This window comes from Chiloscyllium plagiosum, unplaced genomic scaffold (genome assembly GCF_037043375.1).
Source record: "Chiloscyllium plagiosum isolate Xiang-an unplaced genomic scaffold, Cpla_swu_hap1 HiC_scaffold_1, whole genome shotgun sequence".
NCBI classification, from domain to species: Eukaryota; Metazoa; Chordata; class Chondrichthyes; order Orectolobiformes; family Hemiscylliidae; genus Chiloscyllium; species Chiloscyllium plagiosum.
The window spans coordinates 111,668,117-111,812,295 of record NW_028270139.1 but is presented as its reverse complement, the minus strand read 5'-3'; the positions used below and the strand labels follow the sequence as shown (position 1 = coordinate 111,812,295).

The 144,179-nt window shown below is 41.4% G+C and overlaps 2 protein-coding genes across 5 annotated transcripts in view; both read left to right on the top strand.

The window, feature by feature from the left end:
- Positions 1–25,897: 25,897 nt before the first annotated feature.
- Positions 25,898–123,787, top strand: zfr (zinc finger RNA binding protein). Of its 3 annotated transcripts, XM_043687472.2 has the most exons (22): positions 25,901–26,086; positions 26,193–26,360; positions 26,637–26,726; positions 26,961–27,042; positions 44,529–44,820; positions 46,064–46,187; positions 54,835–55,053; positions 58,832–59,055; positions 69,298–69,486; positions 79,296–79,566; positions 79,943–80,127; positions 82,711–82,830; positions 82,915–83,060; positions 86,774–86,912; positions 88,148–88,350; positions 92,426–92,594; positions 93,126–93,267; positions 100,662–100,759; positions 101,681–101,776; positions 104,001–104,112; positions 110,313–110,410; positions 122,731–123,787. In XM_043687472.2, the coding sequence occupies exons 3-22, from the start codon at positions 26,690–26,692 to the stop codon at positions 122,914–122,916; spliced, it is 3,132 nt and encodes a 1,043-aa protein (XP_043543407.1). In that variant the 5' UTR covers positions 25,901–26,086; positions 26,193–26,360; positions 26,637–26,689; the 3' UTR covers positions 122,917–123,787. The 3 variants fall into 3 exon arrangements, 2 of the variants coding, with proteins under 2 accessions (XP_043543410.1, XP_043543407.1); XM_043687475.2 differs by having other exon boundaries at positions 25,899–26,360; positions 92,429–92,594; XR_015757909.1 differs by lacking the exons at positions 100,662–100,759; positions 110,313–110,410; positions 122,731–123,787 and having other exon boundaries at positions 25,898–26,360; positions 104,001–104,043.
- Positions 123,788–143,560: 19,773 nt separating this feature from the next.
- mtmr12 (myotubularin related protein 12) overlaps positions 143,561–144,179 on the top strand; it is an 86,124-nt gene continuing 85,505 nt past the window's right edge. For both annotated transcript variants that reach the window (XM_043687449.2, XM_043687445.2), the window contains exon 1: positions 143,561–143,688. In XM_043687449.2, the coding sequence (XP_043543384.1) occupies positions 143,620–143,688 (69 nt within the window). In that variant the 5' untranslated portion in view covers positions 143,561–143,619. The remainder of the gene's footprint in view (positions 143,689–144,179) is intronic.

The window sequence follows — 144,179 nt, the reverse complement described above, 5'->3', positions numbered from 1 at the left end:
AGCCCTACATTAAACACCCCAGTGAAATCTCCCCAACACTAGGGAGAAAATAGGGCCCCTCAAAGATCAGCAAGGCAGCCTTTGTGTGGAGCTGCAGAAAATGGGGCAGGTACTAAATGAGTATTTTGCATCAGTATTTACTGTGGAAAAGGATATGGAAGATATAGACTTTAGGGAAATAGATGGCAAAATATCCATATTACAGAGGAGGAAGTACTGGATGTCTTGAAACGGGTAAAGGTGGATAAATCCCCAGAACCTGATCAGGTGTACCCTAGAACTCTGTGGGAAGCTAGAGAAGTGATTGCTGGACCTCTTGCTGAGATATTTGTATCATCGATAATCACAGGTGAGGTGCCGGAAGACTGGAGGTTGGCTAACGTGGTGCCACTGTTTAAGAAGGGTGGTAAGGACAAGCCAGGGAACTATAGACCAGTGAGCCTGACCTCGGTGGTGGGCAAGTTGTTGGAGGGAATCCTGAGGGACAGGATTTATGTGTATTTGGAAAAGCAAGGACTGATTCAGGATAGTCAACATGTCTTTGTGTGTGGGAAATCATGTCTCACAAACTTGATTGAGTTTTTTGAAGCAGTAACAAAGAAGATTGATGAGGGCAGAGCAGTAGATGTGATCTGTATGGACTTCAGTAAGGCGTTTGACAATGTTTCCCATGGGAGACTGATTAGCAAGGTTAGATCTCATGGAACACAGGGAGAACTAGCCATTTGGATTCAAAATTGGCTCAATGGTAGAAGTCAGAGGGTAGTGGTGGAGGGTTGTTTTTCAGATTGGGTGCCTGTGACCAGTGGAGTGCCACAAGGATCAGTGCTGGTTTCTCTACTTTCAGTACTTAAGATATGCGAACTTAAGAGGTACAGTTAGTAAGTTTGCAGATGACACCAAAATTGGAGGTGTAGTGGACAGCGAAAAGGGTTACCTCAAATTACTCCAGGATCTTGACCAAATGGGCCAATGGGCTGAGAAGTGGCAGATGGAGTTTAATTCAGATAAATGTGAGGTGCTGCATTTTGGGAAAGCAAATCTTAGCAGGACTTATGCACTTATTGCTAAGGTCCTAAGGAGTGTTGCTGAACAAAGAGACCTTGGAGTGCAGTTCATAGTTCCTTGAAAGTGGAGTCGCAGGTAGATAGTTTAGGGAAGAAGGCGTTTGGTATGCTTTCTTTAATTGGTCAGAGTATTGAGTACAGGGGTTGGGAGGTCATGTTGCAGCTGTACAGGACATTGGTTAGGCCACTATTGGAATATTGCATGCAATTCTGGTCTCCTTCCTATCGGAAAGATGTTGTGAAACTTGGAAAGGTTCAGAAAAGATTTACAAGGATGTTGCCAGGGTTGGAGGATTTGAGCTATAGGGAGAGGCTGAATGGGCTGGGGCTGTTTTCCTTGGAGCGTTGGAGGCTGAGGGGTGACCTTATAGAGGTTTACAAAATAAATAGGCAAAGTATTTTCCCTGTGGTGGGGGAATCCAGAACTAGAGGGCAGAGGTTTAAGGTGAGAGGGGAAAGATACGAAAGAGACCTGAGAGGCAACTTTGTCACACAGATTGTGGTATGTATATGGAATGAGCTGCCAGGGGAGGTGGTGGAGGCTGGTACAATTGCAATATTTAAGAGGCAGTTGGATGGGTATATGAATAGGAGGGGTTTGGAGGGATATGGACTGGGTGCTGGCAGGTGGGACTAGATTGGGAAGGGATATCTGGTTGGCATGGACGGGTTGGACTGTAAGAAGTTTTGGTGAATTTCTGCAGTGCATCTTGTAGCTGGCACACACTGCTGACGCTGAGTATTGGTGGTGGAATGAGTGAATGCTGTGGAAGATATGCCAATCAAACAGACTGCTGTGTCCTGGGTGTTGCTTAAGCTACATTCATCCAGGCAAGTGGGAAGTATTCCATCGGATTTCTGCTTTGTACCTTGTAGATGGTGGACAGGCTATCTTGAAGTGAGTTAATTACTGCAGAATTCCTAGTCTCTGACTTGCTCTTGTAATCACTAAATTTACATGGCTAGTCTAGTTCAGTTTTTGTTCAATGATAGCCCTCAGGATGTTGATCATTGGGTTTTCACCGATGATAATGCCATTGAATGTCAAGGGGCAATGGTTAGGTCCTCTCTTATTCGAGGTGGTCATTGCTTGGTACTGGTGTAGGGTGAGTGTTGCTTGCCTGGTCCAAACCTGGATAATGACTATGTCTTACAGCAGTTAGACATAGACTGCTTCAGTATTTGTTTCAAAACATTGCCTAGTAGCAGTGACTCATAAAAATTTTTGCTTTGTGATGTAGAAATAAATTTGTCTGGGCATTCTATGGATGAATAACATTTTTCAAAATCAAAGCGATCGTTCTCAGACCAGTTGAACCCAAAGAGGAACCTCCAGGCTCATGCTCTTATGTTGTTGCATTGTTTGCTCACACATTTAATTTTATTGCTCTTAAATAGCTATCTTTCTATGTGCAGTGGAAACAATCTTAAGTCACAACTTTCCATTGAATAGGGGATGTGTTTAATTAGCTTTTACTGCCTTTAATCTTAGTACATTAGTTTCTTCTTTCTGTGAGATTCCTGCAGTGGACCACTGTGGATGTGGAAACTCTCACAGAACAGTTGTTTAGGGGTAGCCTTCAAAACTTCATTGTCAATGGTTGCACAAAACCATTTAAAGCTGCACAGTTTTAACCTGGAAGCCTAGACCTATGTACATAAGAGGTGAGTTTTCATGTTTGTCTTGTTCATTTCTGCAAAGCCATTGTCTTTTCATACAGAAATTAATGGAAGTTCAGAACAATAAAAATTCCAGAATTTCTTGTAGGACAAAAGGAATTCAATTTGTTCAGTCACTGTAAACTCGTAGATTTAATCATAACTAAATTTCACTTTTAACAATGTCGTAACAGCATTGCCAATTTTTAAATTGTAAATTAGATACATACCCGGCTTGTGCCAAGAAATTCTAAATTTGGCCAAAAGCAACAAGCTGCATTCCTTTCACAAGTCACAGCCTGTCTCTTCTAACCCAAGGTCAGTGTTGATGCAGCTGTTCCAATCACTGTTTTCTCGGCTTATCTTTTCTGTGACCAAGCTACATCTTCAAGTGACCATGAAGTAAAAGTTTACCAGTAGTGAGGGTTCATCAGCAGGTCTGCCTTGCTCAATTTTGTAACAGTATGGGCAAGCAGTGAAAACAATTCATGAAAAAAAGAAAACTATATTGAACAAATAGCATTTCTGTGAAAGTGCTGCATCATTCGGAGTAATAGAAAAAGAAGTTAAAAAGAGGTTAGCTCTTGCTAACGCTCTCCATATTCTTTTTCTGTCTATCCTGTCATTTTTTAAAAATTGAATTATGTGCTTTTCTTTTTGTCTTTCCAAAAACTGTGACAAAGTCAGGGAAGGCTAAAAAGTAGAGGCTATGACAATATCCATAGAGATCAGACTCTTGCATGTATGTAGCACTCAAAGCAGTTGACGTGCAATGATAATGACTTAAAAGGTCAGCAGATATTTGAAGCATGCAATTAAGGCATGCATTTTTCACACTGCAGAAATGCCCAAAATGGAATGAGATAAATGATCCTGATCATTTCAAGGTAAAGTCCTTCAGCTCACCTAGCCGAACTATCCATAGTTTTTCCTGATTTTTATTTTATTTTCTAAATATCATTTGTTGATGAAAACAAGTCTAACCCCTTCCTGATATCCATGAATTACTAGTTAGGAGGAAGGCATTTTCTCTGTTTTGATACCTGGATTAATTAGCAAGCCAGAAAGCCTGAAGTTGGTTCATAATCAGTCCTGAGCTAAATGATTTCAGCCAGGGTTAATGGAGATTTAGCATACACGGGTTCAGAAAAGGAAATTAGCCTCTGTTTCTACTGCTGGTTATTGTTATGACCAGTGTTATAATTACTTAGAAGTCATGAAAAAGGAAAAGCTCATCATTAATGGCCCCATTCTGAACTGCCTTTTATTGTCCATAACGCAATATGGATAATGTATTAGAGAATGACTACAAATCTGCAACCATTTTAAATTAAAGCATTTTGGAGAGATTTGAAGAAAATTGTAACATTTAAAAAAAGCTATGTTAGAACCACCCCAACAACAACACAATAGCAACAGGAATAAAATAGTTCTCACCAAATAAATGATTTGAAGTAACATCTTTTTAAAAAGATACCCTTTGGACAACTTGTTCATGAACTTCAAATTTATTTCATATAGTTGCAATAATTATGTTCTATTTATTTATCATCAAATGAAAGTAACCCATTAAAACACATATCTTAAGCTTACTGTCTGCAAAAAACAAAACAAAAACCAATGATAGTTATGAGAAAATATAGTTTTTTAAAAATTCATTCATGGGACAAGAGCATTGTTCGCCATGCCAAAGAATAGTCAACAGTTAACCACGTTGCTGTGGGTCTGGAATCACATATTGTTCGAAGCAGGTAAAGATAGCAGTGTTCTTCCCTAAAGGACATTAGTGAACCTGTTGGGTTTGTCCTTGTCAATCAAAAATGGATTCTTGGTCATCATGAGACTCTTAATTCCAGAATTTTTTTTCTTTCTTGTGACAGGATTTGAGCCCACATCCACAGAACATTATCCGAGTTGCTGGATTAACAGTCCAGCAATAATACCACTAGGCCATAGTCTCCCCTTTGCTGGGGCAATTTCAATCAATACTGTCTGCTCAGATTTAGATGATAATTATAAATCACTTCAGCTTTGCACTTGAAGTTTATCAACTAGTTGGACCTCTTGATTAGATTACTGTCCTCTCCCAGGCATTAATTATTTAAAAGATGGAATGCTCATCATATACCTAGTACCTGACACTATTTCATCTTTTATTAACTAATTTACTCAGTTGCCAAGTTCTGTTCCAAATATTTTTTAAAATAAAAGAAACACAATAGCATTGCCTACTAAAATGCAACCTCCCAAAACCCTCACACACAATAGAATTACTTTTCTGATAGAAAGAAAACCATATAAGACCATCACACAAGTTATTTGCCTCAACTCCCATTCCTGCTCATATCATTTACAATCTATTTTATCATGTACGCCTACTGCTACCTCACACTTAAAACTCTCCTTAAATATTTATGACTCTGAATGGTAACCGAAACTGTAGAAGGTTCTTGCATTCCAGTGATATTCTTGCCTGCTATCTCCCACCAGCAAAAAGTCCTGCAATTATAGAAGTCTATCTGTAAAACTTGTCCACCATCTGCAAGGCACAAGTCAGATTATGATGGAAAACACTCAACTTCTTTGTTGAGTGTAACTCCAACAGCATCTAAGAAGCTCAACACCATCCATAGCACACTAAAATGTCACCCTGTTCACGCTCTCACTGCCACCCTACATCCTACCCACCTGTCACCCTTAGATTCCCACCACTCTAAAATCACACTTACCTTATATATTTTGCAGTTGTTGTTTTTGTGGCTGTCAGGACCTTCACATTTCAGAATACTGCAAGTGACTGCTGTAAAAAGGGGGCTTGGTTGCTTTTGTCTGGCAGTTCTGTAAAATTAAAACACCGTCAGAATTGAAACATTTCTGAAGGAGCCCTGGTCAGTATCTCACCTCAGTGGAGTTCCCCACTTTCATATTAAAGAAGGGGCAGTGTGAAAATAGGCATGAGATTGAACTCTTTAGAAAATCAAGTCCGTATTGATTCAGAGGTCAAAATGCAACAAAGAAGTGCAAATGCTGGATTTCAGAAATAAAAACAGAATTTGCTGGAGAAACTCAGCAGGTCTGCCAGAATCTGTGGAGAGAAAACAAAGTTAATGTTTCAAATCTGGTATGCCTTCTTCAGAACTGCTGAGTTAGAATCCATTATTAAGGAAGTAATAACCAGATATTTGGAAAGTCAAAACAAAATCCATTAGAGTCAACATGGTTTAATGAAGGGTAAATCATATTTGACTCATTTGCTTTGAGTCCTTCAAAGATGTAACAAACAAAGTGATAATGGGAATCTTGTAGATGTAGTATATTTGGGTTTCAAGGATGCAATTGATATGGTACTACTCAAAAGGTTAATACACAAGGTAGGAGCTAGGGGTAATTTATTAGATTGCATAGAGGGTTGGCTAACCAATAGAAAGCAGATAGTCAGGATAAATGGTCTTTTCTGGTTAGCAAGACGTAACAAGCGGGATGCCACAGGGTTTGGTCCTCAGGTGACAACTATTTACAGTCGATATTAATGATTTAGATGCAAGGGTTGAAAGTAGTATAGGCAAATTTGCATATGACATTAACATAACTGGGAAAAGAAATTGTAATAAAAAGAATAAGTAATTTGCAAATGGATATGGATAGGTTAGGCGAATGGGCCAAAATTTGGCAGATGGAGTTTAGTGCAGATAAACATAAGGTCATCTATTTTCATCAGGAGAATAGAAAGGTAGGTTTTTATTGAAATGGACAGAACTTGGAATGAAAGAGTGCTTTGTTGCAGAGAGATCTGGGTGACCTCAAGAATGAGTTGCAGGAAACTAGTGTGCAGGTACAGCTGGTAATCAGGAGGACAAATAGAATTTTGGCATTTACTGCGAAAGAAATCGAGTATAAAAGTAGGGAAGTGTTGTTGCAACTATACAAGGTATTAGCGAGACTGCTCCTGGAGTATTGTGTATAGTTTTGGTCCCCTTACTTGAGGAGGGAAGTGTTAACATTGCAAACAGTTCAGAGGAGATTCCCCAGAATGATTCCAGAGGTGAGTTATTTGTCTTATGAAGATAAATAGAGCAGTTTAGGCATAAACCTTCTGGAGTAGAGAAGAATGAAATGAGATCTAAAAAATTATATATAAGATGCTATAGGGATTGACAAAGCAGATGTAGAGTGCATGTTTCTTTTGTGGGACAATCTATAATAGAGATCATAAATTTTAGGACAAGGGGAAGCAGATTAAAATAAAGAAAATAAATTATTTCTCTCAAAGGGTTGTGCATATATGGAATTCACTACCCCAGAGTGCAGTGGATGCCAGGACTTTGAATAAATTTAAGGAGCAGGTAAATAGATTTTTAATTTATGGATTGAAAACTTGTAGGGAACAGCGAGGGAAGTGGCTGAGATGAGATTATCCATGACTGTAATTAGTGGCAGAGCAAGCTTGAAAGGCTGAATTAGGAGAAAGTGAGGTCTGCAGATGCTGGAGATCAGAGTTGAGAGTGTGTTGCTAGAAAAGCACAGCAGATCAGGCAGCATCTGAGGAGCAGGAGAATCGATGTTTTGGGCCAGAGCCCTTCATCAGGAATGAGGAATTGCCTATTCCTGCTCTTAGTTCTAATGTTAATTAGCCTGTACAAACCACTTTGACATAGTAGAACTTATTCCAATGGCTTGTAGCACAATGTGTTCGGAGTTTGTAAGGGCAGCAGGATTTTTAAAAACTTGTCCCCTACCCCTACACTCCCTTATCATCAAAGAAAAACAGCTATGCATGTAAGAGCATGTTGTCAAATACCTTTAGTTCAAGATAACATAGACTGCGACTGTCATAGTTTTAAAGGTTTAGTTGGAGAGGAATTTGTTAAGTGCATACAAAACAATTTTCTGATTCAGTGTGTGGATGTACCGACTAGAGAAGGTACAAAACTTGACCTACTCTTGGGTAATAAGGCAGGGCAGGTGACTGAGGTGTCAGTGGGGGAGCACTTTGGGGCCAGCGACCATAATTCTATTAGATTTAAAATAATGATGGAAAGGGATAGACCAGATCTAAAAGTTGAAGTTCTAAATTGGAGAAAGGCCAATTTTGATGGTATTAGGGAAGAACTTTCAAAAGCTGATTGGGGGCAGATGTTCGCAGGTAAAGGGACGGCTGGAAAATGGGAAGCCTTCAGAAATGAGACAACAAGAATCCAGAGAAAGTATATTCCTGTCAGGGTGAAAGGAAAGGCTGGTAGGCATAGGAAATGCTGGGTGACTAAAGAAATTGAAGGTTTGGTTAAGAAAAACAAGGAAGCATATGTACGGTTATAGACAGGATAGATCGATGGTCACATCTTGCAAAATGTCCATTTTACAGAGGAGGAAGTGCTGGATGTCTTGAAACGGGTAAAGGTGGATAAATCCCCAGGACCTGATCAGGTGTACCAAGAATGCTGTGGGAAGCTAGAGAAGTGATTGCTGGACCTCTTGCTGAGATATTTGTATCATCGATAGTCACAGGAGAGGTGCCGGAAGACTGGAGGTTGGCTAATGTGGTGCCACTGTTTAAGAAGGGTGTGTAAGGGCAAGCCAGGGAACAATAGACCATGAGCCTGACCTCGGTGGTGGGCAAGTTGTTGGAGGGAATCCTGAGGGACAGGATGTACATATATTTGGAAAGGCAAGGACTGATTAGGGATAGTCAACATGGCTTGTGTGTGGGAAATCATGTCTCACAAACTTGATTGAGTTTTTTGAAGAAGTAACAAAGAGGATCGATGAGGGCAGAGCGATATGTGTGATCTATATGGACTTCAGTAAGGCATTTGACAAGGTTCCCCATGGGAGACTGATTAACAAGGTTAGATCTCACAGAATACAGGGAGAACTAGCCATTTGGATACAGAACTGGCTCAAAGATGGAGGGTTGTTTTTCAGACTGGAGGCCTGTGACCGGTGGAGTGCCACAAGGATCAGTGCTGAGTCCTCTACTTTTTGTCATTTACATAAATAATTTGGAGGTACAATTAGTAAGTTTTCAGATGACACCAAAATTGGAGGTGTAGTGGACAGCGAAGAGGGCTACCTCAGATTTCAACAGGATCTTGACCAAATGGGCCAATGGGCTGAGAAGTGGTAGATGGAGTTTAATTCAGATAAATGCGAGGTGCTGCATTTTGGGAAAGCAAATCTTAGCAGGACTTATACACTTAATGGTAAGGTCCTAGGGAGTGTTGCTGAACAAAGAGACCCTGGAGTGCAGGTTCATAGCTCCTTGAAAGTGGAGTCGCAGGTAGATAGGATAGTGAAGAAGGCGTTTGGTATGCTTTCCTTTATTGGTCAGAGTATCGAGTACAGGAGTTGGGAGGTCATGTTGCGGCTGTACAGGACATTGGTTAGGCCACTGTTGGAATATTGCATGCAATTCTGGTCTCCTTCCTATCGGAAAGATGTTGTGAAACGTGAAAGGGTTCAGAAACGATTTACAAGGATGTTGTCAGGGTTGGAGGATTTGAGATATAGGGAGAGGCTAAACAGGCTGGGGCTGTTTTCCCTGGTGCGTCGGAGGCTGAGGGGTAACCTTATAGAGGTTTACAAAATCATGAGGGGCATGGATAGGATAAATAGGCAAAGTCTTTTCCCTGGGTTTGGGGAGTCCAGAACTAGAGGGCATATGTTTAGGGTGAGAGGGGAAAGATATAAAAGAGACCTCAGGGTCAGCTTTCTCACACAGTGGGTGGTACGGGTATGGAATGAGCTGCCAGAGGAAGTGGTGGAGGCTGATACAATTGCAACATTTCAGAGGCATTTGGATGGGTATATGAATAGGAAGGGTTTGGAGGGATATGGGCCGGGTGCTGGCAGGTGGGACTAGATTGGGTTGGGATATCTGGTTAGCGTGGACGAGTTGGACTGAAGGGTCTGTTTCCGTGCTGTACATCTCTATGAGAAGAAATCAACACAGTGTCTTGTGCAGCCTCCGAAACCTTTAACTGTCTTTGTGAATTGTTGCCCGCAGGTTGCCTGTGATCTCTTCTACTCCATAGAGATGACTGTAATCAATTTGTAATGACCAGTGTTACTTAGAGTACATATCCTGAAACAGTAAAAACGATTTCCTCAGGTTGAATGGCAACCAGTTTTCATTTCAATTGCACATTTGTGATTCAGATGAGTTTGGAAAGTAAAAGAAGTTGTGCTTCGCAGAGTAAGTTACAGGCTCAGCCTCATAATCTAGGGAACCTCCCCAAACCCTATCTTCCTTTCTTACTTGTTCTACCCATCATCCCCAAAAGTTCTGAGCTTGGCAATTCCCTGACTAATTTGCAATGACAGCCCTGATTGATGATTGACCAGAATGATATCTGCGCAGTGCTCCAACTGAATTACTGCCATGCTCCAGACACATTGCACTGACCTCAGGATTGACCTTGGCCCAATCCCTAGACTGTACTGATGTGGAACCATTGTTCTCCTTGACTTCATTGATGACTGGTCCTCTTAAACTTTTGAAGCATGACAATTTGGTTGAAACACATGTAATGTAGGTACAACATAAGCACTGGCACATGCTTTAGATGTGAAATTGATGTAACACGGTGCTGTCAAGATAAAAATACTTTGAGGCTATAATGAGGTGACAACACGCTAAAAGGCAAGGTGAGGGAGAGATGCTGTGAGCATCCAGGTAACTGCAAACTGAGTGACCACTAAGAAAGCAAGCAAAGAGCCATGAGCTGCACCTTGTTGCCCCTGTGATGCTTGCCCCTGTGTACAAAGTGGCCTTGTAGTACCATTGCAATGATTGATGTTGATGCTCTGTTGAAGCAGACTGTGTTATGTGAGTCAAAGATGTGTCATGATGATGTGATAAAGCCACATTTGCCAATGCTAAACCCCATGGATGAAAATTGTCATCAGTCACTGTCCATGGAGTGTGCCCTGGGATATTGAGGACTGCTGTCCAAGGTGCTACCTGAAGGAGCAAGCAATAGGCCAGAGCTGCCATCTACTTGCTGACATTTCCTAGAGAATTGTGACATCTAGTTTCTCCCTGCCATGTAGGCAAATAGAAAATTGCATATAAATGAACTGAGAAATGGTAATAATGTATGCAAATAGGCCTCTCATCGAATCACAAGTAAAATTCTCATCTTGATGTTACAATATCAGGTGGAAAATCAGAGCTTTCTTCCTCAACATTGAGAATCTCAATTTTCTTGTCTCACTGTATTTTATCAAGCAACTCTTCATTGTCACTGTACATAACAGGTACACAGCTGCCTGCTGGTTGACCAATGATAGCAAGTTCATCAGTTTCAATGATGTAACAGATTTTGTACATTAATCTGAAGATACCACATTCACATTGAAGAAGAGTGATGTCAATGCATGGGATGTCAAACCTTCTGCAAGCAGTTAGCTTACCATGTGTGGGCTGCAATACACAATATCCTCCAACCTCATTTATTGCATCCTGTGCTCTCTCTACTTCGGAGAGACCAAGCACAAACTAACAGAACGGGTTCCGGGAGCATCTCTGGTCCATGCACAGCAACCAACTCCATCTTCCTGTGGCCAGCCACTTCAACTGCCCCTCCCATTCCTCTGAGGACATATCCATTCTGGGCCTCCTTTACTGACTACACAAAGCCACCCACACACTGGAACACCTCATCTTTCACCTCAGGAGCTTGTAACCACACAGCCTCAACATTGAATTCAGTTTTGAAATGTCCTCTCCCCCCACCCCATCCCAGATCCAACCCTCCAACTCAGATCCACCCTCTTGACCTGACCTACCTGACCATCTTCCTTCCCACCGATCCACTCCACACCTCCCACCAACCTATTACCATCACACCTCCTACCTTCGCCCACCTATCGCCATCCCACTTACCTACCCCTGAGCCCTATCACCCCATTTAACTCTCAGCCCCCTTACTGCTCCTCAGTCCCGAAGAAGGGTTAAGCCTTAAACGTTATGGCTTCAGCTTTTAAGAATCCGTCCATGTGGTGCCTTGGGTTTACCATAAGTACCATCTGATTGGAGCCTGCAAACCTCAGTGCTGTGGTTCCCTCCTGGATTCAGTTGACATATTTGCATGTGTTGTAGACAGAACTTTGGAAGCTTCTTTGACGTTGTTCGTTTGTTGACTTTGCTTCACATGCTGCTATGGACCATTATGCTGCACTTTGGGTTTCTTGAGGCAATTGGATTTTCAATACATTTTAGTTTTCAATGTCTTCTTGAGGAACATAGCTTGCATATAAAATGAAATTCTTATTTGACAAGAGCAACATTACATAAGGTTTAGATATTCCGCTGAACCTCTTCACAACCACAAAAATTGTTCCAGAATCAGGCACGTGCAGGTGCTGCTGGCCTGTTTTGAAATTGTGTCCTTCTTCTGGTAGAGCTTCAATGGTATATTTTTTGGATTTGTTCTGATGGATTTGTTGGTGCAGAAGCAATGACCATATTCATGAACCTTTCAGCAAAATCTGTGTTCACATCTGACTGCGTTTGGCCAGCATTTATTGTCCACTCCCATTAGAGGGCAGTTAAGAGTTAGCCACATTGTTTGATTTGATTTGATTTGATTTATTGTCATGTGTATCTAAGTACAGTGAAATGTTTGTTTGAGAACAGTACAGGCAGATCATAGTAAGCAAGGACGTGCAGATCATAGGATGGAAAATACTTGTACAGAGTGAGGCATACAGGTTACAACATATAGGACATGTGCAAGGCAAAATTAACATTTTCAAGATCAACATTATTGAAAGTTATAGAGTCCATTCATCCATCTAATAATGGCAGGTAAGAAGCTGTTCTTGAACCTGCTGGTACATTTATTCAAGCTGCTGTATCTTCTGCCTGACAGAAGAGGTTGTGGGAAAGCATTACTGAGATGGGAGGGGATTTTGATGATGTTGGCAGCCTTTCCACAGCAATGAGAGATGGAAATGGAGTCCATGGATGGAAGGTCGGCTTCCATCTGGGCTGTTCTATAGTTTCTTATGGTCCTGGGCAGAGCAGTTGCCGTACCAGGCCATTATGCACCAGACAGTATGCTTTCCACGATGTATCTGTAAAGGTTGGAGAGGGTCCTTATGGACATGCTAAATTTCCTGAGTTGCCTGAGGAAGAAGATGTGTTGTTGTGCCTTTTTGACCGTCATATCCACATTTGAAGTCCAGGGCAGGTTGTTAGATATCGTCATTCTAAGAAACATGACATTCTCAACCCTCTCAACCTCCACTCCACTGACGTAGATGGGGAAGTTTTCTCTTCCTTTCTTTCTGAAGTCAATGATCAGTTTTGCCAACATTGAGAGAGAGATTGTTATCATTGCCCCATGTCACCAAGGTCTCTAACTCACTTCTGTGTTCTGACTCATCGTTGTTTGATATCTGTCTTACCATGGTGGTGTCGTCAGCAAACGTGTAGATGCCATTTGTTCGGAATTTGGCTACACAGTCCTAGGTGCACAGGGAGTAGAGGGTTGAGAACACATCCTTGGGGAAATGGGGAAGGTGCGCCGGAATGCACGTGAGGCTGAAAGAGTGTGGGTTTGAAGTTCCCCCTCCCAGCATATTCTGAGCAAATGTCCAGGCTATCAAAAACAAAATGGATGAACTCCGATCTAGACTTAACTTCCAGAGGGAATTGAGAGACTGCTGTGTGCTTTGTTTCACAGAGACATGGCTCACGCCTACTATACCTGACTATGCCTTGCAAGCTGAGGGGTTCCCCACACATCTCATGGACCGCACAGCGCCCTTGGGTAAGGCAAAGGGCGGAGGGGTATGCTTCCTAATCAACACATCCTGATGCTCAGACGAGGCAACCCTGGTGAGCCACTACTCCCTGGATATAGAATACTTTACAGTAAAATTGCATCCCTACTATCTGCTGTGTAAGTTCAGCTCCACCATCCCAACAGCAGTCCATATACACCCCAAGTGGATGTGAAGAATGCCCTAGATGAAATTTACACCATCACAAACACTCTGGAGACAAAATTGTGGACCATGACCAGCCTTTCCATTGCTTTGGGTCTGGAGTCATATATAGGACAGTCTAGGTGAGGATGACAGTTTCCTTCCATCAATGACATTAGTGAACCAGATGAATTTTTACAACAAACATTTCAGGACCATCATTAAACTCTTAATTCCAAGTTTTATACTGAATTCAAATTCCATCATCTGCCATGGTGGGATTCCAATCCAGTTCAATAATTGGGTCTCTGGGTTAATAGTCTAGCAATAATAGCAGGAGACCATTTGCTTCCCTGGAGGTTGGATTTGGTCAATCATTTCACCTGACTGTTGTCAATATGACAAGAATTCAATCCTGCGTATCCTCAAATGGATTCAAAATTTATGTTGATCTTCTAAAATTTTGTCAGGATCTTTGGAGTCGTAAGCACAAATGTCAGAGGATTTTATTTTTCTTAACATTTCAGTGCCCAAAGTGAGGATATTTTTGAAAGCCTGTCATTCTTCGTCAGTTATCTACTGATCCATGAAGTAACATTGGCAAATAGTATTGATGAATGACTAGGATTCTACTCCCCTTTTTACAACTAAATCCTCAACTTCCTGACCCGCAGACAACAGTAAGTGACAAAGGATAAGTGACAATACCTCCTCCATGATAATCCTCAACTCCGTTTCCCACTCAGGCTGCGTACTCAGTCAGCCCTTTACTATACTCTTTAAACACCCATGGCACATGGTGAGGACAGTGCAGGAGAGAGAAAGAGAGAGAGAAAACCTGCATAGTTACCGCCTTTGCTGTTTGAATTCGTGTATCGCTGGACATCAGAGTGCATCTGGGAAAATTAACAAACAGTGAAATTCACAACTAATCTTGGAGGAGAACTGTTGGGCGAAGTTCACAGCACAGAATCAGATAAGTTAATTGTTGTTTTAAGTCTGTCCAAGAGAAAGGCTGCAGTCGTGGGTACAGTGGATTCTTTCTTGATTACATGTTTTGGAGATAAGTCTCTTGATTAAACTTGAAATATAAGCCATAGCTATTAATTTAACCTGAGGCAGTGTTTGTAGAGGAATAAGACGGTGTTATTTTCTGGGTCTGTAGATTGTGAAGGAGCAAAAATGGCCTTTGCAGTGATATGTACTTCTTGTGAGAAGTGGGAGTTTAAAGAGAGTATAAGGGTTACTGCGGATTATATCTGCCATAAATGCTGTTGGATGCAAATCTTATCAGATCGAGTGGATCGGTTGGAGAGACAAATAGAAGCGATGAGGAATTTGCAACAGCTACAGTATGTGATGGATGGCAGTTATAGAAAGGGGGGAAAGTCTCAGATACAGTCACATAGATGGGTTAACTCCAGGAAGGGTAAGAGAGGTAGACACCTAGGGCAGGAGTCTTTTGTGGATATACCCATTTCAAACAGGTATGCTGTTTTTCAAAATGTAGGGGGTGATGGATTCTCAGGGGAACGTAGCACAAACAGCCAAGTTTCTGGTATTGAGACTGGCTCTATTGCAACAAAGGTATGTCGGCTTCCAAGAGATCAATTGTGTTGGGGATTCTGTAGTCCGAGGTACAGACAGACATTTCTGTGGCCAGCAGAGAAAAAGTAGAATGGTGTGTTGCTTCCCTGGTGCCAGGATCAAGGATGTCTCCGAGAGGGTGCAGAATGTTCTCACGGGGGAGAGGGGCCAGCAGGAGGTCATTGTCCACATTTGAACCAACAACATTGGAAGGGAAAAGGTTGAGACTCTGAAGGGAGATTACAGAGAGTTAAGTAGAAATTTAAAAGGAGGTCCTCGAGGGTAGTAATATCTGGATTACTCCCAGTACTACGAGCTAGTGAGGGCAGGAATAGGAGGATAGAGCAGATGAATGCATGGCTCAGGAGCTGCTGTATGGGAGAAGGATTCACATTTTTGGATCATTGGAATCTCTTTTGGGGTAGAAGTGACCTGTACAAGAAGGAAGGGGACTAATATACTGGCAGGGAAATTTGCTAGAACTGCTTGGGAGGATTTAAACTAGTAAGGTGGGGGGGGGGTGGGACCCAGGGAGATAGTGAGGAAAGAGATCGATCTGAGATGGGTACAGCTGAGAACAGAAGTGAGTCAAACAATCAGGGCAGGCAGGGACAAGGTAGGACTAATAAATTAAACTGCATTTATTTCAATGCAAGGGGCCTAACAAGGGAGGCAGATGAACTCAGGACATGGTTAGGAACATGGGACTGGGATATCATAGCAATTACGGAAACATGGCTCAGGGATGGGCAGGACTGGCAGCTAAATGTTCCAGGATACAAATGCTACAGGAAGGATAGAAAGGGAGGCAAAAGAGGAGGGGAAGTTGCATTTTTGATAAAGGATACCATTACAGCTGTGCTAAGGGAGGATATTCCCGGAAATACATCTAGGGGAAGTTATTTGGGTGGAACTGAGAAATAAGAAAGGAATGATCACCTTATTGGGATTGTATTATAGATCTCCCCAATAGTCAGAGGGAAATTGAGAAACAAACTTGTAAGGAGATCTCAGCTATCTGTAAGAATAATAGGGTGGTTATGGTAGGGGATTTTAACTTTCCAAACATCAAGTGGGACTGCCATAGTGTTAAAAGTTTAGATGGAGAGGAATTTCTTAAGTATGTACAAGAAAATTTTCTGATCCAGTATGTGGATGTGCCGACGAGAGAAGGTGCAAAACTTGACCTTCTCTTGGGAAATAAGGCAGGGCAGGTGACTTTGGTGTCAGTGGGGGAGCACTTTGGGGCAAGTGACCATAATTCTATTAGATTTAAAATAGTGATGGAAAAGGATAGACCAGATCTAAAAGTTAAAGTTCTAAATTGGAGAAAGGCCAATTTTGACGGTATTTGGAGGTTGGCAAATGTAGTGCCACTGTTTAAGAAGGGTGGTAAGGACAAGCCAGGGAACTATAGACCAGTGAGCCTGACCTCGGTGGTGGGCAAGTTGTTGGAGGGAATCCTGAGGGACAGGATTTATGTGTATTTGGAAAGGCAAGGACTGATTCAGGATAGTCAACATGGCTTTGTGTGTGGGAAATCATGTCTCACAAACTTGATTGAATTTTTTGAAGAAGTAACAAAGAGGATTGATGAGGGCAGAGCAGTAGATGTGATCTATATGGACTTCAGTAAGACGTTCGACAAGGTTCCCCATGGGAGACTGATTAGCAAGGTTAGATCTCATGGAATACAGGGAGAACTAGCCATTTGAATACAGAACTGGCTCAAAGGTAGAAGACAGAGGGTGGTGGTGGAGGGGTGTTTTTCAGACTGGAGGCCTGTGACCAGTGGAGTGCCACAAGGATCGGTGCTGGGCCCTCTACTTTTTGTCATTTACATAAATGATTTGGATGCGAGCATAAGAGGTACAGTTAGTAAGTTTGCAGATGACACCAAAATTGGAGGTATAGTGGACAGCGAAGAGGATTACCTCCGATTACAACAGGATCTTGACCAGATGGGCCAATGGGCTGAGAAGTGGCAGATGGAGTTTAATTCAGATAAATGCGAGGTGCTGCATTTTGGGAAAGCAAATCTTAGCAGGACTTATACACTTAATGGTAAGGTCCTAGGGAGTGTTGCTGAACAAAGAGACTTTGGAGTGCAGGTTCATAGCTCCTTGAAAGTGGAGTCGCAGGTAGATAGGATAGTGAAGAAGGCGTTTGGTATGCTTTCCTTTATTGGTCAGAGTATTGAGTACAGGAGTTGGGAGGTCATGTTGCAGCTATACAGCTGTATAGGCCACTGTTGGAATATTGCATGCAATTCTGGTCTCCTTCCTATCGGAAAGATGTTGTGAAACTTGAAAGGGTTCAGAAAAGATTTACAAGGATGTTGTCAGGGTTCGAGGATTTGTGCTATAGGGAGGCGCTGGGACTGTTTTCCCTGGAGTGTCGAAGGCTGAGGGGTGACCTTATAGAGGTTTACAAAATTATGAGGGGTATGGATAGGGTAAATAGTCAAAGTCTTTTCCCTGAGGTCGGGGAGTCCAGAACTAGAGGGCATAGGTTTGGGGTGAGAGGGGAAAAGATATAAAAGAGAGCTAAGGGGCAACTTTTTCAGTTAGAGGGTGGTACGTGTATGGAATGAGCTGCCAGAGGAAGTGGTGGAGGCTGGTACAATTGCAACATTTAAGAGGAATTTTGAGTCGGGTATTACAAGGGGGCATAGCTTTAAATTAAGGGGGGGTAGATATAGGACTGATGTTAGGGGTAGGTTCTTCACTCAGCGAGTCGTTAGTTCATGGAATGCCCTGCCAGTAACAGTGGTGGACTCTCCCTCTTTATGGGCATTTAAGAGGGCATTGGATAGGTATATGGAGGATAGTGGGTTAGTGTAGTTTAGGTGGGCTTGGATCGGCGCAACATCGAGGGCCCAAGGGCCTGTACTGCGCTGTATTCTTCTATGTTCTATGTTCTATGAATTTGGATGGGTATATGAATAGGAAGGGTTTGGAGGAAGATGGGCCGGGTGCTGGCAGGTGGAACTGGATTGGGTTGGGATATCTGGTCGGCATGGACGGGTTGGACCGAAGGGTCTGTTTCCTTGCTGTAAATCTCTATGACTCTCTGTCTGTGGGGCCAAATTCAGCTCTAACTCCTATTACAAACTTGCTGATGACACTACCATAGTGAGTTGGATCTCAAACAACAATGAAACAGAGTACAAGAAAGAGGTAGAAAGTTTAGCGGCATGGTGTAAAGATAACAATCTATCCCTCAATTACAGCAAGACAAAGGAGCTAGTCATCTACTTCAAGAAGCTGAGTTGAGGACACACCCCTGCCTCCAGCAATAGTGCTGAGGTGGAGGTGGTTGAGAGCTTGAAGTTCATCGGAGCAGATTTGGCCTGGTCCATCTATGTTGACACTACAGTTAAAAAGCACACCAATGCCTTTACTTCCTCAGAAGGCTAAGGAAATTCAGCATGTGCACAATGACGCTGACCAATTTTTATAGATGCTTCAAAGAAAGCATCCTATCCAGATGCATCACAGCTTAGTATGGCGACTGTTCTGTCCAAGAGCGCAAGAAATTACAGAGAGCTGTGACAACAGTCCAGTTCTTCATGAAAACGTACCTTCCTTCCATTGATTCTGTATAGACTTCCTGTCACCTCAGAAAAGTAGCCAATATAATCAAAGACCCCTCCCACCCCAATTATTCTCTCTTCCAATCTCTTCCATCGGGCTGAAGATACGAAGGTTTGAAAATATGTACCAACAGATTTAAAAACAGCTTCTTCCCCACTGTTATCAGACTTGTGAATGAACATCTCATACATCAGAATTGGTCTTTCTTTGCATCTTCTCTGTAGCTGTAACACTATTTTCTGCACTCTGTTCTTTTACCCTGATGTACTTATGTAAGATATGATTTGTCTGGTTAGCATGCAAAACAATACTTTTCATTGTATCTGAATACATAGAGTCATAGAGTCTTAGAGATGTACAACACCAAAACAGATCCTTCAGTCCAACTTGTCCATGCTGGCCAGATATCCAAAATTAATCTAGTCCCATTTGCCAACACTTGACCCATATTCCTCTCAGCCTTTACTATTTGTATACCCATCCAGATGCCTTTCAAATGTTGTAATTGTACGAGCCTCCACTACTTCCTCTGGCAGCTCATTCCATTTATGCACCACACTCTACGTGAAAAATTTGCCCCTTAGGTCCCTTTTAAATCTTTTCCCTCTCACTCTAAACCTATGCTCTCCCAGTTCTGGATTCCCCCACCCCAGGGAAAAGACCTTGTCTATTTTCTCCGTCCATGCCCCTCATGATTTTATAAACCTCTATAATGTCATCCCTCAGCCTTCGACTCTCCAAGGAAAACAACCCTAGCCTATTCAGCATCTCCCTATAGCTCGAACCCTCCAACCCTGGCAACCTCCTTGTAAATCTTTTCTGAGCCCTTTTAAGTTTCACAACATCCTTCCTATAGCAGGTAGACCAGAACTGCACACAATATTCCAAAAATGGCCTAACCAATGTCCTGTACAGCCACAGCATGACCTCCCAATTCCTGTACTGTCTGAATTTACCCAGCAACGTGGTCACAGTCATCATGGATTGCACTGTGTTAACCTCCAAAAGTATTCTAATTTTCCTCAGCCTTATTTTCTGGGCTCCCAAATGAACTACAAGAACATGTGACAATAATAAATCAATATTATTCAGACACATGGAACAGCCAAGGTGACCAAATTTTCACCCCAATATGCCAACGTTTTCATGCGCAAGTTCAAACAAGACTTCTTTGCTGCACAGGACCTCCGATGAACACGATATACCAGAGACACTGGAGCCATGATGAGGAGTTACTGCAACAAATACACAGTGATATCAATAAGTTTCAACCCACCATCAGACATATCATGGACAACCCTTTAGAATCAGTCTCATTCTTGGACACATGCATCTCCATCAAGGACGGGCACTTCAGTAACTCAGCAGGTCAGGCAGCATCCAAGTCGCAGAAAAATCAACGTTTTGGGCAAAAGACCTTTATCAGGCTTTTGCCTGAAATGTTGATTTTCCTGCTTTTCGGATGCTGCCTGACCTGCTGTGCTTTTCCAGCACCACACTCTCGACCCTAATCTCCAGCATCTACTGTCCTCACTTTCGCCTACCTCAGTAATTCACTCTACTGCAAACCCACAAATAACCTCACAGTTCTGTATTTCTCTAGCTTCCACCCTAAACATTTTAAAACAGCCATCCCTTATGAACAAGCTGTACATGTACACAAGATCTGTTCAGATGAAGATGAACGCGATGGACACCTGAAGGACGCCCTCATAAGAACAGGGTATGATGCTCAACTCATTGATTGCCAGTTCTGACGTGCCACAGCGAGAAACCATAATGACCTCCTCAGGAGACAGACACGGGATATGACTGGTAGGATACCCTTCGTCATCCAGTACTTCCCAGGGAGTGGAGAAATTTTCTTCACAGCCTGCAACACATTATTAATGAGAATGAGCACTTCGCCAAGACCTCCTCTAAACCTCCACTTTTTGCATTTAAATAACCACCAAACCTGAAACAGATCATTGTTCGTAGCAAACTGCCCAGCCTTCAGGACAACATCAACCACAGCACTGTACAATCCTATCATGGCAACCATTGCAAGACGTGTCAGAGTATCGACAGAAATACTATCATTATACGTGGAGACACTACCCACCATGTGCGCAGCATTCATGTGGCTTGGTCAACTTTGTCTATCTCATATGCTGCAGGCAAGGATGCGCTGAGGCATGTTACGTTGGCGAGACCAAGCAGAAGCTACGATAGTGGATGAATGGACACTGCTCAACAATCAGCAGACAGTGATGTTCCCTCCCAGTCGGGGAACACTTCAGCGGTCAAGGATATTTGGTATCAGATCTTCAGGTGACCGTCCTCCAAGGTAGATTTCAGAATATGCAATAACGCGAGTGGCCGAGTAGAGGCTGATAGCCAAGTTTGGTCCCTATGAGGACAGCCTCAACCGAGATCTTAGGTTCATGTCACACTATAGGTGACCCCATTCCACCGCACACTCACTCTCACACACACACACACACACACACACACACAGTCTTACACATAATTACACTCACACAGACCCTTTCTCATACACACGCTCTCTTTCAGACACAAACACACTCCATCAAGCGCACACATGCATGCACACACACACACTCTCTCTTTCTCTCTCTCTCTCTCCCTTTCTCCCACACACACACACTCTCTATCCCTCACGCACACACAAGTCCAAGATTGAATTTGCATTTGCAGATTTGTATTTATAGATACATTCTATTTTGTTCAAAAAGCACACAATCTGCAGGCAGTCAATGTATGTTTTATAAATTCCTACTTCGGAAATAGATTCAATGTTGGGATACAGACAGACTCTCACCTCATACTTTTAAGGTATTGTCTGAGCAGAGATGTCACCTTTTTTAAAAACATTGTCATCTTGGGACCGTGACCTGAAAGAAGTTCTGGGATTTACATATTAACCTGCATCCCTATTCTAAGTGATTAAAGACTTAACAGCAATCTAAGTTTGTTTAATACTTCGCATCAGTTGCATAACACTTTGATCTTTTACAATAAATTCTGTGTCCTGTGATCCTGCCCCAGGAGCAGTGGGTTGAAAGTACTTCCAAGTAAACCTGTTGGGCTATAACCTGGTGTAGTGTGATTTTTAACAATAACAAATCAAATTGAATCAATTCAAATCAAATTAGTACACTGGGTACATGTGTGGCGTAAGAAGTCCAAACCAATACAGTGAAAGATGTATTTTGATAGTACAATTCCAAAGGAGGTGCAGGAATAGAGGGACAAGTGGAAAGAGTAGTTAATAAGCAGCCAATATCCTTGACTTTATTAATAGAGGCATAGAATACAAGATCAAAGAGGTGATGTTGAACTTGTATCAGATACTTATTAAGACTTCAGTTGGTGTATTGTGTACAGATATGGACACCACATTATAGGAAAAATGTAAATGCGCTGGAAAAATTGCAGAAATGATTTACGAGAACAGTTCCAGAAATGAGAAACATCAGCAGCAAGGATAGATTGAAGAAGTTGGGACTGTTTTCCTTGGAGAGAAGAAGAAGGCTGAGATGAGATTTGGTCGAGGTTTCCAAAATGATGAGCAGGCTGAATGTATTAGACGTTGTTCTTGTCCATAAATGGAACAAGAATGAGAGGGCATAGATTTAAAGAGTTTTGCAAAAGAAGCAAGAGTGCTGTGAGAAAAATCTTTTTGTTGTTAGGGTATGGAATGTACCATCTTGAAATGTAATGGTGGCAGGTTCAATTGAGGCATTTAAGAGAACATTGGATGAATATTTAGATAGAAATAGTGTACATAGCTATGGGGAAAGGGAAGGAGATTGGCACTAAATGATGATACTTATCTGAAGAGCCAGTGCGCTGTGTGGCCTCCCTTGACAACATAATAACTGTGATTCTGAAATTAAAGAAAATGCCATTAGGTTGTACGGTAGCAAATGTATCTCCTTTATTTGAAAAGGTATGGAGACATAAATCTGTAAACTACAGACTAGTTAGCTTATTGTATGTCACAAGGAAAATGTCAGAAGCTATTGTTAAAGAAGATATGGAAGGGCACTTAGATACATTTATGTTACTCAGGTGGCATCAATATGGCTTTGTGAAAGGGAAATCATGTTTAACCAGTCTATTAGAGTTCTTTGATGAGGCAACATGTGCTGTGGATAAAGGGGAACCGCTGGATATACTGTACTGAGACATCAAGAAAACGTCTGTTAAGGTACCACATCAAAGACTATTATAGAAAATAAAAGCTGATGGTGCAGGGTAGCTTGTTGGCATGGATAATGGATGGCAAGCTAGCAGGAAGCAGAAAGTAGGTATAAATGGGTTTTTTTCAGGTTGGTAAGGCAGATTGAGTGGTGTGCCACAGGGCTTATGCTTGGACCGCAACCTTCTACAATTTATATAAATAACTCAGATGAAGGGATGGAAGAGATGTTCCTAAATTGGCTAATGGCACAAAAATTAATTGTGAAGAAGACAAAAGGAGGCTACAAAAGTTGGGAAATGGATTATAATATGGAAACATTTGAAATTGTTCATTTTAGCATAAAGAATAGAAATAGAAGCATGTGATTTAAATGGTGAGAGATTGCAGAGCTCTGAGATACAGAAGAATCGAGGTGTCCCAGTTCATGAATTGCAAATGGCTGGTATGTAGGTACAGAAAGTAATTTGTAAACCTTATAGAGTACTATAATTTATTCCAAGAAGAACTGAATACAAAAATAGGGAGCAAATAAAAGTCAAAAGAACTGCTGATTCTGTAAATCAGAAACAAAAACTGAAATTACTGGATAAGTTCAGCCGATCTGGCAGCACCTATAGAGAGAAATCACAGTAAATGTTTCGGGTCTGGTGACCCTTCCTCAGAACAGATCACTGGACCTGAAATGTTAACCCTGATTTGTCTTCTCAGATGCTGCCATACCTGCTGAGCTTTTCCTGCAATTTCTGTTTTAGTGTGTGGCAAAAGTAGGGAGGCTATGCTCCAGTTGTAGGGACACTGGTGAGATCACATCTAGTGTACTGTGCACGGTATTGGGCACGCTTAAAGAAGGGTATAACTGCATTGGAAGCAGTTTGAAGAAGAGGAGTACAGCAGATGGACTTTAAAATATTAGTACAAAGCAGATGTGGATTCAGAGAAGATTTGCCAGACCAATACCTGCAATAGGTGAGTTGTCTTTTGAGGAAAAGTTGGACAGGCTAGTCTTGTATCCATTGGAATTTAGAAGAATAAGAGGTTTTATTTGATTGAAACTTGTAAGATCATGAAGGGTCTTGACAGTGTAGATGTGGAGAGGATATTTCTGCTTCTGAGAGAATTTGTAACTGTGATCACAGTTTAAACATAAGTGGTTAACCATTTTGAAGCAAATAATTTTCTCAATGAATCTTTGGAACTCTCTTCCTGTAAAGGCAGTTGAAGTAGAATCTTTAAATATTTTTAAGGTAGAGCTGGATGGATCATTAGTAAGCAACAGGGTGAAAAGCTATCAGGAATAAGCAGAAATGTGATTTCAGGTTACACTCAGACCAGCCATGGCCCAGCATATTGCCTTCAAGCCAAGGGAGCCTTGTTAAACGATGACTGTAAAAAAGCATGAGGTGTTAACCTTGTAAAGCTACAAAAACAGGATTACTTGCATGCCAAACACCATGAGCATGATGGATAGGGCAAAGTAATTCCACAACCAACAGATCTAAGTTCTGCAGTCCTGCTACATTCAGTTGTGAATGGTGAATGGACAATTAATCAATCACCAGAAGGGAGCCTCTCCAAATATCTCCATCCTCAAAAGATAAGGCTGAGGAATTGGCAACAATCTTCAGCCAGAAATGGTGAGTGAATGTTCTATCTTATCATTCTCAGTACCGTAAAATCCAATCTTAAGCCAATTAAATTCACTCCGTTTGCCCGAACACACACACCAACCAGTTTCGAAACAGTTTCTACCTTACTGTTGTTAGAATACTGAATGGACTCATAAACTCTTAAACATTCACCTGTACCTGTGTTTTGGTTTTTGCCACTGTTTACCTATTATTTACATATCTATGCTATTTAACTATGTGATCTGCCTGTATTGCTCCCAAGACAAAGCTTTTCACTGTGCCTCGGTACATGTGACAATAAATTCAATTCAACTAAATCAAGAAATGGCTGGAAGCAATGCATATTCAAAGACTATGGGCTGTGACAACATTTGAAACCCAAGCATCCATTGGTTATCCTTTATATACCATAGTAAATACAAGTTTAAAAACTTGAATAAATTTATCAAATATGATGTCCCTTTCATAATATTATGTTGACTTTGTATGATCGATATGTGTACAGTTATGATGACAATAATAGATTCCATAATTTTCCCAATAGCTGATATCAGGCAAACCCTATTTTCTCACTTAGAGTCATAGAGATGTACAGCATGGAAACAGACCCTTCGGTCCAACTCTGGATTAGTGATGCTGGAAGAGCACAGCAGTTCAGGCAGCATCCAAGCGGTCCAACTCGTCCATGCCAACCAGATATCCCAACCCAATCTAGTCCCACCTGCCAGTACCCGGCCCATTTCCCTCCAAACCCTTCCTAGTCATATACCCATCCAAATGCCTCTTAAATGTTGCAATTGTATGATGTTTTGGCTAACTTTAATTCTGCTGGGGGACATTCTAGAACCCAGTGAATTTTGGCAAATCATATTTATGTATCCACTATCCCTGTGGCTATGTATTTGAGAACATAAAGGTGTTGGCTTTCAGGTCCTGGGGATTTGTTGGGCTTTTCGGCCCTTAAGTTTCCCCAGTACATTTTCTGCCTACTTTAATTTACTCACTATAATCCTAACTTACACCTCTACTTTATACAATTAGTTGTAGTTCAGTTTTCTTTCTCACAACCACCACCGTTATAGTGTACATGCAATTTAAAAACTTCTCCATTGGCATTGCCAATAATAAGACCAATGAATGTGGTGCTGGTGTCGTCGTGTTGAACACATTTTACGCAGTGCTTCCCTGTTCAGAGCAGACTTGCAGGGACATCCGTGTAAGGAAACATAGATTGCTGGACTGCTGCAAAAGTATTTATTGGTGCAGTACGCGCATTGCTGCCAGCGAAACTGGGACACAGTACGGTCATCTTCGCGTGAGTGTGTAAGAAGAGCTGTAAACGCGTGAGCCTGATGCATTACACTTGACAAGGCTGGATTAAGATTGTTCGATTGCAGACTTGCCAAGGTCAGATCATCATTGGCAGCCCAGACGACGAGATTAAAAACGTTGAAGTTCATTGCAGATCGTTTGAAATGAATCTAGCAGTTGTTACGTGTTTCTGTTCTTATAGAAAGACACACAGAAACAAGCGGATCATTACTTTTGTGTAAAAAGAACGGTGAATTGATATTTCCCAGATCTGTGGTGGGGGAAGGGAATCAGACAGTCCAGCACGTCGAATGGGGATCTGAGTCCCGCACCAGCCTACCTTCCATTTCTCTCTGGACTGGATTTTAAGGTTAGGATTTTTATTTACCTAAATTTTTAATTTGTAGAGAATTCTTACGTGCGTGGCTCGTTTGCGTGAGAACAAAGTGCATCAGACCACCCTCCCGGCCCCCACACCCGGTATTTCGTCGGTTTTGCCTCGTATTGTTTGGTTTAAATATGGAAATGCAAGTTGTTGTTGTGCAGTGACGAGTAAAAGACTACATTCTCCAGCGGGCAGCGCGTGGCTCCCGGTGCCGCATGCGCAGTGCTCATCCCGGCTTGACAGTGACGTTTCCCTCCACAGGTTCCAACACTCGAAAGGTGAAAGGTCGCGGTTGGTGGCTCAAAGAAACCCCCATGATTCCTATATGTCCAGTAGTTTCTTTCACGTACGGTAAGTGGAATTGGCAATATTTATAAAGCAAAGTACCCTTTTTGTTATTTTGTGTAATTGAGAGAGGGGGAAAAAAAGATGGTGGTGCTGCTCGCGGCCCTCGGAGAATGCTGAAGTTAGAGAGGGTTTTTTTTTCTCTTGTTTGCTGAAGCTGAACGATGTGATCTGTGATGATGTTTTACTGGTCTCTCCCTTCTCCCTCTTGTTTGTTTGGGCGCTTCGCGTGGTGTTCAGTGCCCGGCCGGCTAGGCGAAGATGCCAAAATGGCTACCAGTAACTACTTTGGATTTGCCCATGGTGGTGCTGCGCAGTACAGGTACGTGTTTATCATCGCGCACGTTCCGCGGCCTCATACACTTTCATTCAAATACACAGTTCTCTCTTCTCCAACACCTACCTCCCTCTCTCTCTCCCCCCCCCCCCTTTCTAGTTCTCTCATCATTTTGTTCTTTTGCTTTCTCAATCTAGTAGGAAAAATATTCTCCCACTTTAACCGAAGTGACCTTCTTCATCAGCCCTCTTCTTCTCCCTCGGCTCGTATAGAACTAAAACTCTTCTTTTCTCTATTGAAGTCACAAAATGGCGACACGGTGTGCGGTCTCTGTTAATGTGGCTGGCGATTTTATCAGTTGCACTTTATCTCATTTCTAATTGATTGGTCGATATCAAACTTTACCCCTTTTGAAAGAAAATAGTTCAATTCAACTGTTCTGCTTTGACCGCCTCTCTTATTTTAATTGAACATTCTTGTTTGTAACGGTAACCTGTGGTCCTTACAGAAGATCTTTCAGGGATCATAAAGCAGGTGTCTCTGGAGTCTGGTCCTTTTGGTGCAGTCAAGCAGGCACGACCGAAGGATAAATGGGCCCTTTGATCTTTTTAAATTATATAGCTAATTTTACATTTTTTTTAGTGGTCCATGTAATTTAGTAAAAGCATGTGTATATAGTATGTTTGATGAAATATGGAATTTTACATTTGAATCTTCCACCCTCTCTCCAGTATTTTCATTAAACATGTCATGATCAGTAACAGGGCTGTATGAGTGCAGCCTGACATGTGATGTCACTTACTAGATTATTGTCAGATTTCCAGTAGTTTGTGAAATTAGATTAAATTCCTTCTGGTGTGGAAACAGGCCCTCCGTCTCAACTAGTCCACACTGACCCTTCAAAGAGTAACCCACCCAGACCCATTCCCCATATTTACCCCTGACAAATGCACCTAACTCTATGGGCAATTTATCATGGCCAATTTGCCTAATCTGCACATCTTTGGACTGTGGGAGGAAACCGGAGGAAACCCTTGCAGAGACTGGGAGAATGTGCAAACTCTGAATTGCCATTTACAGTTGTAGTGTTCCTATTTACTAAATATAAGATTTTAACTGAAAGGGACATAAATACATAGTGCTGCTAGTTCAATTCTAAGCTAAGTCACCCACAATGTCAGTGAAATCAATGAAGCTCTGCTGTTTATTATTATTGACCTGCTGGAGGATTTATCCATTGGCAATAATCTGGTGAAAAGAGTAGACTTGAAACTGTTATATTTTGGTGTTATTTTACACTTTGCTTGAGTATGAAATATGATTAGATTCTCTACAGTATGGAAACAGGCCCTTCGGCCCAACAAGTCCACACTGACCCTCCGACGAGTAACCCACCTAGATCCATTCCCCTATCCTTTGTTTATCCCGGACCAATGCACCTACACTATGGACAATTTATCATGGCCAATTCACCTGATCTGCATATCTTTAGATTGTGGGAGGAAACCCACGCAGACATGGGGACAGTGCGCAAACTCCACACAGACAGTCTCCCGTGGCTGAAATTGAACTCGGGACCCTTGCACTGTGAGGCAGCAGTGCTAACCACTGAGCCAAGAGGGCTACCCTATCCTCCAAACAAAATATCAGCCACTTTCTAGAACTGAAGTCATGCATATTTAAAAATAAGAAAAACACCTCTTCACGAGGAGAGGAAGCATTAACATACGTATCTGGGAATATTATTTCCCAAACAAAATTGCTTAAACATGAAAGTAAAACAAGGAAGTGCGAATGCGGCAAATATGAAACAAAAGTTGCTGGAGAACTCTGCAGATCTAGCAGCATCTTTGGAGAGAGAGCAGAATCAATGCTTTGGGCTCAGTGACCTATTCTAAAGAAGGGTCTCCAGACTTGAAACACTGACTCTGCCTTCTCTCCACAGATGCTGCAGACCTGCTGAGTTGTCCAGCAATTTCTGATTTTGAATCAAATTGGTTAGTTTGCTTTCTCTGACCACAACAGCTCTTGGCATTAAGTACTGCAATGTTACTTTTGAGGTGTACAAGCCAGGCTGATTATTGACTGATAAATAGGTTTCCATTTTTTGGAAATGTATCTGGCATCTCAATCATTCATGAAAACACACGGAAGAGGGCTTTCGTACCTCTGAGCCCCACCATGTTCAGCCCCACCTTTTCTAGAGCTGTAATAACATCTCTGAACAAGTTAGTAAGAAAGAAAATCTGAAAAACACATGGAACGGAAACATCAATGCATGAGACTTCCAGTAAGAGGCAATATGGTTCAACTGTCAATCCAACAGTTGTAGATAGCCAAGTGACTTAGAACAATGTCCTGATTATCAAATTTCATTGATCTTGGCAACCTCAATGCATTGGTAGATGAGATCCGGTTACATCTCCTCACTGATCCCTCTTAAGACTGTAATTGAATTTTTTTTTTATCTCCCAGAAAGCAATAGTTGTTGATGGATTATACTTACTGCACTACTAAATCTCAAACCAGAATGTGCACTACACCATTCTCTCCCATTGTTTTCACGAATTGAGCTTGTTTAGTATAAACCTTTTTACCTGAACGTTTTTGAGTAATAAAGGTCAGAAGCTGGCATCAACCTAAGCATTGGAAGCAACAATTGCATGCCCAGGTTTGTTGACAGCTGCCCATTCTCATGGCATCCTACCTTGCAGACAACATCCAAAACAACATCTGAGGAAAGCAAGGAGAGTATTAAGTTGGAAGAAAAAGCATATGAGGATGCAAAAGTCAGTGATAGCTCCGAAGACTGAGATAAATTCAAAATCCAGGAAAGGGAGTACTTAAAAAAGAGAAATAAACAATGAGGGCACAGTAGAAAGAATATAAAAACTGACCATAAGAGCCTGTTTAAATATATGAAAAGGAAGACAGATGCTAAAGAAAACATAGGTCCCTGACAAAATTAATGTGGAGAGCACCATCACCATCCCTAGCAAAATAACACAAGCTAATGGGGCTAATGGTAAATAAGTTCCCTGGCCCTGATGGCTTGTATCCTGGGATTCTAAAGGAAGTAGCTACAGATATAGTGGATATGCGGAGGAACCTTGATTATCCAAAGGACATGGGCAGTGAGTATTTTGTCCAGTTTATTGAATGTTGGATAATCGATGCCGGATAAGCTAGTTAGCCACGCATCAGGAGCTTGCGATCTTCTTCGGATCACCTGATATTCGGTTAATTGAATGCTGGATAATTGGTTGCTTTCTATAAGTTCTAATGTCCAACAATTCTTGGACTCTGGCAAAGTACCAGAGGATTGGAAAACTCCTCTGTGACATATCTATTCGAATTGGGAGTGAGACAAGCGGTGAATTATAGGCTGAGTAGCCTAACATCTAACATCTAATCAGTATTTTAATTTTGGAAAAATACTGGGATCATTTATTCAGGAGGTAATAGCAACACATTTGGAAAATCATTATCTAATCAAACAGAGTCAGTGCAGCTTAATGGAAAGGAAATTGTGTTTGTCTAATTTATTAGAGCTTTTTGAGGAAATCTCAACACGAGTGGGTAGACGCAAACCATTAGATGTAGAAGGTGTTCTACAAGGTGCCTCACAGAGTCACAAGATAAAACCTCATGGTGTTGCATGAATAAAAAAATTGGCTAGTAGACAGGAATCAACGAGTTGAGATAAGAGGTTTTTTTCCAGGTTATTGACCTGTAACCAATGGGGTTCTGCAGGGATCAGTGCTGAGACCACAACTGTTTACAAAATATATTCGCGACATGGAGGAATGAAATAAATGCACTGTAAGCAAATTTGCAGATGACAGGCAAGTTGTGAGAAGGATGCAAGGAGCTTCCAGGGAGATATTGATAGGAGTATATGTAGAAATGGAGTAGAATGTAGAAAAATGTGAATTCGTTGATTTTGGAAGGGAGAACAAAAGGATATTGTTAATTATGCAAAACTGCATGAAGCTGTGCAAGTCAAAGGGACGGGGGCGTGTTATTTGTGCACAAAACCCTGAAATCTGGCACACAGGGCTAATGGAACAAAACCAGGAATTGCTGGAGAAACTCAGCAGGTCTGATAGCATCTCTGGAGAGAAAGCTGAGTTAATGTTTCATGTCCAGTGACCCCTTATGGTTCTGGAACTGCTTGCTACAGTGAGCTGTTGGGCAGAGTCTTGTGTGTATTTAAGATAAATTCTTTCTCAGTAGTAGAATCAAGAGTTATGGGGAAATGTCATGAAAGTAAGGAATGTTGGATCAGCCATTGGGCAGAGGTGATGGTTGTACTGGGAATCCTCAACATTGCCTCCATACCCTCATTGCATCAAATCAAACATGGGCAAGGAAGCCTTCCTCTGTCAGCTGATGAAATGATACTACTCCCACCTTGAACACCAATTAGAAGAGCCAATGAGTTTGTCAAGGGCACAGAATTTATTCTCAGCGTCTTCAAAGTCTATCACAAAGTATGGCTGGATAATACAACTATTATTCTAGCTGGACATACTATGAATAATTGCTAGTTTAGGCATGTGGGAGGTGATGAAGGAAAAACCCACTTAATCTTGTCCTCACCGGTTTGCCTGCTTCACGTATATCTGTTAAAGACAGAATGGTCAAAGTGACCACTGCACTTTCCTTGTGGAGAGAAAATACAGATTTCATATTGAGGATACCCTCCTTTGTGTAATATGGCATGACTACTTTACCTATTGAATAAATATCAGACAAATCCTGCTACTCCAAAATTGGCATCAATGACATGGTGTGGCCCATCAGCAGCAGCAAAATTATTTTCAGTCAAGTTTTCTGACATTGTGCTCGTGTATACTGTATTCCCCATTTTTTTGAACTGCTGCAGTTCTTTGGATGTGAGAACACCCACAGTCATGTTTGGAAGAGGGTTCCAGGATTTTAACTGTCTTATTCACTGCTCCATCTGTTTTGCCAGTTATGAATTATGCACAAATATATCTTTTGTTCCTATGTCTTTTAGAGTGAAACCCTATAGTTTATACTGTCTCTCTGTTCGTCCTACTAAAATAAGTTGCTTCACACTTCCCCACATTGACCTTCATCTGCTCCAATTCTGTCCATTTCACCAACTTGTCAGTGTCCTTTTGAAGTTCAACACTGACCAGCTCACAGTTGACAATGTTTCCAACTTTCATGTATCCTGAGCACAGAGGTTTAACTAATTAATATACACCATGAAAAGCAAGGGTCAGCACATGCTCCGGGCATCTACACTACAAAATTTCCTTCAATCCAAGAATATCCATTAATGATTACTCTGTCTTTCCTATTACCTGGCCAGTTTTGTATTCTTGTTTCCACTGTCCCTCTTATTCCAATACTTTAGTATTGCAGAAATAAAGGCACTGTTTCAGCTTTTTGGTTTGTACTTAACTGGACCATTCACTAGAGTAACCAAGAAAAAGGAAAACAATGTTTATGTTATATGGAAGGAGAGTGTTGATTGGATTTTAATTGTTAGAGGTATTGCTGTGGAGAATGCACCAGTTAGGTGATGACTGTGTGTTAACTGCCAAAGTTTATTTAATTTGTAAATTGGGCAACTTGAAACTGGTCAAGTTGGCCTGAGAAATGAACCAGAGAATCCTGTCTAGTGTTTTTGTCAAGTTGAACCAGGTGTAATATGTCTAATGTTCTTTGTCTGTGCGGAACAGAGTTATGTGTATTAATTTAGTGTGCACAGAATTGGCTGTTGACAGTTTAATTGTCAGTTGGGCTCTGTTTGATGCACTTAAGTGTGATGCTCTTTCGAGTTGAATCACGTTTTATATTAACTGCTGATGAAGATCTTGATAATTGAAACATCAGAAATTGTGTTCCAGTGCAGTTGACAGCCTTGGGACTGAAAGGGAATATACGTTTTTTTTTAAATATACCCATTTAAAAAAAAAAGAAAGGAAGTTGTAGTTTGTTTTTGGAGAATTATTTTCAATGAAATGTTTTTTTTTGGATTTCTTAAGGTTGTGGCTCCACACTCATTAAATTATGTAAGACTGACATAGACAGATTTTATGTGTCTCAGAGGAACAACAGTTATGGTGAGTGGATGGGTAAGTGAAATCGTAGGTTGAAACCAAAGATCACCATGACACATTGAGTGGTGGAGCAGATGTAGTGGATAATGTGGTCATCTGTCTCCTATTTACGTTCTGTATGGTCTTATCTTGCTCACAAGTCTCTTATATAGTTGGATTTTCAAAAGATTGCATTTCCTGTACTGACCTTTCCCTTCGCTGTGACTTGCATACTCCTGAGGTTATGCTATTAATTTCTTAAGTGAAGGCTATAATTAACTATTCAGTGACTAAACATTTACTAGATGTCAGTTGTGGCAGTTTTGTCCGTTTCCTGCTCAGATTCTTAGTTTCAGTAATTTTATTCAAGATATTTTCCAAAACATGATTACTCTAGCCTATCTCTCAACACTAGCCATGTGTAAATGTAAATTTTTTTTCCAACTTGCAATCCCTTACACAGCAATAATGCTTGTGTAATTTTTTCTTAAGTGAGATGTAACAATTGTAATCTATAGTAAAATATGCAATGTTTGTACATAGACATTCAAATCATTACTAAACTGAGTAAATCTACAGCTCCAAACTTAAAACGCTCATCGAAGTTTTTGTTGTCAATTTTAGACTTTTGTCATCACGTTATGTCCATTTTAATTTGAAAACAACTGACGTGAGACTTGTCCATCATTTGATACATGAAAATTCAACTTGTATTTCTTGATTCATGACATATGATATCTTAACAGTAGCACAGGCAAGCAGAGTTTTGTTAATGCTGGTCCATACTAAGGTGTTATATAACTTCTAGGGTTCAGATCATAGAATTGTTACAAGCAGAAGGAGGCCATCAGCTCTCTGAATGAGCAGTTTAGAGATTTGATAAAAGTTCATTTTGAACCTGCATCTGCCACACACTCTCTCAGTGCATTTTTGGACCTTAACCAGTTATTTTTTCACCTTTTTAAAAAATTTTTTCCTTTTTTCTTGAAAGTTATGCTCATGTTATTCTCAAACCTTTCACGATGTAACAGTTTGTCCGTATTGTTATGACACTGGCTAAACCCTCCTGCTTAACTTAAGCCAGCTACACAAAAGATTTATCCCGTGCAGTAATCTGTGAAAATTTGACAGGACAAGAAGTATTAACTTCTTGGCCTGATTAACTAATAACTATTTACAACTATTTACAACTCTTTCCTCTAATCTATCTTTTACTTTCCCTTCTGTAATACTAGTCCAATAAAACCCCTGGTTTAAGATTTACTGAAAAATTCAAATTTCAAAATCAGCCAGTTGTCAAATCTTCTCTTTATATCCTCCTCTGTCGTCTTTTCTTCTTCTTAGGGTTTCATAGGTCACTGATCTATAAAGGTACCTTTTTAAGAGAGCTATTTTTTCCAGCAGTCTGTACATGCTGGTGGCTTGGCAGTTCTCCCCCACCTGTTCAATTTTTCCTGGTCTTGTACCCCAAAGCATCAAATTGTTTCATTGGCTTTTAATATTGTCAATATACTAAATTCAAACTTGATTGGAGGTTGGTATTTTGGGGTATAATTTAAACTGGCCAAATTCGTATTTGTTTTGGCATCTCCAGGCAACCAGCTACACTAGCTGCTGGACCAAAAGGTTACATTATATCTTATTCAGAACACTTGGTGCTGTATCAGCTAGTTCAGTTAGCTTTTAACTCTTAAAGGTACAGTACCTCTTACACCTTCATGACAATATGTACTTTGTCAAGATCTCTCATGATTTTAAATGCTTTTATTAATTTCCCTGTTTTCCACTCTACTATTCAAGAGGAATGAATGTGAACTTGCATCTTAGTTTTGACACTGCAATGGATCATTTAGTTTAAAGTAAAGCTGTTTTATTGGATTATTTTCAAATGAACATCTTTATTTGTGAGTTTCAACATGAATATTTCTCAGTTGAAGGCAATGCATTTAAACAAACCCTTTCCAAATCAGCAAAATTAATAATTGCCTGTGTGTTTTATGGGTTCAATATGAAAGTAGAACTTTTACTTCCTCCCACTACGCAGTTTTAAATATTGCATTGTTGGAATGTAAAATGCATTTCTGTTTTCTAGCTTTGGTCAACTAGAAAATTCCTGTCTCAAACTACATAGGAGTATAGAGTTAAATATGTACTATAGCTTTAAATGTAATTGTGTTTGGTATAATATTTGTTTTCAGATGTCTGCCTAATGTATCATTATTTTAAGTTGATTGCTGCTCAGCTAGCTTTAAAGATAATTTTGAATAAGTGTTCTTGGTATGCCCGTCTTTTTCCAGTCATTGATAAATTATGTGAAAACACTTGGACGTTAATTCTTAGCTTAACTAAATTTGCAATGCTCAGTGTGTTTTTTCTGTACAGGGAGAGATGGACTGCTGATTTTTTTCTGTTTGGCAATTTCATGTGGGAGACAGAAACACCATTTGGGTTGATTCTGGTGTGTAATCTACAGTTGGTACATTAGGTTGGTTCTTGTGTATCCAGCTGGTAGTTCACTTTAAAGGGTGTCATTTGACATGTACAGAATAGCTTTATTGATCTATACTCCAGGTTACAGCAAATCAACTTGAGCATGTCACTTTTCTGCTTTGTCTACAAGCAAACCTATTTTCACATTGACTCAAATATACACATTCTCAAATATACAAATAATTTGTACATGCATGAGTGGCTGTCTCACTGTTTTATGTAAGTATGGTGGTCTGCGATAGAAGAGAATTTGCTCTCATGACCTGATAATGCCCCAAATTGCATCATAGCTCTACCGACAATGGTAACATCAGTTGTAGCATTCCTATCTCTAACTCAGGAGGCCCAGGTTGTAGTCCCACCTGTTACAGAGGTATGTAATAACATTTCTGAAGAGATTGATTAGAAAATATGTAGGAAGTGTGGGAAGGTGTTGGCCCATTTGTATTGTTGCTGGACTAGAAATCCAGATACCTAGGTAATTTTATTGGAACCGGAGTTCAAATCCCACCATAGATATTCAGTTGAATAATTTTGATCATGAAGCCATTGTTGACTGTTGTAAAAACCCATTTGGTTCACTAATGATCTCTTTAGGGAAGGAAATTGCCATCTTACCTGATCTAGCTTGCATGTGACTGCAGATGCACAGCAGTGTGGTTGACTCTTAGCTGTCGTCTGAAATGGCCTAGCAAATAATTCAGCTGTATTGCCCATTAGAAAGAGGGGGAGAAAAGGAACAAATCTGGACAGGCAATATAGTATTGACTAAGGCACTAGAAACCACATGGTAAACACAGCTCCTATTGATCTCTGCAGACCTCCTTACAGATATCTTGGGCTGGTTCCAAAATTGACAGAGCTGTCTCAGATAAGTCAAGCAACAGCCTGACATCATCATGCTCATGCAATTGTACCTTACAACCATTCACTAGTATAGACCCCCACTATCAACATCGTGGGAAGGTTACCATTGATCAGAAATTAAGCTGGATTGGCTAAATAAATACTGTGTGGCTATACCAGCAGGTTAGAGGTTAGGAATTTTGCCGTGAGTAAACTCACCTTTTGAATCCATAAAGTCTGTCCATCATCCTGTCAAGGCTCAAGTTGAGTACTATATGATGAAGTACTGCCCACTTGCCTGAATGAGTACACCTCCAACAATATTCAAAACATTTGATACCATTTCTGAAAAAGCAACCTGTTTGATTGGCACATAATCCATAAATATTCACTCCCTCCACCACTGGCTTTGAGTAGGAGCAATGTGTGCTGTCGACAAGATGCACTGCAGAAATTCACCATGGCATCTTAAACAGCACTTTCCAACCCAAGACTAGAACAGCAAGGTCAACAACTAAATGGAAATACTACGATTTGCAATTTCACTCCAGGCTGGTCCCCATTCTGAATTGGAAATATATAGTCATTTCTTCGGTGTCATTGGTCAAAATCTGAGAGCAATCTCCCTACCTACAACATTAAATTTTAAATTGTCTCACTATAAGAAGGATGCTGTGAAGCTTAAAACTCTTCAGAAAAAATGTATAAGGATGCTGCTACGGTTGGAGGTTGGAGGAAGAGGCTGACTAGGCTGGGGCTATTTTCCCTAGAACATCAGAGGCTGAGGGGGTGACCTTATTGATGTTTATAAAATGGTGAGGGGCATGGATAGGGTAAAGAGACAAAGTCTTTTCCCCAGGGTGGGGAAACTAGACGGCATGGGTTTAAGGTGAGCAGGGAAAGATTTAAAAGCGATCTAAGCGTCAACCTTTTCATGGAGAGGGTTGTGCATGTGTGGGATAAGCTGCCAGAGGAAGTGGTGGAGTCTGGTACAATTACAGCATTTCAAAGGCATCTGGATGGCTATATGAATAGGAAGGGATAAGAGCAATATGGGCCAAGTGTTGGGAAACGGGACCAAATTTAGTTAGGATGTCTAGTCTGCATGGACAAGTTGGACTGAAGGATCTGTTTCTGTTCTGTATATCTCTGATTCTATGAATGAAAAGTAAAAGATTGTCATGTAAAAATTGTTGAAATATTCTAATGGTTATATCCTGATTATATCTTCAAATTCTGCAATGTTATCTGTGGATGTCATAGAATAGTATGAAAACTGTGATCATTTTTCTGTTTTTCCACTTGTTGCTATGAATCCTGAGCCTTGCATGACACTGTTAATGAAGTTTGACCGTGAAAACACTTCTGTATTAGAGCTAGGAAAATTGGTCTGTCGGAGCACTGTAACTGTTTTTCCTGTCACTCCTTCCAAATCAAAGAAGTATGTAGTTACACTCACCCCCACCAACCCAACCTCCACTCCCGGAACCTTCCCCTGCAACCGCAAGAAATGCAAAACTTGCTCCCACACCTCCCCCTCACTTCCCTCCAAGGCCCCAAGGGATCCTTCCATATCTGTCACAAATTCACCTGCACCTCCACACACATCATTTCCTGCATCTGCTGCACCCGATGTGGCCTCCTCTACATTGGGGAGACAGGCTGCCTACTTGTGGAACGTTTCAGAAAACACCTCTGGGACACCCGCACCAACCAACTCAACCGCCCCGTGGCTGAACACTTTAACTCCCCTCCCACTCCGCCAAGGACATGCAGGTCCTTGGCCGCCTCCATCGCCAGACCATGGCAACACGACGTCTGGAGGAAGAGCGCCTCATCTTCCGCCTAGGAACCCTCCAACCACAAGGGATGAATGTAGATTTCTCCAGCTTCCTCATTTCCCCTCCCCCCCACCTTATCTCAGTCTCAACCCTCGGACTCAGCACCGCCTTCTTGACCTGCAATCTTCTTCCCGACCTCTCTGCCACCACCCCCTCTCCGGCCTATCACCCTCACCTTAACCCCCTTCCACCTATTGCATTCCCAATGCCCCTCCCCCAAGTCCCTCCTCCCTACTTTTTATCTTAGCCTGCTTGGCACATCCTCCTCATTCCTGAAGAAGGGCTTATGCCCGAAATGCTCATTCTCCTCTTTGGATGCTGCCTGACCTACTGCGCTTTTCCAGCAACACATTTTTCACCACTTCCCATTATATGACTGATTTTAGGTCGTAGGATTTTTAAAAATCCTTTAATAGTAGATCAGTCATTAGGCAGGTCATGTTGCTTTGGCTAATTTGTGCTTAGCTTGCGCTGGAAAGGAATTCTGTATATATCAAAAATTCTGCAATATTTTATTTAATTTGTTTAATTAGGCAAGAAGGGGTGAATCATCAACTCTCTTTTCAATGTCCTTGATAGGCCACAGTAGAGTTAATTTTCTCTTTTAAAGCACTTCGCTGTACCTCACTCAAGTTTAAATATTAACTGGTTCACTGAAAACACATGAAGAGTTAAAAATCACACAACACCAGGTTATAGTTCAATAGGTTTAATTGGAAGCACACTAGCTTTCGGAGCGTCGCTCCTTCATCAGGTGATACCTGATGAAGGAGCGGAGCTCCGAAAGCTAGTGCGCTTCCAATTAAACCTGTTGGACTATAACCTGGTGTTGTGTGATTTTTAACTTTGTGCACCCCAGTCCAACATCGGCATCTCCAAATCATGACCTGAAGAGTGATAGGGAGAGTGTCCAGTACAAAAAGGAAGTTAGAAGAACATGTATTTTGAAATTCTTGGAGTGATTGAACACCTGAGACCATAGCTGTAAAGGGATGACCTGATTTTGCAGATCCCTTTGATTCCTCGGTGTTTGGGTGTCTCTCTCCAGTTTGTTTTATCATTGGATACTCTGTTTTTGGAGGCTGGCAGAGCAAGAGGGTTCTCGAGTTCATTTTAGTCACAAATCCATCTTCTACTGCTTTGCCAAAAGTAGTTCCCTGAAATATAATTGTTTTGTGTATGTCAAAGTTCCTCATTTTTAAGCTAGACAATTTCAGGCGATTTTTATCTCCAGCATCTGAACTTCTTGTAAAGGTCTAAATAGGAGATACAGATCTAGTTGACTCATTTCAGCCTTGCTTGATAAAAACGTTAATTTAAGTTTAGAGTGATTTCTTCTTTTTTGATTTCTTGAAGCTTGGCTCAACTTATGGTCAGGCATTATTGCAATTGTATCAAAGTCAATGTTTTTTTTTCTTTCTAAAATCATATCAGTCCGTGAAAGGCCCCAGTATTAAAATCAGAGGATGGAAGTCTAAAAATGATTAGTCATGGTTTCATGGTTATGACAAAGTGACTACTTAAAGCATAAATTGTAAGTTTTGAGCAATCTTGATTAGTTGAGAAACAGGTTTATGTGCAGACACTTTCATTACTGAAAAATGTGGAAAGTTGGAAATATAAAACTGACGAAAAATAATGAATCAGAATTTGAATATTTGTACATGATTCAGGCTGTTCAAACTCTTGGACTGAAATTTTGTCTGATTTGTCACAAGAAAACTCTTGCATATTCGTTTTTACACAACGTGGTATTGAATGGATGAAACTTGCAATCAGCTTTAATTTGACTTCAGACTTGTAGTTTTATAGCTGGATTCAGTTGAGAGAAATTGAGAGAGAGAGAGAGAGCGCTTGGTACTCTCATGTCGAAATTTAACCTGACCTTAAGGATGCTGAAAAATAACTTGAAAGAGGTGGAGACCTTGGGTACATTGAGGGAATCTTGGAATATTATGAAACTGTAATTTGTCCCCAGGTGGAGCATTGTGTTCTTTTTTTTCATATTTTGGAAAAGAGATGAAAGCTTTTGAAAGGGTACAGAAGAGATTTATAAGAATGGTTTCAGTGATGGGAAATTACTGACTTGTGAGTTTGATAAACTGATTCCTGAAGAAGGGCTTATGCCCGAAACGTCGATTCTCCTGTTCCTTTGATGCTGCCTGAGCTGCTGCGCTTTTCCAGCAACACATTTTTAAGCTCTGATCTCCAGCATCTGCAGTCCTCACTTTCTCCAAACTGAAGAAGCAGTCTTTTCTTGGGATAAGTAAGGCAGCAAAGATTTGAAATAACTTTAAACTTATGAAGGATTTAAAGTGAGTAATTAAGAAATAACCTAACTGTTGAATAATTGATAGCCAGAAAGCGCATAATTTTAGATCTTTGGCAAAAAAGCCAGGCAGCATTGTTGTCATGAAAGATTAATTATTTGGAAACTTGGGTTCTAAACTGGACAGAACCCATGTATAGTTTTAAGTTTGATTTGTATCTCTATATAGTGTTAAGATAAGAAATTTTGGTTTCATTTTAGACTTGTCTGAGTGGTGATGGAATATCTGAAGTTTGTTGATACATACGTTTTTAATGAAGGCTTACAGCCTTTTTGAAGAATATTTACACCTTTTTGAGAGGAGCTTGGGATGAACAGTTCAGTGAAACAAATAAGGACAAGGGAAAAACAAAGCTGCTGCTGTTGACTGGGGTAAAGAGTCCTTTAATAGCTTATGAGAAAGACATCTAGAAGCAGAAAACTACTGGAAGCTGAGGGTATGGAAAAATCATGTTTTTGCTCTAAAAGTGCTTGGAAGTCAGTAATAGGAACATTCCATAAACCAATTACAGCTGTGCCAACTGAGCAAGTCACTTGAAAGTGGAGACAGGGTGACTCTTCACTGAGTTTTCCATGGTAAGTAAGGTTGAACCTTTATTCCTGATCTGTATAATAACACTGTTACAACCAGTCCTGGATAGAGTAATATAGCTGGTATTTATCCCTCTGGTGCGCAGTAAACTTTTTAATGTTCTTGTGTTAAGAGTATGTTGAGCAATGTTCCCTCTAATTTTTTTTTGGTGTACAGACCTCTGAGATCTGTGCATGGCATTGATTTCCAAAACCAGAAATCAGTGCATTGGCATGTACGGAACCTCTGAGAAACATTGCAGTGGCTGCACAGGTTTACGAAATATTCATGACAGTCTCTTGTGAATATGTGCAGTGATCACCACAGTAAGCAAAATAAAACTCTTATCAAGCTCGGTTTCGCCTTTAGGATCTGACTTGTGCAATGATTCCATAAGCTGAGATCATAACATTTTGACAATTTTTTTATACAACTGATTAGGAAGTATAATGTACTGCCTGTAAGATAGTGAATGAAAATTCAATAGTGACTTTCACTATTGCAGGGATGCTTTGATGGGCTGATTGTCCTTCTGTTGTGCTGCGATCTCCTGGTAAATGGTGCAGATGAGAGAAGAGAAACATTCTTGGAAATAAATTGGCTGTGGTGGAATTAGTAGGAATCATGGAAGAGAATAGGAGGGAGAAGATATCATGACAATTAACTCAGTTTGTGATTATGTCTCTGATGGTTTTGATGTATGTTAGGGTTTGAAGAAAGAGTTTTGTATTATCGTTGTTGCTGGGAGATGTTGACTTGTTCAAGGATCTTGGATACGAATGCGAGGATGGGATGATATTTGGACATGGGGTGGGGGTGAGGCAAGGTGACAGTTTGGAGCTACCAGAACTCTTGAAGTGAAGGAGGGGTGAAGATTAAGAACTTCAATGATGCACCATCCTCTGAAGAAGTTCCTTCTCATCACAGTGTAAATGGCCTCCCCATTAATGAGACCATGTCCTTTGATTCTAAACCAGGACTTCTCAAGTTTTGTGACCCTTGGTGAGATCAGGAGCAAAAAGTTTGGACTTGCTGGCTCCAACAGAGCAATCTCTAACCAGGTTCTCGCAACTGTGAAGCTTTTTAAATCCGTTTTTTAAAATACTGAGCATGGCCCAAGTGTTCAGTGTTCTTGGCCGGAACCCTCTCTTAAAAATGTAGTGGGAGGGCAAGTGCTTTATTTTTCACTGAAAAATCCTATCTGCTGAAATAGCTTTCCCTCCTATACTTGCAGGTTTCTCTCCAACCAGGCTCCTCGTCGAATCTTTCTTCATTTTCTCCATTTCCCTTCCCCACCAAGACATCTGTTCCCAACATCCTCTACCCAAGCATGTTCCTGCCTTGCTCTCGCTCTCGCTCCCTCTCCCTATCGTCCACAGGCATAACCCATTCTTAACCATGACACATGTTTCTCCAGCCAAGCACAAACACATACAAAGATGCATTTGCTCCCTGTCCTCTGATGCGCAAGCCACTTTTGGTAGGGAAGTGAGTCAGCCTATATACTAGTGGTTTTGAATGAGATCACCTCTCATTCTTGGAACACCTTCGTTCTGTCCGAAATTCCAGGTGCCTGCCACTTTTACACCCACAATTACTAGTGGGTACGTCAGTGTATTTTTTTCATTTAAATGAAAAGTTGTCTGATCACCATAAGACAGTCCATATAAAGTGTTGCACTAGGAGTGACCAGGAAAAGCTACCTTCATGGGACAGTAGTTGCACTTGCATATTTGTTTGTTAACCTTTTCCCTGGACAACACTCTGTCTCCAGCCTGCTGCAGTGCTTCAACAAGGTCTGGTCTAAGCTGGAAGTACAGTGTCTCATTTTCCGCTTGCAGCCTTTAGGACTCCATATAGAGTTCAATAATTTTAGTGCCAGAATATCACCTTCATATCTTTTACTCACCCTAACATCCGAGGCCTTGTCGTGACATGGGCTGTCAATGAATTTTCACCTCCTTTTGGTCCCCATTATCATATTTTCTTACTCTCCTGGCTTACCATTAGCCATCCTTTTGCCGAACTGCTTTTCTCTCCCTCTCCACCTATCACTTACCCCTCTCCTCCCCTACCCCGTCTTCATATGTATCACCTTTTTCTAGCTTCTATTAGATCTGAAGAATAGTCACTGGATCTGAAATGTTAACTCAGCTTTTCTCCACAGATGTTGCCAAAACTACTGAGTTTCTCCAACAGTTTCGATTTTTGTTTGATTTCCAACATCCACAGTTTTTTTGTTTATAACTGAATTTTCTGTTGTAACTTGATAACGTGAAATTTGAGCCACGTTGGTGTGTAGTTCAGGCACTGTTCATGATTGACTAGCTAGCTTAGTTTACTAAAGCAACCAAAGGGTGTAAATCCATCACTGAACTAAATTTCTTATATTGCAGATAATCATGAAAACACATTTGCTGACAATTGTGCTATCTGGCTTAAGCATGGTTTTACATCTGCTCTCTGGACTGTTCAAATTTGCCTCAGCCCGTTTATGCAAATCTAAAGAGCTGTGGTATATAATAAAATTTTCGTGAGTGGGATATATCCCAACAAGGAAGGGTGTAGTTCATTTCAGAGACTAACTGATCCCAATCAGATGCTAACTTAGTTTGTAGATTTCAGATCCTTTATCTCCTCTTACCTGTTTCTCTACAAATCCAACAATACTGATATGAAAAAGTTAACAAACAAATGTGCAAGTGCAACTATTCTCCTATTAAGGTACCTCTTTCTGGTCACTCCTAATGCAGTACTTTATGTGGACTGTGTACTCCAGTACTATGCACAAGCACATACTTTCACCTCTCAGCTCATTTTCATTTAAATGGCAAAAACAGATTGCTATATCCACCATTAATTATCTCTCTCGTCGAAAAGTGCGGCACTGGAAAGGCACAGCAAGATAGGCAGCATCCAAGGAGCAGGAGAATGAACATTTCGGGCATAAGCTCTTCTTCAGGGTGCTGCCTTACCTGTTGTGCTTTCCCAGTGCCACACTTTTCAACTCTGATCTACAGCATCTGCAGTCCTCACTTTCTCCTATTAATTATCTCTTGCCTTGAAAGAAACTTCAATTCTTCATGACCTGGAACAAATGTTGCAGTTGTTTCTCGCATTAACAGCCTAAAATACAGGGGATAATATTAGCTTTGAGCATATCTTCTAAAGTATGAAGCTCGCTGTAATAAATTTTAAGAATAACATCTTGTAAAACAGGTTAAAATAATTTTTTGCACTTAAAATATCATCATCAAACTCTTAATTGCATTTAATAAAAAAAAACTGTTTTGACTTTATGAACTTGTTGCTGTACAATTATTTGAAAGATTTTGCGTTTTCCATGCATTGAAAATGTGCTTTTGTTTTTGTGATAGCCAACAGCCGGCCACTGGCATTGCATACTCTCATCCAACCACAGCTGGTAGCTACACAGTCCATCAGGCCCCAGTAGCTGCACATGCTGTGACAGCAGCATATGCTCCTGCAGCTGCTGCTACAGCAGCCAGACCTGTTCCTGCAGCTGCTGCCGCTGCTGCTGCTGCTGCTGCCGCCACAGCAGCATATGGAGGATATCAAACAGCACATACTGCAGCAGATTATGGATACACACAGCGACAACAAGAAGCCCCTCCACCACCACCACCAGTCACATCACAAAATTATCAGGTATGGCTTAACTTTTAAGTATTTAATTCATTGTTTGGAGCAGTATTTGTTTGATGCAGAGATATCTTTTGTTTTTTTTCTGCTATCTTCTTCGCACTTCCAGGCAAATGTTGACAGAGAAGTGATGAGCAAAAGTCATTAACAGCATGTAGCAATTTTCAAATAATTAACTGTCTTGTGGGGTTTTTGTAAACCCAAACTATTGACTTATTGATCATGAGCCGACTGATTCAAAAGTTTCATCACAAAGCTACAAAAATATTTCCATCAAAGAGTAATTTAACAGTTTTAAAACTGAATGTTTCTAAATAAACGTATAATTGGTTGAAGAAATGTTGCAAGGGGACCTAAATTTATCTGAAGAACTTGTATACAATAATTTATACAAGGAGTGTCGGAATAAGGTATGGTTTAGCATCAGAATAAGACTATGTATTTAAGAAAACTGGTTAAATGCTTTAAAAAGACAGCTATGCAAAGTAATGAGGAATGAGGTAAATGACTTCAGATGCAGAAGTGGCACTAGCATAGCGATAATTAGATTAGGCCAAATTAGTTCCTGTGATCAATCTTAATGATCCTCATGTTGCCATTACTTTGTCTTTTAAAAAAATCTCTCAAATGTAATGGTATTCTGAGTTATAATTATTTTATGTTCCAGATTCAAAACAAGGATCTAATGACCATTAAATACTCATTTGAACAGTAGCCTTTAATGTACAGTGCAGTTAGAGTCATAGTCACAGATGTACAGCATAGAAACAGACCCTTTGCTTCAACTCGTCCATGCCGACCAGATATCCTAACCTAATCTAGTCCCATTTGCTAGCACTTAGCCCATAACCCTCTAATCCCTTCCTATTCATATACCCATCCAGATGCCTTTTAAATGTTGTAACTGTACCAGCATCTACCACTTCCTCTGGCAGCTCATTCCATACATGCATCAATTTGTAAAGTTGTTTTGTAATTTATTTCTGCAGGCAATTAATTAATATCACTTTGTGTATGTTTTAAGTTTGGATCCTGTTTTGGAATGAATAACTCTGCATTTGAGTTTTGTAATGATGCAATCAAAATTGACCAATGAAAAGAACCTGCACTGGAGAAGGGTACCTGCATGAAAGTAATAAATGCAAATTTAGTTCAGCATATACCTTTCATTTCACTTATCCTCCGTTATCCCAACAATGACTTAATAATCTATCCAGCGATTTCAATTGATCACTTATTTTCAATTTAGGATACCTATACATATGTGCGTTCCACAGCGCCAGCTATCGCCTATGACAGCAAACAATACTACCAACAACCTGCTGCTGCAGCTCAGCCACAACCTACTGCTGCAGAAGCATATTATCAAGCTGGTGAGTCTAATATTGTTGAGGAACTACTAACTAAGATAATATATGGTGTGGTCTGTAACCCACAAATATCAATGCATTAAATGCAGGACATGACATGCATTCTAAGTATTTGTTACGTCTAAATTACTAATTACAAAGTGTGTTAATTTTGATTGTGTCAGCAAAAAGGTTGTCTAAACTATATAAAAGTGCCATATTGATGAACTGTTTAATGATCCAAGTGTTTACTAGAGTGAACAGTAACAATACCATACAGGAGGAATACCTGGAGTGTGTACGAGATGGTTCTCTGGAACCAACTAGATGATCAGCTGCCCTAGTTTGGGTATTGTGAATAATTGTCAATATAGTTGTTGAAGCCCCATGGGGAAGAGTGACCATAACGTAGTAGAATTCTTAATTTAAGATGGAGAGTGACGAGACTCTGCAAGATGGTGGCGATTCTGTCGAACTGCCGTGGATGGCTCTGCCTAACAGCCAAGGCACGTTGGTGTTTTTTTTTGCCATTCCTGGCCAACTTATGTGGAGGAATTATTAGTTTAAAACCTTACAGAACACATATTGTTAATATTTGGGAGTGGGAAGGATGTCGAAAGGAAAAGGTTGCGAGCAAACAGCAGCAGGGAGTGGACACGCCTGCAGCACCGGGTACATCAGAGGCCGCAGCAGCAGTCTCTCGCGAACACCCGGGGGGGGCCTGACAGACTCTCAGGAATTGGCAGCGGTGATGATGAGACTTACCTCGAAGGTTGGGGCTGTGATTGAGGAGATCCGTGCACAGGTTCAACCGTCACGTCCATGCTGAAGAAACATGAACGGGACATCCAGGGCCTTGGGGAGTGGATGGAGGGGGTGGAGGGTCGAACCAAGGCCTCAGAAGCGGCGATCAAGTCCAGGTCCTGGAGTGGGAAGTGCGGCCTTACGAGACCAGGTCGACGACCTTGAAAATTAAGGTTGGAGGGCAAATCTTTGGATTTTCGGGCTCCCGAAGGGTAAAGAAGGTGGACAGCCAGTCAGCTTCTTTGAAAACTGGCTGCCGCTGTTCCTGGACCTTCAAATCGAGTCCAACTGGCTGCAGTTTAAAAGGCCCTATCAGATCGCAGTGCAAAGGTTTGGGCTGGTACAGCACCCCCGCCCAATCCTTGTGCACTTTTACACATACACGGACAAGCAAAAAGTGATCGAAGCCTTCAGGTCACTGGGAAAAGACCGACAGGCACTGCTGCACAATGGGCAAAATTGTGTTTTTCCAGGATTTCTTGGCAGATGTAATTCGAAAGAGGAAGTCCTTCAATGAAGTTAAAAAAAGGCGAAGGAGCCTGGGTATCCAGTACTCCATGAGGTACCCTGCAGTGCTCCGTTTCAGCTTCGAGGACTCAGTTTATATGTTTGACTCAGTGGATGAAGCTAAGAATTTGTAGACACTTTAAAATAGGCCGATTGGTCTGAAGAATACGGTTAATGTTCATCCTCTTTTCTTCCTCCCTGTGTTTTCCCTTTCTCCACCCCTTTTTCTTCTCTTTCCCTAATAATTAAAAAAAAAAATCTTGGAACATGTTCCTATTATATTTTTATAACTGGATTTTATCATGGGAAATTTTGTGGGTGTCCTCTGTTGTCTCCTTTTTTTTTTGTTTTGTTTTTTTTTAGTCACAAGTAGGAGTGACAGAGCCAGGGATGGGCGGAGTGCTTATCCAGACTTTGTCTTTTTTTTTGTTGACTTAAGGATCACCTCCTTTTCTAGTTTTTTTTTGCCTAAGGCTGGGGCACAGACTAGGCTTGAAGGAGCTAAGGTGAGTGCCCCTATGGGAGTGGGGGTGAGTCTCCCAATCAAGATTTTATAGTTGGTTTTCTTTGTAGTTTTTTGGTAGCAGTAGTTATGATAGAGTAGTTTTTGTACACAATTCTGCAACTCTGAGTCTTTATTTACTTGTGTTTGGTGCATGGGAAGCAGGGTTCACCCTCCTGGGAGTTCAAGGGCCTCTGAAAGGGGATATGGCGAAGTGTTTTGTTAAATGGTACATCTGGAACATCAAGGGAAGTCATTCGCTTTTTAAAAGGAAAAAGTGGTTTCCAGCCTGAAGAGGGAACGGGTTGATATCGTTTTGTTGCAGGAAAACCATTTGACGATGGGGAATACCTGAATTTACAACAGGGGGCTTATGAACGGGTTTTCTTTTCATCCTTTACTACTAAAACTAGGGGAGTGGTGGTACTTAACTAGAAAAATCTTCCATTCACATTATTAGAGCAGGTGAAAGATCAGCAAGGGGTGGGGTTGTGATACTTAAGGCCCTGATACATGGGGAGAAATGTGGTATTTTAAATGGTATATGGTATTTACTGTCCTCTGGCGCACCCCCTCAAATTTTTGGTTAGTGCCTTTTCTACATTGAGTGCCTTTGGAACATGGCACATTATTATGGGGGGGGGGGGGGGGATTTCAGTTGCCTTTTGGATCCGATAGTGGGCAGGAAGCCTAATGGGCAACCAACTATCTCTTCACAGGCCAAGCAAGTCACTGACGTATGTGAGGAGTTGGGGCTGGTGGATATTTGGAGATGGAATTCTGGTCTCCTTCCTATTGGAAAGATGTTGTGAAACTTGAAAGGGTTCAGAAAAGACTTGCAAGGATGTTGCCAGAGTTGGAGGGTTTGAGCTATAGGGAGAGCTTGAATAGGCTGGGGCTGTTTTCCCTGGAGTGTCAGAGGCTGAGGGGTGACCTTACAGAGGTTTATAAAATCATGAGGGGCATGGATAGGATAAATGGAAAAAGTCTTTTCCCTGGGGTGGGGGAGTCCAGACCTAGAGGGCGTAGGTTAAGGGAGAGAGGGGAAAGATAATAGCGAGTTTTGAGAAGATTTGTAGCTCAGGTTGAGGTTGTGGATGTAGCTTTGCTCACTGAGCTAGAAGGTTCGTTTTCAGACTCTTCATCACCATATTAGGTAACATCATTCGGAGGCTGACTGGAGATGTTACCTCGTATGGAAACAAAATGTCTGATTATGAGCCTTCCAGCTCAGCGAGCAATCCTACATCCAGGGGAACGATATAAAAGAGACCTATGGGGCAATTTTTTATCGCAGAGGGTGGTAAGCGTATGGAATAAGCTGCCAGAGGAAGTGGTGGAGGCTAGTATAATTGCAACATTTCGAAGGTATCTGATGGGTGTATGAACAGGAAGGGTATGGAGGGATATGGGTCAGGTGCTGGCAGGTGGGACTAGATTGGTTTGGGATATCTGGTCAGCATGGACGAGTTGGACCAAAGGGTTTGTTTCCATGTTGTACATCTCTATGACTCAATATCTTCACCCTACTGACAGGGACTTCAACTTTTTTTTCAAACCCACATAAATATCACATGAGGATTGATTTTTTTTTTTCTGGCTCTCTCGAACCTTCTGGATTCAATTATGGGTTGTAAAATTGGGAACATTGATATTTCTGATCACATGGTGGTATATTTGGGGGTTAAGGCAAAGAGTGAGGGGATAGGTTCGCGGCAATAGCGTCTGGATCCTTTTTCTCCTTAAGGATTCCAAATTTGTGGAATATATTTTGAAGGAGTTTCAAGAGTTCTTGACTATCAACTCCGGCATGGCCTTTTGCTAGAGGATTGGCTATTTCCTATTCGGCTAGCTGGAAACGACAGAAGGGGGAACAGCAGCGTCTACTTGAGACGTGGTTGGAAGCCGCCGAGGCAGCACATTTTGCACAGCCTTCGGTGACTGAGCTACCGTAGATCACAGCTGTCTGGGTTGCCTTGAATTCAATACTTACAAAAGCCGCAAAGAAAGAATTTGCTTTTGTTAGACAAAGCTTGTTGGAATATGGGAATAGGCCAGGGAAGTATCTAGCGACTAGGAAAAAGCGTGTTCCCCAATCCATTACTGCAATTAGAGACAGCGCCGGGGTACTTACATATGTTGCCAAAAGGATTAATGAGGCTTTTCGGAGTTTTTATTCTGAATTATATCGGTTTGAAGGTTGCGAGGACAGGTGGGCTGAAATGGAAGCCTTTTTTAAGAATCTGGACCTCCCAGGGGTAACCTTGGAACAGGCCTGTCTCTTTAATGCCCACTTGACAGTTCAGGAAATACAGGAGGCAGCTAGGCAACTTCAGAGTGGGAAAGCGCCTGGCCCTGATTGTCTCCTGGGTGAGTTTTATAAGGAGTGTATAGGGATTCTGTCAGGGCCGATGTTGGAGATGTACAATTACTCCTATATTCACGAATGCTTACCCCCATCTTTGGGAGAAGCTAATTTTTCCCTCATTCTTATGAAGGGGAAGCTTCCTAAGGATTGCCCCTTATATAGGCCCATCTCTCTATTCAATTCAGGTTTCAAGATTCTGTCTAAGGTCTTGGCACTGAGATTGGAGAAGATTTGCCTTATATTGTCAAAGAGGACCAGACATGTTGTATAAGGGGCCGTCGGTCTTCTAATAATATTAGAAGGTTGCTGAATATGGTCCAAGTTTGTCAGCAACGATCAATTTCAGGGGTTGGTGATTTTCTTAGATGCAGAGAAAGCCTTTAACGGGGTGGAATGGCCGTATCTCTTTTATGTCTTAGAGCAGTTTGGGCTGGGTAGAGTCTTTGCTAGGTGGGTGAAGGTTTTATATCACCACCCTCTGTCCGTGGTCATTACCAACAGGGTGAAGTCTGGGAATTTTAGGATTTGTAGGGGTCGTCGTCAAGGCTGCCCCCTTTCACCATTTGTTGTTAACGTTGGTGATAGAGCCGCTGGCAGAGGCCATTTGTCAGAACGTCCACATAACCACTCCAGAAGTGGGATCAAGGGCACACAAGATTACGCTGTATGCGGAAGATGTCCTTTTATTGAACCCAATGACCTTCGTACCCCATCTGACACAATGCACTAATTCATTTGGGATTATTTCAGGATAAAGGATCAACTTTGTAAAACTGGAGGCAATGCCTTTGGGGAACCTCAAGGAAGTTCCAGAGGCTGAAGGTGGCCCGAGGTTTCCTTTTAAGTGGTCACGGGCAGGGTTCTGATATCTAGTGTTTGATCTGTTATTTCAGACTAACGTTGCTCACTTGGCTCAACAATATTAGGCGGGATCTCCAGAGGTGGGAGGCTCTTCCAATTTCATGGTTTGGCCGAATAGCTCTCATTAAGATGAATGTCCTTCCTCATGTGCTTTATCCCCTGCGTTTGCTCCCTACAATGTTTCTCAGGTCAACACTGCGGAAACTTGTGGGTTGGTTTAGTTCCTTTGTCTGGCATCATGGGCAGCCCCTTGTCAAACTTAGTAAATTGCAGTTGTCTCAAGGATGGGAAGGAGTTGATTTCCCAGACATCAGGAAGTCTTCATTAAGTTCTCTGCTGTCTTTTGTGTCCGATTGGGCAGGTAACAATCCAGGCTCCATGATCCTGGATATTGAGGCCTCCCAAGCAAAGTGCCCAATTATTAATCTGTCGTTCATGGGTAAAATGAGGACAGATATTGTATCCTATTGTTATTCGTACTGTCAAGGCATGGAAGGCAATGCATCAGAGTGAGGGTTGCTTATCCAAGACTACTTCACTTGTTCATATAGTTCATTTGCTGGGGTTCTGACTAGGGATGATGGACTCAGGGTTCAAACTGTGGGTGGCAAGACGAGTTTCCGGTTTGGGAGACTTGTTTGAGGGGGAGGTTATGATGTCTTTTGACATCTCTGCCCAGCAGAGATCTTTCCCATTTTTTTCAGGTTAGGGATTTCATCCAGAAGAAGACTATGCTTCTCACTAAGCCCTATAAGCCTGATAGAGATTGTTGCTGCGTTCCACAAGCACCGTCTCGGTTAGTACCCTCTATCGCCTGCTGGGTGGCCAGGCCTGGTTATGTGAGGTTTGGGAGCAAGAGCTAGGAGTGGAGATCTCTTCTGAAACATGGGAGAACGTGCGAAAGATCTCAATCTGTAATAGGACATGTGCAATGCAGTTATTTTCTGCACAGGGTTCATCTGGCACCGGACCATCTGGTGAATTTAAAAAAGGGGCATCTTCAATGTGCTCCAAATGTAAAATAAGCGTAGGTACTCTTACCCGTTGCTTCTGGATATGCCATAGACTTCATGTTTGTTGGAGTGCTGTGGTAGGCGAGATAGGGAGGGTATTGAGGATCAAAGTTAAAGTAGACCCGATATCTCTCCTAGGTCGACCGAATTTATCGTCTTTAGATGGGCATAGGAAGAAACTATTTAATATTACTTACTGTGCACGGAAGAATATTCTGATGAATTGGGTGTCCGAGAACCTGCCGGGCTTGCTGGGATGGCAGAAATTAATTATGGAACACGTTCCCTTGGATTATTTTTACACCGCACACTTTTTTTAATAAGACATGGTAGCCCTTTTTGAATTATTTGGATACAGATTTGTCCTCTATCTTAACTGGGACGTTTAGTTAACCAGGATGGTTAGTTTTGCTGAGCCCTGGGCCCTGGAGGGGGTACTTCTGACTTAATACGGGTATATAAGCAATGCTCCCATTATTTTGTTTGAGAGCTTTGCGCCGAGCATTGCTATTTTGTGTTTTTGTGTGTTCTTTTGTTTTGTCTTATTAGTCACTTATTTATTGGGTTTCTTTGCACAGTGTTAAGTTTTGTTTTGTATTATAGGGTAGCTTAGTGGTTAGTAGACAGTAGTTATATTGTAATTTGTGTTTTTCTTTAATATACTGGTATTTGTTATACTTTCAATAACTTTATCTTTTTGTAAAGTCAAAAAAAATTCTTGCTAATAAATATGTTTACAAAAAAAGATGGAGAGTGACATAATTGATTCGGAGACTAAGGTTTTGAATGTAAATAGAGGATGGTATGAGGAGCAAGCTGGCTATTATGAATTGGGAAGTGTTATTTAAAGGGATGACAATAAATGGATGGGGAATGGCAAACGTTTAAAGAGTGCAAAGATGCACTGCAACAATTGATTATTCCTGGCACAAAAACAAAAGGGGAAAGATAGCTCAGCCATGACTAGCAAATGATATTGGAGAAACAGTGAGATCCAAGGAAGGAACCTACAAATTGACCAAAAATAGCAGCAGCCCTGAGGGTTGAGAGTAGTTTAAATTTCAACAAAGGAGGACAAAGGGTGGAATTAAGAAGGGAAGATAAGAGTATGTGAGTAAGCTTGTGGGGAATATACAAACATTGTTAAAGTATGTGAAGAGAAAAAGATTTAGTGGAGACAAATGGAAGTCCCTTGCAATCAGATGGCACAGTAGCTCAGTGGTTAGCACTGCTGCCTCACACCACCAAGGTCCCAGGTTCAATTCCAACCTTGGGTGACAATCTCCCTGTGAGTGTGGGTTTCCTCCGGGTGCTCTGGTTTTCTCCCACATTCCAAAGATGTGCAAGTCAGGTGAATTGGCCATGCTAAATTGTCCATTGTGTTATATGCAGGTGGATTACTCTTTGAAGAGTCGGTGTGGACTTGTTGGGCTGAAGGGCGTGATTCCACACTGTTGGGAATCTAAAGAAATGGATGTGGAGTAGAGATGGCAGATTAAATGCATATTTTGCTTCTGCCCTCACAAAGGAGGACACAACTAACATCCCAAAAATATTGAGGAACTCCCGATCTAGTGACAGAGGAACTGAAGAAAATCAGAATATACAGGGAAATAGTGCTGGGGAAACTGATGGGATTAAAAGCCGATAAATCCGCAGGTCCTGATAATCTGCATCCCAGTTTTAAGGAAGTGGATCTGGAAATATTGGATGTGTTGGTTGTCATTTTCCAAGCTTCTGTTGACTTTCGAACATTTCCAATAGATTGGAGGGTAGCTTATTCCCTATTTTCGTGTTCTGTTTTCTATGTTTCTGTTAATTGGGCTGTTATTGTTACCCTGGTATGTTTTTACAGTACTTTCTCACTATTTTAAAACAGCAATCTTGTTTCTTGTTCCGTATGGATTGATTAAGAAGTAGTAGAAAGGCGAACTGAAGAAATGGCTGTGATTGCTGTTTGGAAAGGTAGAAACATTGGCCTGTTTTTCCTTCTCCGTTGACTGTGTGATCCTCTTCTCACCCACTTTGAGTTTGAGGGATGAAATTTGTTGAAGGGTGAACCACATGCAGATTTCTAAGGCTTATTTTGCTGTTGTAATTAGGCTTTTCTGATGTCTTCAGCCAGGAGAGCAAGCTTCCAAATTGCTGACTTATAATAGTTAGGTATAAGTGATAGTATATCAAGCTCCTCTTGTTTAATTCTGATACTGCAATACCAAAATACATGTATGCATCTAATTCTGGCATGTTGAGCATCCCTGATTTTAATGGCTTCACCATTGGTGACTGCTTTCAACAACCTTTGCCTCGCTACCTTTCCCTTTTTGAAGGTCAACCTTAAATTCTACCTTTTTGTCTGAGCTTTTGACCATCTGCCCTAATATCAACTTGTGTGTCTTTGTTTACTTTATGACACTGCTATTGAAGTGCATTGGGAGTTTTGTTTTACATTGGAATAAATAAATAATTAATGAATAACAAGTTATTAATTGTTGAAGTGCATTGATCAGCAAGATACTATAGATTTGGATATGTAAGGAATACCGACATATCTTCTGTTTAGTATTCTTTTAAATCTTTTCTCAAAGCTTTAGTAATTAATATTTGTAATTACAGCTGCAAAAGCAGGATATAGTCAAGCTGCAACACAATACACACAAGCTCAACAGACTCGACAAGTGACAGCGATAAAACCAGCTACACCCAACCCAACTACTACCTTTACTGTTTATCCAGTGTCCACAACAGTGCAACCGGCTGCTGCAGCAGCTGCTACTGTGGTTCCATCCTATACTCAGAGTGGTACATACAGCTCAACTGCTGTGACTTATACTGGTAAGAAGTGAAGTATTCCAATTTTTAGATTTTGAATTTTTTATACGGTACAAATATTCTTGAAAGCTTTTCACTCTCCTTTTCCCCTTTTATGGTTACATCTTATCATTTGTTTTCCTAACCTCTTGATGTATCTACTTTTTATGATTCATGTTAATTTTATTTTCAGTGCATGGGATGTGGGCATTGTAGTCCAGGCCAGCATTCTGCATCCTTAGTTGCTCTTGAGAAAGTGATAGTGAGCCAGTTGCTTGAATTACTGTGGTACACTCAGTTTTAAGAAGGGTGTTCCAAGGTTTTGACTCTGGGACAGTGAAGGAACAGTGATTAAAGTTGGAATTCAAATCTTTGAGATACAAAATTTTATTAAGCAAAGGATATCAAGAATATGAGCTCAAGGCAAGTGTACGGAGTTAAATCACTGATCAGCCATGACCTTGTTGAATGGCGGAGCAGGTTTGAGCAACTCTTGTTCCTACTTTCCTCATTCAGGGTGGGTCAGGATGATGTGTGGCTTGGCATGAAATTTAAAGATCGTGATTTTTGCCACATCTGCTGTTCTTGACCTACCAGCAGAAAGTGAGGACTGCAGATGTTGGAGATCAGAGTTGAAAAGTGTGACGCTGGCAAAGCACAGCTGTTCAGGTAGCATCTGAGGACTAGGAGAGTTGAGTTTCGGGCATAAGCCCTTCATCTTGACCTCCTACCTGGTAACGGTCATTGGGTTAGATGATGCTGTCGAAGGATCCTTGGTGAAATGTTGCAGGGCATCGTTTAGATATTACATTTAGCAAAGATTACTTCAGTAAAATTTGTAGAGCATCCAAGCTAGGGCTAATAGGTAGCAAGTAATGCTCATACTACACAGGTTCCAGGCTATGAATGTTACCAGGAAGAGGGAATCTAATTATCTCCTCTTGATATTCAATAGCATCAACATTCTAGAATCAGACCTATCAACATCCTCGGGGGTTACAGTTGATCAGAAACCAATCAGGTGAGCAGTATAAATACTTGTGGCTACAAGAACAGACCAAGGGTTTGAATTCGACAGCAAGTAACTCAATCCTGACAGCATGACCAGCATCTGCAAGGCTGAAGCCAGGAATGTGGTGAAATCCTTATAAGGCAAGAACACTCGAGAAACCCGACACTGTCCAGGAAAATGCAGAACACTGGTCTGGCAGCATCTGTGGAGAGAGAAAAAGAGAGTTAACAATTTGAGTCTGAGATTCCGATCCTTCAACAATACCATCTGTAAAGGCAGCTAGTGAATGGCAATGAACACTGTCATAGCCAGCAATCATTACGTCCAACAAGCAAATCAACTTGCACACTACTGCCAGGAGTGGATGGTTAAAGTGGTGGAAATAGTGCAAGTCAAATCGACTTTTTTTTGACCTGGATGGTATAGAGCTTTGAGTGTTGTTGGATTTGCATTCATTTGAAACTACTGGAGAGTATTCTGTTGCACTCCTGACTTGCACTTTTAGACGGTAGAAAGACTTTGACGATTCAGAAGGTGAGTTACTTGCCACAGTACTCAGACTCTTAACTTGCTCTTCTCGTGACAGTAGTATATGCAGGTGCAGTTCAGGAGTTTGACAATGGGGGATTCAGTGATGGTAATATCAAATGTCAAGAGAAAATATTTGAATTCTTTCTTTTGGGAGATGGTTATTGCACTGACCAAATATAAATCGCCACAACAGACTGACCTGAATATTGTTGAAAAGTGTGGTGCTGGAAAAACACAGCAGGCCAGGCAGCATCCAAGGAGCAGGAGAATCGACGTTTCGGGCATAAGCCCTTCTTCAGGAATGAGTTCGACGTTTCGGGCATAAGCCCTTCTTCACCTGATCTTGACCTGAATATTGCCCTGGTCTTGGTGCATGTATCAGTGTACATCCCCAAATCTGGCCTTGTGGAGGGGAAGGTAGTTGATAAAGCAGTTCAAGATGATTGTGCTTTGGATAGTGCCTTGAGCATTCATGGAGTAAATTCCTGGGCAGGTGGTGACTTATCTCCAACAACTGTAGTCATTTCCTTTTATATTACCTTCAACCTGTTGAGTTTTCCCCAAATTGTCTTTGACTCTACCACGTTTAACCTGATCGTTGTGCCATGCAACATCATGGAACATTTCCATGGATTCTTCATTGTGAACACAAGGATTTCGTTTCCATAAGAACGCTCATACTAGTACTCTATAATGAATAGAAGCATTAGATGGCCTCTAGAATAACTGTTGAGAATTCTGTTGGCTGCATACCACTATGCTGCTACCTTTATCAGGTAACTCCTTAAGGTGGGGTATGATCTTTTCTTGCCTGTACATAATCTTGGAATCACGCCTTGTACCCATTGTCAAGTTGTTGGTTGCCTAATCATCTTAATGAGTGAAGCCCAACAGTTCACAACTCTGATATGGGTGTAGTGAATGTGCAAGAACATAGCAAGTGGAGTATAATTTGGAAAAATGTGATGTTTTCACTTTGGGAAGAACAGATGTGCAGAGCATCTCTCAAATGATAAGAAGTTGGAAAGTGCAGATGCATAAAAGGGACCTAGGTGTCCTAGTCAATTAGTGTCCTTCCCAAGTTATTTTACATCTGCTATGTTCTAGCCCATTCATTACACCTATCCAAATCCTCCTGAAGCCACACTAATATCCTGCTTGCAATATGTTCCCACTTAATTTTGTATTATGTGCAAATTTGGAATTTTTCATTTGATAGCACCTCCAAATCATTGCTAAATATTATGGACATTTGGGACCCAATTACTGATGCATGCAGTATCCTACTAGTTATAACCAGCCAATCTGAAAATGATTTGAAAATATTTCTGAGCATGTTCTGTGGGGGCTTTATCAAAGCCTTTCAAAAATCTAAGTAAACATTGACAGTTGATTCTCCTTTTTATTAAGTTTGTTAGTAACATCTTCAAAAAACTTCCAAGTTTGTCAAACACAACTTCCCATTTGCAAATTAATGTTGCCTATATCCAATCAGATCATTATTATACATTTTGTCTCTATATCACACCTTTTATAATAGATTCTAGTAGATTCTCTATTGCTGGTATAAGGATAACTGGTTTGCAGTTCCATTTTTCCCTGTGAACGTTTTTTACTCTACTTTGAGAAACTTGTGATGAAAACTTTGCGCATTATTTGTCATAGAGAGAAAACATTTGCAGACTTTAACACAAATTGAGATCCAACATTCACTTTAAAAGATAAGTACTGACCAAATCTTCTCTGTAATCAGTTGCTTTTCCTTGTGTTGCCATGGTAAGTCTCTCAATCTGTGACTTACTTCCTTTCCCACTTGCCTGTTGCCGTGAAGACTTTTTATTTCTCTCAGTAAACATTAATTAAACCACCAAGTTATCCTCTTTCTAAATTCCCAAATGCTGATTCTTGACTTGGTCAAAGTCTTTGTTACTCTGACTGTGGCACTTTGAACAAACCATTACGTAGGGAATTCTGATTTTTTGTTTTTTCTTACCTTGCTGCTACAATAATCACCTAATTCAGTTAAAATATTTCAGTTACTCAATAGATAACTGCCACTATTGGTCTGTTTTAAATGTACTATTTTAACTCGTTTAAAGGCTGTTTGTTTGATTTGAACCGGCTAATTGAATTTGCTAGAGATTTAACTGTTATATTCCCACTTTGATCCAAATTCCCATATACTCAAGCTGTCTTTGTTTCACTTCCTCATTCCAACTATGCAACTTACTCTGTTTTTTGCAATTTATTATTTTGTAGGAGCCACGTATGCTGGATATGAAGCTGCAGTGTATTCTGCTGCATCTTCCTATTACCAACAGCAACAACAACAGCAGCAGCAACAGAAACAAGCAGCAGCTTGGGCTGGGACCACTTTCACTAAGAAAGTGCCATTTCAGAATAAACAGAAACCAAAGCAGCCACCTAAGCAACCACAGATCCATTATTGTGATGTTTGTAAGATCAGTTGTGCTGGACCACAGGTAAAAATGTATTACATTTGGATTTATTTTATTTTGTGGTTTATTTTTTGATTTTTTTTTCAGGTGGTAATGTTCCCATGTATCTACTGCCCTTGTCCTTTTCGATGGGACTGATCGTGGTTTTGAAAAGTGCTGTCTGAGGAATTTTGGTGAACTTTTGCAGTGCATCTTGATTATAGTACACACTGTTGGTATTGAGCTTTGGGTGGAGGGTGTGGATGTAGTGCCAATCAAGTGGGCTGCTTTGGCCTAGATGGTGTCAAGTTTTGTGAATATTACTGGGGTTGCAGTCATCCAGTCAAGTAGCGAGTATTCCATCACACACCTGACTTGTGTCTTGTAGATGATGGACAGGTTTTGGGCAGTCAGTAGGTGTGTTATTCACTACAGTATTCCTGCCCTCTGACCTGGTCTTGTAGCCACTGTGTTCATGTGGTGAATCCAGTTGAATTTCTGGTCAATGGTAACCCCTAGGATGTTGACAGTGGGGGATTCATGATGGTAACACGATTGAGTATCAAGGAGCGGTGGTTGATTGTCTCTTGTTGGTGATGGTCATAGCTTGGCGTTTATGTGCCGCGAGTGTTATTTGCCACCTGGATATTGTCCAGAGTTTATTGCATTTGGGCCTGGCCTACTTCAGTATCTTAAGTGTTGCGAATGGTGCTGAACATTGGGAATGATCGGCGAACATCCCCACTTCTGACTTATGATGGAGGGAATGTCATTGATGAAGCAGCAGAAGATGGTTTGGCCTAGGATGCTACCTTGAAGTACTGCAGCTGAGGTGACTGACCTTCCTACAACCATGACTGTCTTCATATGTATCAGGTATGACTGTAACCACTGGAGAGTTTCCCTCTCGATGCCCATTGATTCCAGTTTTGTCAGGGCTCTTTGATGCCACACTTGGTCCAATGCACCCTTGATGTCCGGGGTTATCACTCTTACTTCACCTCTGCGTTCAGCTCTTTTGCCCATGTTTGAACCAAGGCTGTAGTGAGATCAGGAGCTGAGTGATCCTGGCAGAACCCAAACTGAATGGGTTATTGCTGAGCTATGTGCTGCTTGAAAGCACTGTTGATGACACTTTCAATCACTTGATTGATAATTAAGATGGATTGGTAACTTACTAGGTTGGATTTGTCCTGTCTTTTGTGCACAGCACATTGTTGGGCAATTTTCCACATTGTTGGGTAGCTGCCAGTGTTGTAATTGCACTGGAACAGCTTGGCTGGGAGAGCAGCAAGTTCTGGAGTAAACATCTTCAGTACTGTTGCCAGAATGTTGTCAGGGCCCGTAGCCTTTGCAGCATCCAGTAACCAATCTTTTCTTGATATCACATGCAGTGAACGAATTGGCTGAGAACTGGTATTTGTAATGTTGAGGACCCGGGGGGTGAGGGGAAACTGAGATGTATCATCCACTCAGCACTCCTGGCTGAAGATTGCTGCAGAAGCTTCAGTCTTGTCTTTTGCACTGATGTACTGGGCTCTCCCATCATTTCAGGATGGGAATATTTGTGGAGGCGCCTCCCCTAGTAAGTTGTTTAATCACCCACCACCATTCATGACTGGATGTGGCAGGACTGCAGAGCTTACGTCTGATTCATTGGTTGTGGGATTGCTTAGCTCTGTCTATCACTTGCTGCTTATGCAAATAGTCTGATGGCTTCACCAGGTTGACACCTCATCTTCAGGTATGTCTGGTGCTACTCCTGGCATGCCCTCTTGCACTCTCCATTGAACCAGGATTGATTCCCTAGCCTACTGGTAATGGTTGAATGGGGTATATGTAGGGCCATGAGGTTACAGATTTTGCTGGAGTACAATTCTCCTGCTGTTGATTGCCCACAGTGCCTCATGGATGCCTAGTTTTGATTTGCTTGATCTGTTTGAAGTGTGTCCAGTTTAGCACAGTGGTAGTGCCACACAACACTATGAAGGTTATTCTCCGTATGAAGGCAAGACTTTGTCTCCACAAGGACTCTGGTGATCGCTCTTACCAATACTGTCATGAACAGATTCATATGCAGTTGGTAGATTGGTAAGGATAAGGTCAAGTATGTTTTTTCCTCTTGTTCGTTGCCTCACCACCTGATTTAGTAGGAATGTCCTAAACTTTAGGACCCGATCGGCTCGATCAGAGTACTGCTTCCAAGCCACCCTTGGTGATAGACATTGAAATCCCCAGATTGCGTTTTGTGCCCATGCCTTCCTCAATGCTTCCTCCAAGTGTTCAACATGAAGGAGTACCAATTCATAAGTTGAGGGACAACAGTAGATGATAGTCAGCAGACAGTTTCGTGGCACATGTTTAACCTGAAGCCATTAAACTTCATGGGGTCTGGGGTCAATGCTGAGGACTTCCAGGGCAACTCCCTCCTGATTGTCTACCACTGTGCTGCCACCTCTGCTGGAACTATCCTGCCAGTGACTCCGGACATATCCGATGATGGTGGTGTCTGGAACATAGGTGTACTCATGGAATCATACCTTACAGACAATGTCAGGCTGATGCTTGACTGGTCTGTGAGATCGCTTTCCCAATTTTGGTATTCGCCACCAGATATTAGTAAGGAGGACTTTGCTGGGTCGACATGGCTGTTTCAGCTGTTGTCTTTTCCGGTGCTTCAGTTGAAGGCAAGTGATCTGTCTGGTTTTGTTTTTTTTGAGACTCTGTAGCGATCGGTACAATTGCTAGGCCCTTTCAGAGGGCAGTTGAGAGTCAACAACATTGCTGCAGTTTAGAGTCTCATGTAGGCCAAACCAGGTGAAGATGGCAGATTTTCTTCCCTGGAGGACATTAGTGTTGTTGTAGTTCTGTTCGCAAAGCTGGGAATTTGTGTTGCAGACGTTTCGTCCCCTGTCTAGGTGACATCCTCAGTGCTTGGGAGCCTCCTGAGAAGCGCTTCTGTGATGTTTCCTCCGGCATTTATAGTGGTTTGAATCTGCCGCTTCCGGTAGTCAGTTCCAGCTGTCCGTTGCAGTGGTCGGTATGTTGGATCCAGGTCGATGTGCTTATTGATTGAATCTGTGGATGAGTGCCATGCCTCCAGGAATTCCCTGACTGTTCTCTGTTTGGCTTGTCCTATAATAGTCGTGTTGTCCCAGTCGAATTCATGTTGCTTGTCATCTGCGTGTGTGGCTACTAAGGATAGCTGGTCATGTCGTTTCGTGGCTAGTTGGTGTACATAGATGCGGATCGTTAGCTGTCTTCCTGTTTGTCTTATTTGGTGTTTTGTGCAGTCCTTGCATGGGATTTTGTACACTACATTGGTTTTGTTCATGCTGGGTATCGGGTCCTTCGTTCTGGTGAGTTGTTGTCTGAGTGGCTGTTGGTTTGTGTGCTGTTATGAGTCCTAGTGGTCGCAGTAGTCTGGCTGTCAGTTCGGAAATGCTCTTGATGTATGGTAGTGTGGCTAGTCCTTTGGGCTGCGGCATGTCCTCGTTCCGTTGTCTTTCCCTTAGGCATCTGTTGATGAAATTGCGCGGGTAACAGAACAGCCAGGGAATTCCTCGAGGAAGCGCTTCACAGGAAGCTCCCAAGCACTGAGGATGTCACCTAGACAGGGGACGAAACGTCTGCAACACAAATTCCCAGCTCGGCGAACAGAACCACAACAACGAGCACCTGAGCTACAAATCTTCTCACAAACTTTGAACATTAGTGTACCAGATGGGTGTGTCTGACAGTTGACAATGATTTCATGGTCATCAGTGGATTCATAATTCCAGATTTTAAAAAATTGAATTCAAATTCCACCATCTGCTATGGTGGGTTTCAAACCCAGGTCCCCAGAAGATTACTAAAGTCTCTGGATTAATAGTCTAGAGATAATACCACTAGGACATCGCCTTCCCTATATGCCTACATCTGCTATACTCCTTAAAGGATTCACTTCATTCCAACTGTGTCTACCTGACTTATGCTGCCTCCTTTGTAAAATTTTGCATGTGACACAAGACAATTTTGTGCAGATGGGAACAAATTTCCAAAACAGCATAATGACACCGAATAGGAGGGAGGGATAGTATGTTAAAGTGTGAGGTCATTCACTTTGGATTTGAGAAATACAAACTGCAATCCTTTATTTAGTGGTTTGAGTTTCTGAATAATGGAGGAGCCAAGTGTTGTGTGTTTATCTGTGCATATCATTAATACATAGCAGCACATTATAAAAATGAGGACATCTGGCTTCAGTTCCATTGTACCTTGCACAGTGCACATTAGCTTTGGGTACTGCCTCTGGTCAGATTTGTCAGTTGCAGCGAGTTTTCAGCGTGAAAACTAAACCTGGTTTGTATTACCTTTGGTTTTGAATATGATCTAACTTTAGATGCTATTAATGGACAGGCATTTAAAAGAGCAGTTGGGATTTAGGCATTCTTGTGCAAGAGTCACATAAGTTAATATGTAGGTACAGCAAGATCAATATGGCTAATGGAATGTTATTTTTTTCTTAAGAGGAAATGAACATCAAGTTAAGAATGTTATGATTCACTTATATAAAGCATTAGTGAGACCATAATTTCAAATTCTGTCTGGACTTCTTATTTAATGAAAGGTATGTATCTATTGGAGGCACTTGGGAGAAGGTTTACTCAATTAATGCATGGACTGAGTGGGTTGTCTAGAGGAATGATTGGACACGTTGGACTTGTTTTCACTAGAGTTTAAAAAAGTGAGGAGTGATTTTTATTGAAGTATTCAAGATTCTGAATGCCTTTGACAAGGTAGCAAGGAAAAAGATGTTCAGTCTGGATGTAGGTTTGTTCGCTGAGCTGGAAAGTTCAGTTTCCGTTGTTCCATCACCATACTAGGTAACTAACCTCCCGATGAAGGTGGTATGTCTCCTGATGCACTGGTGGTATGGCCTGCTTTTTATTTGTGTTTAGGTTTCCTTGGGTTGGTGACAAAATTTCCTATGGTGATGGCATTTCCTGTTCTTTTTGCAGGGGTTGGTAAATGGGATCCAAGTCCATGGGTTTGTTGATAAACTTCCGGTTGGAATGTCATGCTTCTACGAATTCTCACGTGTGTCTCTGGTTTTTCCCAGGATGGATGTGTTGTCCCTGTCGAAGTGGTGTCTTTCCTCATCCGTACGTAAAGATACTAGTGAGAGTGGGTCACGTCTTTTTGTGGCTAGTTGATGTTCATGTATCCTGGTGGATAGTTTTCTGTCTGTTTGTCCATTGTTGTGCTTGTTTCAGTTCTTGCACAGTATTCTATAAATGACATTCGTTTTGCTTGGTGTCTGTATACTGTATTTTAAGTTCATTAGCTGCTGTTTGTGTGTTGGTGGGTTTTGGGCTACTGTGCTATTGAGAATTCTGAGTAGTCTGGTAGTTATTTCCAAGATATCTTTGTAGGGGACAGTGGCTAGAGTTTCTGGACATATTTTGTCTGCATGTTTTGGGTTTGTCGCTGAGAAATCGGCGGACTGTGTTCGTTGGGTACATGTTCGTTTTGAATACACTGGTTTTCCTCTGCTCTTCATAGTTCCTCTGCTGCAATGTGTGGTGGCTCGTTGAAATAATGTTGTAATGCAGTTTCGTTTGCTGGGATGATTACTCCTTAACACCCCATTAGCCAAAAGAATAGCAGAGCAAAATGGCACAATGTTTAGAGAAATTATTAATGACAGCCACAACAGACTCCATAAGTACAACTGGGAAATTTCGAGCCAAAAACTTTTACTCACTAATGCAACAGACCATGAATGGACAGACACAGTACAACAAACCATTGACATTAGACAGCAACAAACACAGAAAATGAAAAAATTAGAACTGCGGAAAAAACTAGACAAACTTGCACAAAATAACACAGACAAGACAGAAGCATGGATTTAAAAAAAAACTTATCTGACTGACTCTTAACAGACACTGAAAAAGCCGTCTTAGTAAGAGGATTAAGTTACAACTTTCAGGATGTGGACAAAAAAGACATCTTAGCAACATTAGAAGCAACACTGAAAGACAACAAAGTCACAGAAGAAACCCAGGAAATCATCAGACAGGCAGTCCCACCAACCTTAAGCAGTACATAAGAAAGGAAAGCATTAGGACTGAAAAAAGATAAAAACATTGTTATCCTACCTGCAGACAAAGGACACTTGACAGTCATTTTAAATCAAAGGGACTGCATTGAGAAAGCGAATGCACTGCTTGCAGATACCAACACTTATCAGCAAGTGATGATAGACCCGACCCCACAACTGGAGAACCGAATCACGTCTCTACTCAAAAAAAACTTCAGAAATTTAGAGAAATAAATAAGACCGACTTCCAAAAAAATGAAACCAGATGAATCCAACAGACCATGCTTCTACAGATTACTCAAAATTCACAAACCAGGAGCCTCCCTCAGACCCATAGGCTCACTACCTGGAACACCAATTTACAGATTAGCCAAGGAACTACACCAAAGATTAGATTAGATTACTTACAGTGTGGAAACAGGCCCTTCGGCCCAACAAGTCCACACCGACCCGCCGAAGCGCAACCCACCCATACCCCTACATTTACCCCTTACCTAACACTACGGGCAATTTAGCATGGCCAATTCACCTAACCTGCACATCTTTGGACTGTGGGAGGAAACCAGAGCACCTGGAGGAAACCCACGCAGACACGGAGAGACTAAGTAGAAGACTCACACCACTCCATCCACTCCTCCCAAGAATTCCTGAGGACTATCAAAGACACCAAGATTGAAGAGGATGAAATAATGGTCTCCTTCAACATCAACCTGGCCAAGGGAACACTGACTATAGTATTAGAAGAACACCACCAACTTCATCAGCAAGGACAATATTGTCAAGCTAGTGGACCTATGCTTTACCACCCACTTCGCCTTCAACAACAAAACTTACGGACAAACCAATGGAAAAGCCATGGGATTTCCAATATCGGGGTTCTTAGCAGAGGCAGCAATTCAGAGACTCGAACAAACAACTCTGCCAACCATCCAACCCAAACTTTAGGTCTGATATGTGGATGACACCTTTGTCAAAAACAAACCAATTGAGAGGAAACCTTCAAGACCATCAATAATACTCTTGCTGGCATAAAGTTCACAAACGAGGAGGAAAACAACAACAAACTGCCATTGCTAGATGTCGCAATAGAGCAAACAGCCAATGGGGAACTTGAAACCAGCATCTGCAGGAAAACAGCATATACGGACCAAATACTGAACTACAGAAGCAATCATTCCACAAACGAAGCTGCATTAGAACATTATTTCAACGAATCACTACACATTGCAGCGCAGAGGAAAATCACCTATACAGTGTATTCAAAAAGAACAGGTACCCAACGAACACAGTCTGCCGAATTTTCAGCAACAAACCCAATCAAACAGACAAAACACCTCCAGAAAGCCGAGCCACTCTCCCCTACATCAAAGATCTCTTAGAAATAACTGCCAGACTACTCAGACCTCTTGGCATCATGGTAGCCCACAAACCCACCAACATACTAAAACAGCAGCTAATGAACTTGAAAGACCCTATACAGACAACAAGTAAAACTAATGTCATTTACAAAATACCTTGCAAGAACTATAACAAACACTACATTGGACAAACAGGCAGAAAACTAGCCACCAGGACACATGAACGTCAACTCGCCACAAAAAGATTTGATCCATTCTCACTAGTATCTTTACATACGGATGAGGAAAGACTCCACTTTGACTGGGACAATGCATCCATCCTGGGATGAGCCAGAGAATGTGAGAGAATTCGTAGAAGCATGGCATTCCAACTGGAACTCTATCAACAAACACATGGACTTGGATCCCATTTACCACCCCCTAAGAAAAAGAACAGGAAATGACATTACCACAGGAAATTGCATCACCAACCCAAGGAAACCTAAACACAAATTAAAAAGTGAGCCATACCACCAGTGCTTCATTGGGAGGCTCACTGATGATGTTACCTAGTATGGTGATGAAACGACTGAAACCAAACATACCAGCTCAGCGAACAAACCTACATCTAGAACCTCAATCTGAGCTAAAAATCTTCTCAAAACTCGCTAAGGATGTTCAGTCTTGTGGGTGAATTAGAACTAGGGGACACTTTTAAAATTAGAGTCTGTACTTTTATGACAGATGAGGGGAACTATTTCTGAGGATTGTGCGAATTTGGAACATAGTGCCTCAGAAGGTAGTGGAAGTGGTCCCATTGACTATTTATAGAGAGAGAGTTGGATGGATTCTTGTTCGGCAACGCACTCAGAATTATTGGGATTGTTGGGAATGTGGAATTCTGAACTACATTCTTGTTCTTACTAAGAAATTATTATTTTCCCTGGATTGTTGAATCCAGAGCAACTGGATAGAATCTTAAAGTTTGAACAACTGAAACCATTTTCTTCCTGTCTTAAAAATAGATGTCTCTGGGGTGTTGGCTTACTTGAAGCTTTCAAGACTGAGGACAATAAATGTTTATTGGATATCGATATTCAAGACATATGAAACAGATTTTTAAAAATGGATTCAAGTTACAGATTAACTGTGATCTGATTGCGATCATGTTTGAGGGCATGTAAAGAGTTGAATTTAAGAGAGTTAAAACATTTTACTGGACAATATCTAAATGTTAAGAGGTTTGGAAGAATTGGGGATTTAAAAAGAAACTTCCCAAAATGAAGTTTTGAGAGAGGTTGTAGTAAGATGCACTTAAATTTGGATTTAAACTGTTTTGTTATCTGAAGAATGATTTGCCAAATTAGAAATTTGCCTAAATTCTGCTAATTCCCTCATGTATTTTTTTTTAAACCAAGCATTATCATGTTTCTGTTTATGAGGATATATATATATTATGCTGCATCATGTGTTTTGGCCATGTCACCATTATTTATCCTTTATTCTATTAACTATCTATTTACTATATTAGGGCAAAATTCTTCTTGTCCTGCTGAGCGTTGTTCAGCATCCTTGATTCTCTGATCCTTTATTATCTTATTTCCTGTAAATTCTTTGGCTTCCGTGTCGGTGGAGAGGGTACAGCATGGGTTCACCAGATGAGGGTCAAGGATGAGAGACTGCAGTCAGGGAAGAGATTTGAGATATTGGAATTACTTCCAGTAGAGCTGGGAAGGTTTAACAAATTGTGAAGTTGTGGGTGTACCTTTTAAGAGAGTTAAAAGCAGCACAACGCCCTTACATAGCACCAAATGTTCTCAATAAGGCAACAATGTAACACTGGGTCAAGCAACTTGATTAGTTCGTTGCCTCGAGACAAAAACAAATTTTAATTTGGCCAATCAGTTTAAATTATACCCTGGGGAAAAAAAACAATTTCCAATCAAGTTTGAATTGAGTGTATTGACTATCTTAAAAGCTAATGACACAATTTGATGTTCTGTGATATAAGACCAGGGGAAAATTGAACAGTTGAAATGAGAACTGCCAAGTCTTAGCACGTAACAGACTGCTTGAAGAAAAATCTCTCTTAATTTCAATCAATAACCTGTGACGCAGAAATTCCTAACAGGGAGCAAAGACGACACAGGAAGATCTGAAGACAAGAACCTACAGCTGCTTGGTTTTGAAATAAGTGTTGTTTTGTAAATATTAATTGGGAGTTTTATCAGACTAGTATTATGGAAGGGAAGGTTAAAGAAAGGTTAGAGAAAGAAATTATAAATAGCAGTTAATTATTCTCTGTTATACTTTAAGAAATAAAGTTGTTAATTTTTTACTTTGCATAGTTCTTGGCCACTCGAACATTTACAGATTACTGCACGGGATAAATCTTTTGTGTTGCTGGTTTTTAAATTAAGCAGGAGAGCTTACCCATGTCGTAACACTTGAAGATTGAAAGATTAATCTGAGTTACCTGTATTTGAGCATCTGATAAATCTTCAATTGAAAATTGTCAAACGAGGCTCTTGTTTCAATTTTATTATCCTTTCCATCCACTCTGGGGGATTAATTGAGGCACAAACATTGTATATTTTAAGGTAAAAAATATGTACTTGAGTTAGAGTATTATGTAGGAATCTAGGGAAAGGTTATGGGGTCGTGCCATTAATTTTGGATCATTGATGCACATAGCACAGCTTCTATCAGTTTAAAAAATGTTACTAAATTTGCTAATAGTTCTTAGAGGTCTTTTTCTCAAAGTAGACAGCAGTCTTGATGTTGAGTTGGCTTGTACCAAATGGAAGAAATTACTAGTGGTTGAATAACCAAGCGAGAGAACTTCTGTTTCTGCTTCACTAGACTTACAGGGAACATTTGGAAGGACAGAAACACAAAAAGAAGGAAGCTGCTCTGAAAACTACTAACCAAAACAGCAATACTGGAACAGCTCGTGGCATTCAAAATCAACTGCGTTGTGAACTCTGTGATGTTTCTTGCACTGGAGCTGATGCTTATGCAGCTCATATTCGTGGAGCAAAGCACCAGAAGGTACTTGTATAGTTAGCAATTTCAACATCTTTCTGTTTAAATATTTTCAAATCTGAAAATGGTTAATATTTTTTCAGTATAACTCTAATTGAGCCTGAATTGGTTGTCAACTTTTGAGAACAAAATGCAACCATGTCTTTACTTTAATGATTCACGGTTATTGCTTTGTGGAGGTTGACTGTCAAATTTGGGACTTCAGATTATGTTTTCGTTTTGTTTTGTCTTTATTGAAAAATAATGTATAATTCCAGAAGCATGCTCTCCCAGTTTTCCCTTTCCCTTTGACAACACCCTCTAGTGTCTGAATGCTGTAACTGCTTGTCTCCCAGGGAGTTTGGGATGAGCAAAAGATGCCACCCAAATTATTAAGATAAATAGAGCCATATCTTCTATTCCCATCACAAATTCTATGTTTTAGCCCCCAAACTCATCCCTCTCCTGGCAAGTGTACTTCAATCAAAATGAGTTTCTCATCACATATTGGTGCTCAAGGAAAAGGCCTTTTTCTTATTATTCATTTATGGGGTGTGGGTGTTGCAGGCTGGCTGGCTAGTATTTTTATTGCTCATCCCTGGTTGTCCCATGAGAAGGTGCTGGTGAGCTGTCTCCTTGAACCATTGCAGTCCACATGCTGTAGATTGACCCACAATGGCCTTGGGAAGGAAATTCCGGGATTTTGACTGAGGAACAGTGATATTTTTCCACGTCAGATGGTGAGTGGCTTAGAGGGGAACTTGCACGTTGTAATTTACCCACATATCAGTTGCCCTTGTCCTCGATGGATGTAGTTGTGTGTTTGGAAGGTGCTGTCTGAGAATCTTGAGTGAATGTCTGCTGTTACGGATTGGTGGTGGAGGAAGTGGATATTTGTGGATGTGGTGCCAGTTAACCTGGCTGCTTTGTCTTGGATGGTGTCAAGCTTTTTGGAGTGTCAATTTGAGGTCATCTGAAACTTTTCTTGTGTCTTATTATTTCTGCCTTTCATTCCTGAGCTTGGTGACTTACATTGGCTCCGATTTCATTGTAAATTTAAGTTTTTTTTTGTCCAGTTATTGTAGTGACAATGGTTAGCACTGCTGCCTCACAGTACTAGGGAGCTGGGTTCACTTCCAGCCCTGGGCTGTCTGTGTGGAATTTGCGCATTCTCCTTGTGTCTGCGTGGGTTTCCTTAGTGTGTTCCAGTTTCCTCCCACTGTTCAGACATGTGCAGGTTAAGTGGCTTAGCCATGCAAAATTGACCATAGTGTCCAGGGGTGTGTAGGTTAAGTGCATTAGACATCGGATGGTCCTCTGAGTTGGAGTGGACTTGTTGAGCTGATGGGCCTGTTGCCACACTGTAGGGATTCTACAACTCAATTACTTGTCATTGACCACCCCTCACATCTATTCCCTCATACAGCACCCAGGTATCAATATTCCTGCAATTCTGGTAGTCATGCATATTCCCCAACTGTAATCCTCCCATTGCTGACATTTGTGTCTTCATCTGCTCATGTCTTCATTCCTAGAATTTTTTCTTAAGTCCTTTTCGCCCTTTTTCCCCCCTTTAATTTGCCCCATAATACTTGCTTCTTTGGTAAATGTTCCCCACTCTACTAATCCCGTACATCGGTCAGGATCCAATTATGTTGGTGCTTTTAGTGGGGAGCAGTTAATCATTTTACTTCTATACAGACACATGTGGTTTGGACTTATTCTGTTGTGAAGACTGGATAACCGAATTCTTTAAAAACTGTATTTGCAATAACCAAACTTGCACAGGCTTACCTTTGCAGTAAGTGTTGTGACTGATAACGTGATAGACTGAGGTGCAACCAGACGTTTGCAGTGTTATTATTAGCATGTATCTGTTGAGCATGGGATGTTGTGATCTGGGCTGAGTTTGTAAGATTTTTAACAGTACTTTTATCAATTTGAACAAAACTACTGAGCAAAATGAACAGAATATTTGCATCCAGGGTTTTGGGTGTGATGGTTTCCATTTATTATCATTGCACAGATGACAATATGCCATTTTGTACATTTATGGTATGCTTTTTGATTCGTTGCCTTATGTCAACAAATCAAACCTGTGAAGTCCTTTTGAATTTTTAAATTATTAAATTCTGTAGAAGTTGACAAACGTAATGCACTTAAGAAGTAAATTTAGGAATGAATAAGTTTACGAAATCTCAGAATTTGTACAGAGTAGGAGGCCATTCAGCAATCACATCTGCACTGGCTCAAAATGAGCAATTCCTCTGTCTTCTGTTCGTAGCATTCTTCCTTTTCAGTCTAATTCCCTTTTTAACAACATTTGGATTGGGGGGGATGAGTGAAAGCAAAAAGTAGGTTGCATTCTAGTGAATTAGACCATAAAGGACCATTAGGCCCATGATCACCATTCGATCATGGTTGATTTGTTTTTTTTAACCCTATTCTCCTGCTTTCTGTCTATAACCTTTTTGATTCCCTCACTAATCAAGAACTTATCTATCTCGGTCTTAAAAGCACTCAAGACGCACTTTTCTACAGACGACAGTGGAGGCCATGCGTTCCATAGATTCACCACCTCCTGAAAAAAATTCCTCAGTTCTAAAGGTTTGTCCCTTCACTGTGAGGCTGTGCACTTGGGTTGTAGTCTCTCCTGCTGATGGAGACATATTCTCCATGACCACTCTAGATAGGCCTCTTAATATTCTGTAAGTTCAGTGAAATTCTCCCCTCATCTTTCTAAATTCCCACCAAGTACAGATCCGGAGTCCTTGCCTGCACCTCATATATGACAAGCCTTTCATTATTCTTGCAAATGTTATCTGGCCTCCAAGGCCATCATATCCTTAGATATGGGGCACAAACTGCTCACAGTATTCTAAACGTGGCCTGACCAGAGCCTTATAACAGCCTTAGCAGTACATCCCTGCTCTGTGTTGTGGCCCTCTTGAAATAAATGCTAACATTACATTTGCCTTCATAACTGCCAATTGAATCAGCATGTTAACCTTTAAAAGAATCCTGATCTAGGACTCCCAAGTCCTTTTTTCCTCCAGATTTCTAAAGTCTTTCCCCATTTAGCAAATCGTCTGTGCCTTTATTCTTTTCTTAAAAGTGCATACCTCACATTGTGCCACATTGCATTTCATCAGCCACCTCTTTACTCCCTCTCCTAGCCTACCCAGGTCCTTCTACAGCCTCCCCACTTCCTCAGCAATATGTCTCTGCATTTATCTTTGTGTCATCTGTAAACTTAGCAACAATGCCCTCAGTTCCTTCTTCCAGATCATTAATGTATAATGTGAACAGTAATGGTCCTAACACTGGAATTTCACTGGCTGTAATCCTGAAAAAACCCTTCTGTCAGTCAATCAATCTTTTATCCATGGGGAGAAAGTGAGGACTGCAGATGCTGGAGATCAGAGTAGAGAGTGGTGCTGGAAAAGCATAGCAGGTCAGGCTCGATATTTTGGGCAAGAGGCTTGCAGAGAGATAAATGGGAGGGGGGTGGGGCTTGGGGGAAGGTAGCTGAGAATGTGATAGGTAGATGGAGGTGGGAGTTAATGATAGGTCGGTGGGGGGGGAGGGCGCGGATAGATTAGATTAGATTACTTACAGTGTGGAAACAGGCCCTTCGGCCCAACAAGTCCACACCGAGCCTCCGAAGAGCAACCCACCCCGACTCATTCCCCTATATTTACCCCTTCCCCTAACACTACGGGCAATTTAGCATGGCCAATTCACCTAACCTGCACATTTTTGGATTTGGACTCTGGGAGGAAACCGGAGCACCCGGAGGAAACTCACGCAGACACAGGGAGTATGTGCAAACTCCACACAGGCAGTTGCCTGAGGTGGGAATTGAACCTGGGTCTCTGGCACTGTGAGGCAGCAGTGCTAACCACTGTGCCCATTAGGTGGGAAGGAAGATGGACAGGTCATGAGGGCGGTGCTGAGTTAGAAGGTTGGAACTGAGGTAAGGTGGGGGGAGGGGCAATGAGGAAACTAATGAAGTCCACATTAATGCCGTGTAGTTGGAGGGTCCCAAGGCGTAAGATGACGCGTTCTTCCTCCAGGTGTCGGGTGGTTAGAATGTGGCGATGGAGGAGGCCCAGGATCTGCATGTCCTTGGTGGAGTGGGTGGGGGAGTTGAAGTTTTCGGCCACATGACGGTGGGGTTAGTTGGTCTGGGTGTACTGGAGATTTTCTCTGAAGCACTTTGCGAGTAGGCATCCTGTATCCCCAATACAGAGGAGACAGCATTGGGATCAATGTATGCAGTAAATGGCATGTGGAAGGCTCCTTTGCGGCCTTGGACGGAGGTGAAGGGCGAGGTGTGGGTGCAGGTTTTACAATTACTGCGGTGGCAGGGGAATGTGCCGAGAGGGGAGGGTGGGTTGTTGGGGGTCATGGAACTGACCAGGGAGTCACAGAGGGAATGGTCTTTATGGAAATCAGATAGAGGTGGGGAGGGAAATAAATCTCTGGTGATGGGGTCTGTTTGTAGGTTGGGGAAATGGCGGAGGATTATGCGATGTGTACAGAGGTTTATGGTGTGGAACGTGAGGATCGGGGGGTTCTGTCCTTGTTGCAGTGTTCTGCCCCCATAGCTGCTGCCGTCGCAACCACTTACCTGAACACCACTGACAGAATCGCCCACGACATGTTACGCCCTTTCCGCCTCTGGATTCTACAGTCGCCACTTCCGCCCCCTCCGATGCCCAGGGTGAGCTTCACTTGTGTAAATGAGGTCACCCTCTACTACCACTCCCACTCCAGTTACAGTCTCCACCCCCACTGCCTGCTCCAGCCATATACCAGGTCCTAGCCCCCAGCCCTGCCATGTTTTCACCATCCACCCAGACCACCCTGTCACTGAGGATGAACAATCAATCCTAGGCAAAGGCCTTACCTTCATCCCCCTCCACTCCCGGATCAACGAATTCAACACGCATTGTGACATCGAGCATTTCTTTCACCGCCTCACGGCTCACTTCTTCCACCAAGACTCCTGCCCACCTTCCGAGGACCCCTTGATTAGATTAGATTAGACTAGATTAGATGAGACTAGATTACGTTCCGACAGTGTGGAAACGTGCCATGCAGTCTAACAAGTCCACACCGACACTCAGACACCCAGACTCAGTTCCCTACATTTACCCTTGACTAATGCACCTTAACTATGGGCTGTTTTGCATGGCCTGCACATCTTAGCATGCACATCTTTTGGAATGTGGGAGGAAACTGGAGAACTCAGGGGAAACCTGCACAGACACTGGGAGAATGTGCAAAGTCCACACAGTCGCCCGAAGCGGGAATCGAACCTGAGTCCCTGGCGCTGTGAGGAAGCTCTGCTAACCACTGAGCCACCATACCACCCTCCCACCTCCAACACACCCCATCCATCTGGACACCCTGTGCTGGTCTGTTACCCACCTGATCTGTTTATTTCAAACTGTCGCTAAGGCATTGACCGCCTCAACCTGTCCACCCCCCCCCCTCACCCATTCCAACCTCTCACCCTCACAATGTGCAGCCCTCAACCCCAACCTCCCCATCAATCCAGTGGACAAGAGGGGTGCAGTGCTAGTTTGTCGCATTGATCTCTATACCGCTGAAGTCAGGCGCCAACTCCTCTTGCCCCCTTGACCATGATTCCAGCTCCCATCACCAAACCGTCATCTCCCGGACCGTACACAACATCACCTCAGGGGATCTCCCATCCAAAGCTTCCAACCTCATAGTTTGGGAACTCCGCACCGCCTGGTTCTACCTCCTACCAAAGGTTCACAGACCTGACTTCCTTGGCCAACCCATTGTCTCAGCCTGCTCCTGCCCCACCAAACTCAACTCCACATACCTTGATACTGTCCTATTCCCTCGGTCCAGGAACTCCCCACATACTTTAGGCACTCCACCCACACCCACCACCACGTCCATGACATTCATTTCCCATGGTCCCAATGCCTCATCGTCACCATGGACATCCAGTCCTCCTACACCTTTATCCTCCATGATGAAGGCCTCTGTTTCTCCTCTCCCAGCGTCCCAGTACCCTTCCATTGACACTGTGATTCGTTTGGCTGAACTGGTCCTCACCCCCAATAATTTCTCCTTTCGAATCCTCCCACTTCCTCCAGATGAAAGGGTAGCCATGGGCCCCAACTTTGCCTGTCTCTTTGTCGGCTACATAGAATAGTCCATCTTCTGCAATTACACCAGCACCACTCCCCACCTTTTCCTCCGCTACATTGATGACTGTATCAGCGTCACCTCATGTTCCCACGAGGAGGTTGAATATTTTGTCATCTTCACTAACACATTCCACCCAGACCTTTAAGTTCACCTGGACCATCTCAGACACCTCCCTCCCCTCCCTGGACCCCTCCATCTCCATCAATGGTGACCAACTCAACATGGACATCTTCTACAAACCCACTGACTCCGACAGCTATCTGGACCATGCCTTCTCCCATCCTATCTCCTGTAAAAATGCTATCCCTTATTCTCAATTTCTCTGTATCTGCTTCCAGGAGGACCAGTTTCATCACAGAACACACCAAATGGCCTCCTTCAAAGGCTGTAATTTCCTCTCCCACATGGTCGTTGAGGCCTTCCAACGCATCTCATCCATTTCCTGCACCTCCGCCCTCGAACCCCATGCCTCCAACAGCAAACCTGCCCCCCCAACCTTCCACCTCACCAACCTCCATATACATTGCATCGTCTTCCGCCACCTAAAAATGGACCCCACCACCAGACATATTTCCCTCCCACTGTTATCCGTTTTTAGTAAAGACTGTTCCCTCCGCAACTACCTTGTCAGGTCCACGCCCCAACAACTCACCCTCCCCTCCTGGCACATTCCCCTGCCACCGCAGGAATTGCAAAACCTGTGCCCACACCTCCTTTCCCACCCCCCCCCCCCCCTCACCTCCGTCCAAGGCCCTAAAGGAGCCTTCCACATACATCAGAGTTTTCACTGCACTTCCATACACGTCATTTACTGTGTCATTCGCTCCAGATGCGGCCTCTTCTACATTGGGGAGATAGGATGCCCACTTGCAGAGCGCTTCAGAGAATATCTCCGGGACACCCGCACCAACTAACCCCACCGCCCTGCGGCCGAACACTTAAACTCCCCTCCTACTCTGCCAAGACCGTGCAGCTCCTGGGCCTCCTCCATCGCCACACCTTAACCAACCAATGCCTGGAGGAAGAACGCCTCATCTTCTGCCTTGTGACCCTACAACCTCAATATGGACTTACCCCCAACCCCGCAATTTATCTCTCTACCCCCTCGGCTCACAAGCCTCATTGTTGATGAAGGGCTCTTGAAACATCGATTCTCATGCTCCTCGGATGATACCTGACCTGCTGTACTTGTTTAGCACCACGCTGTCAACTCAATTCTTTATCAATGCCTGTACTTTGCCCCCAGCACCACGGGCTCTCATTTTATTTAGCATCCTCCTGTTCAACACCTTGTCACAGTTCTTCTGGAAATCCAAATAGATTGTATTGACTGGCTCTCCCTTGTCTCACTTGATTACCTCCTCAAAGAGTTCTAACAGTTGTCAGGCATGTCCTTCCGTTGACGAAGCCATGCTGACTAAACTCTATTATACTGTGCACTTGCAAGTAAAATGCAATGTCTTCCTTAATAAGGGACTCTAACATCTTACCAACGGCCAAGGTTAGGCTAATAGGACGATGGTTTCCTGTCTCCTGTATTCTGTCTCCTTCTCAAATAGGTGTGTTAGCCAACTTCCAATCCTCTAGGACCCTCCCTGAATCCAGTGATTCCTGAAAGATCACTACCAATGCCTTCAATTTCCTCAGCTATCTCTTTCAGATCCTTGAAGTGTAGTCCATCTGGTCCAGGTGACTTAACTACCTCAGATCTTTCAGCTTCCCCAGCATCATCGCCTTAGTAGTGATGGCTGCTACACTCACCTGTGCCCCTGATTCTCTTAAGTTCGGGTAAGCTATTGATGTCTTCACCATGAAAACCTCATTCCAAGTACTTATTCAACTGTGACACTATCCCTTTGTTCTCCATTACTACAACTACTTCAACCTCATTTTCCTGCTGTCCAATGTCCACTCCTGCCTCTCTCAGTTTTTTTATATATTTAAAGCAACTCTGACAATTTTCTTTTATTTTACTAGCTAGCTTACCCTCATTTCATCATCTTCACCCTTTATTGCTTTGTTGGTTATCCTCCCTGATAAAGGCTTCCCACTAATCTTCACCATTTTGTTTGCTTGCTTCTTTAGCTTCAATGCTGTCCCTCACTTCCTTGGTCAGCCATGGTTGCTGTCCTCCCCATAATTTATAAAATAGTTTGATAATTGAAAGTGTTGACAGATATATTTAAGAAGTAATTCTTGGGATGAATTTCTGTTGTGCTTCCCGAATTAGCCCTAGAAACTCCTGGTCCATCTACCCACTAGGCTTCCCTTCCAATCTGACCAGCTACTCCCTCATGTCTTTGTTGTTATCATTACTCAGTTGTTATACTGTTACTTCTCCCTTTCAAACTGCAGTGTGAATCCTATCACATTATGGTCACTAACCCCAGGGATTTCATCATCATAAGCTCCCTAACCAACTTACCTCATTACACACCACCAAATCCAGAATTATCTGTTCCCTCGTGGGCTTTACTACAAGTTGCTCAAAAAACCCATTTTATAGACCTTTTCCAAATTACTTTAGATTCACTACCAAACTGAGTTTCCCCAGTTCACTTGCATGTTGAAGTCTCCAATGATTATTATGAGAATGTCTTTGTTATATGTCTTTTCTAGCCCCTGTTTATTTTCTCCTGACTACTGTAAGCAGGCATATACATACATAATTGAAGGGCTTTTGCCCGAAATGTCAATTTTGCTGCTCTTCGGATGCTGCCTGAACTGCTGTGCTCTTCAAGCACCACTAATCCAAAATTTGGTTCGCAGAATCTGCAGTCGTTGTTTTTACCTATATACATAACTCCCATTAGGGTCTTTTTTCCTTTGCATTTCTTTAACTTTACCCATGCAGATTCTACACCTTCTGTCTCTGTCGCTATCAATCTGAATTTCATTTCTTACTAAGTTGGCAACTCTGTCCCCTCTGCCCCACTACCTGTCCTTTCAATAGGATATTCTTTTCACTGAAGCCGATCAATTCGAACAGCAAATGAGATTATTAGACATGAAATTTATCTAGTCGAAAGCTGGTTATTGTTATAAAGAAATGAGAGCTGGAGTAGCATTGATAAAGAAGACATTTTCAGATGTGAAGAAGTGCTCAGCATAGGAATATGAGTATAGATCTTAAAGAAGAATTACCAAGACTTGTTTTAGAGTGTCTTGTGTGGGACTGAAATATGCCAAGACGCGTCACAACTAGGAAGTTGTGAAATATAATTTTGGAGATGGATGGAGTGGGTCAGCTGGAGAAAACAAGCCATGAAGCTGTCTATTGAAGAAGTTGCAGTGGGAGGATTAGAGGCTTATAGACCCAAGGGATGAAAAAGATTCTTGACACTTGGGAAGTGAAAAATGGGAATCTCCTGTGAGCAACAGAAGTCGGAAATGCAGAACTGCGCGTTATGGAGACATGAGCAAAAGACTTGGCATGACATTATTACTATCTACAGTAACTTATTTATGTCAGAATTTCCAATTAATTGTAGAAATCGGAAATAATTCCCTGTTTTATTCCAAGTAGTATTTTGAGTTTCAGAGTTTACTTGTATTTTTCAAATCATAGTAGTTCCCTCCAATCCCTCAATATAATTTTATTGTCACTGTTGAACAGCAATTTTTTTTTTAATCTAACCTAGGTAGTCAAGTTACATACCAAACTTGGCAAGCCCATTCCATCAACAGAACCAAGCATGGTAAGCCAGACTACGACTACAACTACAGCTGGAACCTCTGTCAAGCCAGCTCCCCCAAACCCGCCCACAGGATGCAGTAGTGGTATGGCTCCTGCAACTGCTACAATTTCTCCCACTGTAAAGCCTAATCCAGTTGCTGCTGTATCTGTGAATAATGTTGCTAACAAGCTGCTTGTTGCAAAAAAGACGCCAACCCCAAAGATAACTTTTGTTGGTAAGTACTGGAATTAAATTATTTTTGTTCATAAATCAATGAGCTGGCTCTATAGAAGGTGTAGTTCTGATTTGCTAACATTTTGGATACCACTAAGAAATAGTAAATAAAGTATGGTATTGAAAGTTCAGTTAATACATTTGAGATTGAAAGGAATGGAGGAGAAAAGACCAGATAAAAAATGGTTTTGCTGAGAATGCTTAATATGTTGCTTTTGCACCAAATGTAATTACTCTGAGATTTACCCAAATAAATTCAATTAAAAAAACTTGAGGTGACCAACATCTGTAATGATAACTATTAAATATTATATGTCATTAGTTGCTGTATGAATCGCTCAACTTGTTTAGTAGTTCAAGTATTGAATTGTTCGCAGGTGGTAACAAGTTGCAGAGTACAGGAACTACTACTGCTGTAATTGAGGAAGTCAAAGCCCCTGAGGTTAAAGTGGCAACACCACCTGTTCAGGAGAGTAAATCAGAGGCAGTAGCGGAACCAATGACAACACTTGCTGCATTGCAGAGTGATGTTCAACCCGTTGGTCATGATTATGTGGAAGAGGTAATTTTATGGAAACTTATTGGTTCCCATATTTATACATTTACATGCGCTACAGATGGGAGCATGCAAGGTAGTTTTCCATTTTGATCAGATCCTCATCCAACGTTATGCAGAATAATAAAACTCGATGCCTTTCAATGTGAAAGTATTAACTGGGAAAATATGTGTATCGAAAACCATGTCTTGTTCATACTTTATGCATATGTATGGGGTAAACTGAGAGAGCTGAACTCTATTACGTTTCTGAAATCTCGATTCCAAAGAAAATTCCACTGAACCCCAATAATATTAGTTTCCTATTATGCAAGGGAATCTACCATTTCCTTTCAGTGTTCAATGACCCTCACTTCCTCCACTTTCTGAGGCAAAGTTTCTTAAGTTGCACAATCCTCAGGAAAACTAGTCATCGTTTAGAAGAATGAGGGGGATAATCACTGAATACTGAGAAGCCTGTATAGTGTAAATGGAGAAGATGTTTCCACTAGTAGGAGAGATTAAGATTTGAGAACACAGCCTCAGGAGTGAAGGGACAACCCTTTAAAACTGAGATATAAAGCATTTCTTCAACCAGAGGGTGGCAAATCTGTGGAATTCATTGTCACAGAAAGCATTGGCGGTGCGTTCAAGATGAACAAAAATAGTTCTTGATTAACAATGGGATCAGGATTATGGGAGAAGGTAGGAGAAAAAGGGTAAAGAAACATATTAACCATGATAGACTGGCAGAGCAGAATTGATGGGTCAAATGGCAAATTCTGCTCCTATATCCTATGGTCATAGAATCCGACAGCAGTCTCATTGTTCCTGCACCAGTCAAAGACAACCAAATACCTATTCTAAGCTGATTTTCCAGCATTTGGCCTATAGCCCGGTTTGCATTACAAGTGCACATCTAATTACTTTTTACATGTTATGAAAATTTCTGCCTATGCCACTCTTTCAGGCAGTGAGTTCCAGATTCTTGCCATATTCTGGGTGAAAAGATTTTGCTTCTCATCGCCTCTAAACCCTCTGCTCCTTACCTTAAATCTATGCCCTCTTGTCATTGATTCCTCTACCAAGGGAAGCAATTTAAGCCCCTCATAATTTATACATCTCATCATGGCCTCTCAATCTCCTGTGTTCTAAGAAAAGCAACCCCAGTCTGCCCAGTCTCTTTATAACTGAAACACTGGAGCCCAGACCTCATCCTGGTAAATCTCCTCTGCATCTTCTGTAGGGCACTCCTATCCCTTCATAATGTAGATTGTAGAATTGCACACAATACTCTAGATATGGTCTAACCAACATTTTGTATAGCTCCAGGATAACCTCCTTGCTATTAAATTGTTTATGCCTCGACTAATAAAGGCAACTTGGTGTGTATCTTTTCAACCACTATATCCACCCATTTTGATACCTTGAGGGACTGGTTTGCATGCACACCAGGTTCCCTTTGATCTCTGTGTTTCGCAGGGTCTAACTGTTCAGCTTGTGTTCTCTTGCCTTGTTTGTCCAATCTATTACCTCACATTTATCTTGACTGAATTTCATTTGCCATTCCAGCCCAACTGTGTCCTCTTCTAATCTCAGACTATCCTCGTCACTATCATCACCCCTTCAATTTTTATATTGTCTGCAAGTTTAGTGATCAACCCTCCTACAATCATTTATATAAACAAAAAAACAGCAAGAGCCCAACAATGACCACTGTGGGATCCCACTGGACGCATACTTCCATATGGAAAATCACCCTTGACCGTTGCCGTCTTATCAATAGCCTTGCTGAAGTCCAATTAGAGTGCATCAAAAGCTGTGTACAGTCAAGTTGGTCAGTCATAACTTCCCCTTAACAATGACTGATGAACTTGACTGAGCATAGCTTTCAATGTACTCTGCCTAACCATTGTTGTTGATTTAATCCTTGTCTCTCAAGAAGACTGAGGTAGACAGACAGACAGATTCTTGATTAGTAGGAGGAATCAAGAGTTATGGAGAAAGAATGGGAAAATAGACGTGAAGAGTCAAATCAGTCATAATCCTATTGAATGGCAGAGCAGGCTCAAGGGGTTGAACAGCCTAATCCTATTCCGATTTCTTATGGTCTTGTATCTGTGTCATTTTGTTGTTGATGCGATATGGTCTGCTACTGGCCAGGCCAGTATTAATTGCTCTGGGGAAGATGGTGGTAAGCTGGAGGTTAAACTGCTGTAGTCAACCATACTTTATTAATTTAAAACTTACTGAGAGGTACTTTGTCCTGTGTTTCTTCAAGGTGGTGTGATCGAAATGCAATCCCCTTTTGTAATTTTGTGCAAGTGGTTTGCTAACTGCTTTGAGTTATTGGCACATTATATGTACATATGCATTTGAAATAAAACCAAATCAAACCAAACCAAAGGTTCTTCCCGTCCAGCACATCTGGGTAAATTTAGAAATAGGCAATAGGTTGTTAGCTGCACTGTGTTGGGCAGAGATACTATGAACTTCAGCACTATATCATGTATGTATTAATCTTGACCCTCCTCTAGCTGGAGCCGCTTCTAACAAAAACACCAAGGAGATTTATTTTGTAAATTAATAAATATTCATCTTTTTTGCAAGGTTCGAAATGATGAAGGCAAAGTGATTCGTTTCCATTGTAAGTTGTGTGAGTGTAGCTTCAATGACCCGAATGCAAAAGAAATGCATTTGAAGGGGAGAAGACACAGACTGCAGTATAAAGTGAGTGCCAAATTAATAAAATGATTAACTGTCAACTATGTTTCAACAATGGTGTGAAATATTTCTTCCTTCCTGTTAAATAAGAAAAAAGTAAATCCTGAATTACAAGTTGAAGTAAAACCAAGCATTAGAGCAAGAAAAATCCAAGAAGAAAAAATGAGAAAACAAATGCAGAAGGAAGAGTATTGGAGACGGAGGGAAGAAGAGGAGCGATGGCGTATGGAAATGAGGTAATCGGATCATTTGTGTTTATTTAAAAGGAGATTACTTTGTTGCAATTAATTTTCATGTTTATAATCAGAAATTCTAAATGTTGTAATTCTTAAATCTTCACAACTTTTATGTAATTCTGAAACATACATGCCTTCATAGAATTTTAGTATGTTTTACTGTTTTTGTTTATTTAAATATTAATATGTTCATGAATTGTCTGCAGTTATGGGGACCGCATACATGTGTGCAATATGTTATGGTTCAAATATCTAAGTCAAAATCTCACCACTGCAATTAGGCAATTTAAATTTGGGAATTGATAGATGTAGAATAAAAGACTGGTATCACTTTTGCTAATCATGCGCTGTTAGATTGTCCTGAAAACCTATCTGATAAGTCCATGAGATGTAGGAGTAGATGTGGAACAATTATCCTTTTAATGGATATTAAATAATACTCAGCTGTTCTCTTCTTCCTTCCAAATTAGATATCCTCACATTTTCCAACATTATATTCCATCTGCCAAACTTGTGTCCATTAATGTGTGAATGAGGATGTGAATGATTAGTAAGTTTGCACATGACACCAAAATTGGTGGTGTAGTGGACAGTGAAGAAGGTTATCTCAGAGTGCAGTGGGACCTTGAACAATGGGCCGAGGAGTAACAGATGGAGTTTAATTTAGATAAATGTGGGGTGTTGCATTTTGGCAAATTAGGGCAGGACTTGTACATTTAATTATAGGGTCTTAGGGAATGTTGCCACTAGATTAATTTAGGATATTTGGTTGACATGGATGTGTTGGATCAAAGGTCTGTTTCTGTGCTGTACAACTCTATGACTGTAAGTTAACCTGTTTGTGTCACAGTGTTATCCTCTCTACTTCCTTCCCGCTTATTTTGCTGTCATCGGCAAATGTGACATTAGTACATATATTTTCAAGTAATTAATACATTGTAAATAATTTTGACACTAGCACTAGTTACAGGTATAATAAGAATAAAATTGGACAGACCATCTCACATCACTCTGGGCATCAACTTCTTGCACAATAAAGACATTGTGCAGAACCAACAGGACTGACTATGTTGCATCAACAACTTGAAATCAGTGATGCAAGTTGTGAATAGTCGTGGTGTCAGTGCAGATATTTATGGAACACAGTTTCCACCTCTGTCATTGTGAATAACTACTCTTTACTCCGTCTCTCTTTCTGTCTTGAATTCAATCAGAAATGCATTTTGTCACTTGGCCCCTGACTCTTGAATTTCATACACCACTTTAAACTTAAAGTCCTTCAACTGCCAGCAAACCATTGCTGCAGCATGCATTATAGACAGTGATATCACCAAAACTTCCTCAATAATAACTCAAATTTGCAAATTCTCCACAATCTTGGAGTATTGTGAACCTTGGGAATTCTCTATCCCAGAGGAAGCTCAGTCTTTGTGTGTATATAAAATAGAGGCGGCACGGTGGCACAGTGGTTAGCACTGCTGCCTCACAGCGCCAGAGACCCGGGTTCAGTTCCCGCCTCAGGCGACTGACTGTGTGGAGTTTGCACATTCTCCCCGTGTCTGCGTGGGTTTCCTCCGGGTGCTCCGGTTTCCTCCCACAGTTCCAAAGATGTGCAGGTCAGGTGAATTGGCCATGGTAAATTGTCCGTAGTGTTAGGTAAGGGGTAAATGTAGGGGTATGGGTGGTTTGCGCTTTGGCGGGTCGGTGTGAACTTGTTGGGCCGAAGGGCCTGTTTCCACACTGTAAAGTAATCTAATCTAAAAAGAGGTTGATAGATTTCGGATTACAAATCTTGTAAATGCTTTTTTTGGATGTGGGTTAAAAGCATAAAATATTTGATCAGCTGAGATCATATTAAATGGGGGAGCAGCTCGACTGGATGAATGGTCTACTCCTGTAGCTCTCCTCTGGTAGATGGACTATAATTTATGGAAGTGTGAGGTTATTCACTTTGACAGGAAGAATAGAGGGGCTGTTATTATTTAAATAAGGAAAGACTGAAGAAGACCGAGTTTGTGAGTCTTGAAACATAGATCACAAAAAAGCTAGCATACAAGTTCCACAGGTAATAAGGAATGTAAGTAAAGTTTTGGACTTTCTTTCAAAGTTAATGGAATATAATAGAAGAGAGATCTTGCTAAACCTATACAAGGCATTCATCAGACTGCACCTAGAATACTGTGAACTGTTTTGGTCCTCTTACCTGAAAGAAGGTATGCTATCATTGGAGGCAATCCAAAGAGGTTCATTCAGTGAGTGGGCGCATAAGGATTTTTTTTCTGTGGAATGCTTTTATGGCAGAAGAATATAAAAGGCTGTGCCGCTAAATATATTCAAGGCTGAGATTCTCAATTGGTAGGGGAATTATTATGGGGAGAGATGGGAGTTAAGGTTATCTCTCTGTGACAGATACATTCTTTCTCTGGTAAGTGGACCAAAATAATACATAATACTCAAGGTATGGTCTGAAAGGCTTTGGACAGCTTTAGGAAGACTTCTTTACGAGTGTATTTATATTGTCTTGTTTTAAGTCAATTTGCCTTCCAATTACTTGCTGCATGTCAGCTTTCAGTGACTTATGAGCCAGAGCACCAGATCCTTTTGCCTATTCACACTTCACAATTTCTCATGACTTGAGAAATACTGTGCATTTCTTTCTTTGCTACCAAAGTGACTGACATCATATTATTCCATGTTATGTTCCATCTGTTATTCTCCTGCCTATTCAGCCAGTCTAAATTTATTTAAAGCCTCTTTGCACCCTCCTCATCAACTCTCATTCCCACCCTGTTTTGTGTCATCAGGAAACGTGGAAATATAATATTTGATCTTCAAATCTAACTTACTGATACAGATGCTGAATAACTGGGGCCTTGTATTACCCTGCCAAGCTGACAATGATCCATTTATTTCTCAGTTTTGATTTTTTTTTTATGTGAACCAGTCCTCAAAATCCAGAGCTACAGGTTAATATTCTGAGCATGATCTTAAATCCCGCTGTGGCAAGTAGAGAAATTTTGAATTAACTAGCAATCTGAAATAAAAATTAGCCAATGGTGACCACTGACCATCTGGTTCATTTAATATCATTTAAAGAAATCTACTGTCTAACCGACATATGACTCCAGATCCTTAGCAATGTGGCTGGTTCTTAAGTGGGGATTAGAAATGGATAATAAATGCTGGCCGAGCCGCAATGCCCACATACTGTGAATGAATAAAAAGTGCTCTAATGTTGGTGTTCTAAGTTTGTTTATCAACCTCCCATGTGGAAGATTGTCAGAATATCTAGAAATTGCCATGTCGACTGAGTCTCATTTATCTATGCAAGGTAACTTTCTCAATTAAGTTCCAGTAGATTTGTTAAACATTTCCCTTTACTAAATCTAACTGTGCCCAATCTATAATTTAAGTGTTTGGTTATTGCAACCTTTTAATCCTTTATATTCCGGCCGTTTTCTTCTGACTGATGTGGGGCTAACAGGTATGTAGTTTTCTGTTTTCTCTCTCCTCCTCAAGTAGCAAAGTCACATTTATAAAGCCTGAGATTGCATTAATTATTCTCATCTGTCATGTAGCATTTTAACTAACTTTGGTCTCAGTAAAATCCATTTAATACAATGTTTGGGATGTTTAGGACGAAAAATGTCGATTTGCGGGTTTTGTATTTTTTTTTGGAAGGTAACTAAAGTGCAAGGATTTTATATCTTCAGGCGATATGAGGAGGATATCTACTGGAGGAGAATGGAAGAGGAACACCATTATTGGGATGACCGTCGCAGAATGGCTGATGGGTATCCACCAGGCCTCCTTGGTGTCCGACCAGGAATGATGCAACCCCATGGACCACTAGTATGTTGCTTTTTGTGAGGTTGAAGCCCATTTGTTAAGATAAGTCTAAATAGAAGTATTCACACAACACTAAAACGATTTGGAAGTCTTTGAATCAAAAGGACTTTAATTCATTGCTCAGAGGTTGAAATGTCATATTGAGGTTGTATAGTCTGTTCTGATATAACGTGATAGTTCCATTCCCATGCGATCCCGTGTTATAAGAAAATTGTGTAATAGCAGTACCATTTAAAGCAAAGGGACTGGAATCGTGTTATAGCCAGTACAGGTAAGGAAGGTTTGCGTTCCACAGATAATGGTCTAAAGTCTTCAGTTGTGTTATAGCCAATTTGCATTGAAGAAACACGTGTTATAGCAGAACCAACTGTCCAAGACGTTGGTGGGGCCTCTTCTGGAGTATTGTGTCCAGTTGTGGTTGCGCTGTTGTAGGAATAATATTATTAATTTGGAAAAGGTTCAGAAGAGATTTTGTAAAATGTAGCTGGGAATGGAGGGTTTGAGGTATAAAGAGAGGCTGGATACTTAGAGAGATTATAAAATCGAGGAATATAGATAGGTGAATGGCAGTGTCTTTTACCTAGGGTGAGGGATTTCAAAACTAGCAGACGTATTTTTAAGATGAGAGAAGAAAGATTTTAAAAGACATGAGGGAGAGTTTTTTTTTAATGGAGTGTTTTGTATGTGCATTGAACATCCAGAGGAAATGATGGATGGAGTTACAGTTACAACTTTTGAAAGCTGTTTTAGATAAATACACAAATAAAAAATGTTTGGAGGGATATGGGCCAAGTGCAGGCAGGTGGAACTAGTTTAGTTTGGGATTATGATCGGCATGGCCTGGTTAAACTGAAGGATCTGTTTTCATACTGTATGACTCTGTGACTGATTTCTTAACCTGTGTTATTTGGGTCTGGTTTTGATGATTTTAACCAAATTGAAACGTACCATTCCTACTTGTACATGGCAAGTTTTAAAATTCCACATGTACTTTTCCATTGAGTTGATGGAAGATCAATTATTTAGTTGTTGCAGAAACAAAGATGGTTTGCAAATAGACCTTGTGACTTAGATGCTTAAGAGAGAGAAAATTAAATGTTAAACATTTTTTGATCATTACCTGCAGCCAGATTTCATCAGCTAGTTTTTTTTCCATGTTGTAGTTGAATAAATGTAATAAATTGACTTAAGCAGCAAAGGAAATACATTATTTTGGCACTAAATTTCAATCTGTTTAGCCTCCCAGGCGCCCAGACTCATCGGATGATCGCTATGTAATGACAAAGCATGCTGCTATATATCCAACTGAAGAGGAGCTGCAAGCTGTCCAGAAAATCGTTTCCAATACTGAACGTGCTCTTAAACTTGTGTCTGACTGCATCACTGAACAAGATAAACCAAAAAACAAAGAGGATGAAAAGAAAGATGCAATCAAAGATAGGTATGACACTTCAGAGTATAATTTTGGACGGACCTTAAACATTGCTAGAATGAGACGTAAGATCATTAGGAATGAAATGTTTTTAAAAAAAGCGATTTTAGAAAAGAAACTGCAATTAAAGTGAGAAGAGGGTGTTGATTGGTTGGCATATGGGTGGCATTGATCTGCCTCAGATACTATAAATCATCCTGACTGCAATGAAAAGCTTCAACTTTTATCTCCTCTAGCATAGCTTAATTTCTTTGTATTGTGAGAGATTTTGATATATTTTAAATATTCATTATGCACGTAGAATACTTTTACCTTGAATAACCATTTGTGAGAATACATTATTTTCCAAATTTAATGTAGTCGACCAGATTTATTTTGATTTGTTATTCTTAGACCAAGGATTATGATTCTTATCACACCCAAATGCTGTCCTTCATTGTCACTAATTTAAGATAGAGTCAAAGAGGTGTACAGCAGGAGAACAGACCCTTTGGTACAACTCGTCCATGCCAACCAGATATCTGAAATTAATCTAGTCCCATTTGCCAGCACTTGGCCCATGTCCTTCTCTCAACCCTTCCTATTCATGTACCCATCCAGATTATTTTAAATATTGTAATTGTACCACCACTTCCTCTGACAGCTCATTCCCATACCCTTTGTGTGAAAACGTTGTCGCTTAGGCCCCTTTTTGAATCGTTTCCCCCCTCATTTAAACTTATGCCCTGTAGTTCTGGAATCCCCCACTCCGGGGAAAAAACCTTGTCTATTTACCCTATCCATGTTCCAATGCTCCAGGAAAAACAGCCCCAGCCTATTCAGACTCTCCCTATAGTTCAAACCCTCCAACCCTGGCAACATCCTTCTCAATCTTTTCTGAACCCATGGAAGTTTTACAACATTCTTCCTATAGCTGTTAGGTTCTTTTTCTTGAGATTCTTACACACTTGATGCAACTGCAATATGCCAATTTCTGTGAACAACCAAAATTTATTAAGCAACTGCAAGCTTTGGAGGGTCACTTAACACTCTTCGCAATACTTGTGAAACGTGTCAAGAGAAGTCCTCTGAACAAAGGGACCAGTTCTTCCTTCTTACAAAATTTTTACATCACAGTCAGAAATGCCCATAAGTCAACTCCCAGCCACTCCCCGATAATCACGTGCCACTCGAGACACAATGCGGTGACTTGACTGTTTCCAGAAACAATGTAATTCAGATTTTTCCTTAATGGCAAGATCTGTTGTACAGCATTTGTTTTTAAACTGCAGGGCCTGGTCAGAATTTCAATTTGTGTTCTTATTGATTCTGAATAGGAGATGATAATGTGCATCTACTCTGAATAGTAGGAGATGACAATGTAATTTTTTATATTGTATCTGCAAGTCAGAGAAACCTACACCTTTATCCGCAGGGCATCTAATTTCTCTCAGGGCAGCAGAGCAAATTAACCCCTTAACATCTCTTAGCAGGTGACCAGAATTAAATGCAGTATTCCAAAAGTGGCAGAAGTGGGTACTGCAGATGCTGGAGATTAGAGTCAAGATTAGAGTGGTGCTGGAAAAGCACAGCAGGTCAGGCAGCATCCGAGGAGCAGGAAAAATCAATGTTGCGGGTAAAAGCCCTTCAGGCTTCCTGATGAAGGGCTTTTGCCCGAAACATCTATTTTTTGTATTCCAAAAGTGGCCTAACTAATGTTCTGTACAGCTGCAACATGACCTCCCAACTCCTGTACTCAATACACTGACCAATAAAGGCAAGTACTAAATGCCTCCTTCAGTATCCTATCTACCTGCAGCTCCACTTTCAAGGATCAAGAATCTGCACTCCAAGGTCTGTTGGTTTAGCACCACTCCCCAGGACCTTACCATTTAAACGTGCAAGTCCTGCGCTGATTTGCTTTTCCAAAATGCAGCACTTTACATTTATCAAAATTAAACTCCAACTGCCACTCCTTGGCGATCCGAGAATGTAACAGCGTTTTGGATGTACTTGCGCAACACAATGGCTCAAGAAGATGGTTCATGCTACATGTCCTGTGAACAACAGAAAAATGTTTACAGAAATGTTTAATATCTCCAGGGTTATAGATGATCAACATTTCCTTGTTATTGCTTTATTTTTTAATTCAGAATTTTTTAGAATTTTTTTTGTGAATTGTGACTGCCTGACTGAGCTGCCAGAGGAAGTGGTGGAGGCTGGTACAATTGCAACATTTAAGAGGCATTTGGATGGGTATATGAACAGGAAGGGTTTGGAGGGATATGGGCCGGGTGCTGGCAGGTGGGACTAGATTGGGTTGGGATATCTAGCCGTCATGGATGGGTTGGACTGAAGGGTCTGTTTCCCTGCTGTACATCTCGATGACTCTGACTTTTCTGTACTAATTTTACTCTGATCTGATTACATTACAAATAATGTACATGGTTGTTACACATAGTGGCTTTGAAGATGAATGTTTAGAACTGAGATCTACATTTAAAATAATGCTATCTTTACTACTCAAAGTAAAAAATGTTCTCAAGAAACTGACGTAGCTTTATGGTAACAATGTGGTTGACACATAATTGTCCTCTTCAGTGGTCTGGATAGCCAGTTCATTTGAGGACAATTGCCTATCCCATACCATGAAGAAAATAGGACAAAGTTTTCTGTCCCAATGCAAATCTACATCCTAAGACTGAAAGACATAGGAGCAGAATTGCCGTTCAGCCCATCGAGCCTGCTTTGCAATTCAGTGAAATGACGGTTGATCCGATGGTCCTAAACTCCAATTTCTTGCCTTTTCCCCATAACTCTTCGTTCCCTTATTGATTAAAAATTTGTCTATCTCAACATTGAATATACTTTATTGTCCCAGCTTCTACAGTCCTCTGCAGTAAAGAATTCCACACATTCACCTTCCTCAGAAGAAATTCATCCCTACTTGTCTTAACTATGTGATATCAAACTGAGATAATGCTGGCTGATCTTAGTCTCTCCCACAAGGCGAAGTGACCTTCTGCATCTACTGTTAGAACCTTGAATGCTTCTATTAGGTTGCCTCTCATCCTTGTGTTTTTCAGTGAGTACAGGCACAATCTAGTCCACCTCTCCTCATAAGACAGTACCTCCATACCAGGCATTCACCTGGTGAACCTTACTTGGACAGCCTCCAATGTCAGCATTTCTTTTATTAGATAATTGGCCCGAAACAGTTTACAGTATTCCAGTTGTAGCCTGCCAGTGCCTTGTATATTTTTAGCAAAATCTCCCTATTTTTATATTCCATTCCCTTTTGAAATAAAGGCCAACATTCCATTTGCTTTCCCTATTACCTACTGAACTTGGATGCTAGCCTTTCATGATTCATGGATTAGGATTCCCAAATCTTTCTGTTCTGTAGCTTAATGTAGTTTTTTCCCATTTAAATAATATTCTGCCCGTCTAATCTTCCTACCAAGGTGAATAAGCTTCTTTCATTATATTCTGTCTGCCAAATTTTTGCCTATATGCTTACCATGTCTATATCCCTGTGCAGAAAATGTGTTTCTGGAAAAGCGCAGCAGGTCAGGCAGCATCCAAGGAGCAGGAGAATCGACGTTTCGGTCACGAGCCCTTCTTCAGGAATGAGCTCATGCCTGAAACGTCGATTCTCCTGCTCCTTGGATGCTACCAGACCTGCTGCGCTTTTCCAGCAACACATTTTCAGCTCTGATCTCCAGCATCTGCAGTCCTCACTTTCTCCTCTATAACCCTGTGCAGATTGTCATCCTCACTGCTTGATTTCTCACCTCTTCTGGTGTCATCGATAAATTTGGGTGTAGTACATTTGCTTGCCTCATCCAAATCATGTATATATTGTAAATAATTATGGCCTCTGCTTCTCACCAGATTTTGATGGAAAGGGATATAAATTGGTACAAAGAAACTTTTAAGTAAAAGTGATGCGCACAAAGGGGCAGAATTATTCAAGTCGTGAGAAAAGTAGAGTTTGAAACTTGGTCTTGAAATCAACTAATGCTTTTACTATTTTACGAATAACTACAGTCGGGACAGAAACTTGATTTGTATTTTTTATCTCTCCTACCCAAACTTGCTACAGAAGAGACGATAGCCAGAGAGCTTTGAAAGGTGTAATGCGAGTTGGTGTGCTTGCCAAAGGGTTGCTGTTACGTGGGGACAAAAATGTGAACCTTGTTCTGCTCTGTGCAGAGAAACCAACCGGAACACTGCTAAATCGCATTGCAGAGAACTTGCCAAAGCAGCTTGCGGTATGGTACTTTTGCTCAAAACAAAACTCTGGTGACTGATTTTAAAACATGCCTTTAGCATAATTTTGCTTCCTAAACCCAGACTGACTTGAATTGGTAGATTAACAGAACTTCTTTTTGCTATTACATTTGGCAGGCACCTGTGGCTTACAGGCAGTTATTCTGAGCACAGGACATAAGACCATTTGGTAGAGTTTCAGTGTTGATATCCTGACATTTTCATGAAATGGGATCTAGAAACGTGTTAATTTTTTTCAACCAAAGATAGAAAGTGCCACTGCTGCAAAAGTTCAGTATTTATTTTTGTCTCCTTTTGTATCAAAAGAGGTGATGGAAAAACTACAGATGTTGGGAATGTGAAACTAAAAATTCATAGTAATTTGTAAATTTCACCATCTGTAAAAAGGAAAACATAAAATTTATTTCTGTTTACAAATTTTGACTGTTTTCCAATTTCTGTTTTGATGTTTGTAATGCTGAACAGTGTATTGGTCAGCTTTTAGGAGCTAATTTTTAAAAATCTAACTACAGGTAACCACTCCTGAGAAATATGAAGTGAAGTGCTGCATACCTGACTCTGCCATACTACTCAATTCATATACGGAACCAAAAATGCAAGTCACCATCACACTTACATCCCCGGTCATTAGAGAGGAGAACATGAGGGATGGAGGTTGGATGTCTAAGATTCTTTACTTGTCTGCTTCTCTGTTCTGTTTTTTTTCCTGCTATCTTCAGATGCCAATGGGCCCTAGGAGTTACTCTATGACACTTTTCAGTATATAAGAGACTTGAAAGAAAGTGGAATTCAAAGCATGTTATTGTGTGCAATATGTGAAGTTGACTGTGATCGTAAAGGAAAGTGTTGTAGAACTCACTATTGAGGTCCCTTGGTATTCAACACATGGCTCCCCTGAGTGCAAGCTGAACCCTGTATTCTTAAGAATATTTTTGTAATATAACTTCCAAGTGTGTTGGTGTTCATATTTTTAAACATTTTTCACATAATTCATGGGATTCCTTATAACAGAACAGGGCTCTTAAATTCAGATTTGTTGTCTGGAAACTCTTATTAGATGTGACAGGCACTTGATATCCTAAAAAATTAAAAACCACAATATGAAATAACTGGTAACATGGCCTGAGGAATGCTAATTAACTTGAGTTGTCTGCTGAAGCATCTTGTTTGAGTTGCTGACATATAACTGTAAAGCTGATTTTTTTTGTCTCCAGAAAACGAGCTAAAGCTTTAACAGTAATGGGTAATTTTTTTCAAAAATATGGATTTAATTTGGGGGGGGGGGGAAGATAAATCCCAGGCACCAAAGTAATCGAATATCTTTTGAGTAACAACATTGTACAGTTTAAAAATGAGCAAACTTTTTGTCACTTCTGACCTGAGGAACAGCACAATATTCTTGCATTTCATTGAATTTTAGAGCCCTGGTAATGTAAAATGCCAGATTTTATTGTAGGCTTTCAGAAAATCCTTAGGGGAGTTACTAAACTACTACTAATGAAGGCTTTGCGAGAGGAATCTCTGATGGATAAGGGACGGGTATAAGGAAAAAATTCCCTTAATTGTTAGACTGCTGCCAAGTTGAGTCTGCGTGTTTTGCTGGTTTTGACTCTGCAATAACTTATTTGTGACCTTTGTTGGGATGTAGATTTCCAGCAAGATGGTTGTTTTTATCTATCCATAGCTCATGGATTCAGTCCAAAGCCTTCTAGCATCAACAGCAAGAATCGAATCCTCTCAGGGGCTGCTGCCACGTCATCGGAAGGATTTTTGACCAAGGTTTTTGTAAGAGCTTAGCCACACCTGCCACACAGTTGTTGGATGGACTGGGGCCACTCCAGCCTTGCTTATATATAAAATGTATCTAGAGATCGAACAATGCCACTTAGTGTTGGTATCGGATATTTTTACTTTCTTTAAAATTAAGTAAATTGTCTTTCACAATCCCCTTTTATACAAAATTACATTTAATTGAAGTTCAATTTCTAAAATTGTGTAGTTCCAAACTAAACACATTCAAATTGCTTTGGTGGTTTGTTTATAAGGAAATGTCTGGTATGTTATCCAGCATTACATATACTGCCAGATATGTGGTATCGGTCTATCTCTTAAGTGTTCTTGCAGAATTCCATTTCCTTTCCTGCTTTCTTTGACTTAGTTTGATGCTGCTGAAATATAGGTGATAATTATTTCTATGAAACTTTAGCAGGGCCACAAAAATTCATTATTTTCAAAGCAGTCCAATAATCATTTTACACACCATCTCGCAACAACATTTGTGAACAAATCATAGCTGAATAGCATATTGAAATTGCTGAAGTAAAATCACTGCCCTTTCATTTGTACCAAAAATCAAAGTCATCTCAGGTTAGAATAAAACTACCATAATTTCCCTCTGGGCTTTAAGAATCCTTGGTTACTGACACAGATTTCAGTATTCATTAACAATTACTGAAATTTCCTAATTAGTGATTTTCGACCAGATATTTTAAATAATAAGGCATAGACAATTTAATAAATAATCACACCATCATCCAAACTTTGGAGATTAAGTTTTCAGTAATTCAAGTGAAGTTTATTTAAATGGAGTAAACTGTGCTGCCTAAATGTTACTGTGAAAATTACCTAAATGGATAACACGTTCTACTGGTGACTTTGTCACTCCTAAGTACACTGCTTAAACTAAAACTCTAATTTTCAAATCAATCGTCAAAAACATTTGGTTAACCTTAAGCGTTAAAACCATTTTTTGGATCTGAGGTCTTAAATCATAGAAAAAATTAGTTTGGAAACTAAGCTTTGCTGGCCTGGTAGTTCTTTTTCAATGTCAGTGTATTAACATTTGAGGTTTAATATCAGGATGCCTCTGCATTATATCCAATAATGACAGTACATACCTCCAGATAAGCTGCGATATTTGTGGATGTAATTTATAAACTTCTATCACTTGTATCCTTCACATTTATCTAAATAAAAGATATTTTAAGGAACCTTTAAAACAAGGGTACTGTTGAGGTAATGTTTTTTCACTTTGGAATTGAAAAAATAATGTATCTTGTGTATCATGAGAAAGCTAGCTAGAAATATAATTGCAGATGGTAAGAGTTTTTGCAAATTCATAAATAGAATGCCTGAAGTAAGCGTTGGTTTTTTTTAAAAGGTGAGACTGGGGAGTTGATGAGAAGCAAGCAAAGGGTGAAAGTATTAAGTAGGCATTTTATATCTGTTTTTATTGTAGGAAATGCAAGTTTCCCGAGAATAGCTTAAAATTAAGTGCGAAATGCACTTCGAAAACTATTGGAACTAAAGGCTGACAGTTCCCTTGGACCCGATAGACTGCAGGGGTCTTCGATGAAGTGGCTGCAGAGGGATACATTGGTTGTCATCTTTGAAATTTCTATAGATTCTGGAACTGTCCCAGTCGATTTGAAAACCACAAATGAAAAACCTCTTGCTACTCTTGTTCGGGGGGGTTTAAACTAATGCCTCAGGGGAATGGGAACCTAAACTGTAGTTCCAATGTACAGGAAGTTGAGGGTAGTGAGGTCAGGGATAGGTTTACAACATCATGAGAGGGCACAGACAATCAGGATGTTGGTTTGAAATGTGTATAATGGGATTTCGATGTTGTGGCCATTTCAGAGACATGGCTAGAGGAGGGATAGGAATGGTTCTTGCAGATTCTGGGATTTCAATGTTTCAGCAAGAACAGAGAAGATGGTAAAAGAGGAGGGAGTGTGGCATTGTTAACCAAGGGAAGTGTTCAAGCACCTGAGGTAACATTTGAGGATTCACCCACTGAGGTTGTTTGGGCTGTGGTGAGAAACAGGAAAGGAGAGGTCGGCTTGTTGGGAGTTTTCTATACGTCTCCAAATTGTTCCAGGGATGTAGAGGAAAGGATAGCAAAGATGATTCTCTATAGGAGCAAGAGTAACAGAGTACTTGTTATGGAGGACTTTAACTTCTCCAATATTGACGAGGAATACAATAGTTCAAGTAGTTTAGATGGGTCACTTTTTGTTCAATGTGTACAGGAGGGTATTTTGACACAGTAGGTGGACAGGCCAACAAGGGGCAATGCCATATTGGCTTTGGTACTGGAGGATGAACCCAGCTAGGTTTTAGATTTGGAGATAGGTGAGCACTTTGGTGATAGCGACCATAATTCGGTTATGTTTACAATAGCAATGGGCAGGGATAAGTATATACCACAGGGAAAGAGGTATAACTGGAGGAAAGGCAATTATAATGCGATTAGGCAATATTTAGGATGCATAGAATGGGGAAGGAAACTGCAGGAGATGGACGCTCTTGAAATGTGGAGCTTATCAAGGACCCTCAGTAGCTGTTCCTTGAATAAATATATACTTATCAGGCAGGGAGGTAGTTGTCGAGAGAGGGAGCCATGGTTTACTGAAGAAGTTGAATCTTTTGTCAAGAGGAAGGCTTATGTGAGGATGAGGTGTAAAGGCTCAGTTAGGGGGCTTGAGAGTTGTACGTTAGCCAGAAACGATCTAAAGAGAGGGCTAAGAAGAGCCAGGAGGGGACATGTTTAGATCAAGGAAAATCCTAAGGCCTTCTATGGGTATATCAGGAATAAAAAATGACTAGAGTAAGATTAGGGCCAATCAAAGATAGTAGTGGGAAGTTGTGTGTGGATTCTGAGCAGGGGAAGGGCTTAATGAATACTTTTTGTCAGTGTTCACATTGAAAAATGGCAATGTTAGTGAGAAAACGGAGATACAAGCTACAAGATTAGATGAGATTGAGGTTGACAAAGGAGGTTTTAGCAATTTTGGAAGATCTGAAAATCGATAAGGCCCCAGGGTCGGATGGGATTTATCCTCTGATTCTCTTGGAAGCCGGGGAGAAGAATGCAAAGCTTTTGGCTTCGGCCTTTGTCATCATTGTCAACAGGAGTAGTGCCAGAAGACTGGAGAATAACAAATGTTATTCCCTTGTTTAAGAACAGGAGTCGGGACAACCCTGGTAATTATAGGCCAGTGAGCCTTCCTTCGGTTGCAGGTAAAATGTCAAAGAGGGTTATCAGACAGAGGATTTATAATCATCTGGAAAGGAATAATTTGATTAAGAATAGTCAACATGGTTTTGTGAAGGGTGGGTGGTGCCTCACTAACCTTATTGAGTTCTATGAGAAGGTAACAAAACAGGTGGATAAGGTTAAGGCTGTTGATGTGATGTGTATGGACTTAGAGTAAGGCGTTTGATAAGGTTCCATATGGTAGACTATTGCACAAAATATGGAGTTTCAGGATTGAAGGTGATTTAGCGGTTTGGATCAGAAATTGACTAGTTGAAAGAAGACAGAGAGTGATGGTTGATGGGAAATGTTCATCCTGGAGCTCCGTTACCAGTGGTGTGCTGCAAGGATCTGTTTTGGGGCCACTGCTGTTTGTCATTTTTATAAATGATCTGGAGGTGGACGTAGAAGGATGGGCTCGTAAATTTGCAGATGACACTAAGGTAGGCAGTGTTGGGGATAGTGCTGAAGGATATTGTGGGTTACACAGGGACATAGAGAAGATGCAGATGAGAAGTGGCAAATGCTGGTTAATACGGAAAAGTGTGAGATAGTTCACTTCGGAAGAAGTAACAGAAATGCAGAGTACTGGGCTAATGGTAAAATTCTTGGCAGTGTAGATGGACAGAGGGATCCTGGAGTCCAGATGCATAAATCCCTGAAAGTTGCCACCCAAGTTGATAAGGTTGTTAAGAAGGTATATGGTGTGTTGGTGTTTATTGGTCGGGGATTGAGTTTCAGAGCCACAAGGTGGCTTCAGCTAAACAAGATATTGGTAAGGCCACACCTGGAGTATTGCGTGCAGTTCTCGTCACCAAATTATAGGATGCATGTGAAAGCTTTAGAAAGGGTTCAGAGGAGATTTACAAGGATGTTGCCTACTATGGAGGGAAGATCTTACGAGGAAAGACTGAGGGAACTGAGGCTGTTTTCGTAAGAGAGAAGGTTGAGAGGTGACTTAATTGAGATGTGCAACATAATCAGAGGGTTGGATAGGATGGACAGTGAGAGCCTTTTTCCTTTGGTGAGGGCTAATGCGAGGGGACATAGCTTTAAATTGAGGTGTGATGGATTTAGGACAGGGTAGTTTCTTTACTCAGTAGTAGGGGCGTGGAACAGCCTGGCTGCAATAATAGTAGACTCTTAACGTTAAGGGCATTTAAATGGGCATTGGACATACATATGGATAACAATAGAACGCTGTAGGTTAGATGGGCATCAGATTAATTTCTCAGGTCAGTGCAACATCGAGGGCCAAAGGGCCTGTACTGTGCTGTAACGTTGTATGTTCTATGGATCAGTGGATCAGTGCTGGGACATCAGGACAATTTACATTATTGACCAAGATTAAGGCACTGTTTACATCAAAGTTAAATTTGCTCAACACAAAAAAAGATAAAGCAAGTTGTAAAGAGATTAGGTGTCTGTAAAGGCACATAGGTTAAGATTTAGATTTAGATTAGATTACAGTGTGGAAACAGGCCCTTCGGCCCAACAAATCCACACCGACCCGCCGAAGCAAAACCCACCCCTACCCCTACCCCTACATTTACCCCTTACCTAACACTACAGGCAATTTTAGTATGGCCAATTCACCTGACCCTGCACATCTTTGGATGGTGGGAGGAAACCGGAGCACCCGGAGGAAACCCGCGCAGACACAGGGAGAACGCGCAAACTCCACACAGTCAGTCGCCTGAGGCAGGAATTGAACCTGGGTCTCTGGCGCTGTGAGGCAACAGTGCTAATCACTGTGCCACCGTGCCGCTAAGAGAACAAGCAACATTTTGGCAGATGGGTACAGTACGAGAAAATGTGAGCTTTTTCAGTTTGCAGGAAGAATAAAAATCTAGAATGTTATTCAAATAGAGATTGCAAAATATATGTTAGAGGAATTTGGTGTGCCCATGTATGAATCACAAAACTGGCTAATGGGTATAGTAAATTGAGTGTTTGCCTTCATTTCAAGGCAAAAGGACTGTAAACACAGAAGTCTTGCTATAGCTGTTTGGGCTTTAATGAAGCTTCATCAGAAATGGTGTTGATAATTTTGATCTCCTTGCTTCAGAAAGGATGTAATTCTGTTTGGAAGCTATCAAAGAAGATTCACAGCTGATTCCTCGGAGGAAAAGGTTGTATAATGAGAAGAGGGTTGAGCAGGTTATGCTCTTTGAAATTTAGAAGAAAGAGAGGTGTTGTTATTGAAACATGAGAATCTGAGAGTACTTTAGAGTTCTCTATCCCAGACAGCAGTCAAAGCTGTGTCATGCAATATACTCAAAGCAGTGTTGGATTGATTGTTGATTGACAAGGAAATTTGATGAATTGGGATTGGTGGGCAGGCAGGAAAGTGAGTTAAGGTTACAGTTTGGCCATGATCTTATTAAATGGAATGGATTTCTATTTATTTATGACTGTAGTCATTTTTCTAGATCACTATGTACTGCAAAATTATTGTAATGTCTTGTATCTGGCATTGAATGGAAACTCCAGGTTAGATAAAATTTTAAACACTAATGTACAGTGGATTTAAGAGACATTCCTTCTGCATAAACAAAATGAAATACCAGTGAACTAATTAAAATATGTACCGTACCAATTGACAATTTCATGTTTACAAGATTCTTCTAAATTCTCTACATGGATTTCTGGAGGCCCTTCTATAATATGTTCTGAATTGGCTGGTGAAGTGTGGCTACTAGTCCTCCTTGTACTTTAGGACAAACTAATAATTGAAGCAGAGTCTGTATTTATACGATTAGACTGAGTGTTTTTAAAAGTGTCAACAAAACCTCATGTTCATTGAGTCACTTGAGACATCAAAAAACCTCAAGTATTATAATGCATTTAATTGGAATTTATTGGATATTTTACAAAAAAAGTATTCATTTAAGAAATGTCAGTTTTGGGTAGTACGTGTGGCAGTATGGCTATGTTTCTGAAATGACATGCCTACCTGGTCAAACACCCATTCCTCACTGCACTTTGCCAATTCGATCCATTTTAGATGTAACCTCGGTTATGGTGAAAGATCCACCGGACGTCTTGGACAGGCAAAAATGCCTTGACGCTCTGGCTGCTCTACGCCACGCTAAGTGGTTCCAGGTTCGGAACATCATTTTACTTTCTTCTTGTAGCCTTATGAGAGATAATTGAGTTTATGACTTTTCCATGAAAATGAGCTATCACATTGTAAACCTAATATTCCCAAGGCTGCCTACATTGATCGTGCCTTTGCCTAAAAGTGACCAGGAAAAATATTTTTGATTTACCCCTTTTTGTTTGTTGTTTTTTTTTCTTTTGGTTCCCTTTTTCTATTGTTTAAAACATTTTAAATTGTTCATTAACTTTTTTTCTGGTCATTGACTGTAGCATGAGGCATCCTTGTGTCGCTTTACATAATGTTTGCACTTTATCAGTATTGTGTTGATGTAATTGTTCCATAAGGCTGCAGTTTTAACCGGCTTTTAGAAGGGAATTTGAAATGCTTTATGCTTAGCTTTTGTAAACTTTTCTTCACCCGCTCCATTTATAATTTTATTTTGAAATTTAACGTTTGTATGATAACACGGGAGACCGAGAAGTTGCCCTAACTTACTGTGAGTTTGCAGTGTGTTAAATATGCAGTAAGAAAAGGCAGTCTACTCTGTGTTCCGTGACTTTTTTATTGATTCTTTCAATTTATCTTCTGTGAAATTGTAGACTTTTCAGTGTAAATTCCATGTTCTTTTGATATACAATAAAGGAAGAACGTGCGGGACAAGAAGTTCTCAAGAGGCCAGGAAGATGAGCTAGGCCAGCTTCTTCCTGTTTCTGCTGTGTACTTTGACCCCCATTTCTTCCACAGAACAGAAAAATTCTGCTGTAGACTGTACACTCATGAGTAAAGTGCTGGATATATATTTTTAATTAATCCACCATCTTTACAAGCTTTTGTTTTGAAGCAGCAGTGTTTTTCCCATTATCTAGTCTCTAGCTTGGAGACTGGTTAACGTCACATGACTTAAATTTTTATTTCTACTTTAGGCTAGAGCCAATGGTTTGCAGTCTTGTGTGATTATTATTCGCATCCTTCGTGATCTTTGCCAGCGTGTGCCTACTTGGGGAGCATTGCCAAGCTGGGTGAGTGTGGCTGTCATTTGCTCAGTGAGATGCATAAAACCTACTTGTTGAGCATGCTTGACTTTAGCAGGGTTAAGGGAACAGACTGATTGCACAGAATAATATCCATTTGCAATGTAGTATTAAAAGATGACCATTAAATGGGTATCAGAATTCAAAACCCACCAACTGCCATAATGGGTTTTGAAAGCTTGTCACCCAGAACATTATCTGTGTCACTGGATTTAACAGTCCAGTGATAATACCAGTAGGCTATCACCTCCCTTTTTTTGATAAATATGTAAGAGAATAAGTTCTAGTAAACCCTCATAACAGTCATGAAGCATTGAAATATGCACTTGTCATGTCAAGCCATACAGGGGCCATCTATTGGGACTGGAATAGTTAAGTGCCTATTTTTGATTGGTTCAGACTTGATGGGTTGAAGGGTCTTTTTGCTGGCCTGTAGATTGCTTTGACTCCTAACTTCTTTGTATGACTGTTTATTCTAATGCAAGAACATCTATCTGGACGTTGTAATATTTTGTAAATCTAAATGTGACACCGATTTAAAATAAATATTTCTACCTAATTATCTCCTCAGCACTTGATTGCAGAAATGCTTTCAAATAATGACACCTGGCAATGCCAATACTCAATGGAAGAACAGCACTTAAAACGTGGAACAGGGATATTTTACGAACTGATCTTTAAACTATAACTACTTTGACCATGCAGTGTGATAAATATCTTCAGTCTTTTTCAGGTTGGCCAGAATTATTTCTGTTCAGGATGATAGAAACTAGCTACATAATAAGTAGAGAAACCTTGCCTTCAGTATGAAGAGAGTTAGGATCATTAGGGCTAAAAGAAATAGCACTTTAATGAAAGCAAAGTAAGGCGGATGCTAAAATTTTGACAGAAATAGAAAATGCTGCAGAAATTCAGCTGGTCTGACAGCATCTGTGGAGAGAGAGAGAAACAGATTTTATGTTTTGAGTCCAATACAATTTCCTCAGGCCTGAAAGGGACTGGAAAATAGTGATTTTTGAAACTGATATCAGAGGTGGACACTCTCTCTCTCTCTCTCTCTCTCTCTCTCTCTCTCTCTCTCTCTCTCTCTCTCTCTCTCTCTCTCTCTCTCCTTTTTCCCCCCTCCCCCTTTTAATTTCTTCCCTGGACAAATGCCACACACCAATTACTATATCGCAGTGAATTCCCTTTGAATGTCCCAATATTTTTGGATATTTCCACAACCTCATCCTGTTCAGAAAGCTTGTCTAGATGTATGCCTCAAGGACATTTAAGCAAGGTACCATCAGAGACAAAGCTACCACCTTTATTGTCACCATGTACACAAACATTCACTTCCTCCAACTCTGATGTACTGTGGCACAGTGGTGTCCTTACCTCTGGAGACCCAGGTTGAAGTCCCACCTGTTGCAGGGTGTGTAATAACATCTGCACAGGTAGATTAGAAAATGCTTATTTCATCTGCATGATACACTCGAAATTCACCAAGGATCCTTGGACAACACCCTTCAAACCCATGACCATACCACCTGGGACAAGGACAGCAAAGAGATGGGAACGCCACCACCTCTAAGTTCCTGTCCAAGCCACTCACCAATCCTGACTTGGTAATATATTGTCATTCCTTCAGTGCTACTGGATCAACATTATGGCAGCATTGTGGGTGACCCTAAACTCAGTGAACTCGAAAAAGTAGCTCAAAATCAACTTGAAGGTAAATTTGGTATGGGCAATAATTGCTCGCACAGCCAGTGAAGCTCACATCATTTGGATGAATTAAGAATAAATCTGTGCTCATCTGTTCCTTTGATTTCTTGTCAGTTTTTTTTTTCCCTGAGGCTGTTCTTGCAGTTGCTGGTCTTCTTTTAGAACTTTCTAAAATAAGAGCATAATACTGTGGATACAGGAAATCTGAATTAAGAAAGTGCTAGAAATAGTCAATATCTTCAGATCAGAAGAGGAGTTGTATTTGACTTGAAACCTTTACTCCATTTCTCCAAAGATGCTGCAAAACCTGATTATTCCACACTTTGATTTTTCACTCTCGAGGTTGTCTCTTTAAAACCCATCTTTTAACAAATCTTCGATTCCTTCTTTTGTCTCAATTTTTTGCTTCATCCACTACCATGACTCATCTCTTTCTTCACCCATCAATGCTATTTTTCATGTTAGTAGGCCACGTGACTTAATTTCTTTTGTGCACTCTACATAGGCCATGGAATTGCTGGTGGAAAAGGTAATCAGCAGTGCTTCTGGACCACTTAGCCCTGGTGATGCCATGAGGAGAGTTTTTGAATGTGTTGCTTCTGGAATTCTTTTACCAGGTGAGATCTTTGTATTTTTTTTAAATAAACAAATGCAAGTGTTAGTTATTAGATGGTTCAATAAATGCCAAGCCAAACAAATTCAACCTGTATGTCTGTGTTGTCAATCCCATTACCCTGCTATTTATTAAAACCTTTTTAGTTTCCATCCATATATATTTTTCTGTTCACAATTGGTGATGATTACCGTCTCAATTACATATTGTGGCATAATATTCCATACTCTCACCAACCTTTTGGGTAAAGAAATTTAAATCAAGAACATTTAATTCTGATATGTTCAAAATCTAAGCAGAGCATGGAGGTGTAGGAGCAAGGTGGGAAAAAGGGTTTGTCAGAAGTCCGAATCAATCAACAAATGACAAATTCAATTGAAACCAGTTTCACATCTTGATTGGATGACCAAGTGCAGCAATGCATATTTTTTCCCTAATTTTCATCCTAACTGTCAAAAGTTCTTTCTGAGATGGAATGCTGCTGTGGAATTTGGAATTAAATCCTGTTTACACTAATTGGCTGAACCTATACACTCTGAATTCAGTATTTGAGGATTCTGGAAACATGGGAACTGACAATTATTAAAAAAAGTCTAATTTTCTTTCAATTATCTTGATGGCCCTGATTATGCATCAACTATTATTTTAACACGTGGCTGTCAATTAGTTTGCAGCAGACAAAGGCATGATATGTGCAATATCTTGGTGCAGAGCTTTTGGAATCATAGGTCTAAAGCCTCTCCAAACATGACTAAATCTGCGATCTATGATGTGACAAATCATTAATTTGCTCTATCTCAAAAATTATTCAATTTTTCTGGCAAAATTTTATTTAATGTGTATTTAAGTTAACCAAAACTATCTGCTTCTACCATCTCCTATATGGCCTTTTGTTCTTTCACCATTCCTACTAGGTGGAGGGGATGTAATAACTAAATTAAGTGTTTAGGCAAGCTTAAATAAGTTCTGCAGGAGTATGTGGAACTCTAGTTGATGATACCAGACTGTGTTTTTATACAACTAAAAGGTGGCTTTTGTGATGCTATGTTACACCAAGTGCTGTAGGTTTGTTCATTGCTCATAAAATGTTCTTAATCAGGAGTAGTATCTCCTCTTATTCATTTCAAACATCTTAAGAAATGGGGCTGGGAATAAATCATTCACCCCTTCAAACCGGCTCTGTCATTCAATGAGATCATAACTGTTCTGGAAGTGGCCTAAACTTCACTTCCTGTTTGAATCTCTTGTAGGCCAAAAGTCTGTTCATCTGAGCCTTAAATCCAGTGACCCAGCCTCAACTGCTTTCTGGAGTAAAGAATCAAACAATTGACAATCTTCAGAAAGGAGACTCCTTATTTTAAACTAATATTTCCTTGCAGGAGAAACCAAACTACATCACCTACTCTATCAAGCTTCCTCAGAATTTTGTATTTTAATGTGAACAAATCTCATTCTTCCAAAAACCAGCAGATCTAACCAGCTCAGTTTTTTCTCATTTGAAAACTCATTCATCCCTTGAATCAATAGTCAGCCATCTCATGAACTGCTTCCGTGTCCCTCCTTCAGTAAGGAGTTCAAAAGTGTAAACTGTTGTTCTTGAAGTCTCAACAGCTCCCTGCATCGTTGTAGCAAGACTTCTCTACTTTTATTCTCCATTCTCCTTGCAATAAAGACCACCATTTATCTTGTTGTACCTGCATTCTAACGTTGAGATTCTTGTGCAAGTAGACTCTTGATCCCTCGTGTACTGCAACGTTGTGCAATCTCTCTCCTTTTAATAACATGCTGCTTTTCTACTCTCTCCACTAAATTGAATAACTTCATTTGTAAAATTATTGGCCTTCAGTTAACCTATCGTATCTATTTGCAGATATTATTGTTTCTCGTCTAGTTTTCTTACCTATTTTTTGTTCAATGTATTTATCCATTCAAATTTGCTGTTCTCTGTCACTTCTTCAAGGTTATCAACATGAATTCTAAATAGTTGGAGCCCCAACGCTGATTCTTGAGGTACCCCTCCAGTTAGTTTGCCATTGTTGCGACACCTGTACTTAGCATCTAGCAATGATTCAAAGAAATGAAGAAAATAGGGGCAGCGGCAGCAGGCCATTTGGCCCTCCGCATGCTCCGCTATTCAATATGATCAATACTATGAAAATCGGTACCCTGCTCCCCTCTTTCTCCCCGCTCTTTCTCTCCCTCCTCTTTTTTTTTCTCCCCTCTTTTTTTTTTCTCCCCCTCTTTCTCTCTCTCCCCCCTCTTTCTCTCTTCCCCCCCCTCTTTCTCTCTCCCCCCCCCTCTTTCTCTCTCCCCCCCCCTCTTTCTCTCTCCCCCCCCTCTTTCTCTCTCCCCCCCCTCTTTCTCTCTCCCCCCCCTCTTTCTCTCTCCCCCCCCTCTTTCTCTCTCCCCCCCCTCTTTCTCTCTCCCCCCCCTCTTTCTCTCTCCCCCCCCTCTTTCTCTCTCCCCCCCCTCTTTCTCTCTTCCCCCCCCTCTCTCTCCACCCCCCTCTTTCTCTCTCTCCCCCCCTCTTTCTCTCTCTCCCCCCCTCTTTCTCTCTCTCCCCCCTCTTTCTCTCTCTCCCCCCTCTTTCTCTCTCCCCCCCCCCTCTTTCTCTCTCCCCCCCCTTTCTCTCTCCTCCCCCTCTTTCTCTCTCCCCCCCCTTTCTCTCTGCTCCCTTCTTTCTCTCTTCCCCCCTCTTCTTCCCCTTCCTCTCTTCCCCCTCCTCTTTCTCTCTCCCCCCCTTTCTCTCTTCCCCCCCCCTTTCTCTCTCCCCCCCCTTTCTCTCTCTCCCCCCCCCTTCTCTCCCCCCCCTTTCTCTCTCCCCCCCCTTTCTCTCTCCCCCCCCCCTTTCTCTCTTCCCCCCCCCTTTCTCTCTTCCCCCCCCTTTCTCTCTTCCCCCCTTTCTCTCTTTCCTTCCCCCCTTTCTCTCTTTCCTTCCCTCTTTCTCTCTCCCCCCCCTCTTTCTCTCTCCCCCCCTCTTTCTCTCTCCCCCCCCTCTTTCTCTCTCCCCCCCCCCTTTCTCTTCCCCCCCCTTTCTCTTCCCCCCCCTTTCTCTCCCCCCCCTTTCTCCCCCCTCTCTTTCTCTCCCCCCCCCTCTTTCTCTCCCCCCCCTTTCTCTCCCCCCCCCCTTTCTCTCCCCCCCTCTTTCTCTCCCCCCTCTCTCTCTCCCCCCCTCTTTCTCTCCCCCCCTCTTTCTCTCCCCCCCTCTTTCTCTCCCCCCCTCTTTCTCTCCCCCCCTCTTTCTCTCCCCCCCTCTTTCTCTCCCCCCCTCTTTCTCTCCCCCCCTCTTTCTCTCCCCCCCTCTTTCTCTCCCCCCTCTTTCTCTCCCCCCCTCTTTCTCTCCCCCCCTCTTTCTCTCCCCCCCTCTTTCTCTCCCCCCCCTCTTTCTCTCTTCCCCCCCCCTTTCTCTCTTCCCCTCCCCTTTCTCTCTTCCCCTCCCCCTTCTCTCTTTCCCCTCCCCCTTCTCTCTTTCCCCTCCCCTTTCTCTCTTTCCCCTCCCCTTTCTCTCTTTCCCCTCCCCTTTCTCTCTTCCCCCCTCCCCTTTCTCTCTTCCCCCCCCCCCTTCTCTCTCCCCCCCCCCCTTCTCTCCCCCCCTTCTTTCTCTCTCCCCCCCCTTCTTTCTCTCTCCCCCCCCTTCTTTCTCTCTCCCCCCTCTTTGATCCCTTTATCCCTAAGAATTATATGTAATTCTTTGAAACATTCAGTGTTTTGGCCTCAATCGCTTTCTGTGGCAGAGAATTCCACAGGCTGATCGCTCTTTAGATGAAATAATTTCATAGAACATAGGACAGCATAGTACAGGTCCTTCTGCCCTTGATGTTGTGCCGACCTTTCATCCTATTCTAAGATCAAACTAACGCACATACCCTTCACAGTACAATCTTCCATGTACCTATCCAAGAGTCATTTAAATGTCCCTGATGTATCTGACTCTACAACCACTGATGGTAGTGCATTCCACAAACCCACCACTCTGTAAAGAACCTACCTCCGACATCTCTCCTAAACCTTCCTCCAGTCACCTTTAAATTATGCCCCTTCGTGATAGCCATTTCCGCCCTGGGAAAATGTCTTTGGCTATCCACTGTATCTATGCCTCTCATCGTGTTGTACACCTCTATCAAGTGATCTCATAGAGATGTACAGCATGGAAACAGACCGTTCAGTCCAACCCGTCCATGCTGACCAGATATCCCAACCCAATCTAGTCCCACCTGCCAGCGCCCCACCCATATCCCTCCAAACCCTTTCTATTCATAAACCCATCCAAATGCCTCTTAAATGTTGCAATTGTACCAGCCTCCACCACTGGCAGCCTTCTATGCTCCAATGAGAAAAGCCCCTAGATCCCTTAACTTTTCTCCATATGACATGCCCTCCAGTCAGGCAGCATCTTGGTAAATATCCTCTGCACCCTCTGTAACGCTTCTATGTCCTTCCTATAATGAGGCAACCAGAACTGAACACAATATTCCAAGTGTAGTTTAACCAGGGCTCTATAGAGCTACCGCATAATCTCGCAGCTCTTAAACTCAATCCCTCTACTAATGAAAGCCAACACACCATACACCTTCTTTACAACTCTGTCAACTTGGGTGGCAACTTTGAGGGATCTATGTACATGGACCCCAAGATCCTTCTGTTCTTCCACACTGCCAAGAATCCTGCATTCAATTTAGACCTTTCAAAATGAATCACTTCACACTTTTCCAGGTTGAACTCTATCTGCCACTTTTCAGGCTAGCTTTGCATCCTGTCAGTCTTATTTCAACCGACAATAGCCTTCCACACTACCCACAACTCCACCAACCTTTGTGTCATTACCAAACTTGGGAACCCACCCTTCCATTTCCTCATCCAAGTCATTTATAAAAATCACAAAGAGCAAAGTCCCAGAACTGATCCCTGTGGCACATCACTGGTCACCAAGCTCCAGGCTGAATGCTTTCCATCTACTACCACCCTCTGCTGTAGACCAGCCAATTCTATATCTAGACAGCCAAATTTCCCTGTATCCTATGCCTCCTTACTTCCTAAAGAAGAGTAACAAATGCCTTGCTAAAATCCATGTATACCACATCCACTGCTCTGCCTTCACCTTTGGTGTTTTGTCACATCCTTAAAGAATTCAATAAGCTTTGAGGCATGACCTGCCACCCCTCAAATCCATTCTGACTATCTTCTAATGAAGCTATAATTTTCCAAGTAGTCATAAATCTGTGTCTCTGAATCCTCTCCAATAATTTGCCCACAACAGACGAAAGACTGACTGACTGACTGAATTATCCCTATTCTCTTTCTTGAACACCCTCCAATTTGCCACACTCCAATCATCTGGCACTAGATGGCAAGGATGCAAAGATCATCGCTAAAGGCGCAGCAATCTTTTCCCACACTTCCTGTAGTAACTTTGGGTATATATCCCGTCTGCCCAGGGGACTTGCTATCCTTATGTTTTTCAAAATTTTCTGCACATCCTCCTTTGAGCATATCGGTCTGTTTCATGCTCTTTAGAAATGTCAAGGTCCCTTTCTGTAGTGAATACAGAAGCAAAGTATTCATTAAGGACCTCCCCTACCACCTCCAACTCCAAGCACAAGTTTCTTCCATTATCCCTAATCGGCCCTATCCTCAATCTGGCCATCCTCTTGTTCCTCGCAAGTGTAGAATGCCTTGGGGTTTTCCTTAATCCTACCAGCTAAAGCTTTTTCATGCCCCCTTCCGGCTCTCCTAAGTCTATTCTTCAGTTCCTTTCTGGCTATCTTCTAACCCTCTAGAGCCCTGCATGATCCTGCCTCCTCAACCTGAAGTAAGCTTTCTTCTTCTCTTGACAAGGTGTTCCACATCCCTTGTCGTCCTTGGTCCTTTGAACCTACCATACCTTGCTTGCCTCAGTGGGACAAACCTGTCTAGCACTACCAGCACGTGTTTCCTAAACTACCTCATGCATTTCCCTGACAACATCTGTTCTCAATTTAAGCACCCCAATTCCTGAATAATAGCATTGTGATTTCCCCTGCCCCAATTAAATACTTACTTTCCCATACAGTCTGCTCCTGTCCCCCTCCATGAGTATTGTAAACGTTAAGGGAGTTGTGATTTCAGTTTAGTAAATGCTTGTCTTTGTAAAGTAATGAAACAGTGAACGATATTTGGAAGTAGTTCTAAAAGTTAGAAAGATACTATTTTTATTAACTATTTCAGGTGGTCCTGGACTTTATGATCCTTGTGAAAAGAACCCTAGTGATACACTAAATTCAGTGACCGTACAACAACGGGAAGATATCACGGCTAGTGCACAGGTAAGGTTCCCATAACCAGGTCAGTTATGTTGTATGATAAGTTAAAAATGGAAAAGAAGTTGCTCTTGGAACTTGTGGAAACCTGTCCTTTACTGAAAATAATTAAATTATGTTTTCTTGTCTGCCCTGTGTAATGAGGGTATTTGTTTCAGCCTACAGTTGATTTTCAGAAATATGTTCTCAATTGAATGATCACAAACCTTTTATACAATTTAGTGCAGATTTTACCAGAGGGAAAGTCTTTCAAAGTTTTAAAAAAAAGTCTTTTGTGTTCAAGGATCAGAATGAGGTGTGAGGTATCAAGGGTTACAGGAAGAAGGCAGGAGAATGGGGTTGAGAAACATATCAACCATGATCAAATAATGGAGCAGACTTGAGCTGAATGTCCTAATCATGCTCCTATATGTTATGGTCTTATGGTATATTTGTTGTGCGTATGTTTCAGTCATCAAGATGGGGAAATTCACAAGTCATTGCCCCTTTAACATGTAATGGATATTAAAAATTACATGTCCTCAGCATTCTTGATTTTCATGGTTTTACTTCCTTTGTTGCCTGTAGCCCCTAATCAGATTGTCTGGTAGCTGTCTAGAATGGAAGTTCCCCTCAGATGGAGGCAGAAGCCCACTCTAAATCAGTTGAGGGACAGCCGGTTTGAGTGAGCACCACTGTCAATTCCCGATCCTTAATTTCCCAGGTCTTGGAGCATCCAGTGGATTATGAGGTCAAGGGTGGAAAGAGAAAACTGAGGCCAGTTAACGTGACGTCATTCATTGGCAAAATTCTGGAATCTATTAAGAATATCTTAAGAATCCACTTAGTAAATCATAGTGCAATCAGATAGAATAAAGTTTTTTTCCAAAAGAAGAGTCCTGCTTGAACTTTTTTTTTAAGCTAGTAGGGACTGGTGGGGTATATAGATGAGAGGATTTAGATTGTGCTGAGACATCCAGTAGTTAATTAATAAGGTATCTTGTAAGTGTTTAACACAGGAAAATGCCCCAACTTTGAGCCTAATTTTTGAGCATGCGTGGAGCATTGTTTTTAACAGCCAGGAAACCGGGATAAAGTGGGTGCAGGTTATACCTCCCTATTCTGACAGCCTCAGGCTTTTGCTGAAACAGAGAATTTGCCAGACTGTAGGAAGGAGAGTCTGGCTCAGGTGGGAGTTTTTAAATTAATCTTTCCTCTACTCCCACCCTCATCTAATAACCTTAAGGCAGTAACTCATGAAAAGGCATTTCCCTTCTGTACAGTTCTGATGGTAACCATTGATAGACTGTTCTATCATAGAATTACCATATTTGTATGGTTACTTGGGTATGGCTAGTGCCCACATCCCCTGACTATCTCCTTAAACTAATCTTGCAAACTTGTTTATCTTATGTATTTTGATTCCCCTCATGTACACAGACCTGATCTCTTGATTTGATATGAAATAAATCCAGCTGTAACATCTGTGATTGAATGTATTTATTGATGAAAATTCTTTCTGCAGCTTCAATTTCACCATCATCTTCAGACAGCTTCTTGAGTTTTACATGACTGCACAGTACTGTTTGCCCAAACTCTTGATCAGTCAGTTGTTTCACAATTAGCACATCTTTGTGAATATCCAAAATGCTAAACCAATGCCTGAGCTCACAATCTAAAACAGTACTCTTTTCTTCCTTTTAATACCTTCCTGACTGCTATAATTTTCTTTCTCTTGCTGCTAGCAAAAAAATTTAAAGATCTTATCCTGTTATTTCTTCATGTCATAACTGTGGACAAACCAACATTGTCTTCCTCACACAGAGTCGAGAATGTGTTGCTGGGAAAGCATAGCAGGTCAGGCACCATCTGGGGAGCAGGAGAATTAACATTTTGGGCATAAGCCCGTCATCAGGAATGATGCTTGTGGGCCACGGCTGAGAGATAAATGGGAGGGGTTGGGTTTGGGGGAAAGATAGCTGAGAAAGCAACACACTCTCGACTCTGATCTCCAGCATCTGCAGTCCTCACTTTCTCCTTCCTCATGTAGGGCCTTTTGTTGTGTCTATATCGAATTTTTCAATAATTTCGTCTTTGTTGTAGTTCTGTTCGCCGAGCTGGGCATTTGTGTTGCAGACGTTTCGTCCCCTGTCTAGGTGACATCCTCAGTGCTTGGGAGCCTCCTGTAAAGCGTGTCTGTGATATTTCCTCCGGCATTTATAGTGATTTGTATCTGCCGCTTCCGGTTGTCAGTTCCAGCTGTCCGCTGCAGTGGCCGGTATATTGGGCAGTGAATACATTATTGCCAGGTTTTCAGATGACATCAGAATAGATGGGAAGATGAGTGGTGAGGGTGACATTAAGAGTCTGCAGAGGGATGTAGATAAGTTGAATGAATAAAACCTTTGGCAGATGGAATGTAGTGTGGAGACTTGTCAGGTTAGGAACTTTTGGAAGGAAGAATAGGAGAGCTGAATTGAGAAAGACTGCAGAAAGCTGCAGCACAGAGGTATTTGGGGTCCTAATGTGCAATTCGCACACAAAAAAAACTAGTATCTACGTTCATCAGGCTCTGCAATTCAGCAGGTAGTAGGGAAGGCCAATGAACTATTGGCCTTTACATCAAAGGGAATGGAGTACAAGAATAGGGAAGTCTGGTTAAAACTGTACCTCTTCAACCGCTAATCAAATCAGTCTTGATTTCCTTGCCTAAGGAAAGAAATGCTGGCATTGGATGCAGTCCAGTGAAAGTTCACTAGGTTGACCCCAGGCATGAAGGCCTTATGAGAAGAGATTGAGTAGGTTGGGCCTGTAGTCATTGGAGTTTGGTAAAGTGAGACATTACCTCATTGAAAGATAAGATTCTTAAGGGGCTTGACAAGTTAGATGCTGAACAGTTGGTTCCCATTGTGGGAGAGTCTAGGACCAGAGGCCTTAATCTCCAGAGTAAGGGATCACTCTTTTAAGAAGCAATGAGGAAGCTTTTTCTGAAGGTGGTGAATCAATGGAATTTGTTACCTCTGGTCTGTAGAGGCAGTATCATTAAGTATCTTCAAGGCTGAGACAGACAGAAAGACATTTTTAAACAGCAGGCAATTGAGGGTTGAGGGGGAAAAGACATGATATTGAGGATTATCAGATGAGCCATTATATTGAGTGGCAGGAAATATCTGCATGCCAAATCGACTATTTCTGTTGCTACCTCTTATGGAATGTCTGAGTAGGCTCTGGTGTGTGCAGTTTGCTTATACACTATTGCTGTTCTGGATGGGAACATGATGTAAAATTGTGTTTGGATGTGAATGGCAAGATGCTGTATATATGCTGTCTGAAAGCCAAAGCAAGAGTAAAGAGGAGGAACAAGGTAGATAGAAAAAACAAATCAACAATGAAAAATAAATCACAGTGAGGACAGAGATCAGAATTTGAGGTTGTTGAATGCAAAGGTGGTAGAAGTTCCCAGGAGAAAATTGAAGTGCTGTTCCTCAAGCTTAAGTTGAGCTTCTTTGGAAGGCTGTGGCACAAAGGTTGGAGTGAGGGCACGTAGAGAATTCAAATGACAGGCAGTAAGAAGCTCAGGATCTCACTTGCCGTCAGAACTAGTACATATCACAGATCCGCATTAGATCTCCCCAGTATATAGGAGATGATCTTGTGAGCAGTGAATACAGTATAACAGATGTAAGTGCAAGTCATTTGTTTTTTTTTAATTTGTTCATGAGATACAGCCATCATTGGCATGGACATGGAGAGCATAAGAATTTGCTAATTAAGATTGGAAGTACTCCATTTGGCTTCTCAGGGCTGCTGCACTATTCAGTAATATAAGGCTCTTTTTTTTCAAATTGCACATTCCAGTAACCCCCAGAAAGAAATCAATCTCCCTCTGCCTTAACAATATTCAATGAGACCCCATCCACCCACTTCTGAAGCAGAATTCCAAAGTTGCACAACCCTCAAAGAAGAAGTTTCTTCTACTCTTCATAAAATTCCCCACCTTGCTCTGGTTTTAAATGGTAACCCATAGATCTGGACTTGCCCATAAGAGGAATTCTCTCTTCCGTGTTCTTTTTGTCAAGCCCTTCAGGTGTTCAGGACCATTCAGACAATTCAAAGAAAAATAATTCCTTGAAAATGATGTCACAGATAGGCAGGGCGGTGAAGAAAGCGTTTGGCATGCTTGGCTTCATTAGTCAGAGCATTGAGTACGGGAGTTGCAACATCATATAACCGCTGTACAAGACATTGGTAAGGCCACATTTGGAGTGTTGTATACAATTCTGGTCACTGTCCTATAGGAAGGATGTTATTAAACTGGAAAGGGTGCAAAAAAGATTTACAAGGATGTTACCAAGACTGTAGGGTTTGCATTATAAGGAGAGGCTAGATAGGCTGGGATTTTTTTCTTTGGCATGTAGAAGGATGAGGGGTGACCTTATAGAGATGTATAAAATCATGAGTGGTATAGATAAGGTGAATAGCTGAGGTCTTTTCCCCAGGGTAGGCATAGCTTTAAGGTGAGCATGGAAAGATTTAAAAGGGACCTGAGGGGCAACATCTTCACGCAGGGTGGTGTGTACATGAGCTGCCAGAGGAAGTGGTAGAGACAGGTACAGTTACAACATTTAAAAGACCTGGGCAGGTACATGGATAGGAAAGGTAGAGAGGGATATGGGCCAAACACAGACAGATGATAGTTCAGTTTATGAACCCTTTAGGCATGGACTAGTTTGGCCAAAGGCTGTATGCCCTTTATAAGTCATCCCTCATTCTTCTGACCCCAGTGGAAAAGAGCCAAGTCTATCCAACCTTTCCCCATAAGACAACATGCACATGTTAGTTGTATAGAAAGTAAGCCTTCTCTTATCCACATCAAATGTATTTACATCCTTCCTTAAGTAAGCAAACCAACCCTACACACAATACTTAAGAGGTGGCCTCAGCCTGTTTAAGTGAAGCATAATGTCCTAACCTTTACCTTTAATCTCTCTTATAATAAAGGATTGCATTTCATTAGATGTCTTAATTATTTGCTTTATTTGCATGCTACTACCATTGTGGCTTGTGGACTAGAACACCAGAATTCTGCAGTTATTCTCTGTTTAAATAATGGAAGTGATGGTAGAGGTAATCAACAGTGCTATCAAATGTTGCAGATCACACTTGCCTTCCAATAACCTGTTCCCTGCTCAGTTTGGAGTCTGCTAGGACCAATCAGCTCCTCACCTCATTTTATAACCTTGGTTCAAACATGAACTAAAGAGCTGAATTCCAGAGGTGAAATGAGAGTGACGCACATCCACCCTGAATTTGACAGTGTGATGTCAAGGAGCTCAAACAAAACTGGAGTAAATCGGAATTGGGGACATTTCATATTTGCATGAATTATACAGAGGAAGACAATTATGGGTGTGTTTATTGGTGGACAGCTATCTCAGCTCCATGCCATCTCTGCAGGAGTTACTTGGGGTCGTGTTCAAGGCCCAACCGTTTTCTGTTGTTCCGTCAGTAACGTTCCCTCTAACACAAGCTCTGAAGTGGGGATGTTCAGCACTGTTCACGACTGCTCAAGTACTGAAGCAGTCAATGTCCAAATGCAGCAATAGCTCGGTAGTATCAAGATTTTGGGCTGACTGATGCTTTCCCCAGGCAATGACCATCCCCAACGAGAGAATGTAACTATCTTCAATAAGATAGAATATAACCCATCATACATTTACTGTTGCTGAGTTGCCCTATTATCCACATCTTGGAGGTTACCATTGACCTTCCTCTGAACTGGATCAGCTATAGAAATATTATGGCGACAAGTGCAGCTCCTACAGCATGTAGCTCACCTGATTCCACACAACCTATTCACAAGCTATAAATAAGTTGTATAGTTGAATGCCCCTATTTTCCTGGATGAGTAATAACACCCAAAGCTTCACATCGTCCAGGACAAAGCAATCCTTTAGGTTGGCAACACACCCACAAACATTCTCCACCGATGCTCAGTAGCAGCAGTGTGTATATTTTGCAAGATGGAATGCAGACGTTCACCAAAGCATCTTAGACAACACCTTCCAAACCCAAGACAGTTTCCATCTAGAAGGACTAGGAGAGCAGATTCTTGGGAACACCACCACCCTGTAAGTTATCCTCCAAGCCACTCGCCATTCTGACTTGTAAATATATCTCTGTTCCTTCAACATAAGTTGGTCAAAACCATGGTACTTCTTCTCTAAGAATGCTCTCGGTCACCTGCACAACATGGACTGCAGGTGAAGGAGGAAGCTCAAGAAGGAAGCTTACCCTGATCCATTTTGAGGGTAACTAGAAATGGGCAATTAATATTGGCCCAACCCACAGTGCCCATATTCAATAAATGAATAAAGTAATGTGTGAGCCTTTTGAACTGCTGCAGTCCTTGGGCGTCGGTGTACTCATGATGCTGTCCAGAAGCAAGTTCCAGAATTTTGATTCGGTAAGAGGGTTACCTCAGATTACAACAGGATCTTGACCAGGTGGGCCAATGGGCTGAGAAGTGGCAGATGGAGTTTAATTCAGAAAAATACGAGGTGCTGCGTTTTAGGAAAGCAAATCTTAGCAGGACTTATACACTTAATGGTAAGGTCCTAGGGAGTGTTGCTGAACAAAGAGACCTTGGAGTGCAGGATCATAGCTCCATGAAAGTGGAGTCACAGGTAGATAGGATAGTGAAGAAGGCATTTGGTATGCTTTCCTTTGTTGGTCAGAGTATTGAGTACAGGAGTCGGAAGGTCATGTTGTGGCTGTTCAGGGTATTGGTTAGGCCACTGTTGGAATATTGCATGCAATTCTGGTCTCCTTCCTATCGGAAAGATGTTGTGAAACGTGAAAGGGTTCAGAAAAGATTTACAAGGATGTTGTCGTGGTTGGAGGATTTGAGCTATAGGGAGAGGCTGAACAGGCGGGGGCTGTTTTCCGTGGAGCATTGGAGGCTGAAGGGTGACCTTATAGAGGTTTACAAAATTAAATAGGGGCATGGATAGGATGAATAGACAAAGTCTTTTCCCTGGGTTTGTGGAGTCCAGAACTAGAGGGCATAGGTTTAGGGTGAGAGGGGAAAGATATAAAAGAGACCTACGGGGCAACTTTTTCACGCAGAGGGTGGTACGTGTATGGAATGAGCTGCCAGAGGAAGTGGTGGAGGCTGGTACAATTGCAACATTTAAGAGGCATTTGGATGGGTATATGAATAGGAAGGGTTTGGAGGGATATGGGCCAGGTGCTGGCAGGTGGGACTAGACTGGGTTGGGATATCTGGTCGTCATGGACGGGTTGGACCGAAGGGTCTGTTTCCATGCTGTACATCTCTATGACTCTATAACAGTTAAGAAAGTACAATACACTTCCAAGTCTGGCTGGTGTTTGGCTTGGACGAGTACCTGTATTGTTCTCATGCATCTCTGACTTTGTTCATCAAGGGCATTGTGGGTGAGGCTTTGTAAAGTGCTGTCAAGGGATCCTTGGGGACGTACTGCAGTGCATTTTGTAGATGATGTATACTGTTACCGCTGTGTAATGGTGATGCAGAAAGTGAACGTTGGAGATAGTATAGTGGTGCCATTCATGTGGGCTGCCATTCCAAGGTTTGGAGCCTTGGATTGTGAAAACAGATGAGGTTAAAAGGGCAAGTGTCAAGATCTCCATTTGCATGGAAAGATACCATCCGAAAGGACAGGTGATGAGCGTAACTGAGCTGTAGGCCAGATTATCACATCTTGCTCAAGCCCATGAGAACATAAGAAGTAGGAGTAGGCCCTCAAGCCTCCTCTGCCACTTGATACAATCATAACTGATCTCATCTTTTTTTTTTAGATTAGATTACTTACAGTGTGGAAACAGGCCCTTCGGCCCAACAAGTCCACACCGACCCTCCGAAGCGCAACCCACGCAGACACATTCCCCTACATGTACCCCTTCACCTAACACTATGGGCAATTTAGCATGGCCAATTCACCTTACCTGCACATTTTTGGAATACGGGAGGAAACCGGATCACCCGGAGGAAACCCATGCAGACACTGGGAGAATGTGCAAATTCCACACCGAGTTGCCTGAGGTGGAAATTGTACCCGGGTCTCTGGCGCTGTGAGGCAGCAGTGCTAACCACCGTGCCACCCAATGCCACCTTAGCCTGAACTCAACTTTGCTGCCCATTTCCATAGCCCTTCAGCCCAATACTAGTTAAAAATCTCTCTTAGTTCCTCCTTTTAAATTTACTCACTGTTCCAGCATTAAGTGCTCTCACAAGTAGTGAATTCCATAGATTCACGATCCTTTAGGAGAAATAATTTCTCCTCTTCTGTGTTTTAAATCTGGTACCCCTTCTGCTAAAACTTGACCCCTCATTCTAGATTGCCCCCTATGAGGAAGCATCCATGTCTACTTTGCTTATCATGTAATTTTGAGCACATTATGGAGATAGCTCAACTAGATCTCCTGTCATTCTTTTAAGGTACAGACCTAAACTGCTCAATCTCTCTTCATAAGACAAACCCGCATCTTTGGATCCAATCTAGTCAACCTGCTCTGAACTGCCTGTAATCCAACTTCATTCATTATCACGTCTTACTCAAGCCCATGAGAACGTAAGTGGGAGTAGGCAATTCAGCTGTCCTTTCAGTGAGAAATGCAAAAGTCCTGTGAAATTTTTTTCAACCAAACCTCCTGACCCAGAGTCCATATCATGATGGAGAAATTGTAGCTGGAGGAAAATACTCCATCATCTAATAAGTGTACTCTTCACTGAAGTTGGGTCCTTACTAATTTTTAATTTAGGGGACCAAAATTGTACGCAGTACTCCGGTTGCGGTCTCGCTAATGCCTTGTGCAGTTGCAGCAACACTTTCCCTTATTTTATTAATAAATACCAAAATTCTGCTGGCCTTCCTTATTGCCTGCTGTATCTGCATGCTAGCTTTTGCGTAATTCCAAATGTCTTGTTGTTACTTACTTAGTAACAGATTCTAATAATTTCCCAATGACGCACATTAAACTAACTGGCTATAGTCCCTTACTTTCTGCCTCCTCCCCTTTTGAATATTAGCATTTTTCCAAACTGCTGGAGCCATTTGCGCATCCAAGGAAGTTTGGAATATGATAACCAATAGATCCATGATCTCTGCTGCCACTTACTTTAATGTAGAATGTAGGCCTTCCTTCAATCCCAATAGTTTGTTCAATACTTTTTTGATAATGGTAGGAATGCTGAGAGAGATGAGAATTCACTCATTCCACTGGATTGGTGGAAATGGTAACTTGGGATCCTTTGAGTGTTGAGTCTGATGGAGTACGAAGGAGAGGACAAGCGAACCTTAAACTGTAGTTACGAGAGAGACGTTTAAAGCAAAATGCTGGAAATGAAATGGTCAACAACACTTTGGCCTACACCACAAAGGTGCTGTCAGTCTGAGAGTGGAAATTCTTAGTTCAGGGCATAGCAAGATACATTGAGAGTGTTCGTATGGTGATTCCTTTTTTTTAATCAGTGAAGGTGGGTGCCAGGCTCAAGCGCAAGATTTATTTTTGTAGTCACTCTGTCCAAAAAAAAATCTCTAAGCATTTTCAGAAGTGACTTTGCTGTTGTGCAATTCGAATGTACTGTCCCAAATAGATGCAAGATTCTATTTACAGCTTCTGAACTTGATAGTGTCAGCTGTCCTTTCAGTGAGGAATGCAAAAGTCCTGTGAAATTTTTTTCAACCAAACCTCATGACCCAGAGTCCATATCATGATGGAGAAATTGTAGCTGGAGCTGGAGGAAACTAATCCATCATCTAATAGTGTCCTCTTCACTGAAGTTGGGTCCTTACTAATTTTTAATTTAGTATGAAGGATAATATTGCCATGCCCTAACTTTTTTTATATCCACATCAATGGATATAAATTGTGTTGCATTAATACATAATTGAGAGCTGCAACTCTTGTTGCAAAGTTACCCAATTTACTAACCTGTTAAAGATTTTTTTCCAATTGGCAATTCCAATGAACACTATTTCATCATCTATTAATTATTTTCATTTGCAGTCCGTGTATTTCATTTATACTGTAGTTGATGAGTCACTTTTGGACCAGTTTACTTTTTAATGGCAGAGATCATTCACCTGCTTCATTTTTACCAGTATCATTTTAAACTTACTAGCATGCCTTTATTGAACAAATGTTTACTCTTTTGTTTGCTAAATTGCTGTCTCATCTTCTTTGTGCTATTCAGTGAAGTAGTAAGAATCTTTTTTATTCTTAAAGTACAGTTTATCCACCTTTTTATTTTAATCAATGTTATATGGGGCGGCACGGTGGTTAGCACTGCTGCCTCACAGCACCAGGGTTCTAGGTTCGATTCCAGCCTTTGGTGATGATCTGTGTGGAGTTTGCACATTCTCCCTGTGTCTGCGTGGGTTTGCTCCGGTTTCCTTCCAAAGTCCAAAGATGTGCGGGTTAGGTGAATTGGCCATGTTAAATTGCCCTTAGTTTTAGGTGCAGTAGTCAGAGGGAAATGGGACTGGGTGGGCTACTCTTTGGAGGGTTGGTATGGACTTGTTGGGCCAAAGGAACTGTTTCCACACAGTAGGGAATCTAATCTAATCTTAACTTTTAAGGACAAAATCAAAGGTTTCATCTGATAAAGCTCAGTTGGAATTTGCACTTTTCTATCTTCAAGTTCAATTCCTCTCATTTGGCACACTGGTATGTGATTTTAGCTACCCATAAAGCATAAGTATGTCCAAAAATGGTCTACAGCATCCACATTTGGAAGAGCTTCCAAGTTCTGAATAGGCTACTAAAAAGAGACCTTCCATTTTCTTTTCAGTTAAACATTTGGAAGACCACATCTCTCATTTGTCCGTCACCACTTGGTTTTTTTTGTATCCGCGATGACTGCAATGAGCTAAATCTGACTATGCATATAGCATTTCTATCTACTCTGCAATTGAGCAACTTCTCCATATGTCATCTTCATCCCATAAATTCGGTATTTCAGTTGTAACATTGCTTGATCCTGCTCCAGGTCTTTCTGTTATCGGAAACCCTAGTCAATGATTTAGTTGTCTCCCAGACCTGTGTTCTAGTCTAAAATCTCTTATGCTGCAATCTCTTGAATTCAATTCATTGAAAACTCTATATTAAAAAAAACTAAATAACTACAGATGCTGTGAGTCAGAAACAAAAACAAGGAAGGGTCACCAGACTCAACACTAACTTTGATTTCTCTTCATAGATGCTCCAGACTTGCTGAGCTTTGTTGGCAACTTCTGTTTTTGTCATTGAGAATTCTGCTGTTCTTATCTTTTGATTTTGACCTTTCCTCTGTTCGCTAAAGTCTTTAAAGATATGTGTATGAATATTTATTTCATCCCCTGTATTCTTCAGATTTGTGAAATACAAATTTTGTCAATTCTCTATTTTCTTGAGCGACTTATTTATCTTCTGTGCTATGTCGTTGCTTTTTTGTTTCCATTGATTTCTCAAAGTATAATTTCACAGTTCTCCACAATGTCAGAATGTATTAGGCAAATGTTAAACATAAAGTAGCTGTCTACAGAACTTGTGGACTTCTCAGCTGCATTATTGAATCCATCTCTGGGTTATGATGACATCGAGCAAGAGAACAAAAGAGAGAATGTTTAAATATTCTTAGACTTAATCTAGATTTCTGTATTTGTTCCAGAACTGCAAACAGGAAAGGAAAAAAACTTCAAGCTTTATAGTTTCAGACATTTTCATTGATTATTTGGGGAAATCAGTAGATGGTTGGTATAGATGGTTGGTAAACAATTTATTGCCATTGTCTGAGATAAACACTTTTGAACCTATTATGTATACTAAATTATGGCAATTATTGTCTTTGAATCTTCTGCATCAGCTATGTTGAGAAGCCATGTGGCCAATGGCTTCCTTGCTCATTCAGTAAATAAGACCAAAGACACCACCTCCTTTATCCAAATTCTTCATGGTGAGGAAGTGCTTGTTTATTTTGTGGATTAGTGCTCAAGGTAGAGTTCAGTGCAGCGTTGGGTGCACCATCATTCCTGCAACTCCCAAGTTGCTTTGCAGAGGTATCATGTACCTGCTTGACAAAATGTAATATTTTTCGGCTTTAAACCAGTTTGTATGTTTCATGAATTTCACTCTTGATATCTCCATTTTGTCTTGCTGTTAAATTTTGACATTGTTATGCTTGGGATGTTTTCTGCATTAAAAGCATTACGTAAATACAAGTTGATTTTATATCTTGTTCTGCACATCATTTATACTTGAGAATGGACATAAAGCTGAACACATTTAGTGAGTAGATTAAAGCCATAATTTTTTTTCTACAGTTTGCACTGAGATTAGTAGCATTCCGTCAGATTCACAAAGTCCTTGGAATGGATCCATTACCTCAGATTAATCCACGTTTCAATGTACGTAACCGAAAGAGAAGGAGGGACAATAGCGATGGCACTGATGGATTGGAAGCAGAAGGAAAGAAGGATAAAAAAGATTTTGACAGTGGAGAATTTTAAATCATTATACATAGTACTCCAGATTGTTAATACAATGTTGACTTTCGGTGAACTTGGCATAGAGCAGTGTCTGATTTCTAAGTTTTGATTTATTTTAAAAAAAAAGTTATGGTAAATGTAAATAAAGTACTCATCTGCTTTACACTCAAATGGCATGTTGTTTAAGCATATTTAAACCGATTGTTAATGGTCCTATTTGTGACATTTATCCAGAACTACTTAACCTTTCCATCATTTCTCTAATCCTTAGCACAAAACCAATTTTATACACTTAGAGGTTCTAATGTAAACAGACTTTCAACTTGAATCTCGTTTAACATATTAAAAATGGGATGGAGGGCCATGTTAATTCTGCAGTATACCATAGATGGCAGTGCTTCTAAGCACTTGCAACTCAAATACTGCAACGTCAGTTCAACTAAATGTGTGCTTTTGCAGAACCTGTGACTTCTCTATCAAGCAAAAAGATGAATGTGAATAAGAATCAGTTTCTTTGGTTTATATAAAGTTAGTTTCTTGTCAGCTGTGCATCAGCATAAAAAAAGCAGTTCTGTGTATGGGCTTGTCAGCGATTTTAATGCAGTGCTTTTACAGTCATTCCTAGTAAATCTTGCATGACTGAGCTATAGCCTTGGAGGTTTGTGTTGTAGCAATGCTTTTATAAAACTTAACAGTTTACTTGTTTATTTTTGTTTTGTTTTCAGTGGTAAGAATAATGTGTAGTTGTTTTATATGGTTTAAGTATGTAGTATCTATACGCTTGTATGCAGTTGATGTGATGAACAGTTCTGTTGTAATTGAAGTTGAACTGTCCCCCTGATGTATACTTTGTCACTTCTTACCGCATCAATAAAACTTAGAGGACATTATATTTCCATGTTTTGTGTTGCTTAAGTTTTCATCTTTGTACTTCCTGCATTTTGGACAGTCCAGCAGTACCATCAGTACATCGAATGTGTAAAATCTAGGTAGCTTTTGTGTTCAAAATAAAAATTCCAAATGAAGTGCTGTTAAAATAAAGATATCCATTATTACAGATTACATTATACTGTGGAAACAGGTCCTTCGGCCCAACAAGTCCACACCGACCCGCCGATGTGAACCCACTCATACCCCTACATTTACCCCTTACCTAACACTACGGGCAATTTAGTATGGCCAATTCACCTGACCCTGCACATCTTTGGACTGTGGGAGGAAACCGGAGCACCCGGAGGAAACCCACGCAGACACGGGGAGAACGTGCAAACTCCACACAGTCAGTCGCCTGAGGCGGGAATTGAACCTGGGTCTCTGGCGCTGTGAGGCAACAGTGCTAGCCACCGTGCCGCCCATATATTTTTGGCTTAAGGTAAGGTAATTAACTAATTGTCAGCGTAAGGTGTCATACACATAACTTTAAATCTCAATAGCCTTTTCAGCAGTTCCTATCCTGAGAAGATAAACATTATTTTGGAGTAACTTCTGTATGTTATTACAGGAGATATACCAACAATGATTGTTTACTTTGTAAAACTTAAATTGGCCTAAGTTCATCACAGCTGACAACAGGATTGACAAAATGTGTGCTGAATACTGTTGTGATGTAACATTTCGCATTGTGCATCCTAGTTAAAGCAATAGTTTTCTCAAGTCGCACAGAATTCTGATTAGAAATTCAATTGTTAAAGCTGGAATTAAAGGACTAACCATGAAATTGTCGAAAGTAATCGGGTTTACTAATCTCTTGTTGGAAAGGAAATCTCCCAAATCTGATGTACCTTACGTGTGACTATAGCAACATAGTTGACTCCAAAATATCCTCAAACGGCCTGTCATATCAAGCCACTCTGTTGTATTTAACTGCAACAAAGTCAAAAACAAATTAAAGTAGGCAGATCACTAAGCATAAACCTAGATGTGCACACCCCAGTCACCCCTCCAAAGTCTTCATTACTGACATGTGGAGGCTTGTTGCAAAATTGGGACAGCCTAACATCTGTATGTAATGATTCAGTGAATACGATTATGTTCCAAAAATGGCTATCACCATATCTGTGTATGTTCTCTCACACACCAGCAGTACACGCTTATCAGGGATGATTTTGCAATGGGAGTCCTCAGTATTGAATCTGACCCCATGAGATCTCATGTCATCAGCTTAAACATTGAGGTTGGACCAAAAGGTCTGTTTCCATGCTGAACATCTCTATGACTCTATGGACATGGAAAGGTCTTACTGGTTATTGCTGAATGTCCTTGGCTGATGAATCGTATGCTCTGCCTTGAACAAAACATGGAGGATAGTACGGGTGCACAGTGAGACATCAATATCCATCACCAAGAGTGGTTCAGTAGAATGACTACTGGGCAATTTGACTAAGTTCTAAAGGATATAGCTGATGGACTGAGTCTATTCTGCTGGTGGGGGAGAAAAGTAGCAAAAGCTTACTTGAACTCCTCTTTATCAATACTTTTTACATATGTTTTTTCATGACAGTGTTAAATGGATTGATGGACACAGACCTGACTTGATGTTGAGGATACCTTCCATCACATGTGGCACCGACACTCTGCTAAATGGGATAGATTTCAAACAGATCTAACAACTCAAGTTGGGCATTCTAGAAGGCATTATGGGCCTTCAGCAAGAGCCGAATATGATTTAATCTTGTGATCTGTAACCCATGACCACCATTCTACCATGATCATCAAGCTGGGGATTAAATCTGGTTGAATGAAGTGTGCAGGACTAGCAGCATAGGAATACCTAATAATGAGGTGTTAATCTACTGAAGCCAAGACCCACTCGAAATCGCATGCTATAAAAGAAGTAGAAGTAGCATTATCCCACAACAAATAGATCATATTTTGGCTGTGAAGTCCTGCTATGTCCAGTGACAAGTAGTGGTGGATAGTTAACCAATGGAAGGAGGTGGCCTCACAAAAATTGCCTTCCTGAATAATGGAGAGTCCAGCACATCAGTGCAAAAATCTTAGCTGAAGCTTTTGGAAATATCATCAACCAGATGTTCCAATATGTCTTGGCTTCCTGAGGTCCCTAGCATCACAGGTAGATGCCAATCTCCAGTCAACTTGATTCATTCCAGTCTTATGCTTGAGAACTGGCTATGTCCTAAGATCAACATTCCAATACATCTACAACACTGGCATTTAGACAACAATCTAATGGGTTTGTTTTTGTATTGTTGCTAAGCGAGCATTTATTTCTCTAACTTAGTTAATTACTCTGGAGAAGCTAGCTGCTTTGAACTTCAGTCCTTCAGATGTAGGCACACCCACAATACTGTCAGGAAGGGCATTCCAAGATTTTGATTTAGTAACAGGGAGGGAATCTTGATATAATTCCAAGTCAGGATGGCTTTTGGATTGATGGGGAACTTGCAAGTCGTAGTGTTCCCATGCAGCTCCTTCCCTTGTCCTCTCGGTAAATGTTGTGGGTTCAGAAAGTGCTGTTCGAGGAGCCTTACTCGAAGCCTATAGATGATATACACTGTGATAGTGGTAAATAGTGTGAATGTTGAAGATGATGGAATGGATTCTGTTGAAGTGACCTGCGTTGTTCTGGACGGTATTAAGCTTATTTAGTGTTGTTGCAGTTTTTAGTGGTATGGGCAGTTAAACGCAAGTCAACTAATTCCCACACCACCAGCCCTCTCCATCATCAGCAATGTTATGGAAGGTATCATCAACAGGGTGGTTCTATTTCAAAATTAAGGATTGCGCTTTTAGAATAGATGAGGGTGGTTTGACTTTGAAACACTGCTTCAGAAGGTAATGGAAGCAGTGTCAGTTTAATATTTGTAAGGCAGAGGTGGATAGATTATTGTGAGGCTGTATATGAAGGGTTATAGAGTCATAGAGATGTACAGCATTGGAACAGACCCTCAGTCCAACTTGTCAACGCTGACCAGATATCCTAAATTAATGTAGTCCCATTTGCTAGCACTTGGTCCATATCTCTCGAAACCCTTCTTATTCAAATACCCACCCAAATGCCTTAGAACATAGAAAAGTACAGCACTGAACAGGGCCCTTAAGCCCACGATGTTGTGCCAAGACTTAATCCTAATGTATAATATAGTAACTTAACCTACACACCCCTCAACTCATTGTTATCCATGTGCATGTCCAGCAGTCGCTTAAATGGCCCCAATAACTTCACTTCCACCACCTCAACTGGCAACACATTCCATGCATTCACAACTCTCTGCGTAAAGAACCTACCTCTGATGTCTCCTTTATACCTTCCTCCTAGTATTTTCAAACTATGACTTCTCGTATCAGTCAATCCTGCCCTGAGTAAAAGTCTCTGGCTATTGACTCTATCTATTCCTCTTACTTTGTACACCGCAATCAGGTCTCCTCTCTTCCTTCTCCTCTCCAGAGAGAAAAGTCTGAGCTTATTCAACCTTTCTTCATAAGGCAAGCCCTCCAGTCCAGGCAGCATCCTGGTAAACCTTCTTTCCACCCTCTCCAAAGCCTTTGTATCTTTCCTATAGTAGGCCGACCAGAACTGGACACACTATTCCAAATGTGGTCTCACCAGGGACTTGTAGAGCTGCAGCAAAACCTCGCGGCCCTTAAACTCGATACCCCTATTAATGAAAGCCAAAACACCATATTCTTTCTTAACAACCCTATCCACTTGGGTGGCAATTTTGAGGGATCTATGTACTTGCACACCCAGATCCCTCTGTTCCTCCACACTGCCAAGAATCCTGTCTTTAATCCTATATTCAGCATTCAAGTTCAACCTTCTAAAATACATCACTTCGCATTTATCCAGGTTGAATTCCATCTGCCGTTTCTCAGCCCAGCTCTGAATCCTGTCTATGTCATGCTGCAGCAGCCCTCTATACTATCGATGACACCTCCAACCTTAGTGTCATCTGCAAATTTACTAACCCACCCCTCAACCTCCTCATCCAAGTCACTTATAAAAACTACAAGAGCAGAGGCCCAAGAACAGACCCCTGCGGGACCCCACTCAACACGGTCTCCCAGGCAGAATACTTTCCAACTACAACCACTCTCTGCTTTCTGTTAGCCAGCTATTTCTGAATCCAGATAGCCAAATCTCCCTGTATCCCATACTTCCTGATTTTATGAATGAGCCTACCCTGGGGAACCCTATCAAATGCCTTGCTGAGATCCATATACACCATATCCACTGCTCAACCGTCGTCATCCTGTGTTGACATCACCTCAAAGAATAAGATTTGTGAGGCATGACCTGCCCCTCACAAAGCTATGCTGACTGCCTTTAATCACACTATGCTTTGACAAGTAGTCATAAATCCTATCCCTCAGAATTCTTTCCACAACTTTGCTGACCACGGACGTGAGACTGACTGGTCTGTCATTGCCAGGGTATTCTCTATTACCCTTCTTGAAAAGTGGAACAACATTTGCCTCCTTCCAATCTTCTGGTATGGCTCCCATGGAGAGTGAGGAGGCAAAGATCCTCGCCAGCGGCTTAGCAACCTCCTTTCTCACTTCCCGGAGCAGCCTAGGATAAATCTGGTCTGGCCCTCGGGATTTATCAATCTTAATGTTTTCTAACATTTCTATCACTCATCTTCATCAATCTTGATCTGGTCAAGATTGTATCCCAGCTCCTGTAAGTTTTCATTTACAACAAGTTCCCTTTCCTTGTTGAAAACCGAATCAAAAAACTCATTTAGGGCTTCCCCTATCTGCTCAGACTCCACGCACAAGTTCCCTCTGCTATCCCTGATCGGCCCTACCTTCTCCCTGATCATTCTCTTATTCCTCACGTATGAGTAAAATGCCTTTGGGTTCTCCCTAATCCTTGCTAAGCCTTTTTCATGCTCCCTCCTGGCTCTCCTCAGTCCATTTCTGAGCTCCTTACTAGCAAGCCTGTAATCCTCTAAAGCTGTGTTAGATCCTTGCTTCCTCCACCTTACGTAAGCTGCCTTTTTCCTTTTGACGAGAAGCTCCTCTGTTCTCATCATCCAAAGTTCCTTAATCTTACTCCTTCTTACCTGTCTCAGAGGAATACATTTGTGCATCACTCGCAACAACTGCTCCTTAAATAGTCTCCACATGTCTGCTGTGCCCTTTCTGTGGAACAATTGCTCCCAATCTGTACTTCCCAACTCCTGTCTGATAGCGTTGTAATTTCCTTTTCCCCAATTAAATATTTTCCCTTGGTAACTACACCTTTCATTCTCCAAGGCTATGCTAAATGTGAGGCAATTGTGATCACTTTCACCAAAGTGCTCTCCTACCGCGAGATCTGACACCTGTCCTGGCTCATTGCCGCGCACCAAATCCAAAATGGCCTCTCCCCTTGTCGGTCTGTCTACATACTGAGTAAGGAAACCCTCCTGAACACACCTAACAAAAATGGCTCCATCCAAACCATCTGCACTAAGGAGGTTCCAGTTGATATTGGGAAGGTTGAAATCACCCATAACAACAACCCTGCTCCTTTTGCATTTTTCCAGAATCTGCCCACCTATGAGATCTTCAATCTCTCTACTGCTATTAGGTGGTCTGTAGAAAACCCCCAATGCGGTGGCTGTTCCCTTGCTGTTCCTAACTTCCACCCATACTGACTCCGTAGACAAACCTTCCTCAACAACCTTCGTTTCTGTAGCTGTGATGCACTCTCTGATTAGCAATGCTACACCCACTCCTCTTTTTCCACCCTCCTTGTTCTTTTTAAACGTTCTAAACCCTGGAACATCAAGCGACCATTCCTGCCCCTGTGAAACCCACGTCTCCGTTATGGCCACAACATCGTAGCCCCAAGTACTGATCCATGCTCTAAGTTCGTCACTCTTATTCGGACACTCCTTGCATTAAAGCAGACACACTTTAACCGATCCCTTTGTTTCATCGTGTGAGAAACCTTTCTGATAGATTCAATATATCCTGTCACTGTCCTGTCTGCAACTGACCTCCTCTCAGACACGTGGCTCTGATTCCCACCCCCCTGCCTTTTAAATGTTGTAATTGTACCCGATTCCACCACTTACTCTGGCAGCTAATTTCTTATGGTGGGGATAAATGAGAATGTGGAATTCTAAAGCAGATAACCACAATCTTATTGAATGGAAGAGTAGGCTCGAGGGGCTGAATGCCTCTATTTTGAATGTTCTCACAGAGCTAAATTACTGGCAACACAGTAACCAACTCAATGATACTTACTTTGGGTCTGTCCAATTTCTAGTCTGGGCTCATTATGTCTTGGGCAAATACGGACAAGAGCTGAGTTCCAGAGGTGAAATAAAAGTGGCATCAAGACAGCATTCAACTGAGTATGGGATCAAAGAACCCTAGCAAAATCATGGAAAGCTCTGCTGGTTGAAGTCGTACCTAGCAGGAAAAAAGAATAGTCTGGTTAATCACCTCAGTGTAGGAGATTGCTATAGGAATTACTGTGGATAGATTTTAAAAAAAAAATCAACTGTTCAAGTATGTTGTGACACACTTTTGGTATAGATGGGACATGAACGCAGGCCTTCTGGCTCAGAGGGAGGAACACTACCACTTCACCGTAAGAGCCGTCAAGTTCCTGAGGACAATGTCCTAGATCTAACCATATTTAGCTGCTTTGTACATGACCTTCCTTGTATCATAGAAAATTGGAAGTAGAGATGTTTATCATGTTTGGTACTGGACATTGCTTCAGAATCCGAGGAATCATGAGCGTGAAATCTGTGTTTATATGCAGCAAATCCTAGAAACATTCAGGCCTAACATTTATTCCACAAATTCGAGCCAATGTCTGTCTGCTACAAATGGGAATCTAACCTCCTCCTTGGATATTCAGTGGCATTAAAAAGAAAATAGGAGGAGCATTTGGCCCTTTGAGACTGCTCCACCATTCAACGTGATCATGGCTGATCATCCAACTAAGTATCCTGTTCGCATTTCTCCCCATACTCTTTGATAACTTTATTGCGAAGAAGTATCCTAAATTCTTCTTGGAAGCATTCAATGTTTTGGTCTGAATTGCTTTCAGCAGCAGAGAATTCCACAGGCTCACCACTGTCTGGTGGAGAATTCCACAATCCTTCATGGCCTACCTCATACATTTGAACTATGACTCCTTGATCATTGGCATCAGCCTTTCTGTGTTTACCCTGTCTCCTTCTGTTAAAGTTTCACAGGTTTCTATGAGATTTACCCCAGCCACCACCTCATTCTTCTGAACTCCAGTGAATATAGTCAAATGTTACCATTGCTGAAGCCTCCAACTATCAACATGGAGGTTATTATTTACTAGAAACTGAACAGAGCTTGCCATATAAATACTGTGGCTACAAGAGCAGGTTTGTATTCTGTAATAATTTGTTGACTGAATTCGGCAAGAATTGGAGAATGTCGATTGGTTGCAGCTGTTTGAGGGTAAATCCAAATCTGACATGTGGGAGTCTTTTAACGACCAGTTGATTAGCATGCACGACAAGCATGTTTCTGTGAAAATGAAGGATAGGAATAGCAGGATTCAGGAACCCTGGATGAAAGGGAAAAATATCAACTTAGTCAAAAAAAAAGAAGCATACCTCAGGAATTAAAAACAGACAAAGTCCTTGAAGAATATAGAGATAGTAGGAAGGAGCTCAAATGGGCATTTGGGAGGGCTAAAGGGGCTTTGAAATGTCCTTGGCCAGCAGGGTGAAGGAGACTCAAAACAGTTTATACATATATTAGAAACAGGAGGGTAGCCAGGGAAAGAGTAGGCCCACTCAAAGACAAAGGAAACGTGCAAACCCCTCTCAATTCCAATGCTGGAATTCAACCCAGACCCCTGGCATTGTGAGGGAGCAGTGCTAACTACTTAGCCACCATTTGATAGGGTACCAAATGGCAAGCTGGTACAGAAGGTAGAGTCTCATGGGATTTGGTGTGTGCTGGCTGGAGTATATAAAACTGGTTTAGTCATAGAAGACTTAGGCTAGCAGTGGAAAGGTTCTTTCAAAATGGAGTTCGTAACTAGTGCTGTTTGGCAGGGATCGGTGCTGGGATCTTTGTTGTTTGTAATATATATAAATAATCTGGAGACAAATGTAGGTTGTCAGATGTAACTTTGCAGAGTTGTAGATTGTGATGAGGATTGTCAAAGGATTCAGTGGGATATATGGATTGCAGATTTGGCCAGAGAAATAGTGGATGGAATTTAATCCAGAAAAATGTGAGGTGATGCATTTTGGAAGATCAAATTCAGATGCGAATTATACAGTAGATAGCAGAATCCTTAGGAACATTGACATACAGAGGAATCTGGGTGTACAGGTCCATAGATCCCTGAAAGTGACAACACAGGTGGGTAAGGTGGTCAAGAAAGCACACTACATGTTTGCCTTCATTGGTTGGGGCAACAAATATAAAACTTGGTAAGTTATGTTTCAGCTACACAAAACTTTAGTTCGGCCACATTTGGAATATTGCATGCAGTTTTGGTAGCCACTCTACCAGAAGGACCTGTATGTTTTTGAGAGGGTGCAGAGAAGGTTTACCAAGATGTTGTCTGGTCTGGAGGGTTTTAGTTACGAGGAGAGGTTGGATAAACTCGCATTGTTTTCACTGGAAAGATGAAAGCTGGGGGGGCGGGGGAGGTGTGACCTGACAGAGGTTTACAAAATTATGAGAGGCATAAACTACAAGAGAGCACAGGTTCAAGGTGAAAAGGGGAAAGTTTAGGGGAGACGTATGGGCAAAACATTTCAAACAGAGAGTGTTGGGTGCCTGGACTGCACTGCCATGGAGGTGATGCGAGCACGCACGTTTCTGTGGCCAGCAGTGAAAAAGCAGAATGGTGTGTTGTTTCCCTGGTGCCAGGATCAAGGATGTCTCAGAGAAGGTGCAGAATGTTCTCACGGGGGAGAGGGGCCAGCAAGAGATAATTGTCCACATTGGAACCAACGATATAGGAAGGGAAAAGGTTGAAATTCTGAAGGGAGATTACAGAGAGTCAGGCAGAATTTTAAAAAGGAGGTCCTCAAGAGTAGTAATATCTGGATTACTCCCAGTGCTACGAGCTAGTGAGGGCAGGAATAGGAGGATAGAGCAGATGAATGCATGGCTGAGGAGCTGGTGTTTGGGAGAAGGATTCACATTTTTTGATCATTGGAATCTCTTTTGGGGTAGAAGTGACCTATACAAGAAGGATGGATTGCACCTAAATTGGAAGGGGACTAATATACTGGCAGGGAAATTTGCTAGAACTGCTTGGGAGGATTTAAACTAGTAAGGTGGGGGGGTGGGACCCAGGGAGATAATGAGGAAAGAGATCAATCTGAGACTGGTACAGTTGAGAACAGAAGCGAGTCAAACAGGCAGGGCAGGCAGGTGCAAGGTAGGACTAATGAATTAAACTGCATTTATTTCAATGCAAGGGGCCTAACAGGGAAGGCAGATGAACTCAGGACATGGTTAGGAACATGGGACTGGGATATCATAGCAATTACAAAAACATGGCTCAGGGATGGGCAGGACTGGCAACTTAATGTTCCAGGATACAAATGCTACAGGAATGATAGAAAGGGAGGCAAGAGAGGAGGGGAGTGGCGTTTTTGATAAGGGATAGCATTACAGCTGTGCTGAGGGAGGATATTCCCGGAAATACATCCAGGGAAGTTATTTGGGTGGAACTGAGAAATAAGAAAGGGATGATCACCTTATTGGGATTGTATTATAGACCTCCTAATAGTCAGAGGGAAATTGAGAAACAAACTTGTAAGGAGATCTCAGCTATCTGTAAGAATAATAGGGTGGTTATGGTAGGAAATTTTAACCTTCCAAACATAGACTGGGACTGCCATAGTGTTAAGGGTTTAGATGGAGAGGAATTTGTTAAGTGCGTACAAGACAATTTTCTGATTCAGTATGTGGATGTACCTACTAGAGAAGGTGCAAAACTTGACCTACTCTTGGGAAATAAGGCAGGGCACGTGACTGAGGTGTCAGTGGGGGAGCACTTTGGGACCAGCGACCATAATTCTATTCGTTTTAAAATTGTGATGGAAAAGGATAGACCAGATCTAAAAGTTGAAGTTCGAAATTGGAGAAAGGCCAATTTTGACGGTATTGGGCAAGAACTTTCGAAAGCTGATTGGGGGCAGATGTTCGCAGGTAAAGGGACGGCTGGAAAATGGGAAGCCTTCAGAAATGAGATAACGAGAATCCAGAAAAAGTATATTCCTGTCAGGGTGAAAGGATAGGCTGGTAGGTGTACGGAATGCTGGATGACTAAAGAAATTGAGGGTTTGGTTAAGAAAAAGGAGGAAGCAGATGTAAGGTATAGACAGGATAGATCGAGTGAATCCTTAGAAGAGTATAAAGAAAGTAGGAGTATACTTAAAAGGGAAATCAGGAGGGCAAAAAGGGGACGTGAGATAGCTTTGGCAAATAGAATTAAGGAGAATCCAAAGGGTTTTTACAAATACATTAAGGACAAAAGGGTAACTTGGGAGAGAATAGGGCCCCTCAAAGATTAGCAAGGTGGCCTTTGTGTGGAGCCGCATAAAAATACTAAATGAGTTTTTTGCATCAGTATTTACTGTGGAAAAAGATATGGAAGATATAGACTATAGGGAAATAGATGGTGACAAGTCCAAAAATGTGCAGGTTAGGTGAATTGGCCATGCTAAATTGCCCATAGTGTTAGGTGAAGGGGTAAATGTAGGGGAATGGGTCTGGGTGGGTTGCGCTTCAGCGGGTCGGTGTGGACTTGTTGGGCCGAAGGGCCTGTTTCCACACTGTAAGTAATCTAATCTAATCTAATCTAATCTAATCTAATCTTGCAAAATGTCCAGATTACAGAGTAGGAAGTGCTGGGTGTCTTGAAATGGGTAAGGGTGGATAAATCCCCAGGACCTGATCAGGTGTATCCAAGAATCTGTGGGAAGCTAGAGAAGTGATCGCTGGGCTTCTTGCTGAGATATTTGTATCATCGATAGTCACGGTTGAGGTGCCGGAAGACTGGAGGTTGGCAAACGTGCCACTGTTTAAGAAGGGTAGTAAGGACAAGCCAGGGAACTATAGACCGGTGAGCCTGACCTCGGTGATGGGCAAGTTGTTGGAGGGAATCCTGAGGGACAGGATGTTCATGTATTTGGAAAGGCAAGGACTGATTAGGGATAGTTAACATGGTTTTGTGCGTGGGAAATCATGCCTCACAAACTTGATTGAATTTTTTGATGAAGTAACAAAGAAGATTGATGAGGGCAGAGCAGTAGATGTGATCTATATGGATTTCAGTAAGGCATTCGACAAGGTTCCCCATGGGAGACTGATTAGCAAGGTTAGATCTCATGGAATGCAGGGAGAACTAGCCATTTGGATTCAGAACTGGCTCAAAGGTAGAATACAGAGGGTGGTGGTGGAGGGTTGTTTTTCAGACTGGAGGCCTGTGACCAGTGGAGTGCCACAAGGATCGGTGCTGGGCCCTCTACTTTTTGTCATTTACATAAATGATTGGGATGTGAGCATAAGAGGTACAGTTAGTAAGTTTGCAGATGACACCAAAATTGGAGGTGTAGTGGACAGTGAAGAGGGTTACCTCAGATTACAACAGGGTCTTGACCAGATGGGCCAATGAGCTGAGAAGTGGCAGATGAAGTTTAATTCAGATAAATGCGAGGTGCTGCGTTTTGGGAAAGCAAATCTTAGCAGGACTTATACATTTAATGGTAAGGTCCTAGGGAGTGTTGCTGAACAAAGAGACTTTGGAGTGCAGGTTCATAGCTCCTTGAAAGTGGAGTCGCAGGTAGATAGGATAGTGAAGAAGGTGGTTGGTATGCTTTCCTTTATTGGTCAGAGTATTGAGTACAGGAGTCGGGAGGTCATATTGTGGCTGTACAGGACATTGGTTAGGCCACTGTTGGAATATTGCATGCAATTCTTGTCTCCTTCCTATCGGAAAGATGTTGTGAAACTTGAAAGGATTCAGAAAAGATTTACAAGGATGTTGCCAGGGTTGGAGGATTTGAGCTATAGGGAGAAGCTGAACAGGCTGGGGCTGTTTTCCCTGGAGCATCGGAGGCTGAGGGGTGACCTTATAGAGGTTTACAAAATTAGGAGGGGCATAGATAGGGTAAATAGGCAAAGTCTTTTCCCTGGGTTTGGGGAGTCCAGAACTAGAGGGCATAGGTTTAGTGTGGGAGGGGAAAGATATAAAAGAGACCTAGTGGGCAATGTTTTCACGCAGAGGGTGGTACGTGTATGGAATGAGCTGCCAGAGAAAGTGGTGGTACAATTGCAACATTTAAGAGGCATTTGGATGGGTATATGAATAGGAAGTGTTTGGAGGGATGTGGGCCGGGTGCTGGCAGGTGGAACTAGATTGGGTTGGGATATCTGGTCGTCATGGACGGGTTGGACCGAAGGGTCTGTTTCCATGCTGTACATCTCTATGACTCTATGACTGTGACTCTATTAAATGACTTAGGGCAATTGGTTAGCCTGCGCCTGTGTCTTCATAGAATCAGTGAGACCCTTCAGTGCGGAAGCAGGCACATATTGACCCTTTGAAAGCATCCTACCCACCTATCCCTGTTTTTCTCACAGCTTACCCATCTAGCCTGCACATCCCTGGACACTGTAGGTAATTTTGCATGGCCAGTCTACCTAACCTACACATCTTTGGACTATGGGAGGAAACCAGAGGAAACTCACGCAGACACAGGGAGAATGTGCAAATTCCACACAGACTGTCACTCAAGAGTGGAATCAAACACAGCTCCCTGACGCTGTGAGGCCGCAGTGCTGACCACTGAGCCACCATGCCACCCTATGTAGGGAATAGATGGAGAGAACCATCTCAGGTGAATATGGAGAAATTCACTGAAAAGAAACACCTGTGACCTCGTCAGCTGAGTAAGAAACAAAACAGTGAAAACGAGAGATACTTCACTGGGATTGATTGTTTGTCAAGATAGTTGTTGAGGGGGAAAGGGATAAATCTTTACATCTGATATTTGTAAATACACTATTTGATATAGTTCTCACATTGTATAAAATTGATGTTAGTTAAAAAGAAGGTTGGCAGCCTTGTGTGAATCCATTCAGTGGCTGATGACCTTGGTAACCAAAAAACAAAACTTATTGTTTATCAAGCCAGCTTTCAGTTGGCCAGTATTACCATCAGCTGAGATAATTACATGGATAATACCCTAACCCCAGGAGTAATCTCATGAATCTTTGCTGTATCTTCTGTCCTGCAAGTATACTCTTCCTTAAATATAATGACCAAAACAGCATACACTATTCTAGATACTGTCCCCCCAAAGACCTGCACAACTGTAGCAAGATTTCTTTATTCCTGTATTCCAAGCCCCTTGTAATAAATGTCAACATGCTTTTTGCCTTCCCAATTCTTTGCTGTATTCCTAAATGGGGCCTTGTGCCACAGTGGGAGTGTCTCTATTGCTGGGATAGAAGATCAAAATTCTATGGTATGGAATTGTGCACTAACATGTCCAAATAGATCCGGTATCATTGTACATGTTAATCTCTCTTTGAACATCAACATTTATCAATTTAATACATTTAAAAAATGTTCTACTCTATTTTTATGACAAAAGTGAATTACCTCCCACTTTGCCACATCATCTACTTTCTTTGTCCCACTTGCTTTGCAACCTCTCTGCATCCTCCACAGAGCTTATCTATTCACCTTGCTTTATACAGAGTCATAGAATCATAGAGTTGTACAGCATGGAAACAGACCCTTTGATCCAATCAGATGCCTTTTAAAAGTTGTAACTATACCAGCCTCCACCATTTCCTCTGGCAGCCAAATCCACCCCTTCGGTCCATTTAAATCTTTCCCCTCTCATCTTAAACCTATGCCCACTAGTTTTGGTTTCCTCTGTCCTGAAAAAAAGACTTTGGCTATTCACTCTGTACATGTGCCTCATGATTTTATAAACTTCTATCAGGTCACCCCTCAGCCTCTGATGCTACAGGGAAAATAACCCCAGCCTATTTAGCTCTTTGTGTAACTTAAAATCTCCAAACTAGCAACATCCTTGTAAACCTTTTCTGAATCCTTTCAAGTTTCACAATATTCTTCTTAGATCAGAATTGCACGCAGTATTCCAATAGTGGTCAAACCAAAGTCTTGTACAGCTGCAACATGACCTCCCAAATCCTATACTCAATGTACTGACCAATAAAGGCAAGCATAATGAAAGCCTTCTTCACTATCCTGTCTACCTGGGACTCCCCTTTCAATGAGCTATGAACCTGCACTCCAAGGTTTGTTTGTTCAGCAACACTCCCCAGACCTTACCATTAAGTGTATAAGTCCTATCCTGATTTGCCTTTCCAAAATGCAGCACCTTAAGTTTATCTAAATTAAACTCCATCTGCCACTCCTTGGCCCATTGGTCCAACTGATGGAGGTCCTGTTGTATTCTGAGGTAACCTTCATTGCTGTCCACCACACCTCCAATTTTGGTGTCATTTGCAGACTTACTAGTCATGCCTCCTATGTTCACATTCAAGTCACTTATATAAATGACAAAAAGCAGTGGACCCAGTACTGATCCTTATGGTCCACCGCTAGTCACAGGCCTCCAGTCTGACAAGCAACCCTTCACCATTAGCAAATCTAGATACATTTCTCTCTGTATCTTCACCTAAATTATAAATAGCTCAGACCCAGCTCTGATCCTCGTCATAAGAAACCAATGTGAAAATGCCACTCACTCCTTCTTGTCTACTAACATATCCTCTTTCAAATCCATGTCACCATAATTAATCATGGCATATGAAGGGTGAGATGGGCTGAATGGCCTCCTTCTGCTCCTATATCTTATGATCTTATGAAGGTGACCTCATTTGTCACTTTAGTGGTCCTGATTAGCTATCCAACATTAATGGGCTGGTAGCTATCACCTCAGAAACTAGCACAGTCAAAATGAGATAGAGGTGATAGACTGGCATATTTGTTGGTAGCGGGAAAGTCTCTATACGTCCACATCCACAAGGGTCTATTTTGGAATAGAAAATCAGCCCATTGTATCTATTATGTAATGAAGTTGCTGAGTGGGTCACAACATTTCATTTTAAAATGCTTTCTAAACTTCGAGGGTAGGCCCTGTCTATAGAGACATCCTGTTTAAACCTCCCAATATATATCACTTGTTATCTTACAGGAAATATTAACATTTCTCTGTTACGTGCCAGAGGTTCAAAAACAAAGGCTAATCCTGCATGATTATCTGTAACTCATGTTGTTCCAAATCCTGCCATTCAGATGGCTCTGTAGTAGTAGTTCAGTCCTTCCAACAACTGCCTGAAATATTGACCTGTTGAAATATGAGTGAGTGATGTTCACTGCTGACCTCAGACAAAGCTGCCCAGAGATCAATTAGTTTTTAGAATGTACAAGGCCTACAACCTCTAAAGGTTATTCTGAGGGAATACAAACTATCCTTGTGAAATTAGATTTTTACGGCCAGCCAGGTTACTCTGTAATCATAATTTAGTATGCTTTTAAACTCTCAGCTACTCCACATCGTTATTGCATCACAGAGAGTGATGCAAAGATTCACAGCAATGGCTCCAGGAAATGGGAATTTGGTTATGCGGAGAAGTTGGGATTGTTTTCTTTGGAGAAAAGAATATTGGGGGAGATTTGAAACTTTTAAAATCACATTGGGTCTGCATAGAGTCAATAGGGACTAGCTATTCCCATTAGGTGCAATGATCAAAAACCATTGGTTAAAAAACAAGGAATCACAATATAAGGAATTTTTTTTCACACTTTGAGTCGTTAAGATCTGCTGGGGATTATGGCAGAGGCATAGTCAATCTTGGTGTTCAAGAAGGGATTGGATCATGCTTACAAAAGGAAGAATGTGCAGGGCTATGAGAGGGAAAGCAGGTAGAGGGACTCAGTAGATTTTTTTCTTAAACTGTCAGCACAGATATGATGGGCTGAATGGCATCCTTCTAATAGACTCAATTTTTACAAAAAGAGATCCTTCAGCCTATCATGTCTGCACTGGTCATCAAACATTAATCTATTCTGAGCTCTTATCATTCTCTGCCTGAACAAGATTGAATGTTTTCATAAGTTTTCCAGGTGAATTTTGAATAGTGTGATATTCAAAACCAATCAATGATTTAATCAATCCATGGGTATTGAATGTCCAATCCAATATTTCATCAATATTCCATAGCAACAGGGTCTCACTGTCAGTAATTTCTGGATTTTTGTAATTAACAGTGAATGCATGGATATACATGCATAGAACATAGAATATTACACCCTTCGGCCCCCGGTGTTGCGCCGCCCTGTCATACTAATCTGAAGCCCATCCCACCTACACTATTCCATGTACGTCCATATGCCTGACCAATGACGACTTAAATGCATTTAAACTTGGTGAATCGACTACCGTTGCAGGCAAAGCATTCCATACCCTTACTACTCTCTGAGTAAAGAAACTACCTCTGACATCTGTCTTATACCTACCCCCCCCCCCACTTTAAAGTTGTGTCCCCTCATGTTTGCCGTTCCCATACTTGGAAAAAAGGCTCTCCCTGTCCACCCTATCTAACCCTCTGATTATCTTATATGTCTCTATTAAGTCACCTCTCAACCTTCTTCTCTCTAACGAGAACAGCCTCAAGGCCCTCAGCCTTTCCTTGTAAGACATTCCTTCCATACCAGGCAACATCCTAGTAAATCTGCTCTGCATCCTTTCCAAAGCTTCCACATCTGTGGACCCAACACCGACCCTTGCGGTTCGCTGCTAGTAACTGGACACCAAGATGAACATGTTCCATCAACTACAACCCTCTGTTTTCTTTCAGCAAGCCAATTACTGATCCAAACTGCTATGTCTCCCACAATCCCATTCCTCCACATTTTGTATAATAGCCTACTGTGGGGAACCTTATCGAACGCCTTGCTGAAATCTATATACACCACATCAACCGGGTTACTCTCATCTACCTGTTTGGTCACTTTGTCAAAAAACTCAATAAGATTCGTTAAGCACAACCTAACCTTCACAAAACCGTGCTGACTATCCCTGATCAGATTATTCTTTTCTAGATGGTTATAAATCCTATCTCTTCTAACCTTTTCCAACACATTACCAACAACTGAAGTGAAACTCACTGGTCTGTAATTACCAGGGTTGTCTCTACTACCCTTTTTGAAGAAGGGAACCACATTTGCTATCCTCCAGTCCTCAGGCACTATTCCTGTAGACAATGACGATTTAAAGATCAATGCCAAAGGCTCGGCAATCTCCTCCCTGGCTTCCCAAAGGATTCTAGGATAGATCCCATCCGGCACAGGAGACTTGTCTATTTTCACACTCTGCAGTATTTCTAATATCTCTTCCTTGTGAACCTCAATCTCTTCTAGTCTAGATGCAAGTATCTCTGTATCTTCCTTGCCAACATTTTCATTTTCTATAGTGAACACTGTCGAAAAATATTTATTTAGTGCTTCCCCTATCTCCTCTGACTCCACACACAACTTCCCACTATTATCCTTGACTGGCCCTAATTTAACACTCATCATTCTTTTATTCCTGACATACCTATGGAAAGCCTCAGGGTTAACCCTGATCCTATCCGCCAACAACTTCTCATGCCTCCTCCTGGCTCTTCTGACCTCTCTTTTTAGGTCTTTCCTGACTTCCTTGTAACCTTCAAGCACCCTGAGTTTTCACATTTTGTCCTAACATAAGCCTACTACTTCTTCTTGACCAGGGATTTCACTTCCTTCGTAAACCACGGCTCATGGGTTCTATGTCTTCCTCTCTGCCTGACAGGTACGTACTTATCTAGGACACACAGGAGCTTTTCCTTGAATAAGCTCCACATTTTTAATGTGCTCATCCCCTGCAGTTTCCTTCCCCATTCTACGCTTCCTAAATCTTTCCTAATTGCATCGTAATTTCCCTTCCCCCAGCTGTAACTCTTGCTTGGTGCAGTACACCCATCCCTTTCTACCACTAAAGTAAACCTGACAGAGTTGTGATCGCTGTCTCCAAAGTGCTCACCTACTTCCAAATCTAACACCTGGCCAGGTTCGTTACCCAGTACTAAATCTAAAGTGGCTTTGCCCCTTGTAGGCCTGTCTACATACTGTGTCAGGAAGCCCTCCTGCACACACTGGACAAAAACCAACTCATCTAAAGTACTTGTACTGTCGTGATCCCAGTCAATATTTGGATAGTTGAAGTCCCCCATGACAACTACACTGCCTCTCTCACTCCTATTGAGAATCATCTTTGCTATCAATGATGAGCACTGACAGTTTCCAACTGTCACAATGATCATTATTTTAAAGTAATGGGATTTGTGCTTTACATGTCAATCAAGGTTTTAGCATCATATTCATGCCAGATCAACTCCCAATTTACTAATTTCCTTCCCCTGTCCTTTAATAACAGCTTTTGCTTAATTTTCTTTCCTGTTGGGAGTTTCATGCCCAGTTTTAAACTTAAGGCTTTGAAACAAAGAATAGTCATTGAAACCATTCAGGGAAGAGAATGTGGGGAGTTAAACAAGCAGATATGTTTAAAATGAGCAGCTAAAAGTGAAATCTTAATCAAACAAGAAATAATTTGAATGCTGCAAGGTTATTTAACACATTTATATACTTATGCCCATACCTCTGATCATTTTTATTCACAAAACAAATCATTAAAACAACTCAGAAACAGAAGAACTGATCGTTATCACCTCGCTGTTCGTCGGAATTTGCTGAGAGTTTGACTGCCGCGGTTCTCACATCAGAACAAGCGACTACACTTGTACAACACTTGATTGGTTGCAAGGCGCTTTGGAACACTTTGGTCACGAAAGGAGCTTTATAAACTGCAAGTGAAAGAAAAGGACTGCAGAAGCTGGATATCGAAATTAAAATCAGAAAGTGCTGAAGAAGTCTTAGTATTCGAAACATTAACTTTCTCTCTGCACAGATACTGCCAGGCCTGCTGAGTTCCTTCAGCACTTGCTATTTGTCATTTTATAAGATGCAAATCTTTCACTTGCGCTCTCTGATCTACACTGGTTTCTGGTTCCTGAACTCTTCCAATCTAGCATTCTCCTGCTGGCCTTCAAATCCCTTCCTTGACTCCCCCCTTTAGTCTAATGTACCCCTGCACTACACCAAGTCGTGAAAAGGCGCTCAGTTTTACATTCATTGTGCAAAATGCAATTCCAGATGCGGCACAAACATTGGTAGGTATTGCTGTCTCTGGATCTGTTTAACATTGCGGCTACCAATCTGTTCTGGTTCACTGCGAGATACGAGTGTCCACTTGTCTTGTACTCCCCCGAAGCTGCAATGTAAATGCGGCAACCAGGTTTTTAAAAAAAACTTGTCAAGCCGCCTCCAAATCTTTTCTTTCCGGGAAAGAAAGCGATGTTGTCCGCAGCCAATAGCGATTGGCATATTAGCCGACCAATAACTCGAGGGGCCGCTGGTTTCTAAGTCCTTAAATGGAGAGCAGACTGCGAGAGGGGGAAGGAATGACCAAGCGGTGAGGCGGGTGGTGATTGACACAGATTGTATCCAATTCACGGCCGAAGGGCCCGGGAGACGTTCGGAAATGGAACGTCGATGGTGGATTCGAAGCCAATCAGAGGGAGCAAGAGGCGGGGCCAGGGGCTGAGCCAAGTTCAATCAGCAGTAGCAGCACCTGAGCAAACAGCAACAAAGTAACCCGGAAAATAACCACGCAGAAAATGCTCAGCTTAGGCTCGGGAGGTGGCAAAACGGCGAAGCCCTCATTTGTGTCTTATGTTTCACCAGAGGTCAGTCTTCTATGTCCTTTTGCGGTATTTGAAATTAATTTTAAAAACCAGAAGGAGGAATTCTGCGGCTGAATCTCATGCTGCTGAAGGCTGGGGGGGGGGACCTGCCGACAGGGCGCGGTGGCTGTTTCTTCCTTTAGCAACAGTTTAAACTATGTCTGACGGCCTGGCATGAGAACGCTTCCAGCTTTGCAGTGCTCACTGTCTTTTTAAATTTGGGTCAGGAAGAGCAATGAATATGCCAGTATGGTGTAGTACATGCAGTTGTTCTGACATGATCGCACTACGCATGGTGTGTAGGTCTCTGTTACCTCGTTTCCAATGAGTTACTTAACATTTTTCTCTGATCCAGGTTATTATTATATTGCGGGGCAGTTGCAGTCTCGATTTCACCGGAAAGCAGCAGTGAAGTCTCAGAGAGGTTTTTAGTGGGTCAACTTTTTCATGGAATAAAATAGAACATTTATTCAGGCTTATACTTTCATTTTAGT

What these genes read in the sequence shown, in the direction of transcription:
- zfr (XM_043687472.2), top strand. Translation starts at nt 26,690, where the DNA reads ATGATTCCTATATGTCCAGTAGTTTCTTTCACGTACG. An exon ending in GGTGGTGCTGCGCAGTACAG is followed by an intron (nt 27,043 to 44,528) that starts GTACGTGTTTAT and finishes TTTTTGTGATAG; the next exon opens with CCAACAGCCGGCCACTGGCA. An exon ending in GTGGAGCAAAGCACCAGAAG is followed by an intron (nt 69,487 to 79,295) that starts GTACTTGTATAG and finishes AATCTAACCTAG; the next exon opens with GTAGTCAAGTTACATACCAA.